Source organism: Patiria miniata, unplaced genomic scaffold (genome assembly GCF_015706575.1).
Source record: "Patiria miniata isolate m_02_andy unplaced genomic scaffold, ASM1570657v1 HiC_scaffold_16, whole genome shotgun sequence".
NCBI classification, from domain to species: Eukaryota; Metazoa; Echinodermata; class Asteroidea; order Valvatida; family Asterinidae; genus Patiria; species Patiria miniata.
This window is the reverse complement of record NW_024037054.1, coordinates 6332531-6454426: the sequence shown is the minus strand read 5'-3', so window position 1 is coordinate 6454426 and position 121896 is coordinate 6332531. Positions and strand designations below refer to the sequence as shown.

The 121896-nt window shown below is 40.4% G+C and overlaps 4 protein-coding genes across 13 annotated transcripts; 1 reads left to right on the top strand and 3 right to left on the bottom strand.

Moving 5' to 3' along the window:
- Positions 1–2070: 2070 nt before the first annotated feature.
- Positions 2071–3367, bottom strand: LOC119722784 (perlucin-like protein). The gene has a single exon (XM_038193110.1). It carries the CDS (start codon positions 3226–3228, stop codon positions 2515–2517), a length of 714 nt encoding a protein of 237 aa, XP_038049038.1. The 5' UTR covers positions 3229–3367; the 3' UTR covers positions 2071–2514.
- Positions 3368–4879: 1512 nt separating this feature from the next.
- On the top strand, positions 4880–17026 carry LOC119722785 (phospholipase A2 AP-PLA2-I-like). 5 transcript variants are annotated; one of them, XM_038193112.1, is made up of 6 exons: positions 4881–5143; positions 8419–8769; positions 11816–11941; positions 12211–12367; positions 15043–15179; positions 16047–17026. In XM_038193112.1, exons 3-6 carry the CDS (start codon positions 11887–11889, stop codon positions 16205–16207), a joined length of 510 nt encoding a protein of 169 aa, XP_038049040.1. In that variant the 5' UTR covers positions 4881–5143; positions 8419–8769; positions 11816–11886; the 3' UTR covers positions 16208–17026. The 5 variants fall into 5 exon arrangements, with proteins under 5 accessions (XP_038049041.1, XP_038049043.1, XP_038049040.1 ...); XM_038193111.1 differs by having other exon boundaries at positions 8414–8769; XM_038193113.1 differs by lacking the exon at positions 8419–8769 and having other exon boundaries at positions 4880–5143.
- On the bottom strand, positions 10921–11830 carry LOC119723208 (CD209 antigen-like protein C). Its single transcript, XM_038193770.1, has 2 exons — positions 11821–11830; positions 10921–11600 (listed from the first exon to the last, which is right to left on the bottom strand). The coding sequence occupies exons 1-2, from the start codon at positions 11828–11830 to the stop codon at positions 10921–10923; spliced, it is 690 nt and encodes a 229-aa protein (XP_038049698.1).
- A 2027-nt stretch (positions 17027–19053) lies between the features above and the next one.
- LOC119722782 (calcium/calmodulin-dependent 3',5'-cyclic nucleotide phosphodiesterase 1A-like) lies at positions 19054–82272 on the bottom strand. Of its 6 annotated transcripts, none has more exons than XM_038193104.1 (16): positions 63232–63711; positions 59412–59486; positions 46780–47056; positions 46257–46322; positions 42877–43059; positions 42000–42066; positions 37189–37305; positions 30195–30335; positions 29008–29108; positions 28296–28421; positions 27740–27841; positions 27034–27157; positions 26207–26288; positions 25384–25562; positions 23784–23922; positions 19054–22276 (listed from the first exon to the last, which is right to left on the bottom strand). In XM_038193104.1, the coding sequence occupies exons 1-16, from the start codon at positions 63362–63364 to the stop codon at positions 21927–21929; spliced, it is 2262 nt and encodes a 753-aa protein (XP_038049032.1). In that variant the 5' UTR covers positions 63365–63711; the 3' UTR covers positions 19054–21926. The 6 variants fall into 6 exon arrangements, with proteins under 6 accessions (XP_038049032.1, XP_038049031.1, XP_038049037.1 ...); XM_038193103.1 differs by having other exon boundaries at positions 27034–27160; positions 63232–63709; XM_038193107.1 differs by lacking the exon at positions 63232–63711 and adding an exon at positions 82004–82272 and having other exon boundaries at positions 21927–22276; positions 27034–27160.
- Positions 82273–121896: the final 39624 nt, after the last annotated feature.

The following is a 121896-nucleotide window of genomic DNA, read 5'->3' as shown; positions in this document are numbered from 1 at the left end:
GTATCTATTATGAAAGACCAGTCATCAGTTGTTGTCAAGCAAACAAGAGAAAACCAACCCAACCATGGCATTGTTCATTATTGGACTTTGACAAAAAATACCTATTTGTAAATCAACCACAGGTAATAATTGTTCACCTGTGGCTGGGTGCTACAATTCAGTGTGGGGTTCCCTCAAATCAGGTGACAAAAGGTGCTGGTCTGAAAAGAACCAGTCAAGCAGATCGGCACTGCCCACACATAGGTAAACAATTGTTACGTGTATTTGATTTACAAATAGGTATTTTTAGTCAAAGTCCAATAAATGGACAATGCCATGGTTGGTTGGTTTTCTCTTGTTCTATCACATCCTAAATATTACATTGTAGGACGCCCTCTATTAATTCCTGTGTCATTCCAAAAGAAGCTGGATTAGTGGGCAAATCGAGGCACAAGTCTGAATAAACCAGTTCGATTCCCGCAGATTCCCGGTAGTGTCCCTAGCCCGTTCATTAGTCAAATAATAAGTCACGGGGCCAAATCAGATTAGCCCTTGCCCAGTTCGCATACACAACGCTTTCCGACGAGGACGGTCCATCCCAACAGACTCGTCTTTAGCCGCTCAAGGACTTTCCGGTCAGCGCCTCCCGAGTTACGCCCTGTGGGGAGGGCGCCCTCGTTCGAACCCTGCCCCCAATACAAGGACGAGAGTGCAGTTTGGTAGCGCACTGCTCCAACACATTGAGGTTGGTAGAAAGATAACGGACGTGTGTACGTAACATGATTATAGGCTCACCTTAGTAGACTATAGACAATGATATCCACATGCGTTTATCATAAAATAATTAAAAAAAATTATGGAGATGTCGAAATTATGAATTTGAATACTGTCAAATAAGTTGGTTTCCCCGCTTTATATCACTCTAAAAAACATTGGTTAACATAACAAACCATTGGTTAAAATAACCAACAATTGGTTAATATGACTGTCCAACCAACCGATTGGTTGGACACATATTAACCAATCGGTTGGTTGGACAGTCATACTAACCAATTGTTGGTTATTTCAACCGATGATTGGCTACATATTGAGACACTGCTTGATACCTATTTAACACAATTATCCACCATTTTAATGTTTTGGATACACCTTGTAGGCCTATACGTCTTTAAAAAAAAAAAGAGTACCGTATAACAACTGCACACAGAAAAATATTACAAATGGATAGTAACATCACATTGTGCACTCTACACTTCCAATCTGTTTCAATCAAATAGGATGCAATTGGGCACTGATGCCTTATCTGCCTGAAAATGTGATGTATTTTCAGAAAGGTATATACACACATGTATGGTGCCAACAAATTATCTACAATTTGAAAACCAAAGTCTGAAATCAGGTTATTGCAGAAGGACTTACGTCCCCGATCAAAGCTTATCGATGTCTTTTAAGATTGTTTTGCTGTGTCCGGAGGTCGCGACATTATGATCAAGCTCCTATTCTGAACAAAGCCGGAAAAAAGAAGTTCAGGGACACAACTCTTTACACCGAACGGGTCAAGTGCACCCGGTGTTAGGTTCAAGTGTGCACAATAATTGCGTGGAGAACACCTCGATTGTAATCCTACAGTGATAAATTAAATAAGCATTAGTGTACCTCAAGCTAATTAAAAAATATTAAGATAGGTATATTTTGGATTATTTGTTAACAAACAATTAATCCAAAGCTAATGTCGTTATTTTCGGTCAATCTCTTAAACAAGGTATACAATTTAACTTCTCTTCGAAAAAAAACTGTAAGAATTCTTCAACAAGGCCAACTGTAGGGACACTGTGGAACACTTTCACAAAGATTGCATTGGTTTACGTTGAATTAAAAAAAGGTAGTTAGGAACACAGAGCATCTTGTTTAACTAATAACTTCCAAGCTTCCTGGACAGCGCCGTTCACGGAATGTTTAGAATTTTGTTTTCCTGAAGAGCTAATTTCTGTTACAAACAGCTGTAGAACTTAACCGGTTGTTTCAGGCTTCGGTTTTAGTTCACGGATATCTGCATAATGAATCTGACTGAAAAATTACCTATATGCTTTTAAACTTTGTAAACTATTGCAAATAAAAGCGTCTATAACATGTCCAACAGTTAAACATTAAGTTTCACTGTGTAAAGGCTTGCGCATAGGTCCTTGGGTTCATTGTAATCGCAGGTGCTTTATTGTTCCAAGTCCTCAGACGGACTATTACGGATACACACATACATTCACCCGCACGACGATCCTTCGCAAGGAGTATAAATGGTTATTAATAATAGGTGAATCAAAATTCATTAAAAGCACAAGCAATACGGCAACAGATTTTCAGAGAGTAACGATAGATGATCTACATTAAAAGCAAAAATGGAGATGTCGAACAATACGGAACGTAGAAACTCCGAAATTTCGTCGCAAATTAAGCCATTCAATATAAAACTCACGATATCCGTCTTAACACAAACGATAACAAACGTTACAATGTGCAGTTTAGTAGAAATAACATCCCTCAGAAGTAGTAGTACTGACATGACTTGGCATCTTCAGTGTTCATTTCGATAGCGGGGTCCAGCTGACATGACATGAGTGCTCCCCGGCTTGCCGGGCGCAGACTGAAGGAGCGGCATCGAGGCCCATCCCGGCACACCAAAGCCCAGGCCACGCTGCTGGTTGAGCTATCCTTGAGGATGCGATCGGTCAGGCAGTGGGCCGTGAAGAAGCCACGGGCATCATACGTCAGCCGACAGGACATGGACGGGACAGCAGGGCTCTCGCACATCGCGTTATAGCTATTCGTGCATGGCATGTCATTCCACAGTCCACCGTGACCAAAATAGCCCCACATTCCTGCACAATCTTCCCGATCCTTGTAGTCGGGATGCGGCTCCCCCTCTGCCCAGTTGAAGTAGGTGCACTCGTGATCTCCGTCACCAGCCTGAACCCACCTGCCCTCCTCCTTGACATCACTACAGCCGATCCAGAGATTCCCTGATTCAGTGACCTTCCTCGTGAACATCTCCCAGATGAACTGATGCTCTTGGAGGGAGTCAGGAATCACCAGACCAGCGTCAATATTGGCGCAGGCTTGGGATGCCTCTTCCCATGTAAATGTTTCAGTGAGCAGTTGGTAGCAGGAATTGCCAAATCTTTCTTGACCGGGCTGGCATGGTTCGGCCTGAACACACGCCAACATGATCACAATACTCAGCGCAGCGAGCTCCATACTGGCCTCAGTTCGAGGCTCCAACCCGATGTCTTATGCAGACAAACTGGTCTCGCAGCTTAACTATAATATGAACCTCTTTTCACAGAACATCCTCTCAAAGAGATATAGCAGACCCTGCTAATTACTATGTTCTCATTTCATTAACTTTGTCCCCATTAGGGATAATTGAAAGACGTACAAATTGGCTGCGACCGAATGGTTGCCATGCCAATATTTGCGCGTCATCAAGTGCTATTAAGCTGTATAGCATGGTTTACTGAAACGCCACTATTAAAAATGGAACACAATTATCGATTTGTAAGGAGACAATGTAGAATCTGCACCTAAAATGCGAAAGATTAATTTGATTGGTATCATACAGAGCGATAGAGTTGCTTGTGACAGCGGAGTATTGGAGACGAGATTGGCATTCGCAGTGCATTTTAGTTCACGTCTGTTTACACGCGCCTTTCAACACTCTATTGTTATCTTGTAAAGGAAGAGTTTAAATTTTAGTTGTTCACTGACCCTCGAAGCAAGGTATTTACCTTTCAAAAACAGAAAACGAGATTTACTAGACCTAAAAAGAAGCCCTTTCGTGTCACTGAATAACAAAGGTTAGAAAATTATATAAAAATAATATATCATTATTATACGGACGAGTACATGGTGATGTTATTTATTGCTTGTCTTGTCTCACACACGATTAAGCATCATTAGTTAGAGCTCGACCTTTTGAGGTTGAGGAGTCTTTCTTTCCTTTTTTTCTTTTTCTTACACAATAATCAATTCAATTAAATAGTACTTACTTAACGAGATAATTAAACAGAGTTCGTATCTACTAAGTTTACCATCTTCGTCATCTGATCTCTTTTATATTTGTTGTCTCTGAAAATATTCCCTTTTTCTTTAATCACTAATTTGTTGTTGCATTGTTACAACCTTTGGATACTAACACTTGTTTCTTTCAACTATAGTTCTGAACTTTGTTAACACTATGTTTTGGTCCATGTACTAAATAAGCTAATATAATTAGTAATTTTTTTACTGGTAATATTTCTTTATCTTTTGTCAACTATTCTCACATGATTTTACTTCTGTGTTGTAACCTACTCTCGCCACAAATCGCACTGCGCAATATTTTTGTTTTTGTTTTTGTTATTTTTTTTATTTATTTATTTATTTTGTTTGCGCGGGGCGGCTCCCGGGCCTCCAAACACTCTTGTCGCTGCTGCTCTTGGCACGCAGTACTGTAGATTACGCTTTCTCTATCCTATAACCTGATGTATCTTATGAATACATCCGAACGCCACTTTCCCATTTCCCTAATTTGTGCGTCTGAGAAGCCACGGGAAAGGGTATGGCAAGCGGCCCCTATTCTGAAACTGTGGCCCGTACATGCATGTGGGTCTAATCCTATAATTGTCACCGTCTTTTGTAATAAATACAGGCAAACTCAGCTTGTTTCACTGGTTGGCCGCTTGGCCAGCATTACAGAAACTTTGCATTAAATGACATACGCGTCGTTGGCTCATGTAATCTGACAATGCTCAGACTGGGCATATGCATATATGGTCTACTCACTTGAAATTTGATCTACAGAATGGGGGCGCCCAGGCTTTGTTGTTCAATAATACTGTGTTTAATGGTACTAAATGCAGTGTGACTGTTACTTCAGTGTTAGATATCATTTATGTCAGTAAACTGAATTAAGTGTCTGACTTTTGGGCTGTTTTTGACGGAAAACAGTCTTTACTGATTTGCGTTATACATGTATTATTAATCGATCATATTCATCGGGAGGTAGTATCGATTAAGTCAAGTCTCGTGACACCGGTATCGGCCAACGAGTACATTTTCATTTTCGTCTGCTCCTCAGCCAGCTCAACATTTCTGGACCAAACTCGGACAAGTTACTTTAAGTTTGGACCTGGTAAGTAGGCCTAAAATATTTAAATTTAACTTTTTTTGTGGAAATTTCTGTTAAATTCTCGTTAGAGCTGTCTGGAAGTGGCAAATTGTTCTGTATTTAGTTGAACGTTCGTATCTTTTTGCGTTGAAATAAGATGTTTTGCAAACGTGACCGCCTGACAGGCATTGCGATGCGGTGCAGTTACACGCAAGTTCGCAACAGTTTTGATTTTTAATGCGTTCGACAGGTGTCTTTTACCAGTGAATTGCGGCAGGTGTAACATTGCTAGTTCTGTTTCCAATCTACGAACCTTCACACTGTTTAAAACACCTTATTAAGTTAAGCTGCAATCCCATACTTACAATTTTGGAAGTGAGAAAGAAAAAGACTTGTCTTTTTGTCCAATGACAATGGTTTTGGAACTCTACTTTTGATAATAAACTTCAATATGTTACAAATGTAAGGTCGAGTAAAAAAATAAACAGTTTCTCGTCTGGGCTTTTTACCCCCCTGGCAAGTTTAAAGCCAGAAAGGGGGATTGGAAAAAATGTTGCAACCTGACACCACTTTGTTCTTCCTATATCATCTCAATGAAAGTCAGTCATTGCAAAAATGATGATAAGACAGGAATCTGGGACCAAGAAACATTTCAATTTTGTTAGGAAATAGGCCTACTTAAAAAAAAATGTCTTGACTCTTCATAGACTTTGTACACAATCGCGGAAGTGGCGTCAGGTTGCAACATTTTTTTTCCGGGGGATTTTGCGGTAGCGTATTCCGTCAGTGTGTATGTCTTTTTTTTAAATAAAATGAAAGAGGCGATCGTTTTTTTTTGTCTCCAACCCCACCCCCCCCAAAAAAAAAAGACGGCTGATTTTCCAAGATGGCACAGGGATTCTTCCATTTTCATGGCACTTTTGCTCACACAAATTGTGTCTAAAGGAGCCGTATTCCCCCTTTCTAAAAAGCTACAATTTTGTTAGGAGACAAAAAAAAGACAATATAATGACAATACGTGCGCTAAATATATTGCAAATGTAAGAATTAAATTTCAAAAATGGGTGGAAAAAATGGAAGCGGTGGGGATGGGCCTACCATATCGGGGAATGATTGATAGAGCCTATGAAGACCTAGCCAAATAAGTTATTTAATTGATATATTCCATTACTAATGGAATATGTCAGGCATAAAATGAAAATTCGGCCTTATTAATTTTAAAGCATTTATAATTAATAGTGAAGTACATAATAATCCTTGCTCTATGATAATATGTACATTTTACGAGAATAATTTGCAAAAGACCAGTGTTGTAGGAGAGAGGAGAGATGCATAAATGCTGACTTGCTGTAGGCTAGATTCCATTTCTGGTACAGTACTAGTTTCTACCAAAACTTTTACCTCATGTTAAATTACAATTAAATACATGTAATAGCGTTAGTTATGGCCGCCTTCTTTCCTTTTCAGCATCCCTCTTTTTGTGCCTCAGCCACCTGACACCCCCCCCCCTTTGGTGCACCACTGTCAGCAGTTAATGCTTAGCATAGCGTTTTAAGTGTAAAAAGACCTCCGAGCTGTTTGTGTTCCTTTACCTTTCTTGTCATTAACTCTTGCAAGTACATGTGTAGGTGACAATCTGTCTGTTTGGTTTGACCCTTATACAACTAGGAGCTTTAATATATGCCTATATTGTAGCACTGAAAATTTACTGACGTGGGCAAGTGTATTGCTGCAACGCAAACATAAATTATTTAGTCATATTATTGGTACTGCCAACTGCTTCAACATAATTAGGTAGGCCACAGAGGATATAGTGCAGAGTGTTTTTAAAAGTCTTTCAGCATAAATCAACCAATGCCAGCTCTGTACTTTTGCCCAGTATATTTTGTCACCAAGATTTGTATAGATTTATAAACTCTGCTGTGATTTGTGCAGCCTGATTTTCTTGGTTCTCTCCCAGATTTAAAGGTGAAGTAGATCATTTGCAGCTATCCAAAAAATAACTGACAAAATTACTTTGCAAAAGCTTACTTGGTTTAAAGGCAGTAATGGCAATAAACTCCCTGTGAAATTATTCTTTCTGGTATGCTGTCATTTTGAAGAAAACAAGAAAAGAAGGCCATTTCCAAAGATGCGTCAAGCGACGCATTTTTTGAAAATTCAGTTAGTAGTTGGTGCGTAATTTGTTGACTCTGTGAATGGGTGCGGGCAAGCATTGACACGACGCACACACGTGCGCAGATGCTATTATTCGTCAGTTCAGTGCATGACATCGCGTAGCTGCCATCAACTGAATGAGAATGTGTCCCCGATGCTGATTTTGGGTGCAATTCTAAACATGACTCTGCAACTTTTGAATTGAAATCGAGATCCTAACATTGTTTTCTTGGAATATACAGCATTAACCGAGTTAAACCTTCATCAGGTTAGTTGTTAAGCACCCCTCTTTAGATTTGAGCACTTTTGTTGCTTCAAAACAAAAAAAACTTAGTGCACAAATGACAAAATGGTCTGCTCTACCTTTAAAATATCTTTTGATGACTTTTAAGAAGGAGATTAAGGGCTTTACATTCCTTCAACCGGCTCTGTGGATTTTCTACTGTTTTCAACAGCTTTATGCTTCAACTTTTAAAACCGGATCTGGATTTGAGAGGGTGGAAACTTAAGATAAATGTAAAAGGAAAAGAACGATCAGACAATAAACATCCTGAAGCATTGTAGCTTGTGAAAGGAACCAACTTCTGCCTCACTTACTCCTTCCAGTTGATTTAACTCCATTGTCCTGTCTGGATCCTTTTGTTGGTGAAACTTTTTGTGAAACTGTTCAAACTCTTCAAGTCAGCGGTTGTGATGATGAACATGCCCTGTTTCTAAAATACTCCAGTTGTTCTCCAAATGAACTGTTAAAAATTATTAAATTGGAAAGTGGAAATTGCAATTTCATGTGATCCTGAACATTTACTCTATTATTGGATGGCAGATATATCAAGACAATGATTCAGAATTACAAATAATGGAAACTGCTTTTGACAGATATCTGAAATCAAGTTGATTGTTTAGATATTCATTTGTTATTATTATAATCAATTTGTTTTTAATATTGTGTATTCTGAAATAGTTTAACATAACAGTAGTGAATAGGCATTGACAGTGATGTGCATTTTGTATTATTGAATGCATGTTCATAACCTCCATAAACTGTATGTGTCTCTGAGGCATTTCAAGTCTGTCATTCCATATCGTCGTCATCTTTTTTTCCTTCTCTCCTGACGTATCTGTCTTGTGCTTGCTCAGTGCAGCGCAAGTAGAGAGCTAGCAGCATCCTTTCATAACTACAATAATAACACGGCAGTCCCTGGACCGAGACCCAGGCAGATACCGTGGCATTGTGGAGTGTGTCTGCTGTGTGTTGTGTGTGTGCCAACAGAGCATCACAAATTCTCTGTGGCTTGGCACTTGGCAGAGGTTCGGAGTGAAGTCACTTGCGCCTCTCACTGTAGTGAGGGGTTTCGTTGTGGGCTGTGTCTCTGTCCCTTGCACATCGGTCAAAAAGTGCCGGCCACAGCCTTCTCTGCTGGATTTCAATCGTTTCGGAGATCGGACAGTTTTGTGGTGACTTGAGACTTGAATACTTCAGGTGTATTTTCTTGGTAAGTATCTTTTAGTGAACCGATACACTCTTTAGCTAATTAATTGTGGTGTTCACTTCATTTCTTGAACAGTAAATGTATGACAGCAGTATGTACAATATTCTGATTCCAGTTTGATTGTAAAGAATAGTTTGGAGAAATCTGTGATTAATGACTGCTTTCCTCCATGCAACATGCTTCCATTCCAACCTTGCATCCCTATTTCAAATCTGTTGGAAATTCAGTGCCAGCTATTTGTTAGAGAAATCATTGAATTTAAGTTCAAATTTTTGGTTTATTTAATATTAATCACAATGAGCACTGAGCTGTTTCCTTTGAATTGGAGCAATTGCTTTCTTCTCAAAATAATAATGCAGAGATTTATTCAGTTGAATTTCAAGTTTCATTTTGAAGTTTATTCTCCTACCCATACCCTTCTGTATTTTGACTTCAAACTGGCATTGTTTATTGATGCAGTTGGGTGGTGGCCAATTTAACGAAACTGGTGCCTTGGGTGTCTTTCATCTCTCTCCTTCATCACTCCAAACCCCAGAAGAAAAAAAACCCTTGCCCTCTGGGTTTGCAACTTTGCGCTGCCTTTCCTCCACTTTTCTTGGCAACATTCCAGGGTGGTCCTTAGTAAACTTTGAGCTTTTCTCAAGAAAGGTGGTTTTGTGCTCAGAAAAGTGCTGAATAGCTTGACTTTTGAAGTGCCCTCTTGCAAGGAGAGACTTAATTTCTAAATTGCAGTTTCGTTGTGATCGTGAGGCTGAGAGTTGGGCTGTCAGTGAGCAGCACAGAGTTCATTGTTGGGGTCCCATTGTGGAGCTTTCTGGGAGATTTGGTCTCTTGCAAGCTCCTATTAGCTGGGACGCCTGAAACCCTTTTGAATGGTCATTCCTGAATCGCTCACAGTTTGTTGTGTAATTCCTCTGTGGCTCTTGAATACTTGGTAATAAGGAATCTTTAGTGTTGACAGAGTATACTCTTGCACTCATTGTGTGGGAATCACAGAACTTGCTGTCTTTTTTTCTGTTCTGGAGAGCGTGGTAAACATTGCTCATTTTTGCTGATTCCAAGATATTGTAGCATTAGATGTTGGAACAGAAAGGGCGTTATCAGGGATTCTCCAGTTATATTAAGTTCAAGTGATACATCGTTCCATAGCTTCTGTTTGTTTATTTATCTTTTTTTATGGCATGCGGCCCCTATTCTGAAACTGTGGCCCGTATATGCATGTGGGTCTAATCCTATAAATGTCACCGTCTTTTGTAATATATACAGAGACACTCAGTTCGTTTCACTGGTTGGTCGCTTGGCCAGCATTACAGAAACTTTGCATTAAATGACATACGCATCGTTGCGGGCTCCTGTAATCTGACAATGCTCAGACTGGGCATATGCATACAGCATATGCCTGACATTTCTATACTGGCCTGTTTTCCTTTGGAATGCTTGTAGTGTTGCAAAACTAATCGTACATCTTCGCCATCTTGTTTTTGTGTGTATGTTATTTATTCTTAAGACATTGGCTGTGTTTTGATTTGAAACGGTCATTTCCCCAATTCGTAAGAATGCTGCGAAAGCCAACAAAACATGCTGCGGTACATCAAGTTTTGATACCTTGATTTCGCACAGTGCTCTAGTGCTGCTGTAATTTTATGTAGCAGTTGTAATGTGATCGGCAGCCGTATCACATTACAACTCGATCACTGATTGGTTCCCTAGAAAAGTGATAATGCTTGATCAGGTACCGCACGTAGCGCGTACGTGTACAACCGTTGGGCGAGCCATTGAACCTTTTCTCGATCGCTGATTGGTTCCCTAGGAAAGCCTCAGGAGAAAATAAGGGAAAAGTTAAACCGCTGATACGAAATGGCCAAGATGTTAGTGCGAGTATGCCCGCTGGTCTAATTGTTGTGCCATTTGAGGGCGCACTATGCACCGTCCACTATCGATCACTAGCGTCTTTGGCCAAGACTATGTAAGGACTTGAGTACATGTCCTCGGGTTTATGTAATCACAGATCCATTGTTCTCAGACGTTTGACAGATACACACATACATTCACCCGCACGATGCTCCATATAGAACTACATGTAATAATATTCGTCATTATACACAAAGGATAACAAACATCAAGATGTACACATTAGTAGAACCAACATCGCACTCAGAAGTAGTAGTACTGACATGACTTGGCATATTCAGTGTTCATTTCGGTATCGGGATACAGCTGACATGACATGAGTGCTCCCCGGCTTGCCGGGCGCAGACTAAAGGAGCGGCATCGAGGCTCATCCCGGCACACCAAAGCCCAGGCCACGCTGCTGGTTGAGCTATCCTTGAGGATGCGATCGGTCAGGCAGTGGGCCGTGAAGAAGCCACGGGCATCATACGTCAGCCGACAGGACATAGATGGGACGGCAGGGCTCTCACACATCGCGTTATAGCTATACGTGCATGGAAAGTCATTCCAAAATCCACCACGATTGCCGCCCCACATTCCTGCACATTCTTCCCAATGCTTGTAGGTGGGATTTGGCTCCCCCTCTGCCCAGTTGAAGTAGGTGCACTCGTGATCTCCGTCACCAGCCTGAACCCACCTGCCCTCCTCCTTGACATCACTACAGCCGATCCAGAGATTCCCTGATTCAGTGACCTTCCTCGTGAACATCTCCCAGATGAACTGATGCTCTTGGAGGGAGTCAGGAATCACCAGGCCAGCGTCAATATTGGCGCAGGCTTGGGATGCCTCTTCCCATGTAAACGTTTCAGTGAGCAGTTGGTAGCAGGAATCGCCGAATCTTTCTTGACTGGTTTTTCCAGCGTCTACAAGCCCAAAACGTGAAACAAGTCAGTTTAACAATATTTTCTACAACATACTAATCCTCCAAATCCATTTCCTTCCTCTCCTTTTCTTTTTCAAATGAATTTTGCACAACTCTCCGATAAACTACTTGTGGTAGTAACGACAAATATACCAAAGTGTCCTTTTTTCCATGACAAGATCACAACAAAACGAAACAAAAGAAAACTGACTTGGTCATTTATTTTTCAATTGGCAGCTAACCCGTGAACATCGTTCGCACCGTTTGCAAACTAGGAGCAGATTAATCGTGGACAATCGTCATCTCCAATGGCCATGAAGATACTGATACTTCTCCTTGCAGCCACGGCTGCTGCAACGGAAGGTGAGATGATAAGCCAAGTTGCGTATTGAGAAATCCACCTGTAGATCGATGTTAATCACCGCGATCCCTCAGGCCGATATGTGGTTGTATTAAATGAAGATCCTACAGTGGCGTGGCGATTTCGTTTTGCATACAGGGTACGGAGCTTCTCCCCGGCCCCCTTTGTTTTATCCCCCCCCCCCCCAGCGAACAATTTTATATTTCCTGTAAACGTACTTTAGATTATAATTGTCAATAGAAAGTGTCGCTTGGTTTTCTTTGTTACACAGTATATGATGGATACGATCGTCGAAGCATCGTTCAAATGACTAGCATGGTTATGTGTATTGCAAACCTCAACACTTGGGAGGTCATGTCCTATACCAACTACGGGTGTTTCTGCGGCAAGGGAGGAATCGGCAACACCCCTGTGGATGAGACAGACAGGTCAGTACCCGTTCTTTACATTATTCGGCTACGGTACGTTTTTTTGCGGAGATTAAAGGGAATTATACAACATTTGCAAACATTGGAAAACAAAACTACCAAATTTTTACGAAATACCCTAATAGGATGTTGGTAAATGAAAGTCTAAAGCATCCTGTAAAATTATGGCACCTGGTGTGAAGTCGTTTTCAAGAAAAGTGGTATTTTGTATAAATTTTCTAAGGTGGTCGGCCGACCACCGTTGGAAAAACTATTTTTCAACTACTGCTCCAAATTTACCCCTTTTTCAGTCCAAATTTTGTTTGCTATTGGTTACATGTTCATTAACGGGTGCAGGCCAGCTAGACTGGTTTCCTTACCTTACAATTTTCGGGCATCAATAAATTGATTCATTTCATCTTTAGTGGAGTCAGGGAACCAGACTACTTGAACATATTTGTTTTTCTTGGTTTTTCCAGCATTTTCGAACACAAAACTTCAAACATGTCAGTGTAACAGTATTTGATCTGTTATACTAACCCCTCAAATAGTTCATTTCTGAAAATTACAGCAAAAGCCAATGATGTACATTCCCTTTAATGTTGATTTCAAAACGCTGGCATTTTTAGCCCATGGGCCAGACCAGATGTTGGTATACCACCCGAGGTGGCAAAACTTTAATAGTGTTAATTTCTTTGTTTCATTACTATCAGTGAAAAAAATATAGATGATAACCTGTTGTAATGAGTAGCTTAATATTTTGTTGATGCAGTAACTCCTTTTAACGTAAACCCTATGGGTATCAGGCGGTGGGGCCACAACCCACCCCCAAAAATGATACTTATTATAATAACTACTGAACGCTTCGGCTAATCGGCATGAAATTCGGTGATCTCTCCAAACTTCTACTACTGAGGGGCCAATATTGTACAAAACCAGTTATTAGACAACTCTGTCATTTGTGTGTGTGTGTTAAACCATGAATAGGCCTATCATTTTTGTGGGGATAGAACTCAATGTTTTCTTTGCCCAGGCCTATCATGTACTGAGTTTACTGGAGACTACAATTCATGACCACCCGATTAACTACAATGCATGTTGGGAATCCAATGTGGCCGACTGAGAGGAATGGTGGCTCTATCCCATCCAAAGGCACCTCTCTTTCATACTGACTTGAAAAAAAAAACCCATGTGGAATATCCTGTTCAAGCCATGGGTCACATACCATTATATTTCCAGTATTCGAGGCAGAATGGGTCTTGTATATATTAATGACGAAAATTGGGTCTGGTATCACTGCCAATATATCCAAGTTTGTAGTTTGGGCGGGGTTATACTTTAGAAAAAAAGCAGGAATTCATGTTCGTGTATAAATCAGCTGCTACATTGTACATGTTTGTATTTGGGTGTAAGTCAATTGGAACTCACCTAGGGAAAATAAAGCTTTTCTCTTTATCATCCTGATAAGATTTTGATATTACCTCAATCTTTTTTATAATAACAAACTTTGTTTTGTACCATATTGATCTCTGGTAGACGGTAAGAAAGATCACCGAATTTCATATATACCGACCAGCCAAAGCATACATGAGTAATTGCAATAAGTTTCATTTTGTGGGGGTTGTAGCCCCGCCCCCTGATACCCACAGGATTAAAACGTTAATAGGGGTCTGAACCTTCAAGCGGTTATAACGAATCATAAGGGACCACATTGAAAAGGCTATCACATCAAAATATATATATACTACAGATCTGTAGCAGTAACAAATGGCAATAGGTTTTGCCATCTCGGGTGGTACAAATTGGTGAATTTTGGGGTCCTGGCCCATAGACTATATAGTCCACAAGTGCTACTCCTTCTGGAACAGCAATTTTGACCGACATTCCTATCCAACCTGCGAACAACAATTTTGAAATGAAAGTTCGTGGGAAATCAAGTTCGGGAATTTATTTTACGGTGAGAAGTGCGGGCACTTTTGCAAAAAGACCAGTCATCAGTCGTTATCAAGCATACAAGAGAAAACCAACCAACCATGGCATTGTCCATTTATTGGACTTTGACTTAAAATACCTATTTGTAAATCAACCACAGGTAACAATTGTTCACCTATGGCTGATTGTTCACAATTGTTACGTGTGGTTGATTTACAAATAGGTATTTTTAGGTCTGTAAATAGGTCTGTAAATAGGTCTGTACCACCCACTCGCACAGACAAACTCTTGTCAAGACTTTTCTGTATTCATCAAAGTGAACAACTGTTATGTTGTTTCTGAAATAGCCAGCAACTGAACCGTAACCTTGTTCGAAACAGAAGGTTGATTGTAAACCATGGCCTTCAGAAATAATTGCTAATACTATAAATAAACTGTATACACAAAATTAGGCTGTATTAATATAGCAACTTAACGAACCTTTGATCGAAAGAGAAGGTTAATTGTAAACCATGGCCTTCAGAAAAAATTGCTAATACTAACTGTATACAACAAATTAGGCTGTATTAATATTGCTGTAAAATCAGAGGCGTAGCAATGTCATTTATTACGGGGAGGGGGGGGGGTTAAAAAGTTAAAGAAATTGGCATTCGATGACAGGTTATCGGCCCTATACTTCTAAGGGTTGAAAACAGTCCAAGTACTGTCTCGTGTAATTTAGATGGACAGTTGTGTACTTTTTTTTCAATCTCTGCTCGCTTCAGATGCTGTCAGGTTCACGATATTTGTTTCGATGACGCCATGCTACCCGATGTGGGATGCTCTGCGAACGACATCTACTGGGCTAACTATCTCTACGGAAAGCGCGACAATCCGGACGGGAAGTGCTCCGTCCAGTGCGGTGCGTATTTTTGTCTACCGGGGCCATTCCTGAAACCTTTGGCTCTGGTGGCAGTTGCGGCTTATGTTTGATCAAACAATTGTTTCTATCTCAAAGCCTTATCCAATTGCGATTTAGTGACGCTAATCCCTTTTGCTAAACTTGTGAGGGAAACTTTACAGTCTTCGCAAAGCACTGTTCATTCGTTGATCCCGTAAACAATAGGTTATACCAACGCCACAGGACAGGGCGTTTGGATGAACAAAACCCAATGTCATCCCGTCAAGCTTTAACCATTGAACTAATTCTTTTGAACCATATAGTAACAGAAAGCTTAACTGAGCAATCAAGTAAATAGTTACAATCCAATAAAGAAATGCAGGTCGATTTTTTTTTGAGAACTAGCGGCACCCGCTAGCTGGATTGAGTCAAATACGAGTATTTACCTTGACCTCAATTTGCATGTTGACCCAAAGTGGGCGTGGTAAACCTTGAAGCAATTTCGCCACTTTTTCATCATGAACGTTATATTTCACGTAATTTAGCGATACGTTTTGAAGTGACATGATTGCATACAGATTGTAATACTTAACTATTCAAAGTCTGAAAGAAACAAATTTTCCAAAAGAAAAGAGCTAGGTCTAAACAACACAAATCCATTTTGTTCACGTGCCAACCTTATCTTCAGAGGACAGTGAAGTTGGAGCATATACATATATATATACCATTTAAGGACCTACAACAACCACCACTGCATTTTGCGCTTGCGCACACTCTGTTTGCTTTTTACAAAAAGTCATGACACACAGACATAAGAGAGACAGCAGACAGACAGACAGCGTAGGATCTTTCAATATGTGATTTACCCCCTTTTTTTGTTTCCTACAGTGCCGGAGGCTGACTACCCTGCGTCCAACCAGAACGCCAAATGCAAAGCTTTCCTGTGCGAGTGCGACCGTGTGGTGGCGGAGTGCGTAGCTCGTCACCGTAGCTCTTTTAGTGCCGGTTACGTCTTCCACTCCTGGAAATGGGGCTCCTGCAGTAATTAAGGGCGTACCCATAACAAATACTGGCTACACGCGCAAAGGATTTTGGCCCCACGACACTGATCTTTATGATAACAAGTAAAACGTTTATTAGACCTATAGGTCCCTATAAGTAGTTTTTTCTTTACAGAGGTTGCATTCGGGGAAGAACATTCACTGCATTTGCAAATGTATAACGACTGATTAACAAAGTGTCATTCAAAAACTTGAGGCGTTTTTAAAGACTTTTTCTTTCATTTGTTTTTTACTTCCTAGTTTTTTGTTTAAGGGATAGCTGCGGGGTAGCGGGTATGGTTTTTTTTAGGTTAAAGTGATAATATTGGCTGGAATGTTTTATGATTTGTTTTTATTTGCCTGTGTTGTTCGTTGTTAAATGAAGTAGCTAGGTTTTTTACAACCCGAACTTTTGGGACTGCGCTCGGCATCCATCCCACCTCTGATCTCGGTGAAGCAGTAGACCTGACAACGTTTTACAGATTCTGAAAATTCCTTTTCCCCCAACATATCATAAGGGTTAAGTAATGTCGGAGGAGTTCCTGTTAATCATCGTCAGTAATAATTCACAACCGTATCTTTTAAACTTTTATGGAAATACCAATGTAACTAGTTTTTCCCTGCTTTTTTAATCACTGAAGAGTTCAGATCTTTTAAAATGACTCTATGAAAGAGGTTTTTTTTTCTGAAAGGGCAGCAGTGGTAGTTTGGTGGCGGTATTTTTTTATTTTTGTTTACACAATCGCATTATTATGGTGGTTTGAATGTATTTTCCTTAACTTTTGCTGTGTTAATGTCTAATTAAAGTTTAACCTGCAAGCAGACATATCCGCAATTGTGTGTAGCCATTCATCGAGGCAATCTGGCGCGGTAAATGAGGTTATTTCGTCATATACATTTTCTCGCCGGGGTAGACATAATAAGCCTGGCACGACAGCTTCTCTAAATAAATTATCCCTCCAAGTCGACTCAATGAGGACGAAATGGTGATTTTATGGCGAGTAAAGAGGTCACCCTATATCCACAATGTCGACATGAATCATATTTTTTCGGTTAATAAAATGAGCGGTGTGGCACGGATGGAGCATCGTAGCTGGCTCCAAACCTAAGCTAAAAATGTGATGCAGAGGGAAATAGAAATTGAAATACTTTATATCTCTAATTATTGGCACGCTACGCGTAGTAACTGTTAGGTGAAGCGCCGCCATGGCATATGTTAGGTGTTTGTCATACATGTTTGACATAAATTGCCCCCCCCCCCACTGTACATGACTTGCTTAGTGTGTGTTTGAATGGACCGTGGTTTAACGAAGCAAATACAGGGCGAGTCAAAAAAGCGGAACCCAAACCCCCAAAATTATATTTCATATTTAAAATAAATATGTGGCACCAAAATAATGACTGGAAAGCCAATTTCATAAGCTACTTTTAGATGACAAAATTACTAAAATTGCTCAATCCGTTGAAATATTATCATCATGAGAGCTGTTGCGAAAAAGTTAGAGTACAAACAAAGGAAGAGGGAAGAGGAGCATAAGAAAATCATCGATTTACACCATAAACAAACGTGCTTGTGCGTGCGTGTGGGTGTGGGTGGGTGTTTGTGTGTGTGGGTGAGCTTGTCTTACATACGCAGTGTGGACTTCCGAACAAAAGACGTCCACATAATGTAGGTAGCAGCGACGAAGTGTGGACTTGCCCACGTCCACACAGTGTTTCCCCATTTCTGGAAAACAGGTTTAGAGGCATTTTTGGGTTAGGTTTATCAGTAGCAGAATGAAGAGAAACACTAAAGGGAATCATTGAAAAAAAATTGGGTTGTAAGAGTTTTCACAGTTTGAGAAAAATGAGTTTTTCCACTGGTGTTCCTTAACTACACGAAAAGAAAGGAAAGTCCACACAAGGTATGTGAAACAAGTCTGGGGTGTGTGTGTGTGTGTGTGGGGGGGGGGGGGGGGGAGGGTTGGTCGTCGTACCCGTCAGCAAAACTGACTGGCGGGAAAAAACAATTATGAACTCCGCCCTCTAGTGTTAAATTGTATCGAGTCCCGTCCTGTCCCGTCCATTTTGAACAGCGCCCTCTTGTGTCAGATGATCACTCGCTTTTCGAATCCCGGAATTTTGTGTCTTAGATTATAAGATTTGTGTGTGTGTGTGTGTGTGGAACAAATCAGTTTGGAGACGCACCAGATTACATTATTGCACAGTATAGGAGTGCAGAGCAGTACAGAGATTCCCATCCGGTTCGCTAGTGTGACGTCACTTCAGTTTAAACCACGCCCACTGCACATTTAGAAGCGTTGCAACCATTGGAAGCGGAAATTAACGCAACTTGAGTGCTTAGCCAATGGACACTTGTAATCTGTGGTGCGTGCGCGTGTATGACGAAGTCACAAACGAACCAGATAGACACCTTTGATTAAAACCCCACTGCAAATATTCGGATAATACTCACAGATTCTCAAGAAATACATAACAATCAAGCTTGGATTTTGGGGATTTTTTTCCTTCCGAGATGATCACCCCCTAAAGTCCTGAAGCCCATCGCCTTCTTAAAAAGTGATCCCTCTACTCCATCGCAAAACACTTTCATGTCAAATGTCTCAGGAACACAAGTTCAAAGACTGAGACTCTTCATTACGAAAGTCTTAAGTTGGGCCACATGTCTTTCTTCTATTAAGAGAGAAATTGACAGTATAATTATTGTGATTTGGTCTAAGATTAATCTGAACACAACATCAAAACTATATGAATGGTGGGTTTTGAGCCAGGGACTGGGCAGTTTGTCGTTGGCCCAATGACTGCAGACAGCTTAACAACAGACGAAAACAGACATCAATAAAGTAGTAGCCATGTCATTTCCCCCTTCCGTTAACTTTATGCTCTTCACGTAATTAAACATCGTTAATAAATTGTTTATAGATTTATAGGTATATAACTATTCCAAATACAATAAAAGGAGTTGCTATTTTATTCCGTTTACATTTTTTTCTTCTACAATTTGATTAAAATATACAAGTAGAACCCGGGGGTGGTAAATCATTTTCGCTATCTGTGCTATTTTCGCAGGTGTAGTGCTCAACCGGTGGAGTTTGTCCTACGCATGCGCATATGGATCACGTTGGGGTAGCGGGGCTTTCCTCGCCTTCCACCGCTGTGACCCGGGCTCGAATCCCGCCTGGGCCAATTGGGTTTTTAGTCCCTGCCTGATTCCGTGGGTTTTCCCTAGAATGTCATTCTGGGCCTTTCCTCCCACCGCTAAAACTGTAATTTCCTTCCACATATTCTACCAAGAGACCCTACTGAAAATAAGTCAAAAGACTTCGAGTCGTGGGCTATCCTGGGCAATTTCCGAATAGTTAAAAACAAATGCTGTGTTAGTATCCCTATTAAGTAATTTTTTTTCACTACGCATGCGCACTCATCATCTCACCGATGTACGGCCTGAAAGAATACCGCGGACATTTGCACACACAAACAAGGGTCCCTTTGAATGAAAATGTTCCTAATTTTCCAGTAGAATTCAGCCCATAACTTCTAAAAGTATTGAGTTTGAAATTTGAACTATCTTACGAATTTAAGTAAAATGAAAATACTTTAAAAAAGGTAATGTTTTCGACATAATAATATAATTACCAAGCACAGAAGAATCTAACTGAAGTTATAACGGCACTTTCTTGTTTGTTTACAATTGGAGCAAGCGTGATGCGTTTTGGTTTACAAAGAGAAATAAAGAGGAGGAAACGCATATCGCGCGCCCAACCATCCTGAATGAACGTAATACACACACCCACAAGCATTTCAATTGATCGCACAGATGTCCATTGTTTCATGTGTGCTGGCAATTGGATTGCGTATTGCGTATGCAATGCAATGGCAACGATGAAAATTGCACTTGCTTTGTATTTTGCAATCACGCGATGAATGTACCTCCTTTGCACATCCCAATCTGCTACCACGAAATTATATACCTACTACCATAAAATGCAGCACAGAATTGTATACTTCATAAACAGATTGCAATTTGGGGAGAAAAAAAATCCAAAAATCCAAATCATTTTCATCAGAGATAGCAGGGTATTTTTTTTTCTGTATAATTTGCTTCTGAGAGATCTGAAATTAACGTTGAAGCTCAAATCTTTGACGAAAGGCTCGTTTAGCAATGACGAGAACCTGCCATAATTCAGGAAGACGAGAAAAACGGGTTACCACTAAAAAAAATTTGATGTATAGAATTATCTCTTTCAAATGTTTCCAAAATTTTACCATTATTTTTAATTTATGACTTATAAACAGGAAAACGTACTCGAAGATACAAGGAACTTTATGAAACCGCGCATGCGTGCAGCCTCATGCTGCCGTTGCATCGAGATATCTGACAAACTGGGTCAATATTGGTTCGCTCTCATTTCGGCCTCTTGAGGGGGCTCCTCTCCCATAGGCTAAATTTCATGGCAGCTACCTCTACGTCGGTCTTGGGTCCTAATCATGCATAAAAGGTTCATAGCTAAGATGTTGTTACAAACGCCTAACATCACGTATGTTACCGTTTGCATATAATTTTTTTTTTAACATGTTATAGTCCAGGAAGGATGTATCTTTACCTTAGTATTACCTTCAGTGAATACAATTAACTCTAACCGGGGAATACAAAACGTAATAGTTAAGTCAGCTCTCTTCTTAAAAACATGACCTGTACAAGTATCTTGGAGTTCATATAAATTGGTGCTTTCTAAATATTTACAGAAAGTAAAGTTACAAATAAAGAATGATAAAATAGCTTGAAACCTTTCGTAAAACCCCTTCATATATAACTTTAAAAATAAATGGTGTTTTGTACTGAGTATCTAATTGTTGCAACTATAGAAACAAGACGGACCTCCGAGCCGACCATTTGTGAGTGTTTTATCCTAACAGATGAGCAATGACATGAAAACGATCACATTATTTTATGGTGTGCATTGGATATGCCCTATATGTGAGCCCTTCATTTAAACATTCCTATTTTCTGAGGCACATAAACTGCAGTGAAATCCGCTGCCATCTCCAGCCTGCTTGTCATTCACGCGAGATTTCAATGGTTGACTTTTCTTTGCATATTACAACTTGCTCCTAATAATATTCCCTCTATCATTAAAACAAAAATATAGCTCGATCTCTAAACCATTCAAAACATTAGCTATATCTGACTTTTAAAATAAATTCATAAAATCGTCTTTGTGTTTGAAAACGTCTCAAACAAATCCGGGAAGTTGTATTTTAATTTATGCCTATGAAAAAAAGCCTAAACTAATTAGTTCAAAAAAATTCAGTGATTGAAATGGAAAGATACTTCTAACAAAGTCACGTTAGTGATTTATAGCATTTACTTTATAAGGTAGATCGTACACGTATGCTACGTCCCACGTCGCTGATTGGCCGGTTATGTAAGAAAGGTCCAATCGTCTAGCTCCTTGACGCCTGTATCACTTTCACAGGCTGGTCGACATGATCACCGATGACCGTCTGATGTGACACAAGCGATTCCTTATGTGCCACACGATAGATGCATCCTTCTGCGAAATCCTCAAATCTAGCACGCATTCGTGTAGCGTCCACAACCGCTTGGTAAAGATATTCATCATTATCAGATGTGGATAATTATCTGACGTCACACGACCACATATTTACAAGAGTTTTCGTGTTGTTTTTTTACAAGTCCATTCATAGGCGATTCCTGCTTCTAGCGTCATGCAGTAGGCTGCTTTGACGGTGAAGAGTCGCCCTGTCGCAGGCGGCGCACGCCCTCGTTGCTAGGCACCCTCCTTGGGATGCCCTTGGAAGTGCGCCCCCTCGCGCCGGAATTATTAGAGTCCGATCCGGCGCTGCCGCCACCAGGTGAGGACGCCCTCGCCGGGTCCTCCGGTGACTTTTGACCTTCTATTGACCTCTGACCCGAGTTGCGTCTCGGTGAGGAGGCCTCGCCAGAGTCTTTGGAAATGGCGTCCCTGTTTTCGTCATTTGGGAAGACATCATTAATACTTATGTCACTCGTGTGCTCCTCGGACATATTCGACAATCTGGATTGACCTTTGACCTCTGTAAAGAAGTTGAAAAATCGGTTGAGATGGTATACATGTATATGGGTTTGGTGATCAAAGGTGTCAAATAATGTACGTTTAACATACCAGACAGCACTTTGAAATGCAGTTAAGTAATCTCCCTTGATTGCGATGATCGAGCCACTGACAGCGTATAACATTGAGCAGACACAATACTCAGAGCCTGAGTACAATGTATAACACGCCAACTACACAGAGACATACATCTATCACTGCACAATTGCCACATTAGAAAAATAGGTAGCACATGTGACCCACACGTGACACACGGAACACATTGCTATTCAAATTGCACAGGTATCACACCGGGGGCACGTGGAACATGGGTGGCTCTATAGTGGCACACATGATGGCGGTACGATGACACATGGGTACCACAAAGAGATTTCACATTGGAAGCACTAAGTTATGACACATGAGTTGCACATCAGATGTCACATGCATGGGTGATACCCGGGCGCACACGGAGAGCAGTCACAAAAGATGGCACGCATGTGGTACACGGAGAGTAAATAATTAGTGACACACATGCGAATCAAGACACAACAGATGAAGAAACACGGATGCACTAACATGGCACATGGGTGGCATTCTAATTACACGAGTGACACTTTCAATGGCACACAAGTGACACAAAGGTAGTGCCAAATTGATGACGTATGAAACAAACAGAAATAACAAGGCAAAGTGTATAGAACCCATAAAGGCACACAGAGAAGAGGGCGCAAGGATGGGAAAATTAGCGGCACTCGGGAATCACAAGAAGGGTATAAAACGGCAAGGCCCCAGGCCCAAATATACCAAAAGTGAAACGAGAGAGCAACGCAAGGATTACATGCAGAAAGTTGAAGTGGTAATCAAGTCATCACCATCAATCACAGGCACAAGTCGTCTGATCAGTGGTCACAAGTCAAGTCACAAGCTTTTTGAATGAAGTGGTAAATTAAGGCATTCCCCTGATATTCGTCCCCTTCACTTGTGACTTGACACGACAGTCACCAGTCTTGTTTTGTCGGATAGTTCAATACAGGCACACAGAAATAAGAATATGATTGGCCAACACTTCAAGACAACACAAAAATCGAGCGAGAAACCAACAGACTAAAGACGTTCATAAATGAGCAGTGACTTGCAGATTGTACCACAGAAGATAACTACTTATAGGCTACGATAGGCTACGACAGATAGGCTACGCATCCATAAATTTTTTTGGGTTTTTAAATTGAAGATGCTCACTACCTGGATGAAAGCCACTCAAGGATATAGGGCTACAAAGTAAGGTGAAGAGAGACAAAACAACAAGAAGGAATTCACTGATCTGGGAGAACAGAGATCGTAAGATGAAGGAAAGCATGTGAAATGACAGGCACTATGCGCATGCTGTGACAAGGTTATTAGACCAGCAGAGATCGGGCATGCAAGGCATGTGTAGGACAGCCATCCACAACAAGATGAACACAAATTTAATTGAAATCGTTAATGACCTGTGGCCGCGTACTCCTTCCATCTGTTCTTATTATACTGCAGTGGCTCTAACCAGCTCCGTACGGCCTTCATGGGGATCGAGGGCTTCCTAGTCAAACTTATCCTGCCGGGGCTCGATGGCGGCCGGTTCGGTTGGCCCTGGAAAACGAAAAAGTATTTCGAAGATTGTCCCATGTACAATTTGTAGTTTGTTAGCAGAAGCGTTAGCACAATCCCGTGCAGAATTTATACTGTGTGCTTCACTGGGAGTAGCAGTACCGTCCATAAGCAGTTCTTTAAGTAGGGCCCAACATGCACGTATACGTTGTTTAAAACGGGGTTCTAATAACCAGGACAACACTTTTTAGCACACTGTTACATTAATTATAATATATAAAATTAACTTCGCTGGTCTCTTTAAAAAAAAGAGGGGAAAAGGGATCAAAAAGAGCTGTTGAAACACGTACACGCGACTGATGAAAAGGTGCTGACGTCATTATCATATGCAATGACTCCGATGACGTGTTGTGTGGGAGCCACTGCTAGATAGGCTGTTGTGTGTGTACGTGCGTATGGTGTACACTTGGCATGCATGGCCATGGTTTTCAACTATGGACATTTTCGCAATGGTTTCAACTGGCCAGCAAAACACTTCTTCTGAATAAGCTCCAAACACATACATAATAAAAGTGTCCGTCCTTTCAGAAAACAAATCACAAATATTACCCAGACGTATAGTGCATTTACAATAGAAGTAAATATCAACGAAATCAATTGCATGTATAAACATTTTGCAGAATTTAATTGCGCCCGCCATGACTCATATAAACATTCTGAACGGATTTGAAATAACAAAGATCGTATTATAAGTAAAACTCCTAGGACAGCCAGGGTTGGTGAGGCAGAAACGGGGAAGACGCTGTTGTGTTTCCATGTTTGGACACGGTGAGAACGCAGTAGTATGCACGCGTAGGGCACGAAATCTAGTACGGCAAGGGTATTTTATAGAACTGAATCTCAAAAACGCTACAAGCAACCAATACCAGCGGCCAAGCAATTTGCCCCTACCGAACTAGTGTGAAGTAAACCCATAGCCTCCACAACATTTTTTGAAGCGTGGACGCACAGCTGCAACGGCGGTTAAAAAATAATGTGGCGTGCATATATAGCAAATACAATTGTTATCCTTGTTTATCAGGATTGAGACAATTTTTCTAGAGCAGCTCAATATCAGCACATTGAGGTCTTTACCTTCATGGTACCAAGAGAGACATTGTATTTAAGTTTCTTGCCCAAAGACACAAGCCCCATGTTCCCCGTCAGGCTTCGAACCCACGTACCGCTGCACATGAGTCGAACACCGTACCCATTTGGACCACAGCGCGTCCCAATAACATTAAATAATCAATTAACATTTGTCACTTGAGGTGTAATTCTTTAATTGAAAAAAGAACATTTAAGGATGCATTCATCAAAACCAAGCAAACCAACAGATGGATTTGATAACTTTTAGAGCCGCTAGGAGGAAATGCAACAAACGAGAAAAAGGTCTAGTGCCCTTAATCTCTCTCTCATTCTTGTTTTCACCGAAGAGGACTTACTAGTGCAAGGTGACCCTACCTGATACGATGGCACGCTACTCGTCCTGGGCGTGCTGGTGGGACGCGCCAGCGGGATGGAGTTGCGCTTACTCTTCAGACTGCTCTCATCGGGTTCACTGGACGGCAGTTCTTGGAGTACCCTGTCTATCATATCGCAGCACACGATCATGCTAGGCTCCACGATGAAGTCTATGAAGCCTGAGGTACAAAGAATACTTCGGATCATGAGACTCGGCACTGTCAAAACATGCTTCCAGAGCGACATTGCATTCATAAGTGGTACGAGAACTAATTTGGCAAGTCAGAATTGGTACAGGCCACTCCCTACTTCCGGTAGTTTGTCCTCCATAAACAAGAGTAGGTTCATTATTGATTAATTATCTTAAATTTGAAAATCCAGGCATATATTCCTCAAGGAATGATTTCCTTACGATATTACACATGCTTCACCTGCTCTTAAGGGGAGTGTGGCCTGGTAGTTAGGGTTTGTGACTCATGATCAGAGAGTCAGGGGTTCGATACCAGCTGCTGGCCGCATGCTGTGTCCTTGGGCAAGCCACTTTATCCCTACTTGCCTCTCTCCACCCAGGAGTATAAATGGGTACCGGCATTAGCTGGGGAGTAACCTGCGATGGACTGGCATCCCATCCAGGGGGAATAGACATTCTCAGTCATTTCATGTCATGAAACTAGAGATAAACACCGGCCTGGTGGCCCCATTGGCTCGTGACTGACTTTACTCTAGTTTAACATTGAGAAGTGTACCTCTTATTTTTGCCTTAATTCTCGGTTTCCTTTTCAGTACATGATATATATCTTTTTGGATGATCAGAAATACAGACCTATTTGCGACTCGGCAATCATGGTGGACTTGCGATCACACAGCGGCGAAAATGCAACACCAAGCTCTTTCTCTCTGTCTCCCTAAAGCAAAACAAAACAAAACCAATGAACATGAAATGCAAAAGCGATTTTGGTTCTACCGTTTTGTGATGTGTTTATATTGTAATGATCATTAAATATGTTGAGGTTGGTCTATAATTGCCAGATGTGTTTTTTGACGTAGGGCTTACCTCAATGATTACTTGGTATCATACCAAAAGAATTACGTTTTAGTTAAATTTGATGTAAACACAGTTGAATAAATCAATTTTTGCTCACTTGCTGTAAAAGCTACATGTATATTTTCTGGTTGGGTTTGTGTCATAATATTTTAGTTCACCGGTGCAGTTTTTGTGTGGATTGTGAAGTTGTGGTGTGGGGTATTTGTATTTGAGGTTGGCGTCGGTAGTTGTAGTTAGGAAAGAGTTTGTAGGTTCATTGCTGCTGTTAAACCCAACAGTCTGTACGGAATCCATACTCATTTTGTGGCTGGATGTCGAATTCGAATTGGGATTCAGTTAAGTTGGGTTGCCCTTCTGTTTATTGACCCACTACTATCGACTTCAGAGTTAGGGTTTATCCTTATAGCAGGATCCAAGATATATCTCCAAGTGCCTCCACGTTAAGTTCACGAAACTCCATTTGAAGAGTCTAAAAGTTATGAGTCATTATGAGGAGAAGGCTCATTCTGGTTGTGTTATTTCAGACAAAGTTCACGGAGTTCGCCAGATAATTAGTAAGGCTTCACACGCCATGAATCTCATTTGTAGACCTGTTATCATTGTACCTGTCTGAAGAATTCGTGCATGAGCAGTGTTGTCCATTTATGGTGCAGACTCCACTCTTTGGCAGGGTGGCTGATATCTGCGCAGTGTAATGTCAGGGCCATGGCTTTAGGTTTGTCCAGTGCACTGCTGAGGAAAGGGGAAAAAAACACAGAGAAAGAAACATGAAAGACCCTCACAATCTTTCTGGCCTGCGATTTATTTTTGCACTGAGATAATGCGCAATAAGGGTCTCGGATTATATAAATCGAGCTCGTATTCACCTTGGTCAAACATACACACGAGCATAAGTCTCAAAAGTGGCACACATTAATTCTAGTCAATAGAGTGTTATGCTATAGTGGTCTTCAGCATAGGTTTCAGCGAGGAAAGACAGAACATGAAGACAAGGTTGCTAAGTGAAAACATTTCTGCTTAATACGGTGCAGGAGAAGTAATAAGTCTTGATTAGTCATCCCATCAAGTCACAAGCTATGGAAATGACCAGTGACGAGGGTATGCATTGCCGTTATACTAGGTACACTGATACTACTGATATTGGACTTGTGATTGACTTGATAACAGCTTTAAATCGTACTGACTCTAAGTAAAAACAGTTGTTCCAATTTGCCACATAAAATCCCGAGCAACATAATTGCCAAAGGAGAGGCTTTTACGATTGTTGGCGTCGATATTGGCCTCCCTGTAATGAATGAATTAAAAGCTAACCTGTCGGCCATGCCGATCATGGATTTGACTTGCTTGAGCTGCTGGAAATGGTACGACATGTCGGTGGCTAGGACCATGTCAATGATGAGATTCCGTAGCTCCCTGGTATAAAAACAAGGACGAGGAGGAAATTATGGAACATGTTCTCTTAAACATATTTCAGAATAATAAGGACTAATGCGCAGTTCATTTACAACGAAATTTACTGAGTTCTGGAGTGTCAGATTTCAATACCAGTAACTGCCTTAGAGGATAGGGTATTGACATTTATAATGGCAGCCATAACAATACTGAACAAAAGTCTTGTCAAATGAGTTGATACGATAATGAATGGTTACGGATAAATAATTGTCATATTCTTAAAAATTCTACACTACTTTTACTTTAAGTGGACTCGATTGGTTTTGTAGGCCCACTAGTATCACATGGAAAGCTATGACACAGACAGATTAACAGATCAATGTATTTCACAATTTATATGTGGTAAACAGACAAAATATACGATGTTTTTTAATACCAAAATAACTTAATCTAAACTCTAATTTGCAATACTTACGTGTAGTCGTCCTTATTGACATTAACGAGAATGTTTTTATCGTCTTCCTTCATTAATCTGAAGGAGCTACTGATGTGATGGTTCTCCAAGACAGCTCGGTCGTTGTACAACAATGCCATTTCAGACCTACACGGAGAACAAAAGATTACTTGTTGACAATCAACATTGCAGATTGTTTGGAGTTGTGTATTATTGTGTAAAATTCGAAAAAAAAACAGAGGGGTCATGTGACACTTGAGGGCGCTGTTCGTGATACAGGATCGTACGTTTTAGGTAGCACGTTTTTGGCTCCTCTCCGGCAGTGTCTACTCTTAACATTGCTGTAAATTTGCATACTCTTTGTGGACCTGTGAACAAAAGAGGTCCACAGTACAGGGTGCAGGAAGCGTGAACGCTTTGTGGACTTGCACACGTCCACACTATAAGCTAGGTCACCACTTGGGTTAGATTTATCTGTCGCACCATGAAGAGGAACACTAAATGAGATCACGATAACAAATTGGTTGAAAAGAGTTTTGTTCACAGTGCAAGTATAATTATGTTTTTTTTTCTCTGGTTTTCTTAACTAAACGAATACAAAGGAATGTCCACATTGGTATGGAAGGTAAGACTGGTTGTGTGTTTTAACAAGGATCAACATGGGTATGTCAGCTATATCAAAATTGGAGGATTCGGGACTGTTACGGGTACAGAGATGTCTTAAGGAACTTACGAAGTGTTGACGTGAAAAGCATTGGTAGTACCCGTGTGCTCAAAGTCATGAATGATCGCTGCTAAAAGGGCTGCAATTATCTCGATGTCGGTCAACCAGTGCTGAGGAAGGGAAAGAACAACACATTAACCCTCCTGCTATTTAAGCAGTCACAGACAGTCAAAATTCACTTCGACTTCCCCTGCTATACCTTTAACGAAGCTAGTTACCAGCACTGTGACTAGTCAAACTGGGTCAGCAGACAAAGCAGGCAAGTATGTAGTCACAGCTGTTTTATCACTCACCCAGAGTCAAAGCATAGCTGCATCAAGTTACTTAAACAGTCACAGCCAGTCAATCCTGCTTTATGTAGGCTGGGAATTCTTAACTGTCGAAAACAGTCGCTAGTTTGATTTTGACTGAAAGGACTACTTGGCACAGAATGTATGTTTGCATGTAGGAGGGTTAATATGAAAATCAGAGAATTAATCGATACAGACGAATAAAAAAAGCCTCATTTTTGACAAAATAATGTATCCACCTCTTATGCCAAAACAAAGACAAAATTCAAGGGACTATAATTATATCACCAATATGTAGTAATGAAGAGAGGAATAGCCATACAATCTTTGCTCTCAGATGACAAGAAGTTTACGAGTTTGGTATCAATTTTATTACTACCGTCGATTGTTACAAAACCGCTTTTATTAAGCTGTTGTTTTTGTTGAATTGACCTGAATGGTCTGTTGATTTGGCAAGGCCATTCTCGACAGCCATTAAGTTTTATGAATTGGCTTCCATGGGCTTTTACATGTCTTACGGGTTATTGGAATTTTGATATCACTAACCTTAAAGGTAGTATACAACATTTGCAAACATCAAAACACAAAACTACCAAATTATTTTGAAATATCTTGCTTGACTGTAAGTGAGTAATAGTCTCATACGCATCCTGTGAAATCTTGGCACCTGCTGTGCTGTTATTTTCAAAAAAAGAGGATTTTTCTGGTATCAATTTCCGGCCGACCATCGTTGGAAAAAACTGACTTTCCTCAAATGCTGCCCCCAATTTACCAAATCTTAGTTAGTCCACATTTTGTTTGCAATTGGTTGAGGGGTACTTATGTTTCTTGAATCACCAGCCCTTTTAAAAGATAAGTATGAGTGGTGAGGAATCTTTCACTGTACGGAAACTGCTGGTGGCTTACCATGAGTCCCATTTTGACCAGCATGTGATGCAGAGTTTGCGTGACGTCAGCGGCGTGTAGCAGGTTGTGGTAGGGGTTGCCATGCTTACTGTAGCCATTCTCCATCGCTTCCAGGAAGCAGTTGAGGTTCTGTACGGGAATCTAAACGAATGAGGAGAAAGGTGCGAATTAACACTAGGTGTAAAAGGAGGTAGTGTGGGGGACTGGCCTAGTGGTTAGGGTTTGAGACTAATAATCAGAAGGTCAGGGGTTCGAATGCAGATGCTGTGTCCTTTTGCAAGCCATGATCATCTCCACTTGCCTCTCTCCACCCAGAAGTAAAAATGGGTACCGGCATTAGCTAGGGGTAACCTGCGATGGACTAGCATCCCATCCAGGAGGAATAGAAATATTCCCAGTCGTGTCTTGGAAAGGAAACCTGAGATAAACGCCGGCCTGATGGACATCCTGGCCCGTGACAGACTTAACTCTGTTAATGGCGAGTGTGGCCAGTTGGTTAGTGTTTGTGACTCGTGAACAGAACGTTCGGGGATTCGTATCCTGCTGCGGCTGTTGTGTCCTTGGGCAACCTACTTCGCCCCATTTTGCCTCTTTCCATCCAGGAGTATAAATGGGTACCTGCATTTGGCTTGAGAAGTAACCTTGAAAGAATTTATACTGTACATCCCATCGGGGGGGGGGGGGGGACAGAAATGTATTCTCAGTCGTTTCATGCTACCGAGATCGGTGATAAACGTCGGCCCGACGAGCCATTTGGCTCGTCACAAATTTCCTTTTTTATATACGTTATGTGGCATGGCAAATCAAGTTTAAAATTAACCAAATTACATTCTAAAAACTATGCACAGCGCTTAGTAACAGATCGAAATCATAATTCGATCATTCAAAACATGGCATTCAGTGGTGTTACATACACACGGCACTTTAATTCAATTTTTTACATTTCGTTTTGGAGCTTCAGGGAAAAAAACCCGCAAAAACAAAGGGCGTCGATACTTTATCAATCAATGTAATGTAAATTGAAGGTTGGGTGGTCGCCTTCGTTGCGTAGTTTGAGAGTTTCCCGTTCGATAAAATATAAACAAATATACAGAATTTATTCAAAATTAAAAGCACTTCGAGAAAAGGTATAATTTGACCGTGCACTTAAAAGGCGTTTATTTTACAGTTTTGTGACCTCATAGAAATAAAAAATCGATTAAAGCAAAAAGGTCAGGAAAAAACGCGCACAGAGAGCGACCGCGTCAGTCGACAACATGTTTTATACCGTGTCTTGGATATTGTAAAATCAATGGCCCAGAAAGGTTGCCTGTCAAGTTTCAGTAAGCATATTTTACTGACAAGTTATGTGTTTTACCATGGATTATGTGTGGGGAAAGAGCATTACATCGGGAATTCATTGTTTGTTCATGGGTCCAAAAATGCCAGCATCTTTCAGCATCTGAAAATCCTTGGGACGTTTCTATTCATATGTGGAGTTTCGCAAACACTTGCTGTTCTTAAAGCTCTTCCGTTAAGGTTTTGAGAGTTTGGTGTTGTCTAAAGTGGACGCGTCTTCCTCAATGCACTCTGTCATCGGTCATTCGCGTCACGCAGGATGTAATTACGTCGCGGTGGTCACGATGACATTTGCGTCCGCGCCAGATCTTAACTCGAGCCCCGGCAAACATCGATCCGCGTACGTGCCTCGGCAAGGGTCGCGCTGTTTATGTCCTGGTAGGCCTATCCCTGTTGTACGCGGCGGTCAGAGATGAATTGCCACATGATCTCCCCGCCCCCGATGGACGTCAGAAGTCAAGCTTACTACTGTCATGTTAGAAGACAAGCTGGCCTCCATCAATACCCTATACTACACCCTGGTTAAGAGAAACATTTTAACAGTATTATACGACCAGCAGGATTTGACCAGCACAGACGTTACTGACGTAAAGACGATAATTTTGCTTGTCTTGGTGACAAAATTGCTTGGTTGTGGGCATTATCTTGCAGAAACAAGGAAACGCAAATTGTACACGGCGTATGACCACAACATAAAATTGCCCATAGACCAAGAACTGCGGGAAACCTAACCAAGCATTGTTTCTAAATTTACCGCCAAACTGAGATTCAAAATAAAAGAAAACGAAAACAGGTAGGGGCTGGATATCATCTGAGACAGGGGGCACTCAAACTGGGAGGGACTGTAAACTTTGTAACACTAGGTGGCGCCGTTTATTGTGCCCCTCCTTGCACGCCATTTATATTTTTCGACAAAGACGACGAAAGTGACGAATGGGGGCGTCACACCCCAAACAGTACCCCCTCTAGCGATGGTACTGGACAAGGTGCCCCATTTAAAAATGCAACCGGACTCAACAATTATTGATTTGGTGGATGAGCAGAGTGGCTGTAGAGGTTTACACCTTTTTATCAAAACGTCTTCATGTAAGGGAAAAGAAATGCCTTTTGACTTTTACTTTGGCTTCAAAAACAAGACCCCAAATCGTAGAGGCCTGAATGCATGGTTGCACTTGTCTTTGCCTTCTTTTTGGTTTAGGAAACACTAAATAAAAAGTGGCTAGGATTTTTTCCAGTTGTTGGCCTTTATTTTCTTAAGTTCGCCCGAATCAATTTTTGTTGTTGTACATAAACGTTGAAAAGTAATACAAAGCGTGCATTACACGAAATGAGAGTATTTCACAATAGCGTCTGGGGGTGCCAGACTAATTCGCCACAGACTGAAACAAACTGTTCAATGTGCGTACCGGCCCAGTCACAAAACAGCCGTCGGGAATGTGAAACCCCACAATCATAATTCAGCAAATGACAGCAATAAGACATATTGGATGCATTGCCTCCTAGAAAAAAAGACACGGAGAGCTACAGACAGCGCTAAATGGCTCAAGGAATATGGCTGCCTCGTTATGTGTCGAAGATTTGCTTTATGGCTTGGGCGTGTATGTTGGATCTAAAGTGAGTCTTGACTGCGCCGAGTCAAAATGACAGTGAAATGTTATGAGCTGTATCCCTGGGGCCGGGGCTGAGCCCCGTAGATCCAGGTTACTGAGTTCAACAGTTCAACTTTAGCCATTAAAGCTCCATGTCAATATGTATCTCACTGGAATTACGGGTGGGTTATGAAAACAAGCCATTAAAAACACACAGAGCTTCAGCACGTACATGCGTTTGTTTATGATGTAAATCGGGGATTTTCTATTGTTCCTCTTCCTTTTTCCTTTGTTTATACTCTAACTCTTTTGCAACAGCTCTCATTGGTTTTGTACACGTTTGCTAACCGAGGAGTTCTCGATTTGGTTCATGTCCCCTATTCACTGATGATGTTGCTCGTGTGTGTGTCCTTGATGTACACCACAAACAAACGCTAAAATACCCGTCGCGTATGTTCCGTTACTTGCAGGATTTAATGAAATACAAAAGGAAGACTTGTTTTGATCATGTGCTCTGGCAGGAATTTCTACATGTCACTTGGTCGGTCGATCGGTCGGTCGGTTCTCTGTCTGTCTGTCTATCCCTGAAATTTGACCAAAAACATTTGACCAACAATTAACCAACATGCCATCGTTGAAGTAAATGCACTCTTGACGAAAGTTACCGGAAAACGGGCTTTGTCTCGATCGATGCGCATGCGCGTCTTTTTTGCATAATCTGACACTGGAAAATTGACCTAAGTTTCCCATAAAATACAACTTCTACATTTTAAATCAAAGAAAAAATAAACAAAAAAAAATGAAATAGGACTGGTTCACAAAAATTGTTAGTAACAATTCGTAAAGTTGTTTGTGAGAATTGTGTGAATGGAGGCAAAATAATGTCGTCGGGTGCCCGGCAGAAGGGCATATGAGCGTCCTGACGCAAAAATCATTTTCAAGAAAATTGCATTGAAAAGTTCCATTGTTCCCCAGCGTGCATTATGTATCCAATGTAGTCCCACACGTAATAAAAATCATACAAATTTGAAATTTGTCACACGTATGAATCATAAGTTTTGGATCAACTTGTATTAATTTCTGACGAAAATGTTTAAATTTCATTAAAATGGAGGCAGTTTTTTGCATATGCCCTTCTGCTGGGAACATTTTGGTCATTACGCGCTATTGCATAAGGGCATATGCCCATGCCCTTCTGCCGGGCACACGAGGATGTGTAGTAATGTTATAGTCACCTGGTATAGCGCGCTATTTTTGTGGAAAACTTAAGGGGCTTATTTACGTCAATATTCAGCGCGTGATTTTTTGCCTGGGACGGCGGCCCGGGCTTGTACGCACAATCATTTCATGCAAGACTATAATGCAAGGGGGTCATAGCTTATTGTGCACTCGCACATGTTTCAATTAACGATACAAGGTTTCATGAAGACTAAAGCCAAGATCGTCCGCACGCAAAACAAGCTGGCCCGACCCATCAAGCCAGTTAGTCGCTGTAAAAGATTTAAGAATCTCATAAATCTTTATAGAAAAAATAATGTGATAAATGATTGCATTCAAAGCTATACAATATACCTCGTTGAAGAAAAATCAATGTATTCCACTGCAGAAACTGGCCATTCTATAATTATATCCCAGTCTTTGCAGGAATGTCTACAATTACATTTTGAGAGCAGAATAGTCCAGCCTTTACAACTCTTATATCGTATTTTCTTTTAATTTTCTGATAAAGCCTGCTGAAAATTAATTTGCAGCTAGTCAGGGAGCGAGCCAACGAGGCTGGAGTGCCTGGATTCGATTCGTCTATGGGAACAGCGGATATTAACGTCGTTGCACGATATCATCTTTCCACTTGGAACGACCATTTTTTTGAGGTCGTTGTTTAGGTTGGACCTAATAAACCCATGTTGTGTTGCTGCATCGCAGCTGTTGGAAGACATCATTACCTTTAAAATCGCCGCTATCGTTCATCTTCGTTTTCGTTTTGATAAAATACAAGGGCAGATCTAGCTTATAGTAAATCACATGGAGACTGGGGAGTTGATATTTGAGTGATGGGGTGCCCCTGCTATAAAGGGTCCGGGCACGCCCCCTCCCCCATTCTAAGGCATGCAATTTGCGAATAAATTTATAAATTTAGCTTTAGTATTTTTTACCAGTACCATTTAACATTTTGAGCGGCTGAATGGTCCCCCAGCTCCGCTAATGAAATATGCTTCCTTCCTTATCATCACCATACATGCATTACTGTTCCATTTTACAACATGCGAACAGATATGTCCAAGGCGTGTTCTCAAACGCAAAGTGACACATTATATCGCAGTAACGAGCAGCATTTTTTCCCCTCAAATATTCCAGGCATCTGATTAATCCCTTCATCCCTAGGGCTCTCAGCGGAGGTAATCAGGCTGATGTTTCTCATTAACTCGAATGGACGTGGCCATAACCACGGGCCAATGCCGCCCAAGCGACCCGCGCACTGCCGCCGCACCGTCGCTCGATCCGCGCTGGCGTTGACGGACTCGCGATCGCAGACTCGAGCAAACATTATTTTCCCCGCGATTTTGTTTTTAACCCTCTCCTTTCTATCCCCAGGGTAGATACTCCTTATCTGAAACAACCCCTGGGGAGAGCCCCAGGGTAGGGGAAAAGCGGTACTTGACATGTGCTAAGCAGCTTATCGGAAATTTCTAATTTGTAAAATTGAAAGACCGAAGCATGAGGTAACGAACGAGGCTCGCTCGCAACTCCGCGAGTCATGTCCCAGGAACCTCGTCCACGCAAACACTCGTAGTAGAACGTCGATCAGGGTATAATCGCGTCGTAAATCACGTGAGGGTCCGTTTGGTGCGAACATTTTAAAACTCTGTCTGTGCGGTAAACCGGTGAGATCAACTTTACTCGTATTGTTTTTTGTATCTACCAAACCAGCTCCATGACTAAACGAAGCCTTCAATTAGAAAACTCGGCAAGTATCATAACTTTGAATGTGTATGTATTGAAAATGATTTTTGGGGGTTAGTAGTGGATTATCAAGCAGATTAGTATTTTTCAAAATAAGATCGCATGATTAATAACTCAGATGCAGGGAATTACACTGCACGACTCACTGAACTCGAGGTAAGCCATGGAAGCTTCAAGAGATATGTGATTGTGACCTACTGAGGCAAAATGAGGAATGTCCCCCAAAACCTTGTTTTGAGAAATCGACCCCTGAAGTCGAATACACTAGAAAAATCATGTGGAAATAGTTTTTTGATAGTTCTGTATTTTTGAGTAGCCAAGGTATCCAAGATTCACAATATGCGTTTTTGTTGGGAAAAAAATACCCACAAGTGTGGAAAAAATGAAGAACGGTTTTCACTGCCGTTGGCGGCGCAATGCGTGCTTTTTTTCAAAGCCGTTTGTCTCGAAATGAGGTTAGAGAAACTTGGCAGGACACTGTTGAATCTCCTGCGTCATATCTTTGGAATGAATTAAGCTACAGCAATAAATTTGGTATCATTGGAAAGCCAATGATTTGCGCTTTAACATGATGTACATAACTTGAAAAGTCAAAGGTGGGGGTTATTCCTCATTATGCTATGGCAGGTCACATATAGACTCATCTGGCACGTGAAAACAGTACACCCACGCGGCCCCCTTCAATGGAGACATCATTGTGCACGCTACTGTGCAAAGCAACTGCCCCGTAACAGATTATCTAAACAATAGCTAGCACAATGCTTTCGCCATTAAAGAGGGCCTGCATGATAGAACTGATAGCGTGCCCGGATTGGTTTGTACACACTGAAACTTTTGAAATTTAACACGAGCTGGTATTTCGACTCATGAATAATTCATGACATTGCGTTTTAGCGCAAGCCATCTTGTCTCTCAATTCGAGGTGGTTTTGTTGTTTACTTTCTTAAGCCGTAGAAACAGTAGGAGTCATACATACTTAATACATTTCAAATTATTGTGTCGTGAATAATTCATAAGAATTTTAGCGCACACCAATAAGTCTCTCCATTAAAGATGAATTTGTTTGGTATTTTTAAGCCTTGGTCAGATTTTACTTCGATACTCACTTTGAACTTTGCAATGAGGTCGTATCTCGTGAATAATTCATAAGCAGTGCATTTCAGCGCATGCCCATCGCTGTCCTCGTTCAAGGCGAAGATGTCAAACGACCACTCATCCAGGTTCTGAAAGAAAAAAAAGTGAAAATCTTTCCGCTTTAGCTGCACGTTTCAATTTTTTTTCATGCACAGACACATCACAGGTTGTATTAAGATTTTCTGACTTATAAAAGTCGGCAAAAAATGTAGAGTGTCGTTACTTAAAGTAGATGCGAACTTGGGCGGCATGTTTTCAAATTCAGGCGAATCAATTCAAATTACAAGTTCACATATTCAATCAACAGCGCTTTGGTAATGCTTGAACATTGGTCGCTTGGGCATTTCGGATTTAGCATTACAACAAACTCCCTTGTGAGATGTATTAAACTAACTTTTTAAGTACACGAAGCCTCTGTCAGACAGTAGCTCAGCTGTTTACATATAAATAGACGATAATTGACATGGACATTCCTTTTTTTTGAGATGTAAGAAACTAACTATATGCATCACAAAATGAGTTTTACAATCCTCTCATTAGCAACGTTGCAGAAGGGAAAAAGCAAGTCATTTTCTATCGACATATTTGGGAGGATTGCATGTTTATCCGGCATAAATTGCAGGGCATGAGGGACGGCACTCCTATATAATGGTACTCTTGTGAGATGCGGTACTGGGAAATTGACGTCAATGGCTTGAATGTATCCATGGCAACGACGTGATGGTGAATGGGGTGAAGAACTCCGCTTCCCGCGTAAACGGTTTAATTTTGTGACAGAATGCCACGGTAATGACATATATATCCATCGCTGGTGGGGTTTTGGTTTGAACGACCAGGAATCTATGCGGTATGAAAATATCTGGTTTTCCATAATGTGATCCTCAAGCACGAGACCATGCAGTCGGAAGTCGGCGGGCCATATTTTGAGATACAGTCTCGAATATAATTATTGTACAGAGAAAAATTATCGAAAAACAGATTGAGGCGTTACAAGCGAGAATAATGAATACATTTTACTTTCAATGAAGCTCATTTGTAGCTCCTCAGGGGTACATTTTGGAAAAGTTTAACGACAAATGTCTCGATTTTTAAACAAGCTCCATCGGAAATATTATCTCGGAAGCCGAGGGCCAACGAATTCGTGTTCATGCATGAGTCACGTGATTGTGCCATGCACTTTCTGGACGTAGTGTTTTGAGTATAAAAAGTCAGCTTCTCGACCCCAGTGACCCCATGATGACCTTTGACCCCAGTTTGGTCATGTGACATGTTGGGGCTGGGCTACTAATACATTTGGCAGAGTTTAGTTGAAATCGGTCAAAATATGTAGGAGTATAGACAATGCCAATGTTTGTTACTAACTAACTAACGGACTACTGGAAAGACATGATGATTTGCTGAGCTACTATCCCGCAGCTAAAAACTTTCGGAGGCCCGAAAAGTGGGAACTGAAAATACTTATCAACCCCTCAGAATATTTTGTCAGATTCCCATGTAAAAGCTGATTCAATGTCCTTGCCAATGAGACCAAAATCCAAGTTTTCAAAAATTGGTCCAAGTGACTGGTTTTGGGCTGGAGGGTCACCAGTGTTGTAGTACTCGTACTCGGTACTCGTACTCGAGTGCTACTCGAGTACTTCTTTTGGAGCACTTGTACTTGTACTCGATATGTCGGTACTCGTTAGTACAGTCAACTACAACATATCAAATCGATCACAGCTAAGGTTTGTTCCGTATAATCGAGGGGAATTATGGTGTAATCGATTTCACCGTGGTAAAGTTAGACAGTGGGTATTCAGACAATATCGAGATCTACATTTCCATGGACATTACTTGATATAATTAAATGAACGACAGTCCAATTGAATTGATGTCCTTGCCTAATATATTGCTGTTCCTGCAGCTGGCTGAAGCAGCTGATGACAGTTTTTATCCACAATTTAAACTGTACCTATTTGAAATTTGCAACAAATCCAACTGCAACTTTCATCCCATGTAATCCATTGCAAATGGCCCGCGTCATCATGGGGAAATGGGCAAAACTTGAGCCGTCATTTGATTTGCAATGAATCATTCTTTAGAGGAATAATTAAAGGGTCCATGAGGCGAATTTTTCTTAGGAACATATTTTGTGCAAGCTTCTACTTCTCTTAAATGTATAAAGAGTATTCGACATCCCTTTCTGGGTTTAATTTTATTAAAAAGTGCACTTCTTTAAACATTTAAAATTGTCCATGCTTTTCGGGACAACTGTGGGCGGAGTTGGTGTGAGGTCATTTCAGGAAGACACTGTTCAGTTAAGGGGCTTTCTGTTCAAATTGTGATCTCAAAGATTTGCTTTTTGAAAAGTGTTTGTGAGAAAAGTTTTGGTCATTGGCTTACTGTCATGTACTGACGTAACAACGAATCCCAAAGAAAAGAAATTTTATAAAAGCGAAATAACCAAAATTCTGGCAACTTTTGGTGCTGAAATAGCCGTTACATTCAGGTTTCTGCCTGAAATGACATTAAACCTTTGCTCATTAATATGGTAATTTGCATTAGCATAAATACTAAAAAGGCACCAAAATACCCTTGAAAATGGCAAAACAAAACATAAAAATATGGTTAAATGGGACACAAAGATGCATTTCCAAAGACTGTATTTAATAAAAATTACATTGCACGGACCCTTAAAATCGGTTTTATACCTGTACCTATTTTTTTCACATTAATAAGCACCCATGGGAGGTAGAATTGGTGTTACAACTGCTTGAAGCTCCTAACGTTTATGTTTTAGGTGTGGACACTTCTGTCTGACGTTTCTATGTTCATTTTAGCGACAGCCATATCAATAAGTGAATTTAAATATAAAGAGCACATTTGAAAAAAAAACCCTGCATTTTGCTGTCGTAATTTGTCTGAAAATTTCATTAACTGTACACTGAGGATTGACATAACAGCATCATCCACTGGTGCGTAAAGCAGCATGGACATTATAAAATGCTGAAGTACCCTTTAAAAAATGAAACCGAAAAAGATATTCCCATAGTTTTCAACCAGTCAAGAGTTACATGCATCTGCATAAAAAACTTTGTTTAGCGATGCACTCACTGCGGGTCACTTTAAGGTTAACCAGTCACATCTATCTGCGCAAACTAAGGAAAGCTTTTTAATTGGCTGAGATGCTTAAAGTCAGGTAGGCCTAACATAGACAAGGGATCAAGTTTTTCCCCGTACTCGGCTGGACGATTACCGGTAGAGACTGCGTCATTACAGACACGGTGTAAGACGTTTTATATATTGCCCGCACTGGCGCCAAGTAAAGGGCTTCGCCGATCACTCACCGTCCGTGATTGATGAAGGAAAGATTTGGTCGAGATGCAGATACGTCATTATAAGTTTGCTCATGTGATATCTCGGTTAATGTAACGTTCGTCATTCACTGGTTTTGATCTTGGTGTCTCTTTGAATAACTGTTCCGGGATTCAATGGTTAGTATTTCAGTGTGCGATTATTTTATTTTCTACAACCATATTCAGTCAATTACCATAACGCGCATACGTTACGAACGAACACAATCAAAGGGAAATAGACATTTCACACTTCGGGAAGCGGAAAAAAACACGAGAAATCACACAGCATCGTCTGAAACCAAACACTCGCCTAGTAATTTATCACGCTTGCGCGATCCTTCGACTCTACCTCGAAATCTAAATCTGGTAAACTGACCCAAGTAACGAGATTATTGCCTCAGTCACGTGATACAATTGACTCATGCGCACCATTAACTACGTTGGCTGTATAAAAAAGGGAAAAAAAAAAAAGAAGCTTCATGTATCATCACTCGCTCTGACCCAAGAGTGCGAAAGACTGGGGCTTTCCATTCAAAAACCCACTTTCGAGAGTTACCGAAGCCTGTATAGCCCACTAGCGTAAAACAATCGATTCTGATTTGGACTGATTGGAATCGTAACGGGACTCGACTTGATGCTGACTGTCATGTCCTCAATAAGGTTGTGGGGGGAAAAAAGAAGCAAAGGCTAAAGTCTCTAACTGCGAACCCAGGCAGGAAGGTAAACGGGCCCAGGCCTGATGGCCGATTATTCTCCTCAGGTGAAAACTCTACTTGAAACTAGTTCAACTGGAAATTGGTGACTGGTTTTGAACCTGTTAAACTGGTTCAAAACCAGTAAAATACCAGTTCGTACCAGTTCAAAAACCAGTTCATACCAGTTAAACCAGCTTAAAACTAGTCACCAATTCCCACTTTAGCTGGTGCCAGTAGAAACCAGCTGAAACCAGTTGAAACCAGTTGAACTAGTTTCAACTGGAATATTTTTACGAGGGTTATGCCTGGTTAGTCCCCTTAATTGTATCGAAAATGTGATTTTGCTATCATTGTATAATGGAATCCATGTATGCATGACACAGAAGAGATTGTTCGAAATTACTGGCAAGAAAGAAATCTCTAGTTCCCGGAGAGTCCTCAAATGACAAAAAAAAACTCAGAACCAAACTTGGCTACAGTTGTCGTAACCTACACCTTTCTATCCATAGAGTATACTTTAGGTGATAATATTTCTCACCAAATGTGGTTCTTAGCGTTCGTAAATCACCATTGCAAATTGTAGCTAACTCAAACATCATGTAAATGTCTCATTTCTAAGCCAACAGAATCCCAGTGTATTAGCAAGCCCCCTTAACACGGTCATTACACGGTCAAATAACTTTCAGGGCCTCGGAATTTAATTAGTGCATCTGGATGCAGCATCTGTAACATCAGCTTTGGTAAAGTCATTACCTTGAACAGTTCCATAACCTTTGGCGGGAAGGCAGTGGCTAGTAAGCCCGACGTCCTTCGGAACATTCTGCACGGGAGAGAAAAAAAGATCAAGGATAATTTGAACCGAATTATGTACAGCGATGTGCGCTTAAGGTCTCCAATGGCAATCGTCAATAGCGAAATAGTGTAATTAAAATGCATTTGTTTTGGTTTTGTTTTTCATACATTTGTCAATGGTTCATTTAATAAGAGAGTACAGGACTACATTTTTTGTTGTAGACATTTCGGTTACGGAGACAATTGGTGAAGATATAAATGTGGGGTATTCTATAAATGTGGGGTCCATTATATTTCATGTCCATGTTACATCCGGCATCTATGATTCATAATTCTGATGAACTCCTTAATGCAGTCGTCCTGCAAGAGTGATTGTTAATAGCAAATCAACAATCATTTGAAGCCATTCTTTATATTTGAATGGAAAATTACAAAATAACAAGGTAAACAGGGACAGAAAAAAATGTCACACTTTGAACCCTAAATTTATAGAATGACCAACTTTGAAATAACTGCTTCATTCGTGAATGACATAATACACTGAATTAGAAACTGAATTTGCTCATGCACAAAGTAAAGTTTTCCCAATCTTACATTTCCTTCTATACCTGTGTGAATGGAGTTCAAACCTAACCCAGGCCTCACGTGGATTGGAAGGAAGGTCCCACATAATTCCGTTGGTTTCTTTCAAGATAATTTGTCTACCATTCTCAAAAACTGTAGGTTTCATCGCCTTCTATCCATAAGTGTATGTTCAAGTGTGTCAGTTAGAGTTTACTGGGCACCTTTGAGAGAACCTTGGTTTCGCTACTAGGAATTTAAGATGAGATGACCATACCTGTCTATGAAGAGACCCGTCCGTAACGCCTGGACAATGCTCCTGAACTTCGGCTTCTCTTCGCCCAGGCGTGACCTCGTCGATTGCCGGCTAAAGGTCGACGTCAGCCAATGCCGTACCTGTTCGGGGACGTCCTCGGTCGCGACCTCTGAGAGGTCATCCTCGTCCCCTTGATAGTTAAACCTGCAAAAAATGACGGGTTTTGTATTTGAGACTTTCAAAGCCTTTAATGGCTCACTGGCAGCGAAATGGACCCGATAATTCAATTTTACTGGAGTAAATGAGACACAATCTCACGTCAACTTGATGTGTGCCCAAATGTACCCACTGCAAAAGGCGCTGTACGGTGTCCGCCATATCTCCATAAGGCTACAGGTAACATTCTAAATATGTTCTCCTTGGGTATTATGTTTTACTTAGGTATTTTTTACTTGGAAGTGCTTCTGATTTGACTTGAGACATCAAAACTTGTGATTGACTTGTGATGACTGGTGAGTAGTTGAGCCGCCATTTATTGGGCACAGAGCAAAAAAACCCCAAGTTTTTCCTATTTGAAATTAATCTTTTTCGACGAAGCGTGTTCAATATTACTTTAAAAAACATTTTGTGTTACCGAAGTTGTGTTACCGAAGGTTAAAAACCAATACTGACCACAAAACCGCGCTTACCTTTAAGTCATCAGCATCACAAAATGATAAAGAGTCCAATAAAGTTTGAGTAAAAATGACCTCACCAACCCCCCCCCAAAAAAAACACCCAACAATACTCAGTCAACCAAGAAATCAGAAAATCACTCAATCTAATAAAGAATATATCCAAACAACCAAGTTAAACAAATTAAAAAAAAACGAAAGGTGTATAAAAAAAACACAAGATCAACCCGCCAACGAACAAATACCCAGACCGAAAAAAAAAAAAAACCCAAAAACAAACAAACAAAAACAATGTAAAACCAAAAAATACAAAGCCAACCATAGAAAAGTCCCATTAGTACGGAACAGATGGCAAGTTGTGTTTTTGTGTGTGCAGGAAACACGTGTTAAGCACGCCAACCACGTATGAATCTCGGCAGAATACAAAATTACCATATGACTCGATGTCCCTATAAGCATATAAGCATTATAAAACCACGGGTCAGGATAGGAAGCATTCTAAATGGGTTAGCAACACACGCATAGGGGGAGGTCTATTTGCACACACTTGCAACTCATTAACGACAATTAAATACTGGACAACTTTCAACTCGGGGGAGAGGAGGGGCGGGGTTACTTAACACGCATGATGGATACATTTTGTATTGGAGTCACGGAAAGAGGTGAAACATTAATTCTGGGCTGGCGCAGTTTACTGTCTTTGCACGGTACATTCAACACCACCAAACACACTAACATACGTGGCCTGAATCACAATTTCATTAGATCAATGTGCACCATAAAAGCATGTTTGACTAACCTGAAGCCCCTGTGCTGGAAAGTGACATTGTGAATTGTGTTTTTATTTTGCCCATTCAAAGATCCCTTGTGATTTGTGTAAGGATTGAATGGCAGAACTATTGTGATTCTGATATAGCGCAAAGGGTTGCAGTGTGGAGATAGATAATAACTGACAGACACTTGTGTACCAGGGTGTTCGGTTGGGTACGAGGGAAATATACATTGGCCATTTGGCTTGCGAGGACTTAGCAAAGCTAGGCAGGTGAAAAATAAAGTGGGGAAGCCAGGGGTATCATAAAACAATTACTGGAAACAATGTTTGACGCGGAGTACATATGATTTCAAAAGTCTTCACAAATATCTTGGATAAGTACAGGAGTTTTACTGCGAAATATCCATTCACAACGCTTAATATATACAACACGTCCATGGCCTAATTCCTGTTATAATTTTTGTATGAAAACTTCCAACTCACATGCGTAAACTAGTTTTGATACCGAAAGACTCGGCCGTAGAATGTACTTCAGAAATACGCTGAATTACAAACTAATTACAAAGTGTTTGAAATGTTGTTCTAATTGTGTTCTAATAACTTTGTTGGTCTTAAAAGAAAATAATACTAGGCCAGATAAAATCGGTGAGGACTAGAATGTTAATATACAGGGTGAGTCAACAAAAGCGAAACCCAAATGTCGGGACTATTGTTTTAGTGAAATTCTGCATGTAGCATTTTCAAAATCTAGGATATAAAAGTCCAATTCATAAGCTTTTTTTAGTACACGAATCATTCAAATCACTTATGTACTTTTCAAGTAACGGAGTTTTAAACACAACCACCATTTTAAAGTTCTGTCCACGGATTACAAAAAAAAGGTGTGCGTTCTTTCAGCAAAACGAAACAATTCACACACGAAACAATTCACACACATCCCTATGTGAACACTTACCTTCTTGTGATCCGTAGACAGAACTTTAAAACGGTGGTCCTGTTTAAAATTCCGTAACTTGAAAGTACGTGAGTGATTTGAATGATTCTTGTACTAAAAGGAAGCTTATGAGTTGGGCTTTCGTATCCTAGATTTTGAAAGTGCTACATGGTTTTTTTTTATTCACCAGTGTTTTATATCTATATGAATGTTAAAGAGGATGAGTGTATATAACTAAGATGATTACTACAAGATGCCATACAATCTGGCTAAATAATGTGATTAGTCCTATAGTTGGGTTTAAATGGGTTAGTTATGCAATGTCAAGCTGTTGAAATGAAAATGTCACGAGGGAAACGACTGGGGGAATATCCAATTGAAATCACACGTTTGGAAGTGGGCATTCGTGAGGTCCACCTTTTGGGCGGGTTGCCTGCTCTCGATAACTGTGATTTTTGTTAGAAGAGATCTGATGAAGTACATTTCCGTTTCTTTCTTTGCACGCAAAAAATGTGTAACTTCTTGTATGATTCGAGATCAACTTTTTGTGCACATCATTTTGGAAGAGCAGTTATTTTGCTGCTGAAATCACTTGGCTATCTACAACACTCAGAAAAGCTCTGAAAATGACAATCAAAATTCCCCAAAACAGCCGTTAAGGTCAAATTTCAAATCACATTTTGCGTCACATTAAAAATATAATTTTTCGAGTCCGACCTCAACTGGCTTTTTTCCCTCCAAATATTCCAATCATCAATTCCACTTTCAGCAAAATCCACAGTTATCGTCAGCTTCGCGATGAATGGTTAACTCATAACAAAGCTGGGATTCAGTGGGCGGGGCTTAAAAAGGGGAGGGGCCGGGTGTACCACAACCTATGGGAGGGGCCAATGATGAAAGGCTGTATAGGGAGAAACCATGAAAGAAGGCGGGCGATGATGAAGAATGCGATGAATCTGAGCGACACACACAACTCCGGTGGGCACGGCGCATGCGCCGTGACCGACCAATGGCTGCTCACCTATATACATATGCCGAAGTGGTCTTCCTGGGCTGAGGAGATTGGTTAGCCTTATGGCTACGCTGTCTTGATAGGGAGAGAAAATTACTGCAGCTGATCAAATGGCTGTTGCACGACACTGTCACGCAATGGCTTATACACGAGATCACGGCGTCAAATCGGTTATCGTCTTATGGTTTGTGTCATTTTCGGTTTTATGAAATCCAATACCCTAAATTGGGCTTAAACAGTGTAGAGTTCTGAGTGCATCACACCTTTTCAAAAAATTACACAAAAATATCTGACATCATAGTATATAGTCATACACCATGTCGCAGCTTGCTATTTTTTTTTTTAGAGTAATACAAAACGTGTTTGCATAACTTTCACCAAAATAGTGTTTCATTCTTTCGACGTAAAATCATCTCCACAGATTAAAAACAATGACCTTATGCAATAAACGCGCAAAGGCCTTCTTTTCATTGATTTTGAGATACATATTGTAAATCTGAGTGGGAAATATGACACTTGCAATATTCGTTACCTGTTCTGGTCGACTTTCAAAACCTCCAGTACATTGACCGCATACTGGAGGTTATTCCTCAGATCGTCCTTAGAAATTTCCTCTTTTTCTAGTCTTAGGACGAGGCTGCGCAGGCGCAGCATGGCCTCAGCAACGGCCTCGGCCGAGGTGGGTACCGGGAGTTCCTCCATCTTGGCCAGGTCGAGACTGGTCAGAGATTCCTCGTCGAACTCCTTCGAGTCCTGTCGCTTGAGTTTTCTCTTCCCCTCAGCCCGCTTGTAGATTTTGTAATCTTGCCCTTAACAAAAAAAAAAAAACACCGTAAATATTTATTGCATGGTTAAGGCCGGGGCTGCGAGTGAGATTATTAACATTTTGCTATGAGATCGAAGGCATAAGCCGAGAATGCCCTCGTGTGTTTGACATAAAAAAGGTTTACAGTACCATCTATTTTTAAAAGTTAATATATTCGACATATAATCTGGATGATGTACTGAAGGCGCTGAGCAATTTGAATATGACTCCGTTACATCTAATAAACTGGAATATTTGCACAGTGAATAGAACAGTATCTTATAAGAATTTTAAATGAGCTTATTTCAAACAAAGGAAGGAAAACATGGGGAGAAACATTATCAATACAATAAGTGTGAGAAAAACAACGGGCCAATAATTGTTATAACATTTGGTCAACGTAGAGCAAACGTGAAGTACCACTGAAGCTATCTTTTTCTCTCGAAATTTATGTTTCTTTCAATAATAGAATATAAAGTAAATCATCAAACTGGGAGCAAAGCCAGAAATGCTTAGACGATGATTGGACTCCATTTCAATGGGCTTCACATTTTTAATAAATAGTGTTGTACTTGAGGCACTTTTGATACACCACAAGTTAATCACAAGTAAATCACAAATCCGATCACAAGTTCATCACAAGTAAATCACAAGTCCGATCACAAGTTAATCACAAGTCCGATCGCAAGTTAATCACAAGTCCAATCGCAAGTAAATCACAAGCCCGATCACAAGTAAATCACAAGTCCGATCACAGGTAAATCACAAGTCCGATCACATGTAAATGACAAGCCCGATCAGAAGTAAATCACAAGTCGAGTCACAAGTAAATCACAAGTCTGATCACAAGTAAATCACAAGTCCGATCACAAGTCCGATCACAAGTTAATCACAAGTCCGATCACAAGTAATTCACAAGTCGAGTCGCAAGTAATTCACAAGTTCGATCAGGAACTAGAAGAAGGGGATTTTCAACGACAAAGGATGCCTTTGTCGCAGTTCACTTGAGCACACTGTGAGTTGACTTGGGATCGATCAACGACTTGTGATCGACATGTGATGTATTTGTGATGACTTGTTGATTCATCGCAAGTATCTCCACTACCGCACTGCTGCGAAAATAGCACGGACGTTACGGGGCCTTTGCACTGTTGAGCGGCTTCTCCGACAAACGCCAATCATTCACGAAATAGCTATAAGGGACATTCATATAGTAACGATGCGAAACTGTCTTGTAGTTCGTACATAATATAGCTCAGTCCCTAATTTGCTCCAATTACCTCGCAAAGATTCTAAAGACCATGTTATATACCTCCGACGTCATACTATTTTGCCCACAGTAAACAATTTATGTCACCCCTTTTACACCAGTAACATTTCAAGAGATATACATGCAGTGCATAAGTGAACAGTTTGCTGAAAGCTGGCATCATGTGACCCCAACATCCAACTTGTTATATAACATTGCATTCATCCCAAATTTCAGTTATGCATCACGTCACTCGTCAGTGCGATAACTTAAAAATGTATCGCAATACACCCTCCTGTTCAGTCAACTACAAAAATTTAATACCAAACTCCTACCGCGACAATTAAGGATAATAACCAATCCGGCTTGCTCTACTGGACAGAAGACCTAATGGTGTTTACCAGGCCATTAATATTATTCGGAGAAGATCATAATGCGCCCTCAGCCACTACTTATGTAAATTTCAATCTTCTTAGCTGCGTTAAAGGGACCATAGAGGCTGATGTGAAATGGTGTGTAAACGAAGTGAATAGCCAACTCTGCCCTACGGGCTTGCTTTGTTTAATGGCTGGCAATTTCGCACTTCTACCCAAGAAAGGTCAAATTCGTCTCGATTCAGTCAGGACTGTTTCAGCCGAGAAAAAAAAATCGCAAGGCCTGAACCCTTGGGCTATAATAATAATATCATGTAAATACCTCCTTACTCCTCTGAATTCACAGTTCACTTTATACGAGTCCCAGATGTATTAATATTTAAACTAACGGATTACTGTCGTGTGAAAGATAACTCAAGTGGATTGATCTTTCCGGGGTGAACACGACAACAAAGACAACTGAGAGGAAGATAGAAGCTCTAAGCCCCTTAGGAAAGTGGAGAAACTTGGTCTATTTTCAGCCAGAACTGCCCTGGCTTCTTGTGGCTGTTTGACCCAACTCGCCCACCCTCCAGATCAGCCCGCCAAACCAACTATTGGAAATGTTCACTATAAAAGGTCAGCCACAAACATTTTATTCTATCTGTGGACCACAATGGTGAATTTAAACTATGCTTTGTTTACCATGGAAATTAATCTTCATATCTAAATAGCAACCTTAACCTTTTACAAATAAATCCACTGGAAGTATCATCCGGAAACTTATTCTATTCCCGCCATTTACAGATTATGACCTTTGACCCCCAGCCAATAACTTCTTTCCTTTGCCTCATTAATAAAAACTCCACAAGCATACGTTTGTTATATAACTTCCAGTACAGTCTTTGAATTTTTTTTTTTAATTTCTTTCTGGTAATGAAACCAAGGATTCCTCAAAAGTGCCCTAGGCACTGGAGCTCGCAAGCCTAAAGAAACTTGTGGAGAGAAGACAATGAGAAGAAATTACGGTTTTTAGAGGTGGGAGGAAACGCCCAGAAGAATGTTCTGGGGAAAACCCACGGAATCAGGTAGGGACTGAAAACCCAATCCACATATTGCCCCACGTGGGATTCGAACCAGGGTCACAGCAGTGGGAGGCGGGGAAAGTCCCGCTACGCCAACCTGACTTCCCGGAACTTTTGGCTCTCCAAATACATCAAGTCTTTGCAACAATGTCGAGCCTGGAATGAACTGCTTGGAGAGGGAACTGGACTAGTCCATGCATCAACAAACACCTTGGGCACGTGAACTAATTCCTTCTTGCAGACAATATTTGATAGAAACGTGTCATGCTATTTGAAAAGACATTTTGACATTCGATAGAAGGCATACTCCACCATCCCCGGACCAGTGCCAGATTCACTCCGGTACGACGTTAGTAATTGACATGTGCGAACGACATGCTGCGCTGACGCACCTTTCAATCCGATTTAAGAAATCTTTATATTTAACCATTAAGCAAACCTTCAAAAAGTAATCAGAATGACAAAAGAAATTACAGTAAAGAAACAGATGTGTTTTAACATTCACCAGAAAATAAACTCAACAATGCAGAACGTAAACCCTCAACAACAACAAAATAGTTCCAAATATCAGTTTGTACTTTGTTTGTAGTTGACAAGTAGCAACAATTCCATATCGGTATTACATTACTAAAGTAAAGAGTATATCATTTTTCATCTGTGCAAATCTTTTTTTTCGTTTGAAGCAACAAAAGTGCTCAAAATCTAAAGAAGGGTGCACAACAACTAACCTGATGAAGTTTTAGCTCAGTGAATGCTGTATGTTCCGAGAAAATAATATTCTAGGATCTCGATTTCAATTCAAAAGTTGCCGAGTCTGTTTTGAATTGCGCCCGAAATCAGCGTCCGGGACACGTTCTCATCAAGCCGATTGCAGCTACGCGATGCCACGCACTGAATCGACGAATTATAGCAACCGCACGCGCGTGTGCGTCGTGCCAACGCTTGCGCGCACCCATTCATAGCTTCGCTGAATTAAAAACAACTAACTACTAACGGAAATTTAAAAAAATGCGACTTTAGACGCATCTTTGGAAATGACTTTCTTTTACTGTTTTCTTCAAAATGACAGCATGCCAGAAGGAATAATTTAACAGGGAGTTTAGTGCCATTACTATCTTTCAACCAAGTATGCTTTTCAACAATAATTTCGTCAGTTACTTTTTGGATAGCTGCAAATGATATATACTCTACCTTTAATACGCTACATGACGACATCACAGAGCGCCACTTGAAACGTTGGAATTAGGCAGCGGCGTGTGCTTTCCAATTTCGTGTAATGACCCAATGACCAGTCCCACAGCTCATTCGTGTTGGGCGCCGCTATGCTACCTTACAGACATCGATCACTACGTATGATTATATGATGCTAACTGTTTCGAGCCTAGATCAGGTTCTGTGCGTAATGATGGCAGGACCTATTAAAACCTTTATTTCAGGCAAGGTTTTATGGGCCTGTTTACGTTTGCAACTATGAATGGTTTACCACCACTAAAGTAATGAAACTTCTTACTATATAAAGGTCAATTTATTTCAGGCAATAAAAATATAATGCAAAACCAAATATTGAATAAAAAAATGTCGGTTTAGTCTGCGTAATAGGTTTACACGTGAAAAGGCATTGCATTGTATGAGTTCTACCAATTGTATGTGGATGTTATATGTTAAAATATGAATTAAAATAATGAGCAATATAGCACCGAAAACATAGCACTGAACACCACAAGCTGACGAGATGACATGCAGGATGTTTGATATGATAGGATTTAACCCGTCGTGGTAACAATGTAGTTTGAGAGACTGACTATATAGCCGGTAAATCTTGTTGAGATTAGAGACCATCTTGTCAGGATGACGACTTCAATCCTTCATCTGAGAAACTCACTAAATGTTGTCGCAACGAGAACTTTGGGTTTTGTATTAGAGAATTGTATCGGCTATAGTTACACCACAAAGAAAGAGACAAAAAAGTCAATACTTATGACAAGGTCCAGGACATTGCTCGTCGAAAACCGATTTACGTGAAAACAACAGAACATTTTGTCAGGAGGAATAGATGTAAATGAAACGGCGTCCACCACCACCCCTCCGACCGTCTTTAACAATTTATCAAGCTGCCCCCCCCCCCGTCTTAAAAAAATCTTGATGATAAGCCGCTGCTCCTTGCATTCATCACGGAGAGCAATACAGCGAATCGGGTCTATACAGCACATTAAAATGAAGTATAGCCGTTTCTTCGGCTGTCAAATAGTTCATTTGAAGATTATCTTAAGTTTAAGATTTGCTTAACTTATCTCCTATCTTGGGATTCGAGGGTATGCTTTCCTTTTGGATCTTACATACTTCTTGTCCTTTTATCGCGTTTTTTCTTTCCTTTTCCCATTTTTGCTCGACGGGTGGTTCAAAATTAAGGAAATCCACTTTTGACAGCAAGTTCCACCTATTTGGTTTACTTATTTCGACAGTGTTTTAACATAGTAGTAAAGTATAGCCCTTTAACTATGAATGGTGAAAAAAGCTTAGTAAAAGTCGCAAGAATACTGATATTATGTTAATTTGAATACAAGTCACCAAAAACAGTCTTGTCCACGTGTTATTCTATTTTGTACTTCATAAAAATTAGAAACCATGCCAGCAAAATGTTTTGACCTGGTAACTTTTATTGAGGCTGTCCGATTATTCACGTCAGTGTTAAGATCATCTACCGAAGGGGCTGTAGGCTCATTGTTGCATTATATTACATAACAATCAAATGTTACGGTTGTTACCCTTTCAAATGTTAAAATTTGCTTTATTGTTAGCGCGGTCTTTTCAAATGGTAATGTTCAAGCATGCGTTGGTGCATTTTGTGTTGAGAGTATACCTCCGTGGAAAAACAGGTTTCGCACATGAAATGTTCAAACTACCATAGCTCAGAGACAAAAATATGCAATTGCAACGATTTTTTGGTCACTTATGCTTAAAGGCCAGTACTTTAATAGCTACTAATCAAATGTTTACAACTTTTTTTTTAATAGGTGAAAATTGCTATCAAAAGTGGATTTCCTTTATTTTGAGCCACCCTGTATAGGAACGTGTTTCTCTATCCATAGTCTCCTTGTATTTGCTTTAAGAGCCTCTTCGCCTATGTATTTCCTACGGGAGCCTTTCCAAGTTCATTGAAATCCTGTAACATGGTTCCGTTTCTGCAATATCATCTATTACGTCTGTGCTTTGGGGCAAAAGTTTGAAGTTCCGCATGAAGGCGGTCATGGAAACGATGCATTAGATTACATATTTAGAGTATGTATCGCATAATTTTCTTTATTGGTGATGAAACATGTGGCTACGATCAGAAGCGATCATTTCTTCTTTTTTTGTAGTTTGGCCTATAGTAACAAAACGAATTTGGAATAATTGTTATGAAGTTTATGACTGGAATTTCCAAGCTAAATGATTAAATATACATATTTAGAGACTGGTAAGTGAGCTTTGTACGGAATCGCCCCCCAAAAAACACCTAACCAAGAATTTCTTTTTGAGCAAACTTTTCAAACCAGCCTCTTTTCCCATCCAATTTAGAAAATTGAAATAGAACAAAACGTCTTTAGACAGGATTACCTATATCCTTTAAATTAAAAGAAGGTTGGGTAAGTACACTGAGTATACAGTGTTTGTAAAAATACACCTGTGAAAGGCAAAAAAAAAAACAATATTGAAAGTGTAATTTTCGGTGTATACGTACGGGATGTGTAGTGTTAACGAGGCTTAACACCCCAAACTAAAGGTGGGCTGTTTGTTGAAATATATCGTTTATTACACTGCAAAGTATGAACATATTTTCATTAGGTTTATGAGTTATTAATGAAACAGTTTCTTTCGTTTAACCTAAAATGGCTGGTAATCTGATATTCGATAACGTCATCATGACGTCACAGTCAAAACACGCCGTGCTTAAGATTTTCGGTAAAACAATTTTGTATGGAGGAAAAGTCCGGGAGAATTATCGTTCAAACCCCCCAAAAAGCAAAAGAAACATTGAAACGATTTCAAAACGGTGTTAGGGCTTCGCCCGAACAGTTAAAAATGCTGGTTGGTATGTCAACATCTGCGTCTCAATGAATATCTTAGTATTGGGCATAATGAGAAAAGCAACCGTAGTGTGTACTGCCACGTGGCCTGCATACAGCAAAGTCATAATGCCGAAAAGCCGAGTTTTGCACATTATCAGTTTGCATTACCTCTTTCCAACATGTTGCATTTAGAAAGGTGTGTTTCTTCTGATCCATATTTTATCGAACTGGCGCTTTGCATAATTCTCGCGGCACCCGGTTTTTTTCCAGCGCCGAGGACTCGCTCCAAAAAAAAAACTCACGCCGACATGCCGCGCGGAAATTAATAAGACGTTTTGTGAACACGTCCGAATGAAGAAAAAAAGGGGAAATCGATGAGGACGGACGACAAATGAGACTCCATGAGAAACCCAGGGATTTGGAAAGGACGCTGGCATTATATATACCGGCCAGATCTCTCTCTCTCCCTTTCGAGTCAATATTTGAGGTGCGTGTTTGGATCTCTGCATGCGGATCAAGAGATTTATGAAATCCCGCCGTTAGACTCTCTTCAAGGATTCTGTATTTTAATTTAGCTCCAGTTGCTATTAATTGCTTTTCCCTACAGGGTGAGCGTCGCTCGTCCAGTGAAGTTCACGCGCTACTTGAAAACATCTCCTTCATTTCGAGACGCAAGGAAGCTGGAAGAAATTTAAGAAAACATTGAGGATGTATGCTTGATAGTTCAAAGTGCCGCCTAAAGGGGAGACTAAACGTCCTATCTACATGAGACATTTGGGCAACACGTGCAACGTCTTTGGTAATCAACAGAAAAACAGTCTTTAAAACTATCACTAAAAGGTGAATACAAGTCCTCGATGCAGGCGATAACCTTTGGAAATTACAACAAGGCTCGCGGTTTAATATGATAAATTCGGTGATTTCGTGCCTGTATAAAGGACTTAACCTAACTATCCACACTCACTGGATTACTTTGTAAAGTTGTGGGAGTTGTAATTTTTTACACTGGGGTCCTTGCAAATGTCAAAATAGCATCTCGAAGTTCATGTATTATCTCCCAAACACATGCGTTATTTTGCTGTATCTAGCGTAGAATCTATGGCAGTTCTGTCATCACCACACAAGATCATCTTTGCAGTAATTTTGTGGGCGTAGATCAAAGACCGTCTTCTTCTTTTTTGGCGCAACTGTCAAAATAATGACAAAGACTGATTGCATATTGCTTGTGACATCCTTATGTTAGATTGCAGCAACTTTTGTGTGCAAAACTACAGTTTGGTAGCCTATAGGACTTCACAAAACTTAAGGTAACTCGCATGAACTGAGGTTGGCGTAGCGGTATTTTCCTTGCCTTCCATCGCTGTTACCCGGGTTCGAATCCCGCCTGGGCCAACATGTGGATTGGGTTTTCAGTCCCTATACCTGATTCCGTGGGTTTTCCCCAGAATATCCTTCTGGGGTTTTCCTCCCACCTTTAAAACTGTAATTTCTTCTCATCGTCTTTTCTCCACAGGTTTCGTCAGGCTTGCGAGCTTACAGTGCCTAGGGCGCTCTTGAGGATTCCTTGGTTTCATTACCAGAAATAAAATAATAATAATAAGAAGAAGAATCGAAAACTACCGTTTGACATGGGGTATTGTGCCTAATAACCAAATTTGTCTGGACCAAAATGGATGTGATTGGTCACATTATCCGTACTCCATCCTTGTGGCACAATAATGTTTACCTTTTGTGAAATGAACATTACAATTGCCAATAAAGTGCGCAACTGCATTTAATTTTAACCTTTGTGTCTTTAGATGGCGTCTGTTTTTGCGTGGCATTCATTTTAAGTGAGGGAATTTGACATTGGGAAAGTACAAGCGACATTATGGCGAAACGAATGCTGATCGTGACAGAACAAAATTGAATGTAGAAGGTATTTTGTTGCCGAGTACCTGTTGAGTTTAATGTTACCTTTCTGCATGTACATATTTGTGCCCACGCCATATGTGACATTATGATTGCGCTGCAAACCACTTAAGTTTGATTGACGGTTAGCGACCAGCGACCAAAATAAAATGTTTAAAATGCTGGCAGCTATTTCAAATAATGGCCAACGTAAAAAAAAAATCAATACCGTTATGGAATTAATCAGGCCATTTCTGCCAAACCTATACGGAGAAACCGTTCTGAAGTTACATCTTCAGATGCACAAAAGGTCCCAATATAGAAAACAAATACTTCACATGTGCAGTTCCCAGTTTGCATTTAAGGTGCAGGAATGTTCGTGATTTCGAAGGCGAAGCACGTCATTATGATCTGGTGGAGCGTCTAAAATTACCAGCCGGGCGGCATTATGCATGGGAATTCTGCCTTCGAGGTTATACAGTTATAATAGCAAAAGGCCTAGTCGACAACCCCCCCCCCCCCCTTTAAAAAAAAGGAAGAAACAAACACAGAACCGAACATACTACTCACAGCGCGCGCATTTGCATTATAATTCGCGCTTGTCAAACCCAAGGATTTTGGTGACATTGTTGATAAGGACTATTCGTGGGAAATGGCACAGGTTATTTACAGTGACAGAGACAATTCGTCTGCTCGCTGAACATCGAACGAGAATGGAGCTCTTTTCCCGCCTATTTTTTACCCGCGGTATTTTTTTGGCCACTGGAGACTCTAACATGCGTGTGTGTTTGATATCTGAGCAGCCAGGAAGTCGGGCCAATCAACAGTAACACTCTAAACATATTCTCAATTTGCACCGCGATATTGGTTGTGTCAACACACTTTTTCTACCAGACCAAATGCCATGTATCGCATCATGTTTTAAGAGCAGACAGCGACTAAATATTTGCAGGCTTACCTTGAATAAATTTACATCAATGCTTCGTTTTATGCCAGTCATGAATAACATTAAAGGAACTTTAATTGCAGGGTAGGCTTGCGGGTAAGAATGTTGACGGTAAAATATTTACTGTTTTGATATCAGATTTAAGTACATTGACTCTGTATCGGCAATTATTTTCAGTTAGTGGGGGAGTTATTTGTATTTATCTTTACGAGACTACGTATATGTGGTTTAGGGCGTTAGAATATCAGTAAGATTCAACAAAGATTTTCACATCTTTTAAAGTAATGAAATAAAGGTGCTTTGCAGGAACTAGTAGCTACAAACGCATTTTGAATTGAAACAGCACTCGAGCGCAAAAACAATCGTAAATCGCAACTGACTTTTTCTTGGTAAAATTTCACATACATTCATTCAAATTCCAATGTTCATGTTTGTTTCGTTCATAAATGTATATACTTTTTGTTCTTAACCAGACATCAATTGTCGTGTCAGGTACCAAATAAAATTAACATTTTTGAAATCTTTGTTAAAACTTCCTAATTGTTGACAGTTCCTTCCCCTGTGACACAGACGTCTTTACTTATACGACAGATAGGTGATGGGATTGTGCCTTTGATGATAGAAGCATGGCATTTGGCACACAGTCAGAGTATGTCAAGAGAAAGATATTTGGCTATAGGGCCATCGCAGATTTGTCCTTTGAAAAAATACAGGTAGAATAACAAGCAATGGCAGCCATTTTCAAAATTTTGAAAACTGCTTGTTATTCTACCTATATTTTTCAAAGGACAAATCTAGCCCTGTAGCCAAATATCTTTCATCAGACATACTCTGACTGTGTGCCAAATGCCATGCTTGGCACAATTCCCCCAAATATTTTCCCTACCTGCCTCACTAGGCTACTTAAGACAAACGTTATCTCAAATGACTACGTCTATCTTCAGTGTTCGATTTTGCCCTCCACCGACATACATGTACTCAGTGTTGTCCCTAGTGATTGTGAGAAAAAAATGACTCCGGTGGGACGCGAACCTACGAACTCCTGCTTACTAGTGCAAACGTCTTACACTCGACCACCGTCTGACTGGTCCGAATCTGATACAGCAGCAGGACTATTAATAAGATGGAATCTTAGTCGAGTGATCTATCTGTTCTAAACTGAGAAGAAAAAATAACCATTTGCAACAACTTACTTGCATTCTGTTTCCTGCCCTAAAATAGGGCACCCAAAAATACCGATCGATTGAATTTAAGCAGTTTGAAATCAGCGGAACAAAATAAATGTAGGAAAAACCCTAGTGATTTAGTCCAGTTGTGACGGTTAAGACGAAACACCCCGACTTAATTACATGTCAAAATTGCACTATCAATCACTTCCTCGTTTGAATGGCCCTTAGAGTCTTTGTGTTGGTGAGGATAACAAGCCCTAGATATACATTAATTGGAACTAATAACGTTCCAGTGTTGATTTGAACTCCTTTGCACCCAGCCGTCTGTCATTAAGGTTGGAAATAATAGGTTAAACTAACACGGCAGGTCAGCGCTGTCGGGTATGTTCTAGTACAAGTGTCAGCGGGCGCAGACATGCTTGCTGCAAACATGGCACTTAATTGCCTCCATATGTTTGCACACGAATAATATACTATAATGATACGCATTATCTATTATTTGTACACACTGAATTGATTATAATTGCCTTTGGGAATAGTGAAGTAGCTGGCTCCTCGCTTTATCGCCAAGTGCATGCTTATTCCCTTACAAGTATGTCAACGGATGCACACATGCCTTTTGCAGACACCCATGCCACTGGCACTGAATAACTGTTATTCGTGTAGACGTATAGACACGTGTGAATCCAATTAGAAACCAGTGGTGTAGTTATCAATTAAGTGTATTAAATGTGTTAATAACAGGTGCAAAATACGCTTCTCAAGTACTTTCTCACGGACTTGTCACATGGTTAACGTTATACATTTGGGGCCCACTTTTTTCCTGTCCCTGTCACATCTAACATCTATGATTTTATAATTCTGATGCACTCCTTAAGGCCAAAAAAAAAGTCTCCGGTTTCTGGTATGCACGCGCGTCGCCGTAGCCATGCGCGTCGGCAAAATGAAAAAGTTATTTTTTTCAATGAAAGATGATGTCTCAAAACCGCCAAACTCACTGGTTTGACTGGAATCCTGCTGCTGCACAATTTTAACGTGTTTTTAGATGGGGTTATATCGAGAACAAGCTTTATGTGGCCTCTCTGGTCTCCCATAATATTTGCACTAATTTTAGTCGGGCACCATTTGCAGTCATCAGCCGACATTTGAAGCAAAAAAAAACAGGTAAAAAAAAAAAAAGCCGCGTCGCCGCACCACTTTTTGGGCAAGCTCCATACCAGAAACCGGAGCCTTTTTTTTTGGCCTAATGCAGTCATCCTCCAAGAGTGATGATACTTACCCAACCAAAAAAATCTCGTTTCAAGTAATTCTTCATGATAGGCCCTACTTGAATGGTAAATTACAAAGTACCAAGGTAATAGGTAGAGGAAGTATGTCACACTTTGGACAAGAATGACCCATATTCGAACAACAGTAATTAAGTTGCACTTGCAATCACTGAACGTTTCACGTCCTAGTTGGTAGCCAAGCTTAGAATCCATTTAAGATTAGCCGACGTGTACCAGCGTAGCCTCTTTCAGCCCAAACTTGCAAAGAGCCCAGAGTTTTCAAAACATTGTGGAATGAGATCACTGATTTGGCATTATTCATGAAACCTTGATAATGTAAGTCCACTTACTTGGAATGTCCCCGTTCTTTGAGGCTGCATTCCCCGGGTCATCTTCCGTGAAAGACGAGGAAGACGGGTTGGCAACTGCAGAAAAATATTCAATAAAATTGTATTCGAATTTAGTACACTATTTCAAGTCTGATTCACCCAACTCTAAACTGGGGCAATTTCTGGAAGCTGTAAACCACAAGATTCCAGCCGCATTTTATGGGATTCAGATGGCATATTGACTAGCTCTAAACCGATTTGTTTTTGCTGGGCTCAAGTACTAATTCTAATTCTGTCGGCAGTTTCATAAAAAGTAGCTCCATCTCTTTGCAAATAGAAATAGATATACACGCTCTTATGTTCTGCAATCTGATGTGATATTTGAAATATGTGAATCAGTGAAAACATCTGCCGATGGTCAAAATTCTCACTTAACATGTTAGAATCAACATGAAACTGCGTTCTTATATGAAACGGGTTTTTTTGCTGGGATTTAAAAGCAAACTGTGTGTTTAAGGCCCCCCCCCAAAAAAAGGCCTCGGGTTTCTGGTATGCGCGCGCGTCGCTGTAGCCATGCGCATCGGCAAAATTTCAAAAACAAAAAATAATTTCAATGTAAGATGATGTCTCAAAACCGCCAAACTCGCTGGTTTGACTGGAACCCCGCTGCTGCACATTATTGTAGCGTGTTTTTAGATGGGGTTACGATCGAGTATAAGCTTTATGTGGCCTCTCTGGGCTCCCATACATTATGCACTAAATTCAGTTGGGCACCATTTGCAGTCATCAGCTGACATTTGAAGAAAAAACAAGTAAAAAAAAAAAAAACGCGTCGTCGCACCACTTTTGGGGCAAGCTCCATACCAGAAACCGTAGCAGGTCGTGCAGGACCGGTTTGCTAATGCGTGCATGATGTGTCGTGCCACAACTTGCACGATCAATCAATTAATTATTCACCAATTGGCGTCCCGAGAGGAGACAGTAATTATCTCCTCTCTGCTTCCTTTAACTAAAGTGTTGTTGAACTTGGGACGGCATGAGAAGCGAAACAAAAAAGAAATGCCCTTTTTGTTTAGGTGAATGGGCACATTAATGAACGTTTCGTGGAATCACATGGCAGGGGCGTGCGAGCGGGTATAGGTCGAATGTTATTACATACCAGGGACCAGTTTTACGGTGCAGAAATTCGCAAAACACAGAGAATGTTTGCTGGACTAAACAGGTTATCAACGAAGTGTCATACAATGTATTTCGAATGTTCTTCAGTTCATTTTTGTTTATCATGTTTTTTGTTTAGCAAAATGTTCTGCTTGACAACTGTATGGAATAGGACCGTGGTATGCGCCCCCATTACTCAAACGATTATTGCAATGATACTTTTCCTTTTTCTCCTTAAGCACCGTTCGATATTAGGGAGAGTTTCGTCTGATTGGTAAGATGTGTTTCACGTCTTAGACACGACACGACCATGTGGATTACATTCGACAGCTGTAACTCCCTTCGGTACTGTTGATTGCAATAAGGCACCATCTATGATGATTGGAACAGAACTATATACATTTCATGCATTTTTCAGCGCACTCCATTACGGGTAATACCCATTGCAATAACACCGCTAATGACATTCTGGAGGATAGGCAGTTACGATCACAAATTGGCAAGTTTGAAGGAACACTCTAACATATTATGACGAACGTAGGATTTGTTACAGAAAATATACCGTATGGTATATGATATTACCGAAAGCAGCTGCAAATCAGCTTAATGCAAGTATACTTTCGGTCGATTTCTTTTAATGACCCATGACAATTTGCTTATGTAACAACCACCATCCAGTGTTCTCCAACTTTCTTAGATTTCTGAATCTTGACTTCTGTGAGACTACGATGCCGTGAAATAAAAACTCTAAATTATACTTCAAACTGCGTACAAACTTCTATCAATGACAGTACTAAGATTCGGCTTAAAAAGACACTGTTACAATTAAACAGTTCACAAGAAACTCGTTGCTGACGTACAAATGGCGAAAACCGCCGTGTCGAACCACACCAAATTTGTAGAGAACTTAGAATAAATTTACAACAAAAATTGTTAACGATTTAATTGTTTGATTTTTAACTTATCCAAAGAAGTAAAAAAAAAATGCAATACATTATTTTTATGCATGATTTCCTTTGGACACTATACCAGCATAATTGTCTGAACAGATGTAGCCGTCCAAAATTATATAGCAATATGCAGCTGTTTTGTAACTTCATTGATTTATTCCAGAGAGCATTTAGAATGGTATAGATGGAGCCTTTAGGGCCTCCAATACCTGTAAATATTCCTTGTAGGAAAGGTTTGCAAAGATATTAATATCACGTCCACAGGAAAGTGTGCACTAGGCACCGTGTGTTTTCAGGCGCAACTGGTTACACAGTTTTCAAGAAAATTGAATTTATATAATATTCAAATTGATTAAAGGTGCGATGTACTTCACAGTAAGTGCACTTCGATTTTGACAACAGCGCAGATCCCACCACGGCAAAACCTTGTTCTTTATCGGCCGCATCACATCATACTATAACTGATAATAATATGAAACGCTTTGATATTAGTTAAAAGCGCTAAATTAGAACCTGTTATTATTAACTTGAAATCTCTTGAAATCTTGGCAAATAATTAGGTCGGATAAAAATGAAAAATTAAAGGAGTGAGGCTAAACAAATCATTTGGAAACATTACTTCGTCACATCCTAACATAAACAGTTCCATTGACAACATCACTTGTTTTTCGTGTGTGTGTGTGAGTGTATTTACTGCACGGTAGTCATTCAAGATGGCGGTCGTAAATTCGCTTAATCAGAGCTACAGGTCCACACATTTTCCTCACTGGCCGGACGGCACACGCGAGTGAATCACGCAGGCCTCGGAGCTAAACGGAGCACAAAGGATAAACAACACTTGTTTGGTGAGAGGGAGGGGCTACTGGAACGAAAGCATTTCTGTATCTCCGGCTGGATCAGCCGCTCTAACGCCTGGTCCCCTGGATGCCCGGATCTTAAATCCATGGAGATGGCTGCGACGATCAACGAGAGAGCCGCCAAAACGCTTGAGGCACGGCTGGCGCTAAACAACATGAGCAGATGATTTCTACAAGTGCGATGGCCAATCATTCATTTTGCCTGTAGATACGTTGCTACCTATTTTATGTATCACTATAGGTAGAATATAGCATTTACGGAAGCACACACTAACACTGAAAAGGAAAAGCAGTGAAATCAGCATGCACACTATTTTTACAGACACAACAACAGGTGTTGGTAAATTATATGCCAGACTAAAACAATCAATATACTATTAATCAGAACAAAAGGTATTTGAACAAATATTCACAGCATCTTGCGGCCTTATGAAATGCAGGTTTGTCCATAAATTATTAAAACCAATCTTTCACCACATCATCGCTTAATCAGGTGACCATGTAGTTTTACCAGTTTGGCAAATATGATTGTTTGACATTTTAAATAAATAACATAACTGTTTAGCATGCTAGCATTGCAGAAATAACACTCTGTAATTATAACAAAGTACCCTGCATAATATAATTGCCGGCAAGCGGTACACGTTCAACCATCATAATGCTAATTTTATGCAATAACGATTTTTTTCCCACACAATCAAGGCTGCGTCTAGAATTTCATTCCGGCTCTCATGTTACTAATGCACAATTGTGCATTAAAGCATTGAAAACGGGCCAGGTCTTCCAAAACAAACACATCCCGTACAGACGCCTCCGATATGAATTCATTGACATGACAAGAAGATGAGATATATGGGTGATGAGTGTGTTTCTCACTTGGTATACGAGACGAAGTCCGGGAGCCTGACGAGGACCGGGAACTGGCCGAGCTAGAGCCCCGTCTTCCCTGGGGGGCTCTACCAGGCAGGCGGCCCTGTTTGATCATCCGCCGTAGCTGCCGCGGATACATCCCACTCTCTATACTGCTCCTCCCCGCTAGGCTGTGTATTATAATCCACGCAGGACAATCTCCACGGGTTCTGTACTGTCAGCCGTTGTTTCCTCAGCACCCACTATCCTCCTCTAGTGCAACTCCTCGCCACAGCATGTTGTTATTGTTGAATCACTAGCACAAACAGCTGTTGTGTGCTTCGGATGTTGTTCCTACTCCAACGACCGTCAACCTGCCTGTGCTACACAATAAACGGGCCTCCATGACGTTTTCAGCGACAGTACGCGATGTCGATATGTAATCCCGCCGAAACGAGCCAGTATCGTCTGCAACTCTACCCACAATGCCACGGGGTAAATTGCACTAAATATGGCCCGCATTTGTGCGACTACTTTTTATTTCCCTTGGCGTTTTATCGACGGGTAATTCCGGGGGAACGGAGTCGTGTGCGCGATATCTCTGTATTAATTTACGCTGTACGTTGGGAACTTAGGTGAAATCTGAGTGCCTGTTATTTAGGCCCTTATTAATTCTTGCTCTGTTTTAATCCAACCCGGGCTTGCTCATTGCGAATACATCTTCAAAAGAGTCCTCAAATTAGACATCACTAATTTATTGACGGTGCAAGTTTCCAACATCATGATGTCGTAGTTGTATGCGTGTATGTAATATGTATAATGTAGGTCTATACATGTATGCTATAAAATACTGATATGGTTTTTAAATATATAGTCTTTATAAGTTTTAAAAGTCTTTTAATGATTTCCAGTCGGTTTTTTTTAACCGCAACATGCCCAGTTTTAAGTGCCTAAAAAATATTCAGCAAAAGATTTTCCGTGATTTTCAGTCAGCAAAAAAAGTATATCTACCTAACAAACGAGTTGGCAATGTCGACTCGTCAAACGCTTTGCAATTTTAATGTTTGGTGTAGCGGGACAACTGCAGTAAACAGTCGTTGAGGATGCTTTCTTCTCGCATCTGTCAGTTGCCTTCTTTTTCTAATCAAATCTGAAGCCATTTGGATGTGCATTTTATGTTTTTATGCCGGTAGCCTGCACGAGTTAAAACCTGCACTACTATAGCGCCTTCACACCGTTTTGCAATAAATCAAAATTATGCTAATGGCGGTTTCCTGAATATAAAATTAGATCGGGAAATTCTATACATTATATAAATTAACGAATATTTATTCATTTTGAAATGCACTTCTAATTCTTTAGCTTCAGTTAACTGATGAAAGTAACTTTCAATTGTTACAATTATATTCATATAACAGTGTATTAATATTCCCCAAATTTATTCAATTGAAAATATGTAATTTTATATACCTTTTTATATAGGCATGCACAGCAATAGTGAAAAAAAACACTATTACCTCACAATAAGTAAGTTACTGTTTGTCTCAAAATTATGCTCAGTGTTAAATATTTTTCAATGGCCGATTCGATATTCTGATATTCAACTTTCCAAACAATTGCCCCTTTATTAATAAGTAGTAATAGTAGATGCTTGAAATAACTATTACACAAGACGCCTAAGCCCTTGAAAGTAACCATGCCATTCAATTTTACATGCTATCTTCCCCACGTTGAACGCTATTTGTCAAATACATACCCACGATAGGCATAGGAAAAAAATATTTACCCCCACGAGGAAAGACGACTCCGCCCCAATTCAGGCACCCATTAATACATAAAATATATGTTGTCTTCCTGACTTTTCCCTCGGCAACAAAATAATACCATTAGGGGCACTTTGGGTGCTTGGCAATGTCGTTAAGACTCCAGCATCCCTGAACTCGAAATAGCTCCCTGCTTGGCCATTGCGCGCGGTATCTTAGCAACCAATGTAATTACAAGCAGTAACTCGGAACGGATGGGGTCACCTTTTTATTCTACTCAATACCGTGTAACTTATAGGACCCAAATCTGGTTGGCGTTACAAATCGAGCGGTTTAAACGTATATTCGACCATAAGCCTTTCTGGTTTCATTTTGTGCAAAAGCCGTTTCTGTTTTATTTACGCGTGCGCACATGAATGCGTCTTCTTTGGGGATAACTCCAACAGATTCGGAGGCAAATTTCCCGGTGGCGTTTCAGTGGAAAGTTTCAGAAACGTTCGATGGCATGCTTTTTAGTATTGTTGATATTCCCTGCACGATTTGTCGCAGAGGGGCACCCCCCTGTCCCTATACCTTAAACACACACCCCTAGATATCTTCAAAGAATTCTCGAGATTCCGGTACCACAATGACAAACACAAAAGATGGGGGAGGGGTGTTCCGTCTGCCACATTTCTTGCTACACGTGATTGTTGAAGCTCCCACTGTTTTGGGAACAATCGTTCCATCTCTTTTCGATGGCATTATGGAAAATAATTGCAGATACCGATTCGGTTATTAAAAGACGTTATGCGTTAAGGCGGAGTGAGAGGGCAGTGCTATTGTAATGCTCTGTTAGGCATGCGTTAACCATTTGTTAATTAATTGTTACCGTATTTAAATAACAAAGAACATCCTCTGAGACATCCGCAACGAATAAGGTCTACAGACCTTTGTACATTGATTTTTTCCTTTTATCCAGAACTGAAAATCGTCAAATCTTCCTGTGCACAAGGCGCATAATAATGGGCTTGACCATTTTGTGCATGCCACAATGCCTCTCTGCACCAGCCTGCGGCCCGGTAATTTTACAGAGTTGTGAAATTGTACTTCTAAATTACATCGTCAATTATTCAGATCCGTCCATAATTGTCTGTAAGTTGGAGAGCACTTATTGCTTCTGGCTACGCATGAGATGTTCATGCTAATCAGCGTCATACGTGGCCGACGCTTAAGGCCACACCACAGTATCCTCTTATTTACTATAGTCCCTCTTTTTGTTTTATTGCCCCTTACAACGTGTAGTTTCTTCATTTTTTACCAGTCAACAGAAGAATTTGTATGACCCAAGTGTTTGAATTCATTTCGGTATTCACATAGCGTGACACAATTAGCATACATATCAGGTTTGTCCTAATAGCCTATGTAAAGCAGGGGTGTGTGAAAAAAATGGATAATTCAGGACTGTTTAATAGGGTTCATAACAGTCTTCTTTCCACGACTTCTTACAAGTCTTAACCATCCTGTTCTGGCGCTTGCGCCGTTGGATGTTGTCGAAATAAAAATAATGATAATACAAGAACAAATAAGCGCTGTCTACTGGTGCTATCGAAAAGCAAAGGAGAAAAATGTAACCAGTCAGTGCCGAATAAATTTCGATAGAAATTTGTATCGTGACAAATACCCTTCAAAGTCTACCTGAGCCTACGTCTGGTAAAAAATGCCATATATTTTCCGATAACACGGACAAATAAATTGGTCCTTTTATTTTCGCGTCATCAAAATGCCAGCTTGACAGAATATGTGTGTGGTCTTTAGTTTCTAAACTGAAAGAGAACTGCAAAGACGTATTAGTCAAACCAGTCTTCGAAAAATATTTATCCCATTTCTTGCATTTCTATTATAAGTCTTCCAAAATGCACAGCTATGAAAACATTCCAAGCTCGGTTAAAATATCACACAGTGCGTGCCAATCTGACAAAGAAGCTGCAACACCGGTACATTTTTTAAACATGGACCCTATCACAATATTGTTGGTACAAATACCATTGCAACCGTCAAAGAAATAGCGGAGAATACTCCGAGCAGAAGTAGGTATTGCATGCGGAAATCTAACACCATTTAAGCGTTTTAATCCGTGCCTCCCCTTGCGCATTCATCGGTATTGGTTTCAGAATTCCGCTCAGGCAGCGTTATTGAAATTGGTGTCGATGACAGATTTAAAGTAAAGAACACTGATGAGAGATTTGAGGTGAAGAATCCAGATTCTTAAAGATTATCGGATCCGGTTAATATTATTTTGTTACATCCCTTCAGACCGCAACATGTATTCGGTGTGAGTCAATTAAAAACAAAATATTATAAGCACATTGTGAAAAGTTACAGGAGGAAACTCTTCATCAACCATACGTTCAAATTAACCTTTGGTAAATAAAAGGCAAATATGAAACTTTATATCAGGAACTTGGAACGAAGCTAGCCACAAAGGACACCATGGAGCCAGAAAAGACATCATGATGGGATGGACGGAGACTAAATCCTTAGTGAACTAGTATGACTTCTTTTATATTATATTCTTATCAGAGTTTACAATACTCTGTATGTTGGTTAACGGTTAATTTCGTTTTGAGCAACTGGCTTTGTAAACAAAAAAGACGTTGCAGATGTTTTTGAATGGAATCAAATGATTCACAGCTGAATTTCTTTGAAGAATCACGGGCACTTTTGGCTCCTCGTCAAAATTGACAAAGATGTTTGGCGTTTACGTCAATGATGTGAGGCATGTTCACAAGAGCAATTTGGGCATTGGGGGAAGTGCACGGTTCGTTGGCATAATGAGGTGCAATGGAAAACGATTTTACAGGATTCGTTTTGTCCTGATAGTGGAGGGGCCCAAAAAGCCACCAATGGGGTCTGATTCGCTCCATCTTTACTACTAACATTGTTTTCAAAATGAATGACACCCAACTGCAGTGTTTTTTTGTACTTGTGATTGATGTGAAGTACATAACAAGTTGGGTTAAAAGTAAATCACAAGTCAATTCACAAGTCACAACAATAACAAAGGAATACCTTTGTACAGTATATATGTGAATAGTTTTGAATTGACTTAGGTCTGGATGACTTGTGATGGGCTAGTGATGTCTTGTGATCCATAACAACTTAGTCGACATCGTGGCCAGTGGTTTACGTCATAATTCTAGTTCCGTCATTTGATAGCCAGCTATCTCCTTCAAGACGCTGTCGGCCTTCGTCCAGACGAGTCTAATAGGCGGGTGAAATATAGCAGAAAGGCTAGGCGGCAGACATCGATTATACCGATGTTTTATTTGAATCAGGGATGAAGATTTTCTTTAAGACAAAAAGGTAACGCAGAGACAATTTCTAATTGCACTTTTTGCGGAGAGGCAATGCAACGGGACCAAACAAGACACAGGGGTTAGGCAGAATCAGGAAGATTATGGAAGTATCTGATTGGGAAGAAATGAAACATCCACGAAATGATGGTCAGAGTGTTTGAGGGTCGCTGAGTGCCCGAAACCAACAGAGGATCTATGATATATATTTGTATTTGCCTAAAGGCACCCCTCAAAATTCTTTGTTTTATAAAAATTTGTATACGTACACAAATATTTACAGTGAAACCATGAGCGCCGGGGAGGGGGAGGGAAACGGGGGCGCTTGCCCCCTCCCCCCACCCCCCTGAAAAAGCAACCATAAAAGGAGGGAGAAAAAGGAAAAAAGAAGTCTGTTTGAAAATTCATATTGCTGTTAATTTAATGGATATATTAAACAACATGGGCGTCCGCGCGGGCGTCAATGAGGGTGGGGTGGGCAAATATCCCATCGTCCACACTCGAAAAATGATACATTGAGAATATGCTAGAGAACATACAAGGATTTGGGGAAATAGTGTGCTTTGACCCCTTTAAAAAAAATTCTGGCGACGTCCATGAGTGAAACCTTAGGAATAGGATTCTCTAAATATCCTGAAATCGGGGGAAATATTGAAAAACAAAAAGATCAGATTTAAATTTGTGTGACTTTTCCTAGCACGCCGGTGCCACTGTTTCAAGAAAAGACCAGTTCGGCAATATGGGAACTTGTGCCTATTCGATTGAGTATCTTTCATACTTATTGTTTGCTTATCTTCGACTTTATTCAAAATGTTTTTCTGCTATTCTCTATCAGCTTTTCATTGTCACTGTCACTGATATTTGTTTGATACTGTGGAAATAAACTGAACTGAATTAAACTGAACTGAACTGAGTGAGAAATACCTGTAAGATCTCACACCATTGATACCAGAGAGAAAAGCAAACAGAAAACGGTTTGTAACTTGGCAGAAGTCAACACATTGAATGGAATACCCTGGGGGAAAAAACCACACTGATACCCGTCGACAGAAATAACAGCCGTCAAGATAATGCTTGATATGCTTGCATCTCATGCGGACAGCGCTGATGAGCCCACTATGCAAATGAGAGAAGCGATGGCGCAGCAACGTGTGGCATCGTGATCTTCGCGCCTCCGACTCGCGGATTAGCGCCCTCTAGGTAGTTACCCATAAAGAGCATTTCAGATCGAGACTCGCTAGAGGGGCAAATTACTATCTCTCCTTCCTCAACACCTCTGCTAACACTGTACCTTTTTTGCTTGTTCTGACCCCGGACCATTTTCATTAGTGACGCGTTTGCTAATAAGGTGTCAATTCGTATTAAGTTCATCCCGTGTTCATACACACCTCGCACCAATATTTGACCCAATTCAACTGAGTGAAGTACGCCTGAACTGTTTTGCTCATTACTTATGAAGCTAGTGATTGGCGTTTACATTGCCCTATGTTGCTCGTGCATTCCGATAAGGTATACGGGCAATTACATCGCTGTGAAAGGAAGTGTAGAGGCAATTAACCTTTATATCGAATTAATGATTCAGAGGAATGATTCAAAATTCGTAGTCTGTAATCTCCTTGACCAGCACTAGATGATGGATGTATAAGATTTGGAAAACAATTTGTCAGGTTTTTCCACTGAGCTCTTAAAAGCTGTCACGGGCATCACTTGATGCTGGAATTATCCACATGGCTATTTAGTAGTGAATACAAAGAATTTCCATCAAAAGTCATAAATTATGTAAAATTATATTAAAATTTTAATTGCATCGCGTTCAGAGTTAAAAAAAAAATGAATTATTTAAACCTTTTGGAAAATGTAAATGTACCGTAGCTCGGAAGCATGGAGAAGGCTATAGAGAGAACACAATGAAGACGTTTTGAGAGGTGGGAGGAAAACCCAGGAATGAATGATTAATTAATTTATTTTAGTTTATTTCTTTCTGGTAATGAAACCTAGGATTCCTCAAAAGTGCCCCAGGCACCGTAGCTCGCAAGCCTGAAGAAACCTGTAGGGAGAAACAGTGAGAAGAAATTACAGTTTTAGAGGTGTGAGGAAAACCCCAGAAGAATATTCTGGGGAAACCCACGGAATCAGGTAGAAACTGAAAACCCAATCCACATGTGGTCCGGACAGGAATCGAACCCTGGCCACAGCGGTGGAAGGCGAGGAAAGTAACCAATGCGCCAAGCTTACTCCATCGTATTACAGTTACGGAACCCACGGAATCAGGCTGGGACTGAAAACCCAATCCACATGTCGGCTTGCGCGGGATTCGAACCGAGGTCACACAGGTAAGAAGGCGAGGAAAGGACCGCTACCCAAACCCGACTCCCCATTTTGCTTTTGAAAAAAAAAGTCCCTGGAAAAGAGCCATTCACACTGAAACTTGAATCCAATCAACAAATTGAGAAAAATTGAAGTACTGTAGCAGTTACATCCAGAGACGACCAGTGAAAGCTTTATAATGAGTCAGAAAGTCGTCTTTCATTACTGTCCAGACTAAAATCGGATAGGCCTCGAGAAGATGCGGCGGCAGTGTCACTGTCGATCTCCTTGAAGTCTTAAGACCAGCAAGAGTAGCAAGGAGTCTTCAACAGCTGATGTTTCCTCGGAGATTGATCACGTGACTCGACTTGTAGTCAGCGGTAGGGATATGTACAAATGAGGCGTGTCGGCGCTTTCCCATTATGCCAGGTATATAAAACTGATGCTTACAACCGATCCAGACTGTTGAATAAAACAAAGGTCACTCCAAATCCATCGAGAAAGCTACTCAGGACTTTTAACAAAATACTGCGGCATTCAAGTGGGCTTTTATTGTAAAATTCAGTGGCGGCTGTTTGAAAACGTACGTCATTTAGAGACGGCTGATATGTGCACGATGTCAGTTTTATAACACAGAAATTGGTAGGATCATGTGTAAAGTATGATTACTATTTAGTAAAGAGGACCAAATTCACAATGAATACACACGTTCTCGTTCGATTTGAAAGCAGTACTGTAGGCGTGCTATGTCTACACGTTTCAAAAACGGAGAACTTAAGCTAAAAGGACCACAGAATGCAATTAAAAAAGTTTCTTCCTGATTTTAGGGTCAATAAAAATCAATAAATTTGTACTGTCAATGAATGCTACTTGACTTATATTAGCCGGGATAAATAATGCAATTGAATTGGACAGACAGTCTGGCATTCCAACGCTGTCAAAAGACACATTTATTTATCGTGGGGTCTATAAGCCAGGCAAAGACACGTTTGCATAATCAGCAATTCGAAGATTCATCAATCAAACTGGCTGCGTCGCTGTCATCAATGAAAAGGATGCTACTCTGAGTTACTGCCATGGCGTCACTCGGGGGAGCGTGGAGGCACGCCTCCCTCTCCGGGTATGTGCTAGCCGCTTAGAATTCGGAGAAAGGAAAACACGAGCTATAAACATTCCTTGGTTTGATACTGTGACCAAACACATTTAATGCCTCCTTCAGAAAATGAGTGACCCCAACTAGTGTTCCCTTCAATGTACGCCTGAAAATAACAGAAAAGGATCTTCAGGATGGTGCACAGCAAAGCTGGAAGGTGAGACACTTTTTCAAACGGTTACCAAATCGTAGTTAATAAAGTGTTTACAATACAATTATTCTAATAGCCCGGGTCATTGAAAAATATACATAATCGATACATTTACAAAAAAAATATTGAAGAAAAATCTGCGGTTAGCATTTGCTGCAGCAGCCAACGATTCTATAATGGGGAGGAAAGTATGTGTCCCGAAAATTCTTTTTCGCGATATAAGTCAAAAACACTCGCATATATCCACGATACAGTTGCATATATCCACGATACTTCGCGGGAAATGCGTTGAAGAATCCAAAATATAAGCGTTCCAAAAGAAAGGATCCCTTTAGACCAGACTTGACATGATTATTTCACACTCACTGTGAAGTAATCCTTGCTAATTCCTTTTAAATTTTTCTCGAAGACAGTCGAGAATTTCAGCAAATATCGGAATTGATGTTATGACTACATTAAAGAGTTCCAGGCCGTTGTGATGCCACTGTTGCCCGGCACCAATCTCTTTAGATATCTGGCAATAATTATACTTGATTAATTTTGTCCCTACCCCCGCATTGCTTTGGCAGTGCCCCCATCGTTCCGGTCGTCCTCAACATTTTTTATCAATAATATTTGCGCAGCACTTCTCCGACGACACGACGGCGATGGAGCAGGGGCCGAGAGCGTCCACATGAAGGCGATGTTTACGGAGAAGAAACACTGTATAAGCATTATACACTAAACACGAACCCCGAGAAATTGAAAACGCGTGAGGTTGTATATTACCTACTGCACCCATACAGCCTTCTTATCAGAATCGCCAACTGCAAGGCAAGGGCCACTAAAGATATGGTGGCTACAAGTTAGAAATAAAGAATCAAGTTAATGGGAGCTAGGAATCTGTTGATATTTAGCTTGAACTGTAATAAGCTACAAGAAGGGAGATAGCAAGATCTTGGCAAGGAGTTCCATAGTGCGGCAGTACAAGGGAAGAAACTCGAGGAGTACTTCACTAGGGACCATTAGAGGCCATTCAAAATGGTACGCGCACGGGATACGTGCTCGGAGAAAAACATAGTTGCTTGTCAAAACACAATTTTTATATATGGGAGTTTAGTGAAATATACATACAAAAATGGTGAGATATCAAGCTAGTTTCTTTTTCTCCAAGACGCATATGTATCCCGCACTTGCACCATTTACAGTGGTCCCCACCATACCGCCCCTTGCAGCAAATACGGTATTTTCGGTGAACACTCTGAGCGCGACATCAGCGACGAAAAAATATGAGCCATAACGTGTACACAACTGACAAGCGGCAGTTGCCCTATAGTGTCTATATAATATGTTACCATGTGGCACATGCACAGCGATTGAATTTTTGAACGAAGAGTGAATGTTAATACATTTTACCTGTCTTAGTTGGAATTACAATGGAATCAAAATCGGACTCGTGACCCTTGTGTATACAAAACATTTTTCACGTGTGTAAGTCCTGTGAATAGAATCGAATGAACGATTCAGGGTACGGGACATCGCAATTGCAGCGGATGTATTGTGACAGCTATTGTTTAAAGTGGTCGCCTATTACCACAATGAAATTAAAAAAATGTCTTCACTGAGCGAGTTATGTATGATATTATTGTCTATAATTTCGCTTATCTGTGATTACCATTCACGCAAGCCTGCTGTTCTATGCGAGTTTATTTTGGAAGATGTGACCGAAATAGGCCTATGTACTAGAAAAATATTAATGTTTAAAATGCAATTTAGTCACCAGGCTAAGATGATGTGTTTTTATCAAACAATAATTTGTATTCTTTAAGAAAGGTTGGTAAATTTATAGGCTTTTACTCCAACATAAGTGCGTAAATAAGGGGGTCGTTATGTCGCCCTCAAGTGGTCAAACAGTGGTTCATTTCTTCACGTAGACTCACTCTCCATTTTACACATGGAACTGATCTCGAGAGTAAACTAAATGAGGTATCTTGGGACACGTAATACCGAACAGAAGCACAGTTGGTTTCAATGCGTAAATAGTTTGGATATTTTATCGACACATCCACAAGGAATGGTATCCCAAGAGGGTACGCGTTGGCCTCTCCAAGGGGTTCATTCACGGGACTAAGTACTTTCTGACATCACCTTAAAATAATGTGTATCTATAAAGCGCACGCATCCACCAGTATCAGTGCTCACGGCGCTACATCATTACTACCCTGCTCATTGGGCCAATGAAACATTCCAAATACAATCTCAGCTCCCTGGGGAGTATACTGCTCGATGCTGCCGTATCAGCGCAGAGCAGCTACAATCAAACACAATATCCATCTCTGCCCTCACAGGTACCCATTTACTCCTGGGTGGGGAGAAGCAATGAGTGACAAAGTGCCTTGCTCAAGGGCACACGCACCATAACCCCAGGCTGGACTCGAACCCACAACCTGCAGAATTACCCGCAGACCACGAATTCAATATTCCAGACTACGAGGCCACGGCACTCCACCTCCTTTGTAATGTCTTGAGGGAAAAACATAAGAGCCAAAAGCTGTCCTAAAATGATTTATAAAGCTCTTAAGAGCCACAAGGTCAAATTGAGAATTTGTTCCCCACGGGATACAATGCAAAATACGAAATATAATAAGAACGTATATTGCATTCAACACCCCGTTACAATCGCAGGACTGCCTTAGCCAGCAGTTTCAATGAAATACGTTGGTTTCAACAACAAAAGCGCAATTCCGACGAAGGTCCATCAACATAGGAACTTCACTACTTAATAAACAAAATAACATCATCAAGGACATTTTAAATTAATTTGCAACCCCCTACAACATGACATAGACCAGCATGCGGTATCAAAGCTTAATTACAAACCCCTTGAAAAAGGCTTCAAGCGAAGACAAGTGTTTTATATGAACTGATTATTTAACAGATTGGAAGGTACAGCAGGCAAAAAGGGTGTGGAATTAAAGGCAGTAAATTTTGTGCATGGACAATTTAAGTACTGGAAATTTGAAGCTTCTGTAGAATACGTATGCGTTGTTTCAAATTCGGATATATATATTACACGTTTAAACGAAAACAATTCTAAATCCGTGTACAATTTTCCAAAAACGTTCAAACGAAACCCAACCTATTTAATTTACAAAACCTTCGACGCACTTCAATACTTGATTACGTTCGGGGCACACGTAGTTAAGTTTGTACTTTTGCAATTACAGCCATTGTTGATTTATCATGTCAATCACACCGGTCTGCAGACGTGAGCAGGCGTCAGCATTTGTGAACGGCTAAACGTTTAAACGGTTCTTTAAAAAAAATTGCTAAACGTTAAAAAAATTAAACGCAAAGTCACATCCTTAATCTATAGTGATTTTCTTTTATATTGTAATTAAACAACTCACAACAGAACTCCAATTCTGGTAGAAATGAAATAGGTCGCAACTAATGATCAGAAAGCAGAGCATGGCAAAAACCATGTTATCGGAACATTCGGGTTATATGTCAGTGCTGGTTGAATTGCCTGATAGACAAAGCATATCCAATATGAATTCCAACTTCAAGGATCAAAGAGTGCGAGATTTATGATAACATTCGTAAACGCTGACAACCGCCAGGCAATGATTCACACCCCCCTTCAATTCAGAGAACGAAATATACATGTTTTATGTGGTAGATAAAAAAAAAACTTCAAAAGACATTGAATTGGTTGTCATTGACAGCCATACATTCCCACAGAAGAATGGTACTCTCTCACTAGAGGTACAGCATCGTGCCTAATTTTGGTGTCATTATGAAACTTGGACTCTACCACATACACGCAATCTCTATCCTGCAAATAACGTGCGTCGTTATATTGGTACGTTGTGATGATAGATGAGCAATAAAGCTCAGTCCTTTTTCCCGTAGCGAACAATTTCATACTGAACACCTGTCACAATGAATTTCATTTCCTGGATCATTTTCATCCATTTCTTTCACCATCCTACCACCGTTTTGTCAAATGACGTTTAATTAAGTTTGGGTTATGATACCATTGTTTACAAAATCAACTTTCCTCTATAACGCAAACACACGCATTAGCACTACCGACAACATCAAAAGCGTTTACATCTTGTTTAACTATGAAAATGAATAAAACTACTGCAAACTGCTCACTGACTGTATTGACCTGAAATATACCAATGAAAAAAATTAAATGGCCTGATATTACAGCCTTGGCAATTAAGGCCTTCTTCAGAGGTAAAAAGAAGGCCTTGCCAGGGCTGTAATATGGTAGATTGTTCTAAAAGCTGTTTTGCTCATATAATCAGGATCGTGAAACCTAAAGTTTAGCAAACGATGCTTAATTATACAAATGCATTAGTAAGAAAGCAAAAAAGAGGGACTCATTTTCAGACAGGGTTATTTTATCTTGGTGATGAAGGCAATAATTCAGTCAGTAATGTCAGGTGGCATAATGACGGCGCCAGTTAGCTAACCGCACGGCCTTCGCGGAGCTAGTGAGGGGTAACTGCACTCCGGGCCCGAAAACACGAGCAATCTATCGCCAGCCAGCCTTTTTATTCGTCTCAGTAGACTTATCGTTTTACAGAGGAATCATATCAGTTTCATTTAGTCAGTACATCGGACCCGAACAAAGGGCAAATAGTCGTCTTGGTATAGTTCCCTAAAGGCGTCTATTCGATTACACTGCATGTGTCCTATACAAAAGCTGGTTACCAAACTGTCATGGAGTACAGATCCGAACAAAAAGCGAAACTCATCTTGGTCTAGTACCTTGAAGGCGTCTATTCGATTACTCTGTATGTGTCCTACAAAAGCAGGTTACCTAACTGTGTTGCAGTACAGATCCGAACAAAAAGCTAAAGTTATCTTGACCTAGTTCCCTAAAGGCGTCTATTCGATACACTGCATGCCTACAAAAAGCAGGTTACCTAACCGTGCTGTAGCACAGATCCGAACAAAAAGCTACAATCATCTTGGTCTAGTACCCAGAAGGCTTCTATTTTATTACAATGTGCAATTAAAACAGCAAAGTTACAAGTCTGCACAGGAACGCCCCAGCTCAGTATAATTTAAAAAAATGTATATGGTGTACAATGCGGTATAAGGTTTTAAAGGATAGTGCATTTTCCGGCCATAAGGATTCGTATTTGATAGTAGACGCGTGTCATCTTCACCAAAGATAACACGGCAAACTTTCGGAAAATCCCCTCAATAAACAATGTATAAATGTCAATACTGGGCATGATTTATACCGTGATGCCATCTGTATATTGATTAAGAATTTTAATGACAGTTTTATCCACAGCGTGTGGTGCTGCCCGCGCATTGCATTTCCCAGCTCACTCGAGATCAGATAGATTTGAGTGTGGGGCATGGAATGCCCGTTTCGGATTTTAGATTGATTGGAAAGTCATTCCTGTCCCACCCCGCTCGACCTCCATTTCAAATCACACCCGATGGGAGTAGGAATGTTGGCCAGCGTCACATTAAAACCCAATCACTCAACGTGCGGGATAATAGCAGGAACCAGACCAATCCTACGCAGCATCCAGTTAATGAGGAAAACGTATAAGGGATTGGCTTCACAGCTAGCCGCATCGAGCGCCGCAGAAAAGAATGATGGATACACTACAAGGAGGAGAGGTCGCTAATTCTTGACTTTCATCAAATTATATTCCCAGTTGTTTACCGGGCCGAGCGCAGAGAGTGGCACGGGCAAAAATGCCATCAATGGAGGAGAGTTTTTTCTTTAAGAAAGTGCACGAGTCATCAAGCGATGTCAAGGGGGCAAAAGCACCCATCCGTCACGGCTAATCCATCAGCCAAACGTGCCCAGTCCGACTAATGTTCTCGCCACTTGCACGCTTCAATTTCGCTGCTACTTAAATCCTGCATGGCCATTACAGTAAAAAAAAAAAAAAAAACCAGCAGATCTTTTCAGCTGAAGGATCTTCTCTACAGCCGACAGGGCACGTGCTTAAATCCTTAGGGAATTAAACAACATTCATTGAAAAACCGTTTATGAGAACATTATTTCCAATTTGGATTCAGATATAAAAGTGGCGATGAATATTTTCTTCTTCTTCGCATTTTGTTGCATATACAGCCCCCCCCCCCCCCCAATAAAAAAAAACAGATTTTTTTCTTCCGATTTTAACGACTCAGAAAAGTGGTTGACGTATTTGGTAAACAAAAATCTCAACAACTAAAGTCAACATCTGTGAAATTATTACGAAGCATGGACAATTTTCCAGGTATTTTAAAAAAATTATGCCGTCATACCAAAGCTATCGGAGTCGTGCTATCGAAGGAAACCGCGATAGGAAATCAATCCTAACGGAAGGCTCCGCCGCTAGGTGGCAGCAAACACAAAACACATGGCTTCCCATCCGGTTCGTTAGTGACTTCGTAATACACGCGCACGTGTTAACAACACTGATCTCTATTATATTGACTGGATAGCGCTTCTTTGTTTTAATCTTATTAGCAAACAGTCATTAGACACCGAAAATTTAAATTTCAATAATGAAATCTTCCATAAGTATAAATGGACTTTGAAAGGTTCTTACTTTCATTTTACGATTTTACTCGGAGATAGGGCCATGTTTAACTCTAATCTTAAAATCGGTTGCATGTATTACGAGCGATATATAACCATATTTTTTCCCTTATGTCTTTGCAAAGTCCACACGCCAGACAAATCTTAAACAGTCGACAACAACCTGACAAAAAAGTACGACTAAACTTGGTTACGAGACCAATTAACTATATCAGACCGTTGAACTTTTAAGAGAATAACACAAATAGGTACAGCTGTCGCAAAATACGGGGGCGGGAAATTGATATAAATAAAATGCAGACATCGATGGTAAAACGCAGTGAATGCACTGCGTGTCATTTTACAATGCTCTTTTGAATTGCGCATAATTTTGAAAGGAGTACCAGACAATACAACCGGTCATGGAAACCGTGCACTGATACGACAAGTTGGTACGATCTCGCCTCTTGCGCATAATGTCATTTGATATTAATCCGACTGTTTAACTGCGTACGGCGTAGTATATACGGGTTCAGTCTGTTACAAAGATGAATGTTCTCAATAATTTGTCATCACGAAATCTCAGATTTGTACCTTTATTTGTCGACACCATCCCCCCCCCCCCCAACCAAATAAAAATGTGACACGACATGGAAATGCAAGCTTTGAGTTGTTGGATGGGTTAATGTTTAAAGCGTGTGAAGCATTTATGTTGAGCACTTCAAATCACCAAATATGTGCAGCACACATTCAAAGATTCACAGAATGCATTCAGCAAAATGTGGCTATTACCAAAGTGTATCATGATAAATGTTGCAAATACTGGGTCTGAATATTGGTGTTCTTCTTTTCTTCCGTATTAAATATGCAGTAACTGTATTCACCAATACGTATGCTTGGATTCACAACAACTCAATTTTATGTGAAGCTCTTCTATACCTATAGTTCCAAGGTAATGATACAGAGTGCAGCCAGTTAGCCGCCGGCGGGGCTTTTGCAATTATATCGACCGAACAGTGGTGCGTTCATGTTCCGTACTGGTATAATTAAAGCTGGCAATACAGCAGCATTGCATGTGGACGGGGAAAAACACTTCTGTCGTCTACACAGATTGCATCTGGCGGCAATCACATTAATGCTTGTGAACAAAATGCCGATCGTTAAATTAATTTTAAAACATCGAATGGCAGATTTATTATATAGGGTTATTTCTGCGTTTAACAGTTGCCTTGAACAAAATCCATAAAAAAAGACTGTGATAATATGCGTGTGACCTATATTAAAAGCACAGGAGACAAATTTCAGCACTTTTTTCTTTATTGCTATGGTCTGAGCAGTGTACGCATCCAAACGGTCAATTTGGGCACGGATGACTTCTCACGTTGGACAGTAAGTGGGCAGTAAGGTCGGGGAATGCAATAACAGAGAAGGCGCGGCCAATATTAAGAGAAATCACGAGACAGACATTGGCACGTTTTACGTGCCAAGACACCAAGACACCAGGTGCAGAAGTATACCTGGTGAAATATCACTAGTGTTTCTTTACTGTCTACAAGCACAAAAGAGTGATTTGTTCAGGACTAGAAAAGCACTTGACCGGGGCAGCCTAATGGAAGGGGCCACACAGCCGAGGAAAGCTAGGAGGCTCTAAAACATGGTCGGGGATAAAGTGGTGATATCCGACCAAACGAATCCTAATGAGTTTTTTGTTTAACTTAATGGATTTTCCTGTGCATGAACAAGGACCTACTGTGCTTTCCATATTGACATATCACTCAAGTCAACCTATGGACATAATATGCGGATGAAAACCTTGACATGGGCACAGTTTGTTTGTGAGCCTCTAACCAGTTGCACTGGCGATACCACAAAACCATTTTGTTGGGCCGAGTTACATATTTTCTTTTTTACATGAAAAAAGTAAGACTGCTGCAAACTGCTTACTGACTGGATGGACCTGAAATATATAAATCTAAAAATTAATGTGGCCTGACGTTGCGAACTTAGCAAGTTCTTCTTCAGAGGCTAAAACAGAAATGACAGAGGTACATACATTAACATGGGGGTGCACACTAACATGCAGGGCTGAAAGAAGAAACACAAAAGGAGGATTAGGTGGGAAAGGTGTGGAAAGATGCAGGGGAGGGTGGATTTTCTTTTTTAATGCAACGCACGAAATCGCGTATGACTGAAATAAGACACGGCAATATTAAGCATTACCATAAGCACAATTTATAGCATACAATTATGAAAATAATAACACCAGTCTGCCACGTCTGCCTAAGGCTGCCGCTAGCTCCGGATCCATAAACATCAATTTTACTGTGTTTTGACAATAAATATTGCACAGGTCTCCTGCGTTAACGACAACCAATGAAGTGAAACGAACTGAGGTTAATGAGAAAAACAAGGTTGGTCTTAATGAGGTAAGCAAATTTGGAGTAGGGCTGTCGGCCATTTTCAGTCTAAGCTTTCCTGTCACAAGCGACCATTATTAAGCCTTACCTTTCACGACCTGATACCTTTATAATTCTAAAGTTCTGATAGAGGTGGAATCAGGACCTCATTATTGTATAACAGCTTCTTTTAGAAGCAGATAGAATATCCGATTAAAGGAAATGTTCAAATTGACTTATGCGGCGCTTAACACAGTTCCTTCTGTGGTGAAGTGGCATGTCAATTTGATTAGTGATTGTTCCCCCACTGCTCCGCGAGTTTCGCGTATCGCACACTCGAGGCCACGGGCCGTGCGTCCAAGACTAGTGAAGGCACGGTTTGCATGCTGAAATCGTGGTATAATTTTACCCGCGTAAAATCCAGGGTGATGTCTCTCGTGCATTTAGGCAATGCTAGTATTTCATAGACAGGGGAACATACAACAGTCCTGACGCAAAAAGATACTAAGTAGTTTTTATAATCATCCTTGTTTGGACATTTCTCCAAATAATTCCGAAATACGTTTTGCATTCAATTGTGCGTTGCAGTGGGGTTTCAGGAGCTTCAGCGCTTGCGCTCTCGTTATTTCTTACACAGTGTTCCCAAGTGAGGTATCAAATTGCACCGGAAAGCTTCCGTGACAAAACGTTTGTTTCGGATTTTTTGTTCAGTGAGAAATGTCCAAACAAGGATGATTATAAAAACTGCTTAGTTTCTTTTTGTGCCAGGTGTATTTGTGATCGTCAGCATGATTGTATTATTCGACGTCCTCAAAATAATTCACACGGAATGTGGTTCCAAAAAATGAAGATAATTCTTATTATCGCAAACTGCTTTCAATGAAACTTGACATTTAATTACAAGGTGGAATTCTGTTTAGGCCTTTCCAATTGTTCAAGTTTTCCAATATATGATGGGAGATCAAACGATTTGTTTTGCTCGCCAAACTGAAATTTTCGAACGACCAGCACTGGATTCAGATGTTTTCTTTTTGATTCGTGCCCGGGCTTAAATTTGACCCCGTAAGCTTTGTTTCTCCGGAAAACCAAAATAACAAGAATCATTAGACGTTTACGCCGCCATGCATGCTCGGGAAGTCCATTAAGAATCTCAGCCTCTTACCAGACATACTGCCGTTGGCTGATGCTCACCACGAGGCCGCGGTATCCACTTCTCTTCCTGTCTCCCCTCGGAAACCAGAATGAAGAGAAAAAAATAGAATCCTCTTGAATCGAAAAACAAGGTTCTGCCTCAACCTCTCTGCTTCGATTAGCGAGTCTGAATCCCTCGATTATCGGTCGAGGCTTTCAACATCGGTGCGCCCCCTCCAGGTTAACAGCATTCACTACACAGCTCTAGTCACGAGGACAGAAGATGAGTTGTGTTGTGCGCCCAACTACCGAGCTTCATCTATATTGTAATGATGGTGCCCAGCCACGCTACATCAATTTTCGGTTTCCAAGCCCGGGCTGGCTGCATGTGACGACACGTAGGTGATCAGTGCGCTTGCGCGGACTACTCAAAAGGAGAGGCGACTGATGAAGGGGACGGACAGGGGAATAAAAGGAGAGTATACGAACACTCATCATCTTGGGGAGCCTAGGAGATGCTAAACGGAGATGATAATGATGATGCATGATCACTTGGACTACGGTCTCTCGCTGTGATTCACTTCGCAGGGATTAAAACGAAAGATTTGCTGATGGATGTGGCGCTAAGCGAAAGAATCCATCTGGGGCTACGCTGACAACTGACACTCCTTCCAAAGACAATTCATTTAAAAAAAAAATGATGCACTTGTACAACATCTGCAAAACTCAGGCTTCCAAAACTTGCACCACTAAAAAGGTTGTTATTGAAGGCCAATGGAATATTTAAAGTAAATTCGCAACATTTCGTGATATGCGTAATTAAACAACATTTGGGAAAATCACTTTCCAAAACGTCCACTATAAACTGGTTGTAAATACCAAGGGGATCATTGAAATCATCACGAAAATATAGTTATACACTCAAACAACATCCGTATACCTCATGTTCCATATTACTTGCACCAAAACACTGGGGAAAAAAAACCAAGGAATCTGTATTGTGCATCGATCGATTAAATGTCTATCACTTTTGCATGAACACATTCACACTTGATATTATTACTTTGGTTTCGTTCGTTTCTATCCGCATTTCTAGGTGTAACGAATTTGAAAAATTAACAATCGCAAATATAAGCGATGTATACCCATATAATTCCTTCTTGACACAAATTCGGCTGCAGGCCATTTCATTCTTCACATGACAAGCTACTAACTTGTTCGCACCATTTCTATACTTTAAAGTAAACGGTCTGACGGACTGATCTCCGCGTCACTGAAGGTGTCAGCGCGTATAGATCTGAACTGACTCCACTTCGGCGACCGCGCTGCATGAGCAACCGTACGAAGCAGTACATGGTAATAACAGATCCGTTGTCGAGGTCCTGGGACAAATTTAATACGTGACTAAGCCGCTCGGTTGTTAATATTGAGGCTTGGGTCCGTGTTATTTCATTTAGACGAGTACAGGAATAAGACGCATTTGAACACTGAAACTTATAGCTTAGACGACAAGTATAAAGAAACAGTATAACTGGCGAAATAAATTAAATACAGGAGACGGGCTAAAATAATGTGTAATATGGGTGTGCTTGGTCAGTTTTAAACACTATGTTTAAGACCGGTTTGGAGTCTGGACGCTGAAAATGACCCGAGCCGAAGGCGAGGGTGAATATCAGCATCCAGACTCCAAACCGTTCAAACAGTTAAAATGTCAACAAATTATAAATTTACAACGGTTTTGTCCAATAACATTACTTCATGTTTTTGAAACACCCCTCAAGCTATGTAATGGTATGTGCCTCTCGCGATTAGTCGTAAACAACTCCTTATGGTGCGGGCGTTGCGCGTACGCTGCACGTTGTGGAGCAGAACGCAGCTGTGCCGGTGTAGTGTGCATTCAGGACTATGAAACACGGACTCATTGGTAGTATTGCGCGTGCCTAACCGAGGATTGTGAACATTCAACCAAAAAAAGATGTCTGAAAGGGACCGAATTTCAACGGAGTCCAAATTTTATGTGACACTGGAAAAGTGTTTCAGACCAGCCAGCCGGGGTTTTATCAACCGTTTAAGACCGGCCACGATATGGCCTCTCGACCATTAAGAATGGGTAAACTTTCTTAGTCATTTATGAGTTCAATTTGTTTCACGACACAACTTGTTCGCTCTCCACTAAAGAAAGCGCCATCCTTATGGTTTGCTAAATATAGAGCCATTTTGAGGAAACAAAATGTGCAACTTTCGCACCTGTTCGCCAATTAAGGAATTCGCTGCACTAAATTGTATGAATATTTCAAACTGCATTCAAAACGGCACGAAGCAAGCCTCGGCACAAGGTTTAGAGGTGTCTGCGATTGGTCATTGCCGTCCCTAGATCATTAACTACACCCAATTACCAATCATATCCCGGAGCAATACCTGTATTTAGCACCAGTGATTAGATCTACTTGGATGGAGAGGAATAATTTCTCTCTCTCCTCGTTTCTGCCGTCAATATCGGCGCAACGCGGGCCCCGATGATGAATGTGTGTTGTTGGGCCAGAGGATGGCTCCGGGAAAACTAGCCATCATGTTCCCGCGTTTTTTTTTGGTTTTTTTTAAGTACAGCCGTTATCGACATCACGCCCATAGGCCGCGGTTCTGTTCATTACCCCAAAATGAAAATGGCGCACAGGACCGTCTATGGTTTCCTCCGGCTGCAGAAAACATTAGCTTAGGTGGGGGTTATCAGAGTGTTCGTCTTGTGGCTTGTCTCTCATATAAGCCGGTGAATTCAGAATGTCTTATGTTCATGGCTCCAATGATCAAGTGTATCTGTCTATAGGTTATAGTACAAGAGCATTATGGCTCAGTTTAAAATCTTAATGTTGTGCTTTTACTTCTTATTTAAGATCTTTTTGTACATTGATTGTACACATTCTAAACAAATTATGTTACAACAGTGACATTACTGTAGTAACAAACAAGTGTAGTTTTCTTTGCATTTTGTGACCATATTCTGGTGATACGCTTCATAAATTAGCGCCTGCGGAAGAAACTGTAATGTCCGTGACCGAGCCAATTATCCTTGATGTCTAATAAATGATTCAGAGAACGGATCCAAAAACTCCTTGTCTTTAATCTCTTAACCATTACTAGATAATGGATGGATGTGCCACGAAGGTTTAACAATTGTTGACTGCTGTGATGTGGGATATGACGTTTTAAACACCCGAGGGGTGCACAGCACCCGGTACCCGAGGGGAAGCCGAGGGTGCTATGTTATACCCCTGTCTTCGATTCTTTGGATTTTGATGTAAAAGTTACGAAAACAAACAGCAGTAAACACAACAATCATGACAATCGAACGTCAACTCACATGCATGTCGCGTGCTGGAAACAGCTGATCGTCTGCTAGTTCGCTGCTCCAACTCATGTGTGAAAACATGGTGATAATAGCGAGGGTACCAACGATACAAGCGTTTCACACCGTACGTACAAAGTCATAGCTCACTTCCTGTGGGATATCACGTACGTGATATCCCACAGGGAGTGTGCCATAAACTTGACACGTGGTCGTTCTAGGTCAATGAAAATTCAGTATTCAAGACAGATGTATAACAATACATTTTCTTCCATAACGCTGGAAATGCAGATTTGGTTATAATATAATGCAGTGAAAATAGAACATTCAATATACCAGTACGAACAAATGCTTCTAATGCAATTATTTTTTTCATTTATTTTTTTACACACTTTTGGCTGCGCGAACTCTTATGTGAATATCCCTTTCAGGGTGAACAATCTCGACAGAGCGGAGAGTTCGTGAGAAGAATAACATTTCCCATCCCTCAATGTTTGTGCAACGTCACCGCTGCCGGTCGCAAATCACAGCTCTTCGTTTCGTACACACTAAGGGCTTATTAAATTTTTTGGAAAGTGCCTTCGTGTAACATGCTACCCATCGAAGGAAACTGCAATTTATTGTTTGTTCACTGTAGCTTTGGATACTTAAATTAGTATCGATTTTTTTTTTGCGTGTGAAAAGATTCAATTATTGTAATAGCAGTATTTTGTAGAAAAAGAAAGAAATACAGCTGTATAAAAAATACTATGCAACTATACATAAAATGCCAATTAAATTAAATAAGTGTTTAATGACTTAATATAATTGAAACTTTATAAACCCCTAACTAATATTTATCGGATTATTTAATCACAATGTTCATGATGTATTAATTCGGTAACTTAATAAAGCAGCCTGCAATAGGATCCAATTTTGTTCCATTATACGTAAGGTTCGAATGCTGACTAAATGAATTAAGACTATTATGTTTGAAATGAAAGACATTTTTGATGAGATTTATGAGATTTAAGTATAAGGCAAGTGGTCCGTGGATCGCAAGTGTCGCTTTTTTTCGCAGTCGATCTCTACATGTTTTGTGTTCTTAAGAAGTCAGATTTTGTGCATTTTTAAACAATGACCTCAACTGACCCCTACATGACCTTTAACCACCAATTTCGGAGGAGTTGTCATGAAACCCCACCCAAGGATAAATAATATATTACTTGCTGTATCGAATCAGGATATAGGAAGCGAGTTTCCTGCTCAGTGGTTACACTTGGAAACGAGGTTGTAAATAAAGTGATCCCTGGGGATGAGGCTGCGCTATGAATAAGCGCCACCTAGTGTCGGATGCTGTACAGTCACGTCTGCTTTAAACAGCGCCCCCATATGTCAAATGATATAAACCCCCATTAAGATTGGTCTTGTGACGCACAGTGTTACACTTGAGTAATCCTACTGTAAAAAATATATATATATTTTGTCCCTGGTCTGCTTTAAATCTTCTAATCACAAGGAATCAAACACAGCGATGCGTTCCCACGCAAAGCAAATTAGTCCATCTCAGACGGGATTTTCGTTTTCCCTTTCTGGTAACCTGATCAAGCCGCATGGGGGCAAAGTCCCCATCTTCCAAACGCACGGGTGAACGAGCGATGGAGAGAATCTCGATGACGCTGGGATCCGTCCTGGATTTCCGGACTAGATTTCAATTTTTTCCCAGCATTTTCTGCTCCAGATGCCAGGAGAAATCGATCATTCCAGATGGATTGAAGAACTAATGCGCCATTTCATGTTCTTCAATTTTGAAATGTTAAAAAAGAAAATGGGTTACTGATTTGGAAAGCCTTGTGAAAATGAGCGCATTCGATTTCAGCATCGATCGATGTGTTATTCCCATGGCTAGTAATAATGATAAGCATGTCAAATACATATTTGTCAAGACAGCTGACGCGTCTCTTGTTTCCTGAACTGAAATCACATTTCCCTTGTTTTGTCTAATTAAATCCAGAATGTCGCGGACAAAAAATAACCAAACTACAAGCAAGAGATGTGCAATCAATTAAGGGCAGCATGATTATGCCAACATTTTTTAAATCATCGACAACTGCCGTAAGATATTACAAATTCCTTCTGAACACTTTCCTTCCGAAATACACGTTTCAAATACCTTTCGAATGCCGTACATGTTTTATTTATTTATTTATTCCATTTCTTTACCCAGGGTATGCCCAAATACTTAAGAACTGGTTTGAATTGGGGCCCTGGATGCATAACAAATAATTATTAAATAATGTTAAGTGAAGTTAGCCTAATCTCATAAGGAAAGTACATTGGTGAAACATACGACGGACATTAATATCTACAAGTACAAGTATCTCAAAAATATTGAACAAAAGTTATATACTTTGTACATATTATAAACATTCAACTATAAGGCATAAATTACTGATCACGGGATGGGCGAAAACCCCCATAAAACCCTTTTGGGAAAAAAACACGAGGAAATTCCCGATCCGGCTCCAAATCAATACCATGGCAACCAAGTATATACCTCCGTAGATCAGCGCATTTTGAACTAAATATCACTCATTTACGGCTTTGCGTAGTTCTGATTCAAATGTTCTCTCTGTCTGCTATTCAACTTTTTTTCAAATGAGAGAACCTTAAGAATGGCAGCGACCCTAAAGATTTTGTATCGCGGGAATTATAATCAGACCACGAGAATGTCAGATTTTTGAGACAGACTCTTGCTATTATCGCGGACACGCGCTCCGCTTTGAAAAACCCAGATTTTGCCGCCCGGCACGATTTTGATCTAGTGTGTATCGTCGCGAAGCGTGTTTTCGCACGGGCGTTCTGCAAATGCACGTTAAGCCCCCAGGGCCGCTCTGCGATAACAAGTGGCGAAACCATTTCGGTTATAGTCTCCCTTTCTCCCCACTCGGATCCTCGGATTTGTGCAAAGTGGTTCAAGCTTGCTCCTCGGTCCCTGTTCCAACACAGGGGGACGGCTAAGACAGATATATTCTCCTGAATTGGTGATAGTCCCAATCATATCAAGTCTTCACTCGGGCGAGTATTAAAATGCATTGCAATCATAGCCGAGGGGTGTACTATGGGATGACACCCTCCAACAGGATTGAGAATGGTTTGCATATAAAGAAGCAGTTCATGGAACAGAAACTTAGCATTTTAATTAAAGATACGGTGTTATAAGACACCCGAGGCAGTCACAGATAGATTCTACATCTGTAATCGACAATGACCTTTAAGTATTTCCCCAATATTCAATGTAGACATTTTACGATATAAAATGTATTTAGTTTTGGTAGAGAAGGTTTTTTTGGCTCAATATAATTTTAGACTATAAGATGAAAAGAGTAATATGGTATATTATTTCAGATAAGAATTTATTACTTCATGTATCAATTGGGAGAGTTATATTTTAAACTGATGAGTGCTTACAATGGCTACAATTATGTCTGCAAAGTAGCCTATTTGCAAGACTGAATTCTTCCTCGATGTGTCTAGTTCCAGAGGGCCAGACTACAGTTCTGAGTTCTCGTTTCTACCTAGTTAAACTCACTGGATCACTGACTGACTTGTGACGTGGCCTGCGTGGTTGTTTTCTGATGAAGAGAACCGGGCAGTACTATTGTATAGGATCATCCCATATTTGACTACGTCAGGCCCACTGTGAATACCATCATGTGCATGAAAAGAGTCTTCTTCCAAAAAAACTTCTGAATCAATAGACAATTATCATGTTGCGGCCATCTTGATTTTTTTCCCGATTCCAATCAACGTTACCAAAGCGAGGCTGGAAAAAATAGTCTGGTTCCTTTTGCACACAAAAAATCACCATTCAGTAGTTTTATTGGATACAGGGAACATGACTGAAATGGTGGCAGCATGATAAAGATCCATTGAATATATTTGTATGAGCTGTACATAGACCCATCTTTACTAGACCTGGCTTGTCTCGCTCACATAGACCTACAGCAATAACTATAAATGTCGAGGTTAGTATCAAACAGAACGATCGTTCTAGGACACGCCAGGTACTCGCACATTAGCAGCCAGACTTGAAAGACATAAAAAAAGAAGAAATTGCCAGCCAAATCTCTGCAGTAATGAGCAGGCGATGATGCGAAGAGATTTGAGACAAGATGTAGAAGTTATTAATAGCACTGACGTCCCAGCGGGACCGAAAGGCACCGTGTGCACAAACAGGAAGTGCCTATGATTGCTTTGGAACAAAGGCACCCCTACCTCATCTATTGTGCAAAAGCCTGCCTTTCTTTTCAGTATTATCTCCCATTGAAATGAGGAGCATTGTGGTACGTGACAACATACACGAGACAACTCCATCTCGTCATTTTGTGTTCAGGATATTCACCTCGTTAGTGTTGTGGTTGTCAGCCGGCTGAATACTCAGCTACTGTGTGAAGTTTTACAAATCACACAGCAAGGCTGAAAACAGTTTTGTCTTTAAGTTGGTGTATGATCAAACATGGGTTTAGAATGGCAAAAGTATCAGCAGAGTTCAAGTCCTGTGGTGCACAGATGTTGCTAGCAGATATTTAACAGTCAAACTAATATATTTCAGATGGCCGCCTTTTCTCTGTGAGCAATTTGTATAAATCCCGTAATCTGAGGTAGCCTAAAACCTGTACTAAAAATAATTGGATAGAATGTATCAAGTCTAGTAATTATATAAAACAATTAAAAAAAACAATTAAACTGCTAATTGTGTTGATTTGTAAATTTAAGGCCAATCTAGACAGTAAGCAGTTTGCAGCAGTTTCACTCATTTTCATGTTTGTGCTTTGCTGTTGCAGTATCCCTTATTGACGATCATTCTTCCTGACTTGTAAGTGCTGTTTTGTCTGTGTTTTTGCGTTTCTATGTTGTATTAATCGCAACATTTTCTCTCATTGCTACACTCCCTTGGTCCTTAATCCTTCTTTATGTTTCTCCTTCCAACCCTGCATGATTGTGTGTCATTCTTCCTGACTTGTAAGTGCTGTTTTGTCTGTGTTTTTGCGTTTCTATGTTGTACTAATCACAACATTTTCTCCCATTGCTACACTCCCTTGGTCCTTAATCCTTCTTTATGTTTCTCCTTCCAACCCTGCATGCTTGTGTGTCCCCTATATATTTGTTTCTGTACCACTGTCATTTGCCTCTGAAGAAGGTGTTGTTCAGACCGCAACACCAGTAATCTGTTGACTTACATAAAACAAAGACAGAACTGCTTAAAGACGAAACATTATCGGGGTCAAGATTTCGAATTAGAAAAACCAAATCTGTTTTTTGACTTTTCCAGTTGCATGTATATGGTTTAGTTGTAATACCGTATGGATGTTAAGAACCTGTAACACATATAATGTGATGGGTGTTTCCTCGGAGATGTACTAATTAATATTGTGTCTTGCCCCTTAATCGATGTAATTTTCTAGCTCGCTGGATTAAGATGCAAAAATGAGAACATCTTGCGAGACAAAGTAAACACGTCAAGATCTTTTCTTTACGGCTCGTCATTATTTTGTCAACACGGCATACTCCAAGCGATTGAATCTCTGTCCACGTAAATATTACTGCTCCTCCGGTCGAACCAACAAATAAAACGTGTTGTACTGCTGAGGCGATAGCTAGCCGATGACGTACAGCAAGTCAAGAAAGATCCATCAATCAAAGCTAAAGAAAACACAGAGCCCGCATTCCTTCTACGCGTCCTGACCTAACCGTATCCAGCAGAGTCACAAACGAAAATGGAGAGCCGATCTTTGGACCATGATCCTTTCCACCTCAATAGTGAAAATCATATTTCAGATATCAAACAAACCTTCGCCCATTTATCACAAAATGTAATAATTCAGCATTCCACGGGGATTAAAGGTCTCTGTCCGTGTACACATGGATCGAACGCCATGTGCGGAATGTTAGCGTTTTCAATCTTCCGTTGGGAGTCCTTTATTACAAGTCACGCAATGTGGCCATTTACCGTAAGGAGATTTCAGATTTGTGAATATAGTATACGTGCCGTGTGCCCACCCTCAAGACCTCATGATCACCTGCACGTAATTAAATGCAGATTTTTAAAATAGCTAGAGGAAAATAAAACAAGGAACAGCAAAAACCAATTATCCTTAGACTTATAAGCACAAACTTTCTGATCTTAAAACAAACATCTCACGGCCACGGGGTCAATAATCTGAATTTAATTGGCGGTAAGGCGTGCACGCACGTTGGCACCAAATGAGACGCGTGATCAATAAAATGTCGGTTTCTGGACTGGAATGAGCGAAATGGCGAATTCATTGCGCCGTGCCGCACATCCTGACAAAGTGACAAACGATATTGCAATATATATGACCCTGTTCTTCAGAAAAGGTATAAAGCATCTGCACACGTTCTCTTTCAAGGACCTGCTGAACTGGTTGGCACTTTTCTCAGTCGAGTAGCGTGCGTGTCCTTCCGTTCTAGATCATGTGCACACGACCGAGATAATGCTAATGCGATGAATAAATCCGATCACAGGTTTGGAGCGTTAAAGAAGCAGAACTCACACCGCTTCTGTGTCCCTCCACGAGCCACTGCTGTCGCTTCCGTAGCAAGGGCGATCTGCGGTTGGCTTATAGATCCACACTCAAGACGTCAACACGTCTTAATTAATCAGAGAGTGAAATTGCCATTTTTTAATTTTGCGGATTATAACTTCATTTATTATCGCATCTTGCCCGCCTGACGTATTTCATTAGCGGCTTCGCGGAAGGATAATAGACACAGGACTGGTAATCCTTTTAATCAGTGCTGGGAAGGAGGCAATTTCTGATTGCCTTACACGTTTTACCAATCAGGACGGGGAAATTTTAATGCCTTATCAGGAATGCGAAGGCAGACCTTCTTCCCAAGCGTAGTTTTAAGATTCTTTGGCCGGATTAGTTTCAAATATGGCATATGCTTTGCCTATTCATTATTCAAAATATTGACGTAATTGTGCTTGCGCTTTGATCATGGCAGGCGCATGGGGGCTTAACAAGCTTGTGCTTGGTCAGAAAGACATTTTGCTTACGCATATATTTTACAACTTATCAATTACATGCTTCCCAAATCAGGCACATATTTGTGTCATTACATCTAATTAAGGCAGATACTTCGTATTCAAAGAGTTCAAATTATTTACCAAAATCTTGTAGTTCACTTCAAGTCAACACAAATGGATGCTTAAATTCGTTTCTAAACACTGGCCATCGAATCAGGTTAGGGAAAGCCACCAATTTCATGTCAATTGGCCACAACCGTTTCCGAACTACTAAAATAAACTAATAAAAAACAACAATCATGAGCTTTCAGGATAATTTATACCAAAACTCAGAAAACAAGAAAACTCATACTACCGTAAATATATCATGTATTAACTAATACAGTAGGAAAACACGATCTTCGATACCTACGGAATTCAATTCAACATAAAATATATTTTCCAAAACATTCAAGTTCAAGAGAGGGCGCCATGCTCGTCTTCTGAGCCTGTGATTAAATGCCTCTTTCTTGCTTCGGCTAAATACATTCAATTTCAGAAGAGGGCGCTATGTTATTTTCTAGCCCGTGTTTGAGGACACTGACTTGATATAAAGACTGGATTCTCTTGGTAATTGATTCGGCTGATACTGCCGATAACGAGAAAAACAAGGGTCGGATGTCTGCTGCCACCAGCCGTCTTAAATGGATCGAACAGGTTTGAAGGACAATGGAGCGCAATGTTTTTAGCTGCGGAAAATAGCTCAAGAAATGTTATGTCTCTCCGTTCGTTATTAACAAACTTCGGCACAAGCCTTTTTTGGCAATCAACCACCTTGTCCCTTAGGCCCTCACAACAACACTTGCTTCAGGTCTCCACTGACCAACCACCAATTTATTGCAGTCGTGGACAATTGGGTCATGAAGTCACTCATTTCGCATTGGGGCTAGCACTTGTACTGCACACAAATTGGGTGTTCCACATTCTATAAAACGCTCCATGCACCAACTGACGTTCAACAAAATACTGGGAATCATTTTCAATTGACAGTCACGACCAGTGAGTAGTTGTGTTTTATAAGAACAGACTTTTACATCATGTACATGACTTATGGGATACAGCAAGTCTACAGTAAGGGCCGCAGGTTCCGAGTTCATTTCGAGATTGTTTTTTATTCTTCACGACCCTCAGATTTGAAAAATGGTATGGCTTGTTGATTAAGTCAACGAAGAACACATCACAGTACGGCCACTACATTGTCAGGGCCAGGCAAACATCAATACAATGTCAAAATAGGGCATAGGTTTACACAGCAGTTATTCTTCAAAGAGATGAGCCCTGCAGGCAACAGAAGAGGGAAAAATTCACTTTTCACGTCTGTCTTTCCAAGAGAAGTATTTCCCTTGATACTGAGCTTCCATTTCAAGGACGACTCGTGTTCAGCAATACGAATCCGAAAGGGCCCCCTCTTTTGGTCAGTACCATCACAGACATGGCCTTTCTAATGGCACGTAGGCTGTACACCATCAGAACTCAATTTGGTGTGATCATTATTCGCCTGGATATCAAAACATCAGAGAGCAGCTTCACGGTCGTTTGATTTAATAAATACTTTGATTAAATTTAAGATCATCAGTGGAATTTCAAATGCTCCAGTTTCACTCATGATTCAGTCGTCTCGTTTTTACTTTATGTAAAATATTATTCTCAATGATTGCACAGCGGTTAACTATACATGGTATAATGTGGGGGGAAAACACATAAATTGGATTATAGACGGAGATGTTTCTCGGGGAAAAAAACCCATAGCTTATTATTGAGCACTGTGATGTTTTGTTAAAGGAGTTCCGAGCCTTTCATAAACTCAATTATTACGGTGGTCAACTTTACAAACTACAGTATGTCCCCCAAAAATGTGTCCGTCTTACTATTTTTGATATTACTACAAAAAAATCAAGAGAACAATTTTTTTTTTTTGATTATGCAGATACTCCTAATCCCTGGCCTAAACCCCTATGAGTTTCATTTAACAGTCACGCATCACTAAACAATTATCAATTGATCCCAACAACATTTTTTGGACACTGTGACCAAGTTCCTTGCCTTAATGCATTTCAGTACTGTTTTATGTAAGCTGTGTAAAATCCTGCATGGTATGAAAAGGGTTGCGGCTGGGATTGGAATCATTTGCCTGGCTACAAGTCATCATGGCAAGACCTCAGTTTAAAGCTCAAGGGAAAATGATTCCAATCCCAAAACATATCAGCCTTTTTTTCACAACATGCAGGATTTTACTGAACTTGCTGAAGTTAATTGAAACTCATAGGGGTTTAGGCCAAGGATAAGGAGTATCTGCACAATCAAAAATTTCCAAAATTTACTTCATGGTTTTGAAGTTATTTCACAAACAGTCAGACAGACACTTGGGGGGCATACTGTATAATAACATGGGGAAAAAAACATCAGATGGATTAAAGACAGATTTTTTTTCTGAGATGAAAAGACTCACAGCTTATTATCCATTACTGTGATGTGTTGTTAAACGAGTTACAAACCTTTCTTAAACTCAATGGTCGCGCAGTGGTTAACGTTATACAAAGTATAATGTGAAAAACAAGTTGTATTAAAGACGGTGACTTTTTGTCAGATGAAAACAACTCATAACTTATTCTTGACGACTCTGATGTTTTGTTAAAGGTGAATGACAGTCGCTTGAAGCAAAAGATAAATTGGTGACGTGGACACAAACTGAGGGACTTAAAGAGTAAACCCCACGTACAAATCTAATCCCGTAATTTGTCTCTATTCGGTTTTGACGGGCAGACAAGACAACCGTCTTCACTCTACTAAGCCAAGACTTATATACACACTGCGGGACATGTACTCATAGTCCCACCAAAACACCGCACCATCTGGACGAAAGAGCATTGAACTGCCCATGCTTCGTTTCCGTGGTAACATGGGGAAAATACGCAAAACTGTACAAAAGTCTTTGGTGAAACCAACAGGCTGCCTGTTGCCGCGGAACAGCAGTTGGATGTTTTGTGAGGAAATCCCTCGTGGGTTGTCTAATGGCCGCAAGATTTGCCGGCTAAAGCTATTTTTAGACACTAACAATGCGACACAAACCACGGACGTTTGCCTAAATGGCATTGTGAATCGCACTAATGCGCAATAACTTTTGAACTCATGCGAAGGTTGTGACACCACAGAAGTACATTAGAAAGCCGATAGTTGCGTGCTTGCTCCCTTAAAAGGTACGGTACACGTGATTTAGACGATCAATAATAACTTACGTGGACACTTAACATTATCCACAGGACATTAACATTCTATTAAATTATGTGTAGAATGCATGACACTGAAATCGATAACTTGTGGTCCTGCACGCAAATGGGGAAGAAAGTACCACGGTAAAAAAAAAATCAAATCCAAATAAAACGTTCATTGGGCTTAAGGCGAAGTTAAATACTTTTGACTTTTTTTTTAAGTATGATGCTATGACCGTGGGATAGGGGAAAAATATTAAATGCTTGGTAAAACAAGTTTTGTTATTAAAAAACTAGTACGACAAAGCAGCTTTGTTGGTAACATTTTGATATTTTCCGTATTGCCGCATACATTAATAGGCAAAGGTGCCAGTTTTTAAACTTATTTAATAATGTAACACAATCATCAAGTACATTTTTGCACTGTGACTAGTGAAGTTCCAAACAGAATAAAAACATTCACAGAGACGTGTCAAAAACACCTGCCAATACCTGTTCAATAAATTTAATAAATTCAATTCAATTCACATTTTGCAGTTCTACGCTATACACGTTCCACGTCAATATTAAGCACGATCACAGCGGACATTCAATCGCAATATAGCAAAAAAAATTCCAACAGCATTACATTCTCCAATTACGTTTTTCCAGTAAGGAAAATTGGAGACGTGACATTGCTGAGGCCCGCTAAACAATTCAACAAAGCGAACTGCTAGATATCGTCAAGCTGGTCGATGTGACAAAAAAAAAAGAAAATGGCGCCTGGAGATGTAGTCATGGCAACGCTTGACGCAATATAGAAATTGTCTAATAGGCTTGTTACCTCCGCCAAGGAGGTTATGTTTTCAACAAATTTTGTTGGTTGGTCGGTCGGTTGGTTGGTTGGTTGGTTGGTTGGTTGGTTTGTCTGTTAACAAGATAACTCAAAAGGTTGTCGACGGATCTGCATGAAATTGTGTTTAGGGTGGTCCTTGTACAAGTACAAATCGATTAGATTTTGGAAGTGATCCGGATCCGGGTCTGGATGCAGGATTTTTAAAAAAGGATTCCTCACCATTTATGCGAGTATTTCTTTGGACAACGACCCTTTGTGGTAGGAAGCATTTGCGTATTTTGGGCTTGGAGATACCGCCAAACACGATGGTGATGCACCGGTGTTACAACTGATAATGTAGTAACCAACGGATAATGTATCACCAACCGATAATGTCACACAAATTGACCGATACTGTATCACTAACCGATAATGTAACAGAAATTGACCGATAGTGTAGTAAAAATGTACTACACTATCAGTCGATTGTTGTTACATTATCGGTCCTAACCGATAATGTAACAAATATTTACCAATAGTGTAGTAACATTTACTATACTATCGGTCAATTTCTGTTACATTATCGGTTAGTGATACAGTATCGGTCAATTTGTGTGACATTATCGGTTGGTGATACATTATCCGTTGGTTACTACATTATCAGTTGTAACACACCGGTCTAAAAGGATCAGTGTGCATGCACATAACAAATGCTACAAGTACCATCATCTGGACTTCCGACAAATGCACTGACATTAATAAAACATGCCGCTACTATGGCAACTGAAACCTGCCTATCCGGTGTTATTCAGTTCAAACAAGCGATGGTAGAGATAGGAGGAGTAAATCGAGCTAAAAGCTTGGACAGTATTGTATACACAGTATATTGGTACTGTATAAATACACATTCGTTAATAACTATCTGGTTGATACCTTACTTTTTCAGCCTGTATGCATGATGGCGAACTGTTAAAGGGAATATACCAGTACAACATTTGCTCCTGCTGTAATTTTCAGAAATGGATGGATTTTGGATTAGTATTTTATAGCAAATATTGTTAAACTGACCTGTTTTTAGTTTTGTGATCATAGATAATGGGAAAACCAAGAAAAAATGTTTTTCTTGAAGTCTGGTTCCCTGACCCTACATCAGACGAGAAATGTTTATAGACGCCAGGGAATTGTCAAGTCAGGGAACCAATTAACCTAACTGGCATGTACCATTTCATGAGTGTGTAACCAATTGCGAACAACATGTTAACTAACTAAATTTTGTAAGTTGGGGGCAATATTTGAAAAAAAGTCAGGTTTTTTTTAACCAACGATGGTCGGCCGCCATCGTTGGAAATTGAGGCAAAAATTCCACTTTTCTTGAAAATGACAACACACCAGGTGCCATGATTTCACAGGATGCTTGAGACTATTATTAACTTACAGTCAAAATAAGGTACTTCAAAACAATTTGGATTTTTGTTTTTTGATATTAGCAAATGTTGTTTATGACCTTTAAGTCCTCAGAAGTAAGTTGTGCGATTCGAATTGTTAAATTCAATTCAACCGTAAGCAAACGTATAGTCAAAGATGCGTGTACGTTGACATTAGAGAGAAATCTAAGACATTAAGTAATATAGAAAAATAACCAAAACAACACAAATAAAAAAGTTAATTCATTAAAAGCCATAATAAGCCAAAGCTAATTGTCAAGGGCAGATATTGGAGATAAAGTCAACGAATCCTAAGTCAACAAATAATGGATCATCTTTAACCAAAGATGTATTTCACTTCATTGCGTTTGATTTCACATGGATGACATGAACCAAATATCCTCAACGCCATACAAAATACACAAACACAACCGGCGACTGTTTCGGTTGTAGATTTTAATATGACGAGTCAGCGTATGTGCACAACAATTTCCCTTATTCGTCTACTTACATTAGCCTTTACGTCTTGAGAATGATATCAGTGTTTATGAAGTCTGCGCACTTGCCGCTTTACTTTTTTAGTCCTCGGGTCCCACGTGTTATATTTTTCCTAGTGCGCATCAGCAACACCGTCCGTGGGGGAAGCAACGTGTCTCCTGGTGGAGACGGTGTTAGTGCGCCCGCAGGAAGTTTTGATGAGCCACCGTTGATTGGCGTGAAAAACCGACGGCTGTTAGGTGTACAAACGATGTGCAAATAATAAAAACACCATTTTTTTCCATGTTGGTCCGTAAATACAAAGCAAGTTAAGATGCTTACATTCAAGGGTTTCTTTTGATCAGGTAAACAAATAGGTAACTTTGATATAAGTAACTTTGATAAGTCCCTCATCGCCTCCCAAAATATCTAAATCCGCGGCTGAGGAAGAATAAGATAAAACCTGATACAAGTAGAACGTATACCACGGAAATAACAACATCCATCATTGTGTATCAATAACACAAACGTTGAAAAGGTGACCTTTCTGTTCGACCACACATTACGAGATTGGTACACTTGGTGTAGATATCCCTTTACCAAAAATGACACCGTGGAATGAAAACCTATTTTGGGTACGATCGTCTTGAGACAGATATCAAAAGTATCAAATTAAAAGGTCAGCGGACATATAAGGAGACAGTACATCATGGACCCCGGCCATTTGCGTGATTGGCCTACGCGGAGTTGCATGTAACGGGAGAGATGGTGCAACCTCGCCGAGTGCCTCGTTGTTAACGCGGAGTGCCCGTGTCTTTTGGTACATTGTACGGGCGACGGCAACAATGAAACGCGCTCAGCGAATCCCTCGCGTTGGTCAGGTCTATAATTGCATGGAGACGGTTTCCCGTTGCACGGCACTAATGCACTGGGTAGCAATATCCCCCGGGTTCTGGTGATTACCCTCGTCTTCATTATTAGCGCTAATACACCCGCGAGAGCCATCTGTAGTATCACGTTATAGGCCCCTGAAAAACAATACGTTGGGACCAAAAAAAAAGCTAATTACCAACAACGATGTAATAACACTTAACAGCGAGGCTTGGCTTGGCCTGATGACGCCAGTGTTCAAGTTGTCCGATGAACATATGCGCCTCTTAAAATGCATCCAGTGATTCCCAGACTAGAATATACACCGACATATAGTACTACATTTGGAACATTAATCATAAAAAAGACAGGCAACCAGGTCTACCTAATCCCATACAGAATAAATTAGGTCTAGGGTTACCGTTCTGAGGGGAAAAAGGTAGATGAACTGGTTGTCTTACAATGAAAGTTCATAGCACTGCATGTCTAGCAACGAGAAGTGACGTATCTGTCCAGTAAATTCTCGCAGTACTTGCAATACCTGTCCAATCAACATAACAGGTGCATCCAATTTCATGTTGCGAAATTCCTGTTGTTTTTTTAAATAGGAAATGGACGGTGTCCACATTTCAACAAGTGCGAGTGCACAATAAGCTCTGGCCATCTTGCATGAGAAGTCTTGCATGAAATCTATCAAAATGATCCCTGCCAGAGTTTAGAAATGCGACGCCTAAAAATGCGACACCGATGGCACATATGGAACACCATACTTTAGATTTACAACTAGATTAATAGCGAGTTGTGATAAATACCACGTGACTTTAACATTACTGCACATATTTTGCCTCCTTTTACTCTCTTTTCATAAACATCTTTCCGAATTGTTACAAACAATGTTTGTTAAGTAATTTAATTTATTTTGTTTAAGTTTTTTTGAAAATCAACTTCTTGTCAGTAACATTTGGTAGTTATATTTTATGGGAAACTTAGGGGGCTTAATTTGGTCAATCTTCGTCGGGGACAGACATTATGCAAAATAAACGCGAATGCGCATCGATTGAAACAAAATCGGTGTTTCGAAAACCGTCAGCACTAGTGGATTTTAAGACGACGGCATGGCATTTGGTCAACTAGTCAACTAGTTGATTAGTTTCGGTCAACTTAGGGGGCTTATATTGGTCAATTTTCGGTGACAACCGGACAGACAGACATACATGTAGACGTTTCTGCCAGAGCTTAAAAACAAGCTTGCTTCTTTTATCAGTTTGCAGCAACAAATTCGAATTCCGAAATAAAAGCAAGCAACGTTTGTAAATCATATCATTCTCCGCCACTACGTCACTGTATTTTCTCGCTCTCTGTTGTTTAGCTGACCAGCAAATTCCGTCAACACCAGAACCAAAACTGCATTAACAGAGTAACCAGGGTTTTACCAAAATAATAGCGCCAATTTGAAAACACATGACGTACGTGCCAAAGGCCACCTGTGGTTCGGCATTAGAGCAACTGATATTGTTTGTTTGGTCCCAACACCTCAGCACTGGCCTGAGTGTGAGGCAAACAAGTCGGCCTTTGGGACATACCCATGAGGTCTTACTGCATTCACAAGGGAGAATCTATAGTATTCTATAGTATCTATAGTATTCGTCGGTTACTGACCCCTGACTAACGCCGACTGATATCTGGATATTGATTCGTCGGCACAATGGCTTGGAGACGAGTATTAGGTGCCCGCTGTTTTAGTTGTTTAATACACACTTTATTATTGCCTGATAGTCTTCGTTGCTAATCTCTATTGTGATAATCGTACGTACTGTAAAATATTTCAGTTTAATCGGCGTTATAACGATAATGACACGGTGTTAATGTGGTAACGTGGGCACTGTACTAGAAAATCATAAGAATGATTTAGTCAAAAACGAAAGTGGCCCAAAATCGGTCTGTCGAAAGCTCATGCACATACGGCACATTTACCTCAGATAACATTCAAGACCATTCATTAACAACTTATTTTTAAAAAAAACATGACAAGCCATTTAAGAAACGCGTTTCATTCCATCGAGAAATTATACTTCCAGACAAAAGTCTCACTTAGGTATGTTCTATCTTTACATCATGCAGTGTTCTCCAACTTTGAAAATTAAAGGTTGGCGCTGGGGTCGGCGGGGACTCCTGCGAGCGCGAAGCCCTTACGGCGTGGGGTCCGGGAAATGGGCCTTAAGGGCCCCGGAAAATTTTGGATTCTAGATGCTCTGTGGTGCAATCTGAGGCGATTCTCCAGGCCAGTTCCGCCGATTTATTTAGCATTCAAAAATTTCCTTTTCAACCTAAAGCAGACTTCTCTCAGATCAAATGACACCTTTTTGTAATTTTGAAAAACAAAATGGGATACAAATTACGTTTTTTTTTAACGCGATTTTATGGGTGGTGCCGGTGCCGTGCGATCGTCATCTTTATTTTCATGTTGCGTTTTGTCGTTGTCAGAGTCATTTTCCCCCCAAATTTCCCTCTATTTATGACCTACCTGTATGTTCTTAAATGTCGCCAACTAGTTTGGTAAGTCAAATAAATTAAAAGTGGATTTTGTTCTCTTAGGGAACCGGGCCCATACACGATCGCCATTTATAACTTTTGACAATCGCCGCGGCATGATCGGAACACCATGTGCACGCGTGTTTTGGCTTCGAGCTCGTTTGCCTCGTACAAAAACATCAATGCGTATTGTGTACCGCGCGTGCAATTGCACTGAGAAAAAGAAAGTCGGTTGGCTGCACGTAAGATCTGCCGTACGTACTCCTGCTGGTGTGTGTGTGTACTAATACAGATATCTATTTTTGCGGCGGGGTTGTCGCTACTTGAAGTATCGGCACACTCCGGAACTGGGATTCAGTTGTCAGTGGGCGTTTTCGAATCCCTGTTCTTGACAACACGCGTGTAACACGAGAACGTGTTCTCGAGCTGGTTGTTACGAACGCGCGGGTGCGTGTCGCATCGATATAAAGCAATGCAAAATGGCCGACAATCGTCTGAATTTGTACTTAGGCCTATTCCAAATGAACGAGGACGACTGTTGCAAAACCGGACATGCGGGGATGAAATTGCAGACCTGCACTATAATGGTATTCTTATTCCAATCATTAGGGTATTAGCCAAAAAAAAAAAACACAAAACAAATTACGAATCTGCACAGTCCGCCATTTTGTTCAAGCTGCACCTCGCCGAACCCTCCATCAACCGGGGAGTGAAAAAATCGATCCGCGAACGCCCTCTCGGGTCTGTTCGTCACGTTCGAGACCGCTGTTCTCGTGTCGGGTTAACCCGAGTGTTGTCAAGAACAGGGATTCGAAAACGCCCAGTGTGTACGTGTGTACATCGCGCGTACCTAATAGTACGTACAGTGCATGGGGAATCGCTGGTGTTTGCACGGCCGGCCGTGCGTGTGATTGATTCAGCGAGATTTTAAGACAACCCCGATCGGGCTGGGATGACATCGAAATACATTGTTAATGTGTGAAAAAACAACTGAAATCAATTATTTTAGTTGTAAATGTAGACTGTAGAGTCAAAAAAATTAAACCTGGCGGCAGGATTTTAAAGCTTGGCGGGGACTTCTTAAACATGGCGGGCGCCGCAGAAAGCATGGCGGGGCGCCAGGTTTGTTCTACATGTTGGAGAACACTGATCATGACTTCGGAAAAAAATTGCAACCTGACGCCACTACAGCGGTTGTGTACAAAGTCTATGGAGAGTCAAGAACATTGTCTAAGTATTTCCTACCAAAATTGGAAATGTTTCTCAGTCCCAGATTCATGTCTTATTATCATTTTTGCAATGACTGACCTTCATTGAGATGATATATGAAGAGAAAAGTGGCGTCTGATTGCGACATCTTTCCATCAAATCATCTGTACTACTATACACCAAAATGGAAGAGCACAAACGGACAAAGTGCAAAGATATTCAAAATAACTTGTTTATCATATTATTTCCTGAATCTACTTTAATAAAAGCCAATTTCACACTGACCAAGTAGCCACCTGGATGTCGGTTGCAGATTTGACAGGCGTTAACACTGACATGATTAAAGTCTCTCTTACGGTGCATATAATGTTGTTACGTAGACAGTTGCAAAATGCAGGCTCAACCACAAACTACAGCCGGCCTGCCTTGTCAGAGCTGTCAACAATTACGACGTCCATACGAAACCCTCGGTTCGGTTGGAGGCTTTGGTGGAAACGACGCTGCTTCATAATTAGATGTTAGCATGAGGACTGCATGCGGGAAAGCCCACTACGGCGTCAACAGGGATTCACTCCCTTATCACTTCCTCGACAAATACCTACGGCCACTGATTGGTGATAATGTGTTGTTTGTTCCTCGACTTCACGAAGAAGACATTTTCAAGATACTGTGAAGATTTCGTAATGGGATGCTGGTATAACACTCAGAATAAAAGTAACAGGTCGTGGTTTCAGCAATTAATATAAACACAAACAGATGATTTCTCACCAATGCAATCGGTATACAGAATAATTATATCAACGTTCTTGGTCAGCTCTTACGACCTCTCTTATTTCCTCTCATACAATAAACCAACAAGTGTCTTCGCCTCATTTTACTTTAGAATCAATTGGACTGAAAAATACGAGGTAACATATGCTCCACTAGCAACAAATCACTGCCAGTGGCACACTAATTATGTAACCAGATCAAGGGAAACAAGTCACAGATATGATCCCTATATAATCAGAGTTAGAAGCCAAATAATAAGCACTCGGTAATAATATTATTCGACATCATCTCTCAGGAATTATTCATCGTAAGATCCATGCGAAGCATCTCATTGACATCAATTTATAGGAAAATAAATTTCAAATTAAGTTGGAGCCGAAACGTGACTCATATCCCTTTAATATAGGTCACATAATAAGACAAGAAAGATTCACAAGCGGAAACCAAACATTATGAGCCAGCCAACATTAAATTACGTTTCCATGTTCACAACTGAGTCAGGATGCACACACTCTAAAAAGTCCCGGGTCAGATTTGACCCTGAATCCGAGTCCTATAGGTTCCTATAGAAAATGGCACTTCTTTGAATCATTTTGTGGGTCATTTTGAAACTTTTCCGGGTCAAAATGACACTTTTCCGGGTCAAAATTACGTGGAAAATGGGTCAATTTTTCGGGTCAGAATGACGTGGGAAATGGGTCAAAAAATGTCATTTTGACCCGAAAAGTGTCACTTTGACCCGGCAAAGTGTCAGGCCCCATGGGACCTGGATTCCGGGTTAATTATGCCCCGGACTTTTTAGAGTGCAGGATCGCCATATTGGAACGAAAACGAGGCTGTACTCACAACTATTACTTAAGAATCCATTCAAGTGGGTGACATTTGCCCCTGAAGCCTCTCTATCAAGCCAACCGTGCACTACAGGGCCCATAACTCTTCATTCAATCCTTTTCTCTGCAGGGACAGCAACACTATACTCTCATTAGTCCTCACCCTGGACCCATGAGTGCCTCTTGTGTCTAGGTTATTTGCATTAGAAATGGATCAAATGTCGACCAACATGTAAGGTGGCTTGTTTGTTTTTGTCTTACACACCCTACGGAACCAACCCGAAAGAGACTTCTATTTCAAAAAAAAAAACCTGCTCCTTTACTTCATAGCGTTCGAAAATGTCACTGCAGCGGAATTAACATACGACGCACTACGGCCTCTGTATGCAAGCATCTGCACCGGTTGATAATAAAATGTATTCTTTTCAAATGGGAAGTTTATAAAATATTTTGTAACAAAGTGTAACATACAGGATATCATTAGCGTTACCTTTGGCCAATGCCCTGTCCGACGTACAATAACGTAGCAATGTTAGCAATGCAATGATGCAGGCCCCGCATTCAATTGTGTGCAACGTTTAGTTTTGGGGTTTCAGGAGCTTCAGCGTTTGTGCTCTCATTATTTCTTACACAGTGTTCCCAAGTGAGGTATCAAATTGAACCGGAAAGTTTCCGTGACAAAACGAATACTTCGGAATTGTTTTTGTTCAGCGAGAAATTTCCAAACAAGGAAGATTATAAAAACTGCTTAGCTTCTTTTTGTGCAAGGTGTATTTTGGGTTATCTTAGGCAAGCGATTTTAGCAAACATGGATTCTTTACTGTCTGTAAATACATGATATTGTAGAAAAACATGATATTGCTTGAATCGATTGGACCAGAATATATTAGAACACAAAGGGTTATTTAACTCGTATACGTTTCACGCCTTTTAAAAAAATTTCAAATGAAGCCTGTATGTCGAAACCATCAGATATCAAGATAATTAAATCTATTTTGTTATTGTGTGCCCGAAACGTAACTGAAGTAAACTGCTCGCGAGTTATCAGATACTTTACTCATTCTCTGTAAATTATCCATAATTCAAACTGTATTTTATTACATGCGTGTATAATGTCATTTGCAGTAGTTGAACTGCAAAATATCTAATCTTAAAAAGGCCTTTCCAGAAAAAAACACGTTTAAAGTGTATACAATAAACATCAAACTAATTCGCGGCGTTTGCTTCTGGACTTGTGAAGCTACTCTGAAAATATTGATTTTTATTTGCCTACTTTGACAAGACAACAGAATTAGACTTGATATTTACATAACCTATGTTGTGTGCATCTGCCCGTAGAGCTAAATGTTTCAAATGTGTCTCAATATTGACAGGTGCATTTTAAACAAATAACCTGCAAATTTGGGTGATGTCAGTCACTACAGGGAGACAGAAACAATACTGCGCCCTGAGAATGCTGCAGATTCAGAAAACAAACTCGATATTACGACAGCTTCTCCCCCGCCGGGCAAACAATCAAGCGGTTCATGACGAGAGTAAATGATTTTGTCCGTCCGTTACTTTGACAGACACCACTGGCCACACAAATCAAGACAACTGAAGATATGAAAGCCCCCAACCACTCGGTGATTTGATTAAACCGAGTTGGAGACAGTTACAGTCCGAGGAAAAGGGTTTTCTACATATGGTTGTCGGGTGTTTTGCTGAGATGAGCGCAGTTTTGAAGCTGCGCTTTAGTAACTGAATGTATAAAACGCCCAACCACTCGGTGATTTGATTAAACCAAGTTGGAGACACCTACAAAAGTTTCTATACATTATGGTTGTCAAACCTTTTTGCCAAGCTGAGCGCATTCCTGAAATTGCGCTTTGCCATCTCGTCCTGCATTAACCTAGAATGATCTGCGCTTGGAATTGATCAAAGGACGCGGGGGGGGGGGGGGGGAAACAGTTCAGGCGCCATACAAACTCCCGCGAGTCCTTATTTCGGTCAAGACGCATTGACATCAAAAAGATCCGAAGGGGAAAAATCAATCAGCAAGCCGGGAATGCCAAACAACTATCATCATTATCACGGGTATTCATCTACTGCTGGATCACATCATATAGTTATATTATGTGTTGGAATTCTCTGTTGGGAGCACGGTGGTTCTTTTCGATCTGGAAAGTAGATTAACTCGTAAGGGAGTATTCACCCTATCATGTGGTATTGTCATTCAAATGCTTTAGAAGCGATCTCGGCATTGTTAATTCATCGTGGTCACTCTAAACTGACTAGGTTAACGATGGGTTGCAACAACCGATAACTGGTAGATATGAGTTGAACCAATCGTTTAGTTAGTCACTTATCTACAATTTGCTCCATTCAAACCAATTTATCATAACCAACATGTTTTTACATTTCCACCACGGTGCATTCGAAAATGAGCAGCTCAGAAACATTCGCCATGGACATGTCTTGGATTTGCCGTTTGCGGCAAGAAGACTCCGGAAACTCATTCCTTAATTTCAGCTGTTGTTCCAAACCTCGAAACCCCTAGCTCCTGTAAGCCGTCCCATAATGACGCACGCCCTGGACATTGGTATTCAACACATTGACTTCGCGGAGACCCTTGAGTACTTTCTTTGCCTGACCGTGTGAGTCCAAGTAGTACGTGATGAACGAGTAAATAGAATAACTAATGCCGCCCTCATCGAGATAGCAATCAAGGAAGACTTTCTTAAGTCGTAAAAGGGAGGCCCGTTCTATTAGTGTCTTCATCGAACCGGAGGCAAATAACACTATCAATCAAAAGTGCTCCAAAGAACAACACATTATCCAAGCGATCTTTGGTTTCACCCTAGCCGTATCGTCAAAGGGAACATCTCGGGAATAATTAAGAAGCAGTGAATCAAATTGAAAGTATTTTTTACAACATTTTGAGACCATTTTCTGCTAACATTTTAGGTATGACGACACAGAGCAACAGACAGTCGAGAAGTAACGGAAACTACGCGGCTAACAAACGGATGTTATCGAAATGAACCTTGAACCCAGAAGCTCATTTTTGTTTCGTTTGAAATAATTGCCCCACTTTCAAGTTGACCCATGCTATAAGTAAATCGTAAATCTCTTATAAAGATCAAGCGAAATGCTTACACCGGAAGCCTTTGAAGTGCCTAAGCTACCTATGCATATAGTGACATACTAAAAATTCGATTCCTGGTGTAATAATAGGGTTCTGGTTGTAACGCCGCGGTAAATTAATCCCCTTGAGGAACTAAAGCGAAAGTGGAAAACACTGGAAAAAAAGATTAGATGCGTTGATCTCTAAAGCTTCTGCCCTAAGCCACCTGAGAATGGAGCAATACGTGCCAAATTCTCATTTCTTGCTCTTGCAGTGCTTACGTTTGAGAGGGGAAATGATTGGAACTTCGTCAAAATTCCGCATTTAGCAAGATTGCTCTCATTATGTATTCTTCTCGCTGCATAAACAATGGTTATGCGGTGCTATGCATGGAGGAGAGTAGCACGCGGTCACAAATTGAAATTGAAAAGTATATAATTTAGTACAAGATGGAAAGCGTTATCTTGAGCACTGTGAGTTCTTTAATTATTGGGGACTTTACTCCAAGTAACGTTTTTGCGTTCTCCTTTCATTCTATAACTATTTTATTCCAATTTGTCATCGCATCATTTTAACATGAATTGTTTGTGTTATTCTTTCTTTTGGGTGTATCGCTGGTTATTTGATCAAAAATCTAGATTCATGTTTGTTTGATGTTGTGTGTCTGCTCAATGTGTAGCCAACACAAATCAAATGTTACAGTGTTACCGTCCTTAGGCAGGTGATGTATTATTAGATCCAATCAGTTGCAAATTGGCGTCATATAAAATAGGGTGTACAGCCACATTATGCTTCCTATGTAAAGTAAACACATAGCAAATTTGAGTGGCAATTATAGATCCTCCGATCTTTTGCAGGTACCAACAATGTAGTGTTTGCAATTAAGGCACCGTATGTCGTCGTAACGCTCTGTGCACATTAACAGCAAGCTACCAATTCCACGTCAGCTTTAATCTTCCAATTTATTTTTTTTAATATCATACTAATTAGCTTACCAGAAGCGGTGGCTGCAGTGCTACTTCGCATCAATTTAACTCTAAGTTGGGAATCAGTCGTCTTTTCCATGGATGTGGTATGTTCCCGGCAACAACTGATGAAGAACTAACCAAGATCGCTGCCGCCTTTGCGAAGTAGGTGACGGATGGTTAACTGTAATCCAGACCCTCACAGTACAAACCTTCGCAAATTGCTGCTTTCCCCGCTTCTGCTTCCTACTCTCTCCGCACCGAGGAGCCAAAAGAAGGACACAAATCACAATCTTTTGACGGGCCGGTCTGACGTACAGCAGGGCTTATATTCCCAAGAGGGAATCTCGCCACGGCGTGAATAAAAACCACACAGTTGCCGGTCCTCATTATTGCTCCGAATCCCCGAGCGCGCGCGGGCGCTTCGTGATCAATTTTCTCGCCCCAGAACCCGCGCTGTATCGTTTTTCCCGCCATCGATTTATTTTTGGCGCGCTTGGCAAAGGCGCGATGCACACGTGCGTCACATAGGCGCCGAATGTATCAGATTTTATGTTCTCTCTTCTTTACGGCCACTTGGCAAAGTTGCTACCGAACCTGGACGCCACACCGAGGAAAAACACATACTCCGGTTTTAACTTGTCACGCCTCCAGAATTAGGTCTTAATTAAAACGACAGGATTGTGGATCTAATGGGTCGCGGTCTACATTATCCGAGCGGAATGACATGACCTGAAAATGAAAACAACTCAAGGTTATGACTATGTATTCCTCAACACATCGTTGAAAGATTCAGTTAGGATTATATGCGATTGCCGGAAAACAGGCCAATCGAATTATGGGGGGGGGGAGAAAAAACTGAATTTGAAGAGTCTTACATGTTCGGCTTCCGAAGAAACTCAATTTAATGGACACAATAATGAAGCACCAGGTCCCCACTGATACCATGGTCAGGAAAACATGTTTACGTACTTTGTCCAAGCATCACTGTGATGTGCCTCGGAGGCTGAGAGGTTCAATTCTGAAATTCTGTTGTCCAATTTTGCGTTCATTCAGACATGTTTGTTGGTTTTTCCCGATTGTTAGCGTGACTGTTTCTAATTGTATTTCTTAGATTTCTTTGAGATTATTTCCATTCATAATTACGATGGTAATGAGTCATCACTGTTTCTAGCAATTTCTGAATTTGTTATACACAGAGGTAAGTGTGCTTACGTCTGAAGCATGTAACTATTACACATGCAACAATAATCATGGTTCAATACCCTGCTATTTTATGCATGCGTGAGTAAAGCGAGTGCATCTCCACTATCATATTCCCTAATGGAATGGCAAATCGAGAGGACAAATGCGAATCTGTAAAACAAGCTTACAGCTGGATCTTAGCAAGTCTGGCGTATAAACAACCAGACCTTGACATGATCCATGGATATGATTAAACTGGGTGGAGCTGGAGGGAGATGCTCATTCATCAAAGATCATGATGAGTATATAATAGCTAATGATTTAAATGGCTGGTTCACTGTTAAGTAAATCCATGACTCGAAGACACTGTCCTTGTTCGGATGCTTACGATGTCTCCAAGGCACGTACGCTTTGAGGCGATGGTGTTTCACCCTTGTCTTATTAAGGACGCCCTCGTGTTGAACAACATGCATGCTACATGAACAAATTGATTACATGGATACGATGTGTAGGCAGGTCCTCACGAGTCATCCACAAGTCATGTGCAAGTCAGTCAGTCTCAACTCAAGTCTTAAGCAATTGAATGAACAGTATTCTATGACAAAGGTTTTCCTTTGTACCAAACTGCGGCCACTCTACCACATGTGCATACATTCCAATGCCTGCTTAAATTTAGAAGTCGACCTCCATTAGATCACTCTGAAACTGTGGCAGTAATTCATCTTTTTGTTTGTTTCATATAAGAGCGGTACGACAAAAGAGGAGGTTTGAACACAACGGCCACTTTTTTTCCTCACTGACAGATTTTAGTGATGCATGCATCCTTATGTGCAATCGTGGTGCCAGAATATAAATGTTCAGACACGGAATATTGGGACACTTATCGTCTGTTCGTAAGTGGATCTGATCTGACCCGTACCAGACAAAGCCAAGGACGAGACAAACACGAAAGGACACAATGGGGACTCATCTCTGGCAAATAACTTTGAAATCCTTCAATTCGATAAATATAAAACACACGCATGGGAGACTCTAGGATTGGTCCAAGTCCATCGTGGTAGAGCTACAAGGTAATCCACTCAAGAAAACGACGAGAACCTCAAGGATTCTCCACCATCCCACACGGGGGAGACGCAGCAGCCTCCCCAAGGGGCAACTTGAATCGAGTCCAGCGTATATATCGGGGAGCAAGAAACGCAGCTCCATCAGTGAGAAACATGAGGATGTGGTCATCGACAGTAGAGGTATCGCCTTACCTGAAGGATTCTCTGGTCCCTCCAGATGGCTCAAAGGGCCCCAAGGAAAACGATACATCCTGACGAGTATTTGTGTTTAATTCAGCTATTGAAACAATGTTTACCAGTTTATTTACTACAGGTCTCTAGCCTGCAAAGCAAATCCAAACAGTCAAAATCAGTTTCCATTTGGGGCCTTGAATGTATTGTTTAAATCCTACGGAATTACCGACACACTAAAATCACATGGGGTCGGATACTGCACGAGGAAGACATTGCACAACATTGAAGTAGAAATTGAAGTAGGTAAAATGAACACGATGACAAAACACTACATTTTGTGAAAACCAACAATACAAGTTTAAGACTGGAATAGAGGAATTGCGAGATGTCTGTCTGTCAGTCTGTCTGTCTGATTTCTGTGATGTCTGGCCTTTCGCAAAAGGGCTAAGCAGTGTATGCAGGTCCTTATGTGATATATAGATGCTCTGATATCACTGTCCTCTGAAGTCACGGTTGGCACATTTGTTTTGTTTTGCCTTTTGGGAAAATTTGTTTCTTTCAGACTTTGAATAGTCAAAACATTACAGCATTACCTCTACGAAAACACTTCAAACGTATCGCTATTGCGCAAAATATATCGTTGATGATGAAAAATGTGGCAAAATTGCTTCACCAAGGTTTACCGCGCCCACTTGCGGTCAACATGCAAATTGAGGTCAAAGTAATACATTAATATATGCAATTCTTGAAACCGTCGATCGTACGAATTCGTACGATATGAATATGCATTTCGTAACCTGAGGACTGTATAATAAACCCCTTGTCAAAAATACGTCAATTGAGGTCGCACTGATCATTTGTAAGAAATCACAGCAAAGTTATACGATGATAAATCCATCATGTTCCTTGATAAATCTGTCAAGTTTAACTTTACGACTCTCGGGCCAATTTCATAGAGCTGCTTAAGCACAAAATTTGCTTTAAGCACAAAAACGTCTTGCTTAATAAAATCGGGTTACCGGCCAAAACTCCATGCGATTTTTATGCTAAGTAAACAACAGCTAAATACCAGTCACAAGCAATGTACATCACATTGAGTTTTGGCCGGTAACTTAATTTTACTAAGCAATGTTTTTTCGTGCTTTAGCAAATTTTCTGCTTAAGCAGCTCTATGAAATTGGGCCAAGGCTAGCGGGTGCTTACGACTCCAACCAGCTAGCGGATACCGCGTTAAGCGCGGCCGCCCGCTAGATCTTTTAAGAAAAAATATGAAAGCTAATTTTGATCAAACATAGAACAGTCGTCGATTGAGTACGCGTACTTCAAGTGGGTTGCTACTCTCAGGAAGTCAAGAGAGTGAATTATGTAGGGCGTACGGCAGTGCTGCATAGCATGATTGAGTGTTATTCAAAGGAAAGTATGTATGTTATTATGCACTGCACAGAATAGGGCTGGAAGCAGATTATCATTTTCGTTAAATCGAAGGGAACAGGGCAAAGAATAGGATTTGTTCCGATTTATTAAGGAATCTGGCTGCCTTCATTTTTGTTAATCATAGTTGGTATTTCCTGTGTTATTCCTAGGAATTTGGTGTCCTGCTGTAGGTCAATTACTACGCAATTAGCCGTATCATGCATTTTTATCAATTGTAATGAATAAATGAATAAATCATCATAAAATAATGACTTAAATAGAAATGTGTAAAGGATTAGTGTGATTTGTTCCGATTTATTTAGGAATCTGGCTGGCTTCATTTTTGTTAATCATAGTTGGTATTTCCTGTGTAATTCCTAAGAATTTGGTGTCCTGCTGTATGTTAATTACTACGCAAATAGCCGTATCATGCATTTGTATCAATTCTAATGAATAAATGAATAAATCAACATAAAATAATAACTTAAATAGGAGTGTGTAAAGGATTAGAACTTGAACCTGAATAAAGGTGGTTTAATTTAAATACTGTACCATTTATTGCAATTCAACATTAAGCAGGCGTGTCTCCAGGGATCGCAATTTTAACGTTTTGTAGTTGTAATGTATTAAAATAATGGATTTAAATATTATTTACTAAGACAACCAAAAATAGTGAAGAGGATTTCCACACAAAAAAAAAGAAAGAAGTTTAGTTTTGGTGATAAAAATTACATGGACAGGGTATAAAACATATAGGTCAAAGAGCCCCATTCAAAATGACAACAAAATGACTGAAAATTATCTTCAACGTGGCATACGGATGCATTGTATGGATCCCACTGAATTCTGTGGCAAATACTGCATACCCTTTAAAGAACTACGGACGCAGCAATCATGAGACACTTTAACATAACACTGCAGCAATTAAGGGGGTCTTGATGAGACATATATCTTTCAGTGGACGCTTCTATCTTTGATAAATGCGTTTCTGAATCTCCCACATCGTATTCTTTTTCAAGCCCAGAATGAATCAACTTGACACATGTTGATGACAAATGCACTCCTTCCCGGCTCGCTTGGGAAGTTGGCGTTGTCGTATGCATGTTTGACCTGCCCTAATAAATCACAGGGTACTGTTTGCACGGGGCGCATACCAGATTTCTATCTGCGCTCGTGGGTGTTCAGTTTGCTAGTATGCGCACTATATGCTCCCTTAATTGCCGTGTTTTGATAGAGTCTAACTCACTTATGCATTTCCGCCCTCATGCTGCATATTCTTAGTCCACGTGCTCCATATCTTTAGAATCGGGTCACCTTTATCAAGGTGTTTTACCCACGCGGAATAAAAACGACATGCCATTAAATCTACCAAGAAATGGAGAATGTTCCCTCAACGTTGTTTTCTTATCTGTCAACAGCAATATGTTATCATGATCATCACGGTTATTCGAATCATCGATGACGATGATTTTTGTAAATGCCCGCTTGAAGTTTATACGAGCATGAAAACAGTGAATTTGTTTTTGCATTCAATAGGGGATGTTGAACAATAGAGGACAATAGGGTTCACATTTCCCGAAGGTCCACAACTGACGATCGTGTACAAATCATTATGGGAGGTCTTCCTAAAAAGTTTGAGTACAAACAAAAGAGGGACAATAGGGGATTGAAGGTGTTTACACACTTGTATGCGTTGGCATTGACATTTTCAAAGCAAAATCAAAGCAGCAAACAAGAAAGTTATAAACGTCTCGAAATTTATCCCTTGTGTTCATAACATTTGTCAGCAGGATTCAGTGACCTATAGAAGATGAAGTTCAAGAAAGTATTTATTATCACAAGTTGAAGTCGTTAACGTAATACTGCAAACAAGCACGAGAGAATTCGATACAGGACAACTAACAGTGCTACATTATCTGAATCAGAATCGAAAAGGCAAATCAACCGTGGCAAAGGAAACAATTAAATTGTCCACTGCTTGGTCTTAAGCAATAACAAAAAAAACAGTGTGTTTTGCTATTGAGTTCCATGGAAGTGCGTATATGTATCGATTGAGACTGAGATATGTTCGGAAAAGCCTCATACGCATTGGGATGTTGACGCACCTTGCTTATGTCAAGCCACCGTAAGGGCAATGACTTGTTTGCCAGGTGTGAAGGTTTCATTACTTCAACGCTACTTCAACAAAATAACATTCCGAATAGAGCAGTCATCGAAGAAGCACTACACATCCTGATAGGTCGCTTTCTGTTAAATTCGTAAGCCGGACCATTCTTAAAATATTGTGTAGCCAGCAGATACTACAGACACACAATCCGAATAAATAGAAACGCATTAAGTGAAGGGAATCTCGCAAATACGCACCCAAAGAAACTTGCGTCAGTTTCATTTCTCAAGGATCGATTACACTGCGATTCACCGGGACCCATTAAGAGAAGCAACATTTGAGGCTTCCTTAAGTGGCGTGTAAACACCGAGGCGAGAAGTCCCATAGCCGAGCTTTTAAAGACTCGAAAATGTCACGGTTACAATGTACTTAAAACATATATGGCCTCCGGGATTTTTTAAGTCCACGGAGCGCGTTTTGTGCTTCTCCTTACTCTCTCGTGAAATGAGGACCTGATGTGAAACACTTATGACAAGGAGAGAGAGAGAGATTGGGCACACAAGTATTCAGAGAAATGCAAAAGACTACGGCACCGTCTTGAGAAATCTTTTTTTTTCTAGAGGGACCTTACTGCGCCGATATTATTTGATAAGCTGAGTCACAATCGCAACAAAAAATTGACGACAAAAGCTACACCTGAAAACGAAGAGGCTCTTTTGCTGCTGCTTTATTAACCAGACTTTACTTTCAAGGTTTTTTTTCCCCTGTGAGAAAGGCGCATATTGCTTTGGGAACCACCAGCCATCACCTATAAAAACTGAATGTTCGTGTTCGGAATATAAATCGTAACATTAAAGTGAAATTATTCCCACGTGCGCTCCCTTTGACTGGCGCACAAGAAATGCACAAAGCGATTGCTGTGTTGAAACGCAATGCCTACAAACAGCCAGATGATGTGGCTTTTTTGAAGAATAAAGTGATCGAAGTTTAACCCCCCCCCCAAAAAAAAATGCCGATATTTCGTAAGTAACCATCTTCATATTCAGCCGTCAAAAGAACAGTCGCAAGCCAACCATCACTGATAAAACCTGCATGCTCGTGTTCAGAATACAAATCATAGCGTTAAAGTGAAATGCTTTTCATGAGAGCAACTTTCTGACTGACCGCATAATACATTTACAGGGTGTCTTAAAATAAAGTATACCCATTTTTAAATGTAAATTGCCAGGAATGTACTGAATATTTCAGAATGAGGCAACTACAAGAAAAAAGTCCAAGATGTCCTCTATCAAATGGTGTTAAGTTCATTACGTCATTGTCATGCACAAATGAGCAAACAGGGCATCTATTCAAGAGCTCGCAATCAGCAGTGTTACAAGTTTTTAGCTTGGTGGCAAAGGGCAGACAGATGTTTTTCTTTTGCTGTTCCTTAAGAATTTATGGTAGGACGTGCCCACCTAATGTAGCCATATCTGTATTGTGACCAATGACTTTACGGTACCACAGATGAAGCTGATCTTCCCAAGACAGCTACGTGGAGCTTTCAGATAGGAGTGGTGGGCTCAGGCACTGCCACACAGACTAGTAGCTGTGGGTCATCGTTTGCCAGAGCTCATGACGACAGAGGAGTTCTTTATTCCAACAAGTTAAATGAGTTGAATGGCCCCAAGATCACCAGATCTTTCCCCTTGTGCCTTTTTCTTGAAGGATCACTTGAAAGACAAGGTTTTCACCACGCATCAGCTAATATTCAGGAGTTAAGAACGGAGATAGTGGATGAGGTGAATCATCGTCAGTGAATGGTAAGAGACATGAGGCGGCGATGTGCGCTGTGTAAATAAGGTCATGTTGAAGGCACAGAGAAAAAAATTACCCTGTAAGGCCACAAAAAAAATATTCGGTCTCTGGTCAGACCAATGTTCCGGAATTGACGCGGCGACGCGGCTTTTTTTTTTTTTTTTTTGGCTTTTTTTTTTTTTCTTCAAGCTTGGATTGTACAGACAAGGTGGGGTACTATTTTGCTTTTTTGGTGTCCTCATGTACATTGGTGTCCTCCATAATTATCCTTGGTGCTTTCGATCATTTGCCTTGGTGCAAATTCCAATTCCTTGGTGCTATTTGGTAAAAAAAAAATGAGGAGGTGCGGCAATAGAGGGCGCTGTTGGAGCTACCGCGGAACATTTTGGCAAAAAAAAGATACACGCGCATGATTAAAATCGACGCGCGCGCTGACCAGAGACCGACTTATTTTTTATTTTTTTGGCCTAACTACCAGTGTTGTAGTCGAGACCGGATAGTCCGAGACCGAGACCAAGACCGAGACCTGAAGTTTCGAGACGGAGACCGAGACCGGTCTCAAGGCCTACAACACTGGTAACTACCACAGAAATGAATTAAAGGAATGAGTGATCAGAAATATTGTCTCATTTCATTCCTTCAGTGAAGTACCTAATCATTTTCCCTATGGGAAGCCTGTCCATCGCATGTTACTCCCGGCTAATGCCAGTACCCATTTATACTCCTGGGTGGCGAGAGGCGAGTGGGGTGAAGTGGCTTGCCCAAGGACGCAGCACATAACCACCAGCTGGATTTCAACCCCAGCCTCTCTGATCATGAGTCATGAACCCTACCAACTAGACCAAACTCCCTAAATGGAGACACAGGGGCGGATCCAGGAATTTTCGCAGGGGGGGGGGGGGTCATCGGCAAACAAATCTGAAATGTAGACAGGGTTTTTTTCCGGACACTTTGCCTCCAAAAATCAATGGGGGGGGGGCCCTTGTACCATACTTTCAATGGGGGCGCTGTTGAAAACTGACGGTTATAAACACTATATCACAGAATAGTATACATTAATAGTGTACCCCCTAACAAACTTGGCTCTGTCCGGATTAAGTGCAAAGGCGGACATTATTACCAGTAACACATTTTTGGGTGTCAGAGCAGGAGGGGTTTTTCGCATTTTTGCTCAGGAATTTCTATGGGAAAAAAACATTGACAGAGCTGGGAAGGTAAGTTACAAGTGTCCAAACTGTGGCATATTTTTTCTATCCGGGTTACCTCTGAACTTCATAATTTGCCATCAAGTCTTACGAGAAAAAAAAAGACATGAAGCTATTTTGTTATTTGTTGGGTAGATAATTAATTTGCTTTACATACATGACATAATCACTCGTGGAGGAGTGCATAAAAGGATTACATCCAGAACAGACAAAAGCATAACATGTCAGATGTAACAGAACGGTAAAAAGTGGACCCGAAATGTGTAGAACAACCCACATGGCAAAATCTAGTTGCCCATGACTTAACCATAATTACACGAGTGTGCCGATGGCGCTTTGAACAGCCTTGTCATGCAGTCTGTGAGGCATACTTGTACAAAATGTATGTACATGTATAATGGGTGGATGGCCATCTGATACGGAAACAGAATCGAGTTCGATGATATCGGCAACAAAATACAGACTGCATTACAATTAACATGAAGTGGTATACTTAGCTGTTTCGGAGTACAAATCTGATTGGGTTGATTCGTTAGTTGATACATAGACAGGAACGTGTTTTAGATGTAAATTTAAGTGACGTCATGATGACGTCATCACGTGTTATGTGACCTCGCATTAAAAGGGTCATTCTGCTGAGGCCTATGTCAAGAGAACTAAAGGTCCAATTCAGTTGTACTTGGTGTTATAGTGCTAAGTATTATACATGATATTTAGTGACGTCATGATACATCATTTTGTCATCACATGTTACAGAGCCATTTCAAAAAACCGTGAGACGAAACAGCTTGTATTCGTACACGATCCTATTTCCAGTTTTTTCTTCTTCAATTATTATGAGTGTCGCAATGAGTTCAGTGACTCGTACAAAATGTGAACATCAACGTCTCTCATTTTGCCATGAAGGATGGGAGGGACTTTCGTCAATACCATAATCACAGAAATGTATTGACGGAGGTGGGAATTTCTGGACAGTCATGTCTTCATTTTAGTGTGACATATCAAGGGCGGAAACAAAATATGTATTTTTGTTTTGTTTTGATGTCTTACTGGAAATGTTTATCCACTGATTAAATTATTTATTTAAAATTATTCTTGTTTGAATTTCAATTATGAAATTAATCAACAGAAAATCCGCCCACTGCTTACAAGATAATTAGCCGCACCTGTTGTAATGACATTATATAATACTGTCCCTGGAAACTGGGACATCTGTTACCTGTGATTATCACAATTTGACGACCTTTTTTTCTTACACAGTAATTATTTTGGAAAGAGTGCAATCTAAACTGTCGTTTTTGTCCTCATTCTCTAACTGTTCGTCTTTGATATTATCAATTACTAATATTTTGTTTTGGGGAGCGGAACGCTAGTTCCATTCCTGCTCCTAATTTTGTGCCAACTCTACTTCATTTAGTCGAAACAAAATTCAGAACCAATAAATTTTGTAGAGTTTGTGGCTATTTTTTTTTATGCAATCCAGAAGGTTATTACAGCATAGAGCAAGGACCCAAGTGACTTATCTTTACGTTTTATATACAAAAGTTTTGGCAAAGTGCAAAAGCATTCCCCCGTCACACATTATAAGATGAATGGGGAATTGCCCCTTTAATTCAAGGGTATCATTACCCATGTAGCCTTGCGATAGCCATTCCTAATAGTAAATATTGAAAAGCAATACAAAATGTCAGGTACATTACTGCTTAAAGGTGATGTGCAACATCTGCAAACATTACCAAACGAAATCAACAAACTATTATGAAATACCTTACTTGACTGTCAGTAAATAATAGTCTCAAGCACCCTGTGAAATCGTTGCGCCTGCTATGCTGTCATTTTCAAGAAAAGTGGAATTGTGTGTCCTTTTCCAACGAAGGTTCGCGGTTTTTTTTCCTCAAAATACTACCGTGAACGGGTGAAAGCCAGCTAGTCTGGTTCCCGGATCTGACAATTTCCTGCTGTCTATAAATTTCTCCGTTTCTTCTGAAATAGGATCAGGGAACCAGTCTACAAGAACAGCATTTTTCCTTGTTTTTTTTTTTTTACAGTATCAATTAACACAAAACTTTAAATAGGTCAGTGAAACGATATTTGCTATAAAATGTTAACCCCAAATCCTTCTATTTCTGAAAATGATAGCACAAGCAACTGTTGACAAAATGACAGGCTTATTCTGTATGGAATTACCACGGGCGTAACCGGAGTGCGGCATTTCTATCGAATTCCTATCGAAGGTGAAAGTACACGTGCTATTACTATGGTGACGTCAGGCGACAGCGTCGTCGAGATGACGCTGATAGCGAGTATAATTACACGGCTTTTTAATATTATGCCACGGCAGTTATTGACAGATCTTGATATGTTGAAATCTGGACGCAGGCACCAGCTGTGATTTAATGCTTCGACTCATTCCGGTTCGTTAATGAATAGAAGCTACGTGAGTGTTATCAGTTGGCCATTAGTAATATAATGTTGGATTTTGGCGATGCCATGATAAACAACTCACAAACGAAGGTAATGTTTGGCGTAATATAAAACATATTTCAGAAAAGTCATGTTGAATAGGTTCAACAGATTCGGTACATGTATAGCCTTTTGCAAAGAAATTGAAATGTAAGTACATTACGTACAGGTTGAGATTACATCGGCATTGTACACAGTGCATGACTACTAAAACATTACTTTTACATCTGAAGAAGATCTTGTTCAGATCCCAACGTCAGGTTGCCTTAATTTTTTAGATTTGTAACTTTCAGGTCAATCCATTCAGAAAACTGTTTGCAGCAGGCTTATTCATTTCATTTATGAATACAAGGTAAAATTGTAATTGATTGTGACCAATTTAAATGTAATAAGCTACCATTTCCTAATGCAAGTCCTAACACATGTGTATAATACACATTGACGTAGGCGCATGAAAACTACTGCATGATAAAATCTGATTTTTAATTTACAAACAACTTTAAATAGCAACTTACCCCTGGCAAAAAAATCCCCAGGCATTAAGCATTTCTGTTCTTCGGTACGCTAAAAATAACACAGAAACGGGTCAAATTGGAAGTCAAAGCGACGAAAACCCACAACACCTCGCAGGCTACGCGTCTTTTGCCCCCAATAAAAATTTGTGGTTAAGTGGTGACAAACACAAGGGGTATTAAATTAAAAAACCGCGCCGACTTGATGAAATTAGCTAGATTCCGCTGCTGACTTGCGCCCGGCCATTCGTTTGATGTCGAGGAGACCCTGTGGCTTGCGGAGGATATCTCCGCTATAGCTACGCAAACACGACTGCGAAACATAGGCCGGAACCTAGAGTAATGTAGAGTAAAATTCACTCTTCATTTTTGGATTTAAACACTTTTATGAAAGAATCACTTCAATCCAAACGCATTAGATTCGATTAAATGAAATTCAATCTAAATCATCGTCAGTAATTCGAGTGAAAAGCGAGAATTTTCACTCTTTTGATATTAGAATACACACATATATTTACTAAGTTGACTTCAACTCGCATGCGTAAAATATCACGTGACTGACGTAGTATATCACATGATTTAATAGAGCTTTAAAATAATTAATTTAAAGAAAAATTGTCTTTCTTTTTTCGATAAGCATTTTGTTAAAAATTAAATCTTTCTTCTCAAACAAGTAAATTTCAAGTTTCCGAATCATGGTTCTGGACGATTTTTTTTCAAGGGAATTAACGTCCGAGAACACTGACAACTGAAGCATGGTTAGTGACTATGTTTGGTTGCAGAAAAATAATTTCTGGCTGGACGCTCGTCCGAGTAGCGGAGTCAGCAACAGGCCAAGACGCTTTAGACTATCCATCCATCATTCGCGCATCGCTTCCATCGTCATCGCTTGTACCTAATTGCTTAAGATCCATTACATTTCTCGCAAGCGTCATTAAAGAAATGGAAAAGATTGCTGATTCCTTCGGAAAGCACTCGAATGATTTTCGGGAGATGATATCGCAAGTCCAATGGATCTGGTTTATCTGTAACATGAAACTTACGCGAAACTTGAACTGGGATGAAAGATAGGTTTTTTGTATTGCTCTTTTTTATATTCTATTTCAAACAAGAACATTCCAAGTCAAGACTAATCCGCTGCCTATTTATTTGATGCATACGATCAATAACTTCACCTTATGGGGGATTATAAAAAAATTACGACATGCTGAACGATACAAACTGTTGTACAGTTTCTGGGCCAAGTGTGATTTGATAAGGGAATAAAATGTTGGCTTGGCCGGTTTTAAACAAAAACTGGCTCGGAGCCCGTACGCGGATAATGGCCCGAGTCGAATCGCATTCATTAACACCTTTCGGTCAAAAAGTCTTAAACAAGTCAA

Bases quoted from the DNA above. Each gene is read 5' to 3' on its own strand.
- LOC119722784 (XM_038193110.1), bottom strand. From the start codon at position 3,228: ATGGAGCTCGCTGCGCTGAGTATTGTGATCATGTTGGCGTGTGTTCAG.
- LOC119722785 (XM_038193113.1), top strand. From the start codon at position 11,887: ATGGCCATGAAGATACTGATACTTCTCCTTGCAGCCACGGCTGCTGCA. The intron at 11,942-12,210 runs GTGAGATGATAA...TTTGTTACACAG, and splicing joins CACGGCTGCTGCAACGGAAG to TATATGATGGATACGATCGT. The intron at 12,368-15,042 runs GTCAGTACCCGT...TGCTCGCTTCAG, and splicing joins CCTGTGGATGAGACAGACAG to ATGCTGTCAGGTTCACGATA.
- LOC119722782 (XM_038193103.1), bottom strand. From the start codon at position 63,364: ATGTATCCGCGGCAGCTACGGCGGATGATCAAACAGGGCCGCCTGCCT. The intron at 42,067-42,876 runs GTATGGTCATCT...TCTCCCGTGCAG, and splicing joins ACGGGTCTCTTCATAGACAG to AATGTTCCGAAGGACGTCGG. The intron at 26,289-27,033 runs GTACAATGATAA...GTTTTGCTTTAG, and splicing joins TGCACGAATTCTTCAGACAG to GGAGACAGAGAGAAAGAGCT.